This window comes from Manis pentadactyla, chromosome 13, assembly GCF_030020395.1.
Source record: "Manis pentadactyla isolate mManPen7 chromosome 13, mManPen7.hap1, whole genome shotgun sequence".
Lineage (NCBI taxonomy): Eukaryota > Metazoa > Chordata > Mammalia > Pholidota > Manidae > Manis > Manis pentadactyla.
In genome coordinates, this window is record NC_080031.1 from 34,464,697 (window position 1) to 34,586,195 (window position 121,499).

Below are 121,499 nucleotides of genomic sequence, written 5' to 3' on the forward strand. Positions count from 1 at the left end.
TGCTGCCTCGTCTCTTGTCAATGCTATTTCATTCTTCAATGAATCCTCAGCAGTTTTCAGCTCGCATTCTTGTACCACCATATCTTGTGTCTTTTTCAGGAGCATGTTCCTCTCATCTATAGACTTTTTTTAAACTGTGAGAAGCAGCCAACCCACAGTTCCCGCTGCCTCATGGGCACTCTGCTTCTCAAAGGATCTGCTTACTATACCAAGGGCCACCCCTACTGCCTCAGGTGTCACCTCCACTTGCCTCCAGTCCTGGGGTGGGGCCCAGCCCTCTAGGAGGCAAGCCATCTCAGACCACATACCTATTGGGGGATGATCCACTGTCTCCCCATTTATAGGGGTAGCCTGCTGAACAACCCCTTCCATAAGTGCAACGTGTCTTTTTCCTTGGTCAACAATGAATCCTGCCAACTATGCCAATTGTCTTGCCAATGGGTTTCATCCCTGGGCAAGTTCACTGTGGATTCAGTGTGACCAAAGAAATAACATTCTTGAAGCAAAAGAGTTTATTACCCAGTTTGTTCTCCCAGTGGTAAGGTCAAGCACTAGCATCTCTGTCTCTGCCCAGAGCACGGGGCCAAGCTCTCTATATAGTGCAATAATAGCTTATTGCCTACAGGTGTGGAAGCAGTAGCCTAGCAACAGGCCAGTTATATCAAGTGGTTTAAGTTCAGTGAAGATCCTGGCCATAGGAACCCCAACTTCCCCACAAGAGACAATAGCAGAACAGGGAACAGAAAAATTATATTGACTACTCTGTTTAAGAATGCTTCTTAGTTTCATAAAAGGATATTGTAAATAAGACATATTGGTTCACCTACCTGTGGCTCCTGAGCCTCAAAAGTTCTCCCTATTATCTTTGGCTGCTTCTTGGCCTTTAAAAATTGTTGATAACCCTGCCATTTGTAGCATCTCCTTTTATACTGGCTCTCAGGAAACACTGGCTGAAGAGATTTAGCAAATGGGGATTTTAAAAGAAAACTTTATTTCCTTGCACATGCAAATGCAATTTCTCATCTCCTTTATTCCCAAGTCCACAGAAATCAAGCCAGAAACATGAGAGGCCCCTGTCATTTTATTTGAGTTAACATGCAAAGTGCATACAATAATGCCTGGGACATAGAGCAAGGTAGAGGTGTTAGCTGTTTTCATCATTATAAAAAAAATTATCTTCAGCTGTTCTTATTATCCTTACACTTCAAAAAATTTTAGGCCCTAAATATGTAGAATCTCCCTTGAAATGTGTCTTATTTATAGTAGGTACTCATGAAATTATTGTTGAAGTGAAGAAAGTTAATGGATCATGAATTCACATATGTTTTTGAGTTTGGGAGATGCTGTCTTGCCAATGGGTTTCAGCCCCAGGCAAGTTCACTATTGATTCAATGTAACCAAAGAGATGACAGTAGAACTTTCTTGGGGTGAAAGAGTTATACCCAACTTTATTTCCACGGTGAGAGGTCAATCACTAAAATCCCGTTCACTCAGAGCAAGTCTGCATGCAGCAAGCTGGTCTCTGCCCCTGGGCCGCTCTGCCCACACAGCCATCCCAGTCTCTAGCCTCAGCACTGCCACCACTCCAGTCTTGTCTCTGCTCCCCTGCAGTAGCCATGCCACTGTGTCACCCAGAGCACTGGGCAGAGCTCTTTATAAAGAGTCAATAACAACGTATTGCCCACACAAGTGTAGTGAGCTAGCCAACCAGGGTCAGATGAGAATCCTGGTCAGAGGAACCTTCATTTTATCCACAGGTGCTTCATAGAAGAAGCCCTTTCTACAATAACAAAAGAAAGAACAGGTAAGCCTGGCTCTTATGAGGAATTTTAAGTGCTGAAAAGTCATTCAAAGGCACATCACTCCAGGCTGCTGTATATGTGACTAATACACTTAAATGTGTGATTCCATGAAATGTAAAGCTACAGATTTTTAGATGAGCTGCATGAATAAATGGGCACTCATGATATGCCACTGAGTTAAAAGGAAGCATGCTCTTCCCTGGAATATTGTGTGTACAAAATTCCTCAACATACTGAAGAAAGATATATCACAGACCTCTGTGGATAAAGAGGTAGGTCTTTCAAGACAACATCCTAAAATAGGCACTCCTTCCACATCCCCAGGAGAACAAGCCAGGTAATAAACCCTTTCACCCCAAGAATGTTCCATTGTCATTTTTCAGTCTCATTGAATCCATAGTGAACTTGCTTTGGGCTGAAACCCATCTGAAACCCAAGATAATTGGCGATGTCAGCAGAATTCATTGTTGACCAAGGAAAAGAACAGGCTGCCCTCATGGGAGGAGTGTTTCAGCGGTCTGCATATGGATGGGGAGACATCCGAGTGTCCTACACTGGACATGTGGTCTGACGTGGCTTGCCTCCTAGAGGACTGGGCCCCACCCCAACACTGGGAAGGGGTGGAGGTGACACCTGAGGCAGTAAAGTTGGCCCTCAGCAAAATAGGGAATTCCTAAGAGAAACAGAGTGCCCATGAGGCAGTGGGAATGGTGGGAAGTTTTTTCTCACAATATTGAGAAAGGCTGTAAGGGAGAAAGATGTCCTACTTCAGGAAGCACAAGAAGAGGCAGCACAAGAACGTGAGCGAGGCGCCATTGAGGAGGTAAAAATTTTTTTGGTGACTAAAATGGCATCACTATGAGGTGCTGTGGAAATGGTAAAGGATGTCATGGTAGTCTGGAAGGAGCATCAGTTTGAGAAGCAGCACTTCTGGGTGCAGGGTGCCAGGTGCCATGGGGCAGGTAAAGGGTGTAGTGGTGCCATCAGCCCCAGAAATGGAGGAGGAGTGGAGGTCCACTGAACAGGTTGGGGTAGAGGCATCAGCCCCTCCTCAGTTGAAACCCCACCTGGTTGAAAGCTGGTGAAAAGCCCAAAAGAAAATAAAGACTTGGCAACCGCGGGTTCCTCCACAAGAGGTGCAGCCCCCTCCCCAGGTCGTGGAGCGCTCTATGCTCTGCTTCTATCCTCAGGCTCAAACAATGAAAGTACAAAAGGAAATACGGTCTGCTACTCAAAGGAAGAATTTAAAGGAACCCATGAAGTTCACAAGGACCCAGATGTGGGTTGATTTGATAAAGGCAGGAGCAGACAGGAAGAAATTGGATGGAAAGTCAAGTAGAATCTTAACTGGAGCTGTGGCAACAACTGAAACCAGAGCAGCAGTTCTGGCCACTGAGGATGAAGCAGAAGCCAGAGACAAAGCAACAAGACTGGACTGTGTGTCTGCAAGACTTTCTGCTGGAGAGGCTGGAGAAGGTGGGCATTGTAAGGCTCACCATGGTCCTTTTGGTTAACTCATTTGAGTAGAACTTGTTTGAATACAGCCAGGATGACCACTTTGTGGCAATGGATCTCCTCAGGCTGGAGGGTTATTATAATTTGTTATAATTTTTGTTATTTGTATATTATATTATGTTATTATGGAATTTGGTTACAACGTTCCAGCTTCCTTGCAGAGGGACCATTGCAGAGATTGAGGGCACATAGATTGAGAGGTGAGAATCCTGGAGGAGTGGAATGTGGATAAAGTGAAGGTTCCTGTTGTCAGGATTCTCACCTGACCCTGGTTGGCTAGCTCACTACACATGTGTGGACAATACATTGCTATTGACTCTATATAAAGAGCTCTGCCCAGTGCTCTGGGTGACACGGTGGCATGGCTGCTGCAAAGCTGCAGGAGAGCAGAGACTGGAGTGGCGGCAGCACCAAGGACAGAGACTGAGATGGCTGTTGGGGTAGAGAGGCCCAGAGGCCCAGAGGCAGAGACCGGCTTGCGGCATGCAACTCACTCTGAGTGGACAGGATTCTAGTGATGGACCTGCCACCATGGAAGTAAAGTTGGGTATAAACCCTTTCACTCCAAGAACATTACATTGTTATTCCTTGGTCTCATTGAATCCATAGTGAACTTGCCCGGGGCTTAAACCCATTGGCAAGACAACATTCTAAAATATATCACAGGCACTCCTTCCAATGGGCTCCATCAGAAATATGTCCACATCCCTCAGAAATAGACCACCACTTACTCTTTTATAATAAATTTATGTCTCCATGCCTTTTCTGCTGTTAGACTGTGAGATTTTTTTAGGGCAGACTCCACATTATTCATCTTCACATCTCCATTGTCCACCAGAACCTAGCACATAGCACTCAGTAAATGTGGAATGAAGACAAGGTGTAATGGTGATCATCTCTTTCAGTTTGTATTTTAAAGTATTAGGAGAAACATCTCCATGTATATGGTAGCATACTTTCTGAACCAAAAATTGAGACTCATCATTTGAAATACAATCTGACAATGAAGAAAATATTTGAAATCTGTAGTCTCTCAAAATTCTGGATAAATGTCTTTTCCATGTTACTCCTTTATTCACCCTTCCTACCTTCTCTCCTCTCCATCTTTCTGCCCATCCATCCTTTTCTCTATCTACTTATCAAGTTCACCCATCTCTTATTTATTCAAAATACATTCCAAAATAAGAGGGAAATATGTTGTTTTTGACTTATTAAAATAAGTACATAATCACAAAGATTACTTTTTTTGCTTCACAATACAGAAATTTTGCTAGGTCACATAATAGAGAATTTTAATTTGTGAACAGATTTTAAAATCTTTATCAACATTTAAACAAAACCTTAAATTCTTCTCTACCACATAAATATCATAGAAAAAGCTATGCGTACTTTATTATATCTTCCCTCTTTCAACAACAAGCTGGTAGGCTGTGAAGAAAAAATAAATTTAAAGCACCAACATCTATAACAAACTTGATCTTCAGGTTCATCTCAACTGAAACTGAATTAATTATATAGATTTTCACAAGAATCGGAATTACTCAGTTTTGAAATAAAAATGAAAACTTCTGCTCCACGGACACAAATAATCCTTTAGGTTTTATGTGGGTTGTCAGGTAAATGGTATATTCAAGATTAAGGCAAATCGTACAATACATACATGAAATAAACACAGATCTTTCATTGGAAAATATTTTGAAATATAGCAACCCCATTAATACACAATGTGTTGGAATAAGAAACACAATAATGTTATATTATGTAATAGCTATTTGTTATGTTTCAGGTATATCCCTTCAAAGTTTAATATGAACAAGGCTGTTTTATATGTAATTTTGTCTGAGTTTTTTTATCTCTATTTTTATTATTGTGGACTACATTTCCAGCAGAATTCTTTTAATTAAACTAAGTCTTGATTCAAATTTTTCACTATATCCACATTGTCTGGCCACATTTATTGCTCCCAAAAGTCAGCAAAATGCTGTCCACTGAGAGGTTTACCATGATAAAGAACATAAGAAAATTATTTTAATGAAAACTATGTGCAAAATCAAAATTATTTAGGATACCTAGATATTTATATTGAAAAAGTATAGATTTAAAATTTTCCATATGACTCCTGACCCTCACACACCTTTTGTTTTTTTTCAAATGCCAAACTATTTTCTTCCAGGTATGATAAGAACTGTCCCTTTTTCTAGGAATGGAGACTTTTATCCCCAATGGATTAGGAAAAAGGAATCACTTCCTTGCCATATGGCCACAACCTTCTTGACTGCATCCTCCAAGTCAAAGCCAGAAGTGATGGGGAGTTGAATCCTGTTGAATATGTTCTGAGACTCCTGGACTTTGATTCCTTCGGGGCTAACCACCAGAACCATGAGTTGGAGTTCTCAGCAGTCTTTGACGATGCCATCAGCAGTGATAGCAAACTTTACTATTCCACCTAAAACAATGTTGAGGATGGTTTTAACCTTAGGATCAACAGTGAGCAATTTAAATATTTAATATACCTCAGCTTCCTTTATATACCACTACTGTGATCCATGAAGTTCACTGGGTTTTGACCATTCAGGGAAATGATGTCATATGGAGGCATGTGTAGTCCAACACCATTAACAAAGCAAATGATATTCCAGTTTAGTTTTATGTATTTTAGAACATACCATTTTCAGTATATGCATTTTTAATTTATTGTCCATGGCAAACACATCTTTTAGTAGGTATCTTGAATTATCCGCAAAGTTTATCTTGGCATCAAAACAGATAACTTGGCCTTTCAGAGTTTCACCAGAGGGTTTCACTTCCACCTAAGTAGCATGAATTTTCAGGAAGAAATTACATAGCTTCTCAATTTGATTCATAGCCTGATTTTCATAGACCCATCAAAGCCTAAATTGTCTCCTGTTCTGTCGTTAGATGCTGCCATCTATTAAATGTCAGTGCCCTGGTTCAAGGCTGCCCATCAGTAAGAACCACTGCAGGACGGGCCCATTAAAATGTCCAGGCAGAAGCATCATACATCACAAAACATTTCAATTTTTACCTTGTTTCTGACACCAGTTCTCTTGCTTACGGATTCCTGCAAAATCAGCCATCTTTCAGAGATCAATGAAACTCCCTTGAACTTGAGTAATAGGAGTGGGGGCTCGAGCACCAGGGCTCACATATGTTTTTGGCCTGCATTGTCATGGGAGAATGACATCTTAAAACCAAGCACAGAGGAGTCTGACTATGTGATTGAGATGGGAGAAGGAGGCTTAGCAGAGATTTAATGCTATATTGGAAGCAAACCTGGAGAAAAAGTCCACATTGTGTGTGTGTGTGTGTGTGTGTGTGTGTGTGTGTGTGTGTGTGTGTGCCTCTGGATATGGATAACAAGAATACGACAGTGTTTTATCCATCTTTGTATCCCTAATGTCTAGCATAGTACATTACATATACTTGGTGCTCAATAAATGATTATTAGATGAATTGCATTTTGGACCAGTTGTTAGGCCACTGGACCTTCTTCAGATCATGTTTTGAGAATTGTCATAGCACCATGTCTAAGAGTCCTAGTTTATTTGGTTAAAGCCTTCTCTAGCATTATGATTAACTCTCAGATATCGCAGTCACAATTTTATCTCTATAGGTAGTAATAGGCATTTTGGATTCAACTGCCACTCCAGTTTTATACCCAGAACTCCTTGGACCTATAAAATCAATTTTTTGGAAAACAAAGTGGCCTTATACTAATTTCTAAACTTTACACATCAATTAAGCAAAATGAGAACAAGGCCTAATACTTTTTAAACCCAGAAGTTTCCTTTCTAGTTTCATTTTGAAGCCAATATATAAACAATGCACACATCTCCTGCTAGCAATTCTTCAAGTTAACACAACACTTAAGACCAGAACTAGATTACAAATAAATGGGTCATGCCTACCACCCCACCCACAAAGTGATCAGGCAGGAAATTCCTACTTGCTCATTGCTCAATCTAACCTGACTAAAGGAAGAAACCTCTGGGTGGGGAAATTTTTATTCAAATAAATTCCTAAGGATGGTGTTCAACGAGAGATCTCCTGAGCAAGACAGTGTACCCACCTGCCTGGAAAAGTCCCAAGCTCTGTGTCACTCGTAATGAGCCAATGTGGAGCCCGTGACAGTACAGCCTCTCCTAGGTCTCGCCTTCCTCCTCAGCCCCACTGCTGTAACTGGAGCAGGCTTGAGAGGCACAGCTTCCTCCTCTGTGGATTCTCAGATCAGTACTTCTAAAGGCTGCTTCAGATGATCTCAGTTTCTTCAACTACTCCTTCTGTTGATCTCATGGTAATCTGTTAAAAAGGTTTTTTTTCATCCAAAAAGGATGCAGCTAGAGTCATGGATTACATTAATTGAGCACTATGGGCCAGTCACTATGTTAAACACTTTACAAATCATTAACTAATTTAATCCTGCCAACAACACTGTGAGGTAGATGTTCTTATTATCATCCTCCCTTCAGAGATAAAACTGAAAGTGGCGAATTAATTTCCAGGCTGGTACTTTAACATTATGTAACATTGCTATAGCAAACATCACTGCACAATTTACCTCCTTCATTCAAACAATAAATTGCTTCCAAACTACCTGGACATGGATCCCTGCCAGTCTGGAAGCCCATGAGGACTTCTTGGCTTATTAATCCAAATACATACTAGTCTCCAGCAAGTCTATTACCTGAACTGCTAAGCTGCATGTTAGAGCAGCTTTCCTTGAACAACAGCTAGTACTATACTAAAAGATAAAAGATGCCTGATGATGGGGATATTTAGGAAAGTTGCTTCAGTTATGCAGAGCATGAGGTCACACATCTTTGTGCACTTACAAGCTTGGCCATTGTAACTGTAGCCATGATGAAGCACAAAAGAAATGCCTGGAGAGAGGAAAGAGCCAAAGAGTTTTCTTTAAAGGACCCCTAAGAACTTTACATCAGATATTTTTTTTAGACATCTTGAAAGGGCATTAGGATCAACTTAGGTTTCCGAACAAACTCTGGGTAAGTTATTAAAAAATGCAGAAGATGGTTGAGAGAGTCAAGAAAGACAGAAGTTGGTGACAGCTGAAGAGAGGAAATAAAAATGGAAAAGAACAGTCTATTGGTATAGACTAGCACTCAAAATAAAGATAATATCCACTCCACTGAGACTGAAGAGGAAGAGGAAAGAGGGTGGAGCATGTATTTACATAATAAGCTCACTCCTAGAGTGATGATACTTGATTGGGCTCTTTTCTGATGCAGTGAGGAGAGCTGGATGTACATTGTTCAAAACATGGTGGATGGGGTAGGTAGAAAAGAGGAAAAAAATTTAAGAGAATTGCTGTGTGTTGGAGGAAGCAATAGTGATAGTGATTTATAGATATAGATAAGTTGTGGCTTTAGCTAAAACACAAATTTATTGAATTATGGCTAAGATTTTCTTCTACAATGCTCTATAGACCCTGAAGTGTAGCAATCTGTGTATTTGTAGGTGGAGGGAAATTAATGAACTAGGAAAGGGAGAGTTGAGCCTAATCCTAGGGCTAGTAGGAAGACCAGTTAGAAAGTAACTATTGTCCCAGGAATCAAGAAAGGTTGAGAACTTGTATATGTTCATTCATTCATTCATTTCAGAATCTCTTATTAAGGATCTATTGCATATTGGTTGTCTGCTAAGTTCCATAATACAAGGATGAATGAGATCCTGTGCTAGAGTTAAACATTTGGAAGAAAAAAGGCTGTCACTGATTGCTATGAAATACATGTGTACAAATATGCTATGGAAAAGTTGGCTCTAAGTGGTGCCATGTCTGTCTCACACTCAAACAATAAGAGAATCATATCATTCTCTTATTGTTGAATGAGAAAAGCATATCATTCAGATAGTAGACAGATGCAAACAGTCAAATGATGTACAGCAGAGAATATCTTTTGTTTTAAATAGAGGTCAAAGGTGGTGAGCAGGTGAGGTGTTGGGAGCAGTGCATAATCCTGGTGGAGATGTTGGGGTGCGTAGAGATCTGGGAATCCATGTTGAATCCAGCTATTGGAGAAACACTATTTCTTGAGGTTAGAGAAAGGAAATAATTTGGTGTGGGGATTAAATTTTCTGGCCTTCTGCCATCACCTTTCACTCTGCAGGTACCTACCTAGAAAGGATTGGGATTGAGACCATTTTAACTGAGGGGGTCCAATGAAAGGAATAAAAATTTTAAATCATTGGTTCAACAACAAACTGACAGGGGTCCATGTCCATGTAGTTTGGTCGGCCTAAGGCCAATGTTAATATTTTTATTGATGTTTCTGGAAAGATAAATCAAGATATTATAAATTAGTTTGATGAATAACACAGAGTCAAAAAATACTTAACCTGTATCCTTGGTGATTATTTATTGTTTAAATGTTTATTACTCTTCAGACTAGCTCTAAGTTCCATAGGAGCAGGGACCTTGTTTGTCTTGTTCACTGTTGTTTTCCCAGAACCTAGAACAACAGTGCCTGCACATACTAGATATTGCAAATTGTTTTACGTTGCTAAACAATAGCAACAGACTGTGATAAGTGCTGTGACAGCTGTATGTGCTGATGTCAGGCAGCAGAGCATTAGCTCTGCCTTGAGGTTTGTGAAAGCCTTCAGGAAGAAGGTGAGCTTGAAGAGTGAGAAGACTTCATAAAGTGGAATGTAAAGTGAAGAGAACACGATAAATAAAGGCAAAGTGTTATGAAGAACATGGTATGTTTGGGGGATAATGAAAAGTTTATTTCTTGAACACTCATACTTTAAAAAGTGGACATTATTTGTGAAAAGGCATACAGGCATGCCTCACTCTATGGACTAGCTGTGAAACAAGAACCACAGGGGAATACAAGTAAATTAAACTACTTTTAAAAGACTATGGAGTGAGATTCTTTTATCGTGTGGATACACTTGCCCCATAGTGAATCTCTCCTGAAAGTTTTTCCCTCCAAAGAGGAAGCATATATGGCCTTGGTCTAGCCTTCTCCGAGAGGTTTATCCAAGGTACCATGAAGAAACTAGAGTTGGGAAAAAGGTAACAGCAGCTAATGCTTTTAACAATGATAAAAACTGAGAAAGATCAAAGCTTAAGGTTCTTTGATGTGAAGAGGGAACACCATAAATGTTCACCATTTAAGGATTATCTCTAACCCAACCTTTTATAAAAACAGAGTAGTAGAAGTGGAACCTGCAGAGACTTGTTTAGTGAACACCTATTTGGTAGCAGGTGCTTTGCCCACAGAAGCCTCACTTAATCCTTACAACAGCCCAGAGAGGGGTCACCACCCTGCATTTTACAGAGAAGGAAACAGAAGCACAGAATGGTGAGGTAACCTACCTGGGGGGTAAATGAAATTTGAAATCAAGACTGACCTCAAAGCTCATACTCCTTCCCTAACCCTATGCTGCCTCTAACATAAGCTTTTTGATTAGAGAAAATATTCTTCATCAAACATGAAGTACAGTACCAAAAAAAGGCATAGATCTCCAAAACTATGTGCACCTGCAGTGAGTTCTAAGCCAGTCCTACTACACTGTTACCTAATAACCCCAGACCGCTCTGGGTTTGTGAGGGTGAGACACAACGAGAGGGTGTCTATTATTCATCCATTATAATTAACTCTAGGGTTAAGATACTGTTTCTGAAGCCCTGGTTGAAATGCAGATATGTGACCTGGGAGGACTGACACGATCTCTCAATTACACCTAATTAAAGAGATGGCTCTTTGAGAACTTGACCTGACTGGTCCCAGAGTCGGGAACTGCGGAGGCTGCCTGGGCATCCCTGGGGGGTGGGCAGGGGGAAGGTTCCCAGGCACAGAAAGAAAGTGAGGGGTGGATGCCTGAAATGGGGGCATCACTCAGTGAGGCCTCATAGGTTCGAGCTGAGCTGAAAAACTTCTGGGCAGTTCTCCAGGCAGGGGACGAGGAACACGCACCGTCTCATTCCAGGACTCTTGGGGAGCCCCACTGACCGGTCTCCCGAGGTTCCCCATCTTCCAGTCCCCGGCTCCTCCGGGAAGTCGACTCAGGCGTCATTAAACTGGGCCACTGCGGCCAACTCCTGACTCTGCCCACAACCAGGGCCGCAGATTTAACCCTTTACCCCCAGCCTCCGAGCCGGGGGCCGCGGTCCCGCCCCCGCCCCCGTCCCCGCGCGCGCGCCCGCGCCCAGGGCTCGGGACTGGGCATGCTCAGTCGCCACCCGCGTCGCGCTCGGAGGGAAACCTCTGCCCGCCTCCCCGCAGCCTGCCGCTCCGGTGCCTCCCGGCTTGCTCCGCTCCACGCGACCCAGATTCCTGCCCCGCCCCCCCCTGCACCGCAGCCTGTGCTGCAGCCGCGGCCACCCCTGTCCGGCCGTCGGTCGCCTCCGCCGCGCGCGCAGCTGAAGCGCCTGGGAAGGCGGAGAGGGGGACCCCGCTGTCGCGTGCCGGGACCTGCTGAGCTTTCGGTCGCCGCCGGAGTCCGGGTGGGTAGCGGAGCCGGGGGCCGCCCGGGAAGAGCAGAGGGTCACGGGGTGAATGCCCTTGGAGAGAAGTGGTGGCGAGGACGCAGGCACAGGGCTAGCTGCGCGGCGTCTGGGGCGCCGCAGAAATATCAGGGCTGTGAGCAGAGGGGATAGGAATGGAAGTGACAGTGCCCCGGTGCAGGGGCTTCGGGGTCACCCAGGACTGTAATTCTTTCTTCCAGCTCGCCTCCCGAAATTAACACCCACGGGGCTGCAAATTAGCGCAAGACGTTGTCTGCATCCCGGGCCGGGCGTGGGTCACCTAGCGACTGAATGAGGGGTCTGGAGATGTACCTGGCAAAAATAGGAGGCGGGGACGAAAGGCGGCCTGGCTAGGGCGAGAGGCCAGGCCGGTTCCGGGCCGGCCCCCCACCCCACCCCGTCCCGCGGGTTTCGGTCCCTGGGGCGTGTACGGCCGCGGGTTGAATGGCGGCCCCCCCCCCCCCCCGCACCGCCTCCCAGGGTATCTGTCTGAGGGGCCGGCGCCCGGTGCCTCCTCCAACTGCCGGGAAACTCCTCACTTACTAGAGCATCCCTCTTCTCGGGGCAGGTAGAATTGGACTGGCGGGTGGGGAGCGACGGCCGACAGAGCTGCTAAAAGCAGAACAGTGGAGTGGAGTGTGATGGGGGCAGGGGCTTGATGTTGTAAGTGCCTTTTTTCCAAGTGTTGGTGCGGGCTGCTCCTACTCTCCGTGTTTCTGCCCCCCGTCTAACTGGCGAGTCCGGTAACACACCTTATGAATATTTCAAGAATGACCTCTCAGGCTGTCTTGCTTCAGATCAAGTTTAAGGAATGTGCTTTGAACCTTGCTCCTCTGCACAGGCAGGTAAAAGCCCCGTGCCTTGAGCTTTCCAAATTGCATCCCTTTCCCTCACCAACCAGGAAATATACGCTGCTAACCCCTAGTGAGTTTTAGATCAGTACCATAAATTGAGTCTGTCATTTGGAGAGACCAGTTTCGGGCAGGCATCCAGGCATTGTTCTGCATCTCTGCAGTGTGTGCGTGTTGTGCCGGTAGCTTGACAACGTCCTTAACTGGAGCTGCCAATATGGTGGAAAGCAGGTTGTGTGCTTGTGTGGGATAAACGTCTTAACTCATTACCATCTTGAGACAGCGGGTAGTTACAGAGGACTTAGAAGTTGAATCCAAGATCAGTCAAGTTGAATTTTGAGGGAGGCACATTCTTGTACTGGGAAGTATTTCTCTCTCTTTAATGCTTTCATGGGAATAACAAATGAATGTCTTTTCTGTAATTACTGTCAAGAACACTGAAAGAAGAACATATTGATGTAGGGAACTTTCAGGACTGAAACCAGCTGTAGGGCATCTTTCCTTACACTTTGGGTTATAACTTCCATTGCACCATCACCATTAATCAGGTAACTGGCACACAAAGGCTACTCTAAAATGGTACTCTTTCCAGATGAAACCTGATGTTATCTCCGTTAGTGAGACAGGTATGTTTCTAAATGACCTATGAGGAATTCCTATGCCGAGCAAGATTCCAAGCCTCCAAGATTTACACGACTCTAAAAGAGACAACTCTTTGTCTGTTGCCAGCCCATACAGAGTGAAGCTGGAGCACTTGGGTGTACAGATGTTTCACATTTAGGGAAGGCTTTTCCAGCAAAGCCCCACTGCAGTTACATCACAGGCTCCACCTCCGCCTGGCAGGCTTCTTCTCCCAGCCTGTGAGTGAGAACAGCATGGCCCACTGTGCTAAATTAATGAAGAAATGAAATCCCACAATGAAAGACTTATTTATTTCCCATACTGTGTTTTGCTGGTTTAATTAAAGTAGGAAAAATTTCAAAAATTGTTAATTATTAATACATGCAGCCAGGAATTAAGCATAGTAATAATCCCATGAATATCAGCTTTTTAAGGGATTTTGAGCAACATTATCGTGTTCTTTGTGCTAAAAGTATTGCTCGATGTATTAGAAGGGAATTCTGTGAACTTAGCAAAATAAGTGAAAATTCTATGTAATAAACCGCATTTCCTACAGCATGTTACTGAGATCCTCAGAAAGAAATCCAGCTGTATTAACAGACATAAAATCTGCCAGTTGAGAAGTTTTCAGAGCTTGGATGAAAACCTCCAAGTGCTCTAAAGAATTATTCCTTGAGTCCTTTAAGAATTTCTAAAGAAGCACTGGTAGATTTTGCAAACAAATATACACATTACCCATTCAATTTATATTTCGGATAAACAATGAATAATTGTTTTTAGTATAAGCATGTCCTGTGCAGTATTTGGGATATACTTCCACTAAAAAAGATTTATTCATTGTTTATCTGAAATTCAGTTTTAACTTGGCAGCCCATATTTTATCTGATAACTCTAGTCACTGGAAATTTCTCATTCTTTTTTTGGGGGTCACTAAAAAATAAGAATGGAGCAGAAAAAATATGCTGTTCTGCAGACAATCTGGGATACGCTCAATTCTGGTACAAGCCATTGAAAATAACTCATGCTTAAAAGTAAGTTTTCAGTTCAGCACATAACATTTGAATACCTCTGCTTGCTAGGCTTAGTGAGAGGTGAGAGGTGCCAAAGATACAAAAATTAAGTGGGCAGGGCAAGTCTCAAAGTGTAAGATGTAAGACTGGCCATGCCACTGTAGAAGTCTGGGAAGGACACTGAATTCAGCCAGGCAGCTCCCAACAGAGACTGAGGTAGCCAGCAGTTTTGACGGGTCTGGCCTTGGATAAAGAGACAGCTCTTACACAGAGGGGAAGGAGGAAAGAAACCCATGGGTTATACCTAGTGGAGTGAAACTGAAAGTTGAAAGATTTTACCTGATGGCCTCAGAGGACAGAGTAGCCTGCTAAGAATGAGTAAAGTGATAAGGGGACTCTAAAAGAACAGACTTCAAATAGTTGCTGTTGGGAATGGAAAACGGAGCTGAAAATGTTCAGGTGCTGGCGTTGACAAATGGTACTTGGGTGAATGCATTTCATTCATTTAAAAAAAGCAGTTGGCCTGTCCTTTAATACCCAAAGTGCCCCTCTCTATTCCACTACCATCCTGGTTTCCTTAGATAAAAAGTAATCATCAAACAATATGGAGTACAGTATTTATGTGGTATCTTTAAATACCACATAATGCCTATAAAAGAAGGTATTTAATTATAATATTTGAGATGTTGATCAATATTCAGTTGCTTTTGGCACAAATTCCTGAAATAAGTAGACATTTTAGTGTTAGCAAATCTGTTGCTTCAAGTAGGGAAAGATATTAAATTTCAATCATTTTCTGATTTAGTCCAACTATCTATAAGGAAGCAGATTCTGATGATGGAAAGACTAGATTTTTACAGAAATAGCACAATGTGAAAATGGCCATATGCTTGTAGTACCAGAGAGTACCTACTCAGAATGATCCAAATGCAGTTAGTTCCAAAAAATAGCACACCACTTACATTTGTGTCTTTGAGAACCAGCAGATCCTTTCACTATTGATCAGTATAGCAAGTTTCCAGGGAAACTGAAGATGAAACTGGTACAGTCCATGTAGAGAACTATTAACTCATTTCCTGATCCCAGTTTGCCGATCTCAAGCAAATGATAGCAGAGTACCATTCCGGACTGTACTCCTGTCAGCAAACCTAGTTATCTTAGGGACAATTTTCAGAAAAAACACGTATGTCTGAGTATCCATATGTATGTTTAAATTTTCACTTCATATTTTACAATACATTCTTAAAACCTTAAAAATTACTGTATGTTAAAATGTATAATGAAGTAGAGTCTTTCTTATCAAAAGATTATCCTTTAAAGTAGAGCAGAAAACAGTTCTATTTTTGGTATGCATACTGTTTGTCTATGTAGTTTCTGCCACACGTCTTGCCTTATAATTCTGAGCGTATATAAGAAAGAAAGTGATCAGGGACATACTGAAGTTGTTAAAATTTCAAGGCAATTAGACCATAGGTTTTATTTTCAGCAAGACTCCACATGGATATGGCTTATTAAAGAAAGGCTTACTGCAGTGATCTCTAATAACAGCTTATGTAGACTATCACCCAGAGAGAGCTTTAACTGAAATTGCATGCTCAGTTCATACGCTAAAGTCCTCAGAAATTAGTCTGAATTTAAAGAATCTGAAGACAGTGTGTTCTTGCATCCCAGGAGCTTTTAACTCTCTGGCTGCTTATGCTGACCATGAGTAGGTTTTATTTTACATCAGTTTCTGTGCTGTAAAATGGAAGATATGCACATTTTAAAAAAGAATATTGTGGCAGCTCCAATCCTCTTTGTCTATAAAGTAAACCTTAACCTGTCTATAAAATAAAACAGTTACTACTATTTTAAGGGATAACTTCATTCTCAATGTAATTAGACAATTTGTATATTGTCTGTGTGTATTTCCATGCTATTTCAGATACCATCAAAATAATTCACAATTTGCTATTCTTGATTTTTTGCTTTTTTCGTACAAAGCAAGATGATTGTGGTAAGTGCTTAAAGAGAGCTCATTAAGCCCCTTTAAAAAATCAGCCTTCAAACAAGCTAATCACTGCATACTCAAAGGTTTTTACATAGCTTTTAAATGTAGTTTCCATTTTAATTATTGAGATTAGGGCTTGTTTAATTAGAATGCTTGGTTATAAGAGCTTATTCCTGCTGCTATAAGTCCTCTTCCTATTTCCCTTGTACAACTATATGGTGAAAAACTGCCATATGTTTTGAAGTTTTCATTCACAATGAAACTAATAATTTATTTACCCCACAATTGCTTTTTGGTTTAGCAAATATGAAGACATCATAAACTATGTTCCCTGCTTTTTTTCCTGCATAATCAGTTGGCATTATGAATGTTTTCAATGTGAATCAATCTCTGAAAAATATTCACTATACAAGTACATTTCTTCTTTTTTCCTTTTGAAGAAAGTTCTACCCTTCAGAATTTGGAAACCAGACTTTCTGGAGATTCTATGTTCCACAAGAACACTGATACTTTAAATTCAAATTCTCTTTGGTCTTATAATCCATGTGAATTAGCAAAAAACCTAGAGTTTTCAAAATAGAGCCAGCCTCATCAAATTTTTGTATCTACACAGTCCTTCTGGGACACATTTATGAACAAGGCTCTTGAGTAATATTTGTGGGTGAGATGCAAAAATGAGGTATGCAATGTGATCTAATCACTGGGTTGATCAGCTGTACCCGAAGACCGTTCCGAGGTGTGGAAGCCAACATAGAAGGTGGTTTCTGTTTGGCCTGCTTCAGAGTGCTTCCCTTGCCCCTGACATTTCTTCAGTTTTACCAACAACTCAGAGATGCTTTGACCATACATATCTCAGGTTTGTTGATAATGCAAAGCTCCAAGCACTGGTGAATTTGAATGACAATCAGATTGAACTTGCTATACCTTAGCCCAGATAGGGCTGAAACTAAGATTGTATTTTAAAAAGGCTACATGTTGGCTTCATGTAGGTTCTAAAACCAGTTACCCAAGGACAGGGAATGGAACCTAGTTTAACAACAACTTGGATTGTAAAAAATAGTTTTAGTTCACTTGAGTATTAACCAACAGTACAAAATAAATTAATGCTGTCTTTAGTTGAGTTTATGGGTGAATAGAGTGCATATCAAGGTCAGAAACAAACAATATAACACACTGTATTCAAAGTGATGCATTTTGGGCCACCTGTCAGGGATATAATAAAAAGGAATGCCTTTATTGGGTAGGAAGTTAGCTCACATGACCTTAAAAGCACTTCCTAAGTCTGATTTTGCAGTTTAAATTGAGTTCAAGGCAATATACATTAATCTGCCAATGTCTAATCAGCCTAGTAGCATTTATGTAACAAATAACTGTGGTACATCATTTCCTTGATTTATAATGAGTATCTATCCTTATACTTTTCTACTTAATAATTATTCCCTAGATAATTAATCATCACTTAAAATAAGTGGATCTACTCTGTGACCACTGCTGGGTTAAATAAAAGAGTCTATTTCCAGGTATTCTTTAATTATTTAAGATCGTACTTGAAATACTTAGTTCAAAATGATAGGTATTTTGAATGGTCACAAAATAAGCACATGTCCAGGTTCTAAAATAAAGTGGCACTATACACCTAGTCATACAGACGAGATGAACTATATACCTAATCATACAGACAAGATGAACTATACACCTAATCATACAGACAAGATGAAAGGCCAATGTGTTTGCTCAGTGTGTTCTTGCTCCAACTTGTTTTGGATTTCAAAGGCGTTTATTTATACGGTGGAGTGGGCACTTGCCATTCCTTGGGAACCCTACCATCTGAACCTCTTTCCTATGTTGGGGCTCTCCCACATTATGAGGCAATGCCCACCCCAACTATAGGATTAAAAGTGCCAAGTGTTTCCTTTGCCAGACATCCTTGCTGCACAAGCATGGGTCCATGACCCAGACTCTGCTCCAGTGGCAGACGTTCCAGTCAGCAACACCCCGTGACCGCTGCTGGGGTGTCAGGGGAGCCAGCTCCAGAATCTAGACCTGGTGACAGCAGTAGAGGTGTCTTTACTGGACTGGCTCTGTGCCATCATTTTAAGTGTTATTTTGGTCTACATAACCTCTAAACCCAGTTTTGTAGACCTCCTGGAGATTCTGTGGGTTACCTTCAGAACAAATTCTTTTTCTGCTTAAATAGGCAAGAGCTAGTTTCTGTTTCTTGTGATAATACACCCTGGCAGGTTACAGGGGGCAAGGCCATGCTTACACTGGCACATTATCAGGCACTAGCACCTGGTAAGCACAAAGCACTCTGAAAGGCCCAGAAGGAAATGTTCATTCATTTTCTGAGTATTTTTGGAGCAATGCACCTTGCTTGGCATTGGACAGAAGAGGCACACAGAGCTGGTATTTTCAAATTAGTGCCACAGGGACAAGTTGGAGGAGGTGGGGATACCACTGTCAAACTAAGAGGCAGAGATTCTGTGGATCTACTGGCTCTAAAGATTGATTTAGGTGAGGATGAAGTGTTGGAATATGAAAGGATGCTTTTTGGGAAAATGCTGTTGCATCAATTCTGAAGACAAGTTTTTTTCTTCTTCTTAACATTTATGAAATCAGGAAACATTGTTAGAGTGTGTCACATTTTAATTGCCACTTTTTCCTCCTCAACCCATGTATCATATTACGCCAAATCTAAGATGTCAATGATATTACACTATTACATTTTTATCACTAAGAAAAAAAAGACTCAGAAATTACTAAAAAATGATGATATCTAACACCATCCTGGGGACTCTAGAGGACTTAAAGAGACCCTAAAAGAGCTAAGTCAGTCTCGGAAATGGTGTGGGTTAAATACCAAACCCCCATCCATTGTTGCGGTAGTCTCCCAAAGCTATCAAAGGGCAATAGATGAACCTCTGACTCCTGTTATGAATAAATTCAGATGACAATTGCCATAGCCTTCCTTGGATGGCACTTTTTTCTGGAGGACTAACTTTTTTGCTTGGAAAATTTCAAATACATGCAAAAAAAAAAAGGTAGACAGAATAGCATAATGGATCCTAATATTCAATAATCATCAACTCATGAACAGTGCTGTTTGATTCTAACCCTACTGTCTACCCACCTCAGTTTATTTTGAAGCAAATCCTAGGCGCATATCATATACTTGTAAATATTTCAGTTATGTTCCTATAAAATACAATGACTTTTCAAAAATACGTAATCACCATGGACATACAATGGGGTAATGACAGCCTTTTCAACAGTTGGTGTTGGCAAAACTGGAGAGCTACATTTAAGGGAATGAAACTGAATCATTGTCTGACCCCATACACAAAAGTAAATTTGAAATGGACCAAAGACCTGAATGTAAGCCATGAAACCATAAAACTCTTAGAAAAAAACAGGCAAAACACGACTTCTTCATGAACATATCTTCCAGGGCAAGGGAAACAAAAGCAAAAATGAACAACTGGGACTACATCAAACTGAAAGTCTTCTGTACAGCAAAGGACACCACCAATAGAACAAAAAGGCATCCTACAGTATGGGAGAATATATTCATAAATGACAGATCCGATAAAGGGTTGACATTCAAAATATATAAAGAGCTCATGCATCTCAACAAACAAAAAACAAATAATCCAATCAAAAAATGGTCAGAGGAACTGAACAGACAGTACTCCAAGAAGAAATTCAGATGGCCAACAGACACATGAAAAGATGCTCCACATCACTAGTCATCAGAGAAATCCAAATTAAAACCACAATGAGATATCACCTCACACCAGTAAGGATTGCCACCATCCAAAAGACTAACAGCAACAAATGTTGGCAAGGATGTGGAGAAAGGGGAACCCTCCTACACTGCTGGTGGGAATGTAAATTAGTTCAACCACTGTGGAAAGCAATATGGATATTCCTCAAAAAACTCAAAATAGAAATACCATTTGACCCAGGAATTCCACTCCTAGGAATTTACCCTAAGAATGCAGCAGCCCAGTTTGAAAAAGGCATATGCACCTCTGTGTTTATCACAGCACAATTTACAATAGCCAAGAAATGGAAGCAACCTAAGTGCCCATCAATAGATGAATGGATATAGAAAATGTGGTACATATACACAATGGAATATTACTCAGCCATAAGAAGAAAACAAATCCTACCATTTCAACAACATGGTTGGAGCTAGAGGGTATTATGCTCACTGAAATAAGCCAGGTGGAGAAAGACAAGTATCAAATGATTTCACTCATCTGTGGAGCATAAGAACAAAGAAAAAACTGAAGGAGCAAAACAGCAGCATACTCACAGAACCCAAGAATGGACTAATAGTTACCAAAGGGAAAGGGACTGGGGAGGATGGGTGGGAAGGGAGGGATAAGGGGTGAGGGGAAAGAAAGGGAGCATTACAATTAGCATGCATAATGTGGGGGTGGGGGCTGGGGAAGGCTGTACAGCATGGTGAGGACAGGTAGTGATTCTACAGCATCTTACTACACTGATGGACAGTGACTGTAGTGGGGTATGTTGGGGGAACTTGGTGATGGGGGAAGTCTAGTAAACATAATGTTCCTCATGTAATTGTAGATTAGTGATACCAAAAAAGAAATGTAATCATATCATTATTATATTCCTGAAAAAATATCTATAATTTGTGGCACTTTTTAAAATAAATACATTTTGCATTCATTTTAAAAAAGTTTTAAGCTGCTTTTGATTTTGGAGTCTTTTAAAAAGAAAACCAAATTTGGTCCACTTTCATGTCAATTGATTTGTTTTTAAGAAATTTATATGACCCTGGTAGGTTCTATCACAGCTCTGTACTAATACCAATCTTGATCAATACCACTTGGTTTCTTTCTTTTGAATATATTCTCTAGTTAAGTATTTGTATAAAAAATATACCATTGTTCTTGCCATTTCCAAAGCAATCTTCAGGAAAGTCCTATCTATTCTGTTAATGTTTTTGTTGCCAAAGGGAGGATTAATAATTGCGTCAATGACTTGGATATTCTGCTAGATAATGAGCACCCATCACATTGAACAATTGTTAACTCACAGTCTTCCACTCTCCTATTAAATATTTGCGATGAATCTTCACCTATGTCAAGGTCAGCACACACCCTGCAATGTGTGGCCTGGTCAGATACTTTCTAAAAATAGCCTGGGCTTTTTGAATTCATCCCCTTGGTGCAGTCAAGTCTCTGGTTGGTTTCTCAAGGATCTTTCTCTCCTTTTTTTTTTTTGAAGTATGGGTTCAGAAGGTTTAAGAGCACTAGACCTCTGGAGGCTGGGAGTACCATCTTGTGTGTCATCTTTTTTAAATTTAAATGTTTGTTTTTATCAAAGTAATACTTACACATCGTTTAAAACATATAATTATAAAACATTATAATGAAAAATAGCAGTCTCTATTTCCTAATTCATCCTCATTCCACATTTGTTCCTCAGAGACTCCCATTTTAATTCTTTTAGCTGTTTCTTCTGGTGTGTTTCCTCTTACCTCTACATAATCTGTTTATGCTGCTATTTCTTAACATTTTTAAAGTATCAGACCCAGTAATTTCTACTATAGAAGTGAAGATTTAACTTTCATTCCTAACCCCTCTCCCTTATACACATGCCTCTTTCCTCAATTCTCCCATTATCATTATTTTTGATTAAATATTCAATGTTTATTATGCCAATGTAAATTTTATTTATAGTTGGTTATATTTTCTTTTGTACACTGTTTTCCCAAGAATTAGTAATTGATCTGTTTTTATTTGCTTATTTTTCTATTATGCATATCACAAATTTTTCCTCAAATCAATAGAACTGAAATATTTTCTCCCCAGATCTGTATGTGTCAAATAATCTGTTGATTCCAGTTTTTTTCATGGAGACATCCTTTTAAGACTTCATTCACCATCATTCCGAGAATGTCTTTCAGCTTTCTGGGATCTTTTTGCCAATCTTCTGATTCCTGGACCCAGTGTCTTTCTTATTCCCCATCTTTGTTTTGGTGACATGCTTCCTTCAGAAACTCCCAAAAAGGTGTTTGGGAGGAACATGGAAGGCATTGTGTGTCTGTCCATATTTAAGACTGAAGCACTAAAATACTAATTGGAAGTTTTCTATGCATGGGTGGGGGCTTGTAGACCATTCGGCTTCATAGCAGTTCAACTGGGGATTAGTGCTTCACTGGGGGAGATCCACACATGTGATGGGTAGTTTCCTGAGGGATAAATCTGCATTGACCCCAGCTTTCTGGCTGCCTCTGTTCTGAGAGTTGGGTGGGAGAAGAAGGCTGGATACAGCTCACATTGATCACATAGACTTTCACTTAACTTTCTTGTATTCAGTAAGACAGAGCAGTCTCATTTGCTGGGTCCAAAAGTTGAGAGCCTCTCCAGTTCAACCTTTTCAAGAGCCATTCTGATAGAATGGAAAGCAATTTACTTTCAAAGACCTGGGGTAGAGATCTAGGCCTGGTGAAAACTTTCAGCCAAGCTTCCTGTGTTGACTTCATTCTACACTACCACTTTTAAAGGAACTGGGCATCACTAACTCCTAAATAAGACTGAAATTCTGTATTTTGAATTGTATTGCTTTGGGTCACTTACCTCATGTATGCTTAGTCAATTAGGCTAAGTAAATTACCTCTTTTCAATCTCTTTTCAGCTTCCAGAAATCTACTGATACCTTATGTGTGCTCCTGTGGCCCTTAGCCTTATAGATTTATGCCTTTTGATTATCTTACTCTCATGTTGCTGGGACTTCATGTGTTTTATTTCTCATGTTTAATAAAAGTTTATGATACAAGTTCTAAGGAAACAAAGATGTAAAGTACTGTTAAGAAGATCAACAAAATTATAGTGAGGTAATTACAGCTTAGTGTCTCACATCACCTATGGAAACTTCCACAATTGCCGTACTTCTTTTGTATACTCTTGACTCTTAACCCCTAGTAAATTTTAATTATTTTAACCTACTCTTACCACCTTAGCAAAATATTCCACCTAACGTACACTACTATAAAAATATATATATATCCTCAGTTGCTAGAGAATTCCTTATAATCAGTGATCAGAATTTTATCACCCATCTGTGAAGAATGGAACTGTGACATGCCAGTTAGGAACCCTTGTCGTACAGTGCAGTCCAACTTAGTCTTCCATGGCTGAAAATTGTTTTCATTTGAGACAGCTCAGAGCTTCCATATTGACTTCAAAGAGACACTAGTTTCCATGTGTGAGATCTGCTAGATTTCCCACTCCTTGAAGGCAAACTCAATGCCTTATTTTATTTTGTGGCTCTAGAAATTACTTTGTGCCTAAAAATAACTGAACACAGGGATTAAACAAGATGGGGCATGAGAAGTGAGGCAGAAACCTCCTCCCCAAAACCATATAAAACATGAAAATACAGCAAATACAGCTAATCCTGAAAGAACAACCGGAAAAAAGACTGCAGCAGACGGCCTACATCTAGGGAAAAGAGAAGACCTCACAGAAAAAGGTAAAGTGTCAAAGCTGCTGTATAGCAGGACCCAAGCCTTCCCCCAACCGCAACTCACTGGACGAAGGAAAAGTAATGGAGCAGGGAGGGAGTAGAAGCCTCCCAACTGTGGGTATATGTATTTTTTATAGTAGTGTATGTTAGGTGGAATATTTTGCGAAGGTGGTAAAACTAGGTTAAGAGAATTAAAATTTACTATGGGTTAGGAGACAAGAGTCTACAAAAGAAGTATGGTAATTGTGGAAGTTTCCATAGGTGATCTGAGACACTAAGCAGCAATTAACTCACTGTAATTTTGTTGATCTTTTAACAGTACTTTGTGTCTCTATTTCCTTTTAACTGTGCCTTTAAATACCCAGCCCTGGAGATCTACTCCAAGAGCACAAACCTGCATTATGTGGTGCTCTGGGGATTAGTGGGGTTAGAAAGCAAAGACAGGGGGAATACTCAGAGAGACTGAGATTCCAGCTGCTTGTGGAGAACAGGTACCCACAAATGGCCACTGTGGGACAAAAGAAAGGTGGGTGCTTTGAAACTTTACAACAGTGGGTGGGCTGCTAAAGGAGCAAGGATTACACAGAGCTAGCTGCTCAGGAGAAAGGACTGCTGGAAAAAATCATCCTGGCCCACTCAGCCCAGCAGGTTGGGAACTTTCAGGAGTGACCTCTGTGCTCCATTCCCCTGGCTATCAGTGCAGTGCAGAACCCCCAGATGCGATATGCAGCTGCTGCCTCCTTCCTCCTGGACAGCACTTGTTCACAAACCTGCTGCCTCCACCATCGTGTCAGGCCAGCTGGAGGGTCGCCTCACCTACAGAAACTACAAGGGTGTAACATAGAGGCTCCTCCCTGGGTGCTCGGCCCTCTGGCCCTGGCAGTGGAGGCAGGCACTGCAGCTAGGAAGCAGGAAAGAGTTCTTTCTTTCTGGAAGGCACTGGCACCATGCACCTGCAAATCCTGACATCGCTCCAGGTGCTGGGCAGCTCGAGATAGTACAGCTTCTGGGAACTAGACGGTGAACACAAAGTTATTGTTCCACAGTAATCATTAAAAATATAAAATGGCAAAAGAACCTGGTACAAACCAAAATCCCTCAAACACCAGAAAGAGGGCTAAGTAAAACTGAAATCACAAATCTTCCTGATAAAGATTTCAAAATAAGAATCAACAGAAAATATTCAAGACCTCAGGGAGGACTTCAAGAAAGAGATAGAAGCTTTGAAAAATACAGTATCTGAAATGAAACATACAATGGAGGGATTTAAAAGCAGATTAGATGAGGAAGAGGAGACAGTAAATGAAATAGAAATTAGAGGACAGGAATACAAAGAATCTGGGGCACAGAGAGAAAAAAGGATCTCTAGGAATGAAAGGATATTAAGAGAAATGTGTGACAAATCCAAACAGAACAATATTCATATTATAGGGGTACCAGAAGAACAAGAGAGAGAAAAAGAGAAAGAACGTGTCTTTGAGGAGGTAATTGCTGAAAACTTCCCCAATCTGGGGAAGGAAATACTCTCAGGCCATGGAGGTACACAGATCTCCTAACACAAAGGACCCAAGAAAGACAACACCAAGACATATAAGAATTAATATGGCAAATATCAAGGATAAAGACAGAATACTAAAAGCAGCCAGAGAGAGAAAAAAGATCACATACAAAGGAGAACCCATCAGGCTATCATCAGACTTCTCAGCAGAAACCTTACAGGCCAGAAGGGACTGGCATGATATATTTAATGCAATGAAATAGAAGGGCCTCAAACCAAGAATATTCTACACAGCAAGATTATCATACAAATTTGACAGAGAGATTAAACAATTTTCAGATAAGCAAAAACTGAGAGAATTTACCTCCCACAAACTGTCTCTACAGTGTATTTTGGAGGGACTGCTGTAGAAGGAAGTGTTCCTAAGGCTAAACAGCTGGTACCAGGGCTAATAAAACCACAGTGAAAAAAAAAGAGAACAATTAATTACTAAGGAAATGCAAAATTAAATCAACTACCCCCAAAGTCAGCCAAGGGATAGACAAAGAGTACAGAATATGATACCTACTATATAAAGAATGGAGGAAGAAGAAAAAGGAGGAGAACAAAAAAAAAAGAACCTTTAGATTGTATTTGTAATAGCATGTTAAGTGAGTTAAATTAGACTCTTAGATAGTAATGAAGTTAACCTTAAACCTTTGGTAACAATGAATCTAAAGCCAGCAATGGCAACAAATACATACCTATCGATAATCACCCTAAATGTAAATGGTCTGAAAACACCAATCCAAAGACAGAATCACTGAATGGACAAAAAAACCAGATCCATCTATATGCTGCCTACAAAAGACTCATTTCAAACCCAAAGATATACACAGACTAAAAGTGAAGGGATGGAAAAAACATTTCATGCAACTAATTGGGAGAAAAAAGCAGGAGTTGGCAGTACTTGTATCAGACAAAATAGACTTCAAAATAAAGAAAGTTATAAGAGGCAAAGAAGGGCATTATAATGATAAAGGGGTCAATCCAACAAGAAGATATAACCATTATAAATATCTATGTATCCAACACAGGATCACCTACATATGTGAAAGAAATACTAACAGAATTAAAAGGGGAAAAAGAATGCAATACATTCATTCTAGGAGACTTCAGCACTGCACTCACTCCAAAGGACAGATCAACCAGACAGAAAATAAGTAAGGAGAGAGAGGAACTGAACAACACATAAGAATAGATGGACCTAACAGACATGTGCAGAACTCTACACCAAAAGCAACAGAATACACATTCTTTTCAAGTGCACATAGAACATTTTCAAGAATAGATCATATACTAGGCCACAAAAACAGCCTCAGTAAATTAAAAAAGATTGAAATTGTACCAATGTGCTTCTCAGATCACAAAGGTATGAAACTAGAAATAAATTACACAAAGAAAACAAAAATCCCACAAACACATGGAGGCTTAACAACATGCTCCTAAGTTACCAGTGGATCAATGACCAAATAAAAATAGATCAACCAATATATGGAGACAAATGACAACAATAATTCAACACCACAAAATCTGTGGGATGCAGTGAAGACCATGCTAAGAGGAAAGTATATTGCAGTACAGGCCTACCTCAGGAAAGAAGAACAATCCCATATGAGCAGTCTAAACTTACAATTAACTGAACTAGAAAAAGAAAAACAAATGAGGCCCAAAGTCAGTAGAAGGAGAGATTTAATAAAGATTAGAGCATAAATAAATAAAATTGAGAAGAATAAAACAATAGAATCAATGAAAGCAAGACCTGGTTCTTCAAGAAAATAGATAGATAAACACCTAGCTAGGCTTATCAAGAAAAATGAGAGTCTACACACATAAACAGAATCAAAATGAGAAAAGAAAAATCACTAAAGACACCACAGAAATACAAAGAATTATTAGAGAATACTATGAAAAATTATTTGCTAACAAACTGGATAACCTAGAAGAAATGGACAACTTTCTAGAAAAATACAATCTTCCAAGGCTGACCCAGAAAGAAACAGAAAATCTGAATAGACCAATTACCAGCAATGAAATTGAATTGGTAATCAAAAAACTACCTAAGAATAAAATGCCTGAACCAGATGGCTTCACTGCTGAATTTTATCAAACATTTAGGGAAGACCTAAAAGCCATTCTCCTTAAAGTTTTCCAAAAAGTAGAAGAAGAAGAAATACTTCCAAACTCATTCTATGAGGCCCACATCAGTCTAATACCAAAATCAGGCAAAGACACCACAAAAAAAGAAAATTACAGACCAATATCCCTGATGAACATAGATGCAAAAATACTCAACAAAATATTAGCAAACCGAATTCAAAAATATATCAAAAAGATCATCCACCATGACTCAGAAGGATTTATTCCAGGGATGCAAGGATGGTACAATATTCGAAAATCCATCTTCATCCACCAAATCAACAAAAAGAAGGACAAAAACCACATGATCATCTCCATAGATGCTGAAAAAGCATTCGACAAAATTCAACATCCATTCATGATAAAAACTCTCAACAAAATGGGTATATCAGGAAAGTACCTCAACATGATAAAGGCCATAAATGATAAACCCACAGCCAACATCATACTTAACAGCAAGAAGTTGTAAGCCTCTCCTTTAAGATCAGGAGCTAGACAAGGATGCCCACTCTCCACTTTTATTCAGCATTGTTCTGGAGGTCTTCGCCATGGCAATCAGACAACACAAAGAAACAAAAGGCATTCAGATTGGTAAAGAAGAAGTTAAACAGTCACTGTTTGCAGATGACATGATATTGTACATAAAAAAACCCTAAAGAATCCATTCCAAAACTATTAGATCTAATATCTGAATTCAGCAAAGTTGAGGGATACAAAATTAATGCACAGAAATCTGTTGCATTCCTATACACTATCGATGTATTAGCAGAAAGAGAAATCAGAAAAAAAATTCCACTCACAGTTGCATCAAAAAGAATAAAATACCTAAGAATAAACCTAACCAAGGAAGTGAAAGAGCTATATTCTGAAAACTATAAGAAACTCTTGAGAGAAATTAAAGAAGATACCAATAAATGTAAACAAATCCCATGCTCATGGATAGAAAGAGTTAATATTGTCAAAATGGCCATCCTGCCTAAAGCCATCTACAGATCCAGTGCAATCCCTATCAAAATACCAACAGCATTCATCAATGAAATAGAGCAAATAGTTCTAAAATTCATATGAAACTACAAAAGACCCCAAATAGCCAAAGTAATCCTGAGAAGGAAAAATAAAGCAGGGGGTATCTCACCTCCCAACTTCAAGCTCTACTACAAAGCCACAGTAATCAAGACAGTTTGGTACTGGCACAAGAACAGACCCATAGATCAATGGAACAGAATAGAGAGCCAAAAATATACCCAAGCACATATGGTCAATTAATACATGATAAAGGAGCCATGGAAATACAATGGGGAAATCACAGACTCTTCAACAACTGGTGTTGGCAAAACTGGACAGCTACATGGAAAAGAAGAGAATGAAACTGGATTATTGTCTAACCCCATATACAAAAGTAAACTCAAAATGTATCAAAGACATGAATGTAAGTCATGAAACCATAAAACTCTTAGAAGAAAACAGAAGCAAAAATCTCTTAAATATAAGTATGAGCAACTTTTTTCTGAACACATCTCCTCAGGCAAAGGAAACTAAAGCAGAAATGAACACATGGGACTAGATCAAGCTAAAAAGCTCTGTACAACAAAGGACACCATCAACCGAACAAAAAGGTGTCCTACAGTATGGCAGAATATATTCATAAACAACATATACAACAATGGGTTAACATCCTAAAATATATAAAGAACTCACATGCCTCAACACCCAAACCCAAAAAGCAAATAACCCAATTAAAAAAGGGTGGAGGATCTGAACAGACACTTCTCCAAAGAAAAAGTTCAGATGGCTAACAGGCATCTGAAAAGATGCTCCACATCGCTAATTATTAGGGAAATGCAAATTAAAACCACCGTGAGATATCAGCTCACACCAGTTAGGATGGCCAACATCCAAAAGACAAGGAACAACAAATGCTGGTGAGGATGTGGAGAAAGGGGAACCCTCCTACACTGTTGGTGGGAATGCAGATTAGTTCAACCATTGTGAAAAGCAATATGGAGGTTCCTCAAAAAACTAAAAAACCATTTGACCCAAGACTTTTACTCATAGAAATTTACCCCAAGGAAACAAGCTCCCAGATTCAAAAAGACATATGTACCCCTGTGTTTATTGCAGTACTGTTTACAATAGGCAAGACATGGAAGCAACCTATGTGTCCATCAGTAGATGAATGGATAAAGAAGTGGTACATATACACAATAGAATATTATGCAGCCATAGAAGAAAACAAATCCTACCATTTGTAACAACATGGATGAATCAAGAGGGTATTATGCTCAGTGAAATAAGCCAGGTGGAGAAAGAGAACTACCAAATAGTTTCCCTCATTAGTGGATTATAACATGGAAGTAAACCTGAAGGATCAAAACAGCAGTAGACTTAGGGCCTCCAAGAAGGGATGAGCGTTTACCAAAGGGAAGGGTATGGGGAAAGTGGGTGGGGAGGGAGACAGAAGGGGATTAAGAGGCATTATGATTAGCACACATAATGTAGAGGGGTCATGGGGAAGGCAGTATAGCACAGAGAAGACAAGTAGTGACTCTATAACATCTTAACTACATTGATGGACAGTGACTGCAATGAGGTGTGGATGGACTTTATAATATGGGTGAATATAATAACCACAATGTTGCCCATGTGAAATCTTTATAATTTTGTGTATCAATGATGCCTTAATAAAAAAATAACTGAACATAGATAGTGCATGATAAATGTTTATTGACTAGAATTGAAAGCTGAAGTCTTTTCCTATACCCCACTATCTGGCCTTGGACCAATCATTTATTGGATTTGATTGATGCCCTGAGGGGGAAGGTCACTTAGGACAGGGTCAAGGATGGAATATTGGGCAACACATACACTTAAAAGGCAGGCAAAGAAAAGTGATAGATGGATCGATAACCAGTAGGACATGGGATCATGGAAGCCAAAGACAGGCCTTTTAAGAAGTAGTGTCACATGAATTCATAGCAAGTAAGTTAAGGAGATGTAAGTGGAGCCTGGACTAGACAGTGCTCTGCCTTCAACCAATCATTTACGCACTCAGTCACTCTTTGTGTAGATAAGGAGTACTGATCACTCCTGAGATGTTTGCAGTCTTTGCAGTATCAGGAAGTTGCCTTGAATCCTGTGTATGTGAGAATGTGTGTGCGTGTGTATGCTGTGTGTATATTGAAGGGATTTTGATAAGGGAAGAGAACCAGAGCCCAGATACTGTGTAGTAAGGGGTTGGGAGGATCTCCATAGAGGCTAAGAGGGACATGGGTTTTTCATATGTAATCAACCTACAACACATCATGAAATGACTTGTTAACCTGGTTTAACCTGAATAAAAATGGTTGAGTCCAAGTGTATCACAGAGAAGACAAATAGTGACTCTGTGGCATCGTACTACACTGATGGACAGTAACTTCAGTGGGGTACAGGGGGAACTCGATAATATGTGTGAAAGTCATAACCTCATTGTTTTTCATGTGAAACCTTCATAAGAGTGTATATCAGTGATACCTTAATTTAAAAAAATGTTGGAGTCCAAGAATAAGAATCCTTTATTGTGATCTGCTGTAGGCCATTAACCAATGGATTCTTCTGCAGAAACATCATAGCCTGGAATTTGGAAATAAAAAAGCTTCAGTCTTACTATACTTCATTGATTCTAAGGTTTTTTTTTTTACACACCCCTGAAATTAGTATACATCATAGTTTAACTAGCAGCATTTTATTTTTCCTTAAGAGCATGGGAAATAAAGGTGCATTTTACAACTGATGGCACTGATAAAATGCCATTGAAAAGAATAAAATAATATTCATTCAGCAAATATATATTAAGTCATGCATATCCAGTCATAGCTCTAAAGTGAGTTTAAAACTATTTTGAAATTTGTTTTTCAGTAGGAGTTGTTGCAGAAGCTCAACCTAAACTGTCAACTTCTCAGTGAATTCTGTTGTCCCATCCATGTGGTCAAGGTCAGAGATTGCCTTAGTAGCAGAGTACCCTGTTTGACTCCAGGCCCCTGGAAATGCCCCAATTTGCTTAGACTTTCCTATCAAATGTTTCTAGTAGATAGACATATTCTCATTATGTGAACGTGAAGATTTTGCAGAAAACCATCAGTTTAGATTGGCAAAATCATATCCATTTGGTTTTTATGGAAACATAAGTTTACCATTCTTTTGGTGTGTTTTTATCTAGAAACTTAACTTTTTAAAGTAAAATATATAATAGAAAATGTACAAAATCTAGATTGAGTATTTTTGTGGAAAAATGGTTAGATTTTGAAATTTCCTTACTCTTTGTAGAATAAAGACAAATTTCATCAGTCCTGTTCTCCCTCACTGTGCCCCCTCCAATGAAAACAGTACATACAAATAGGCAACCACAGTGAAAGACAGAAAATCAGTGCATCTTTAAAGCAGATTGTACATATATTTGGAAGCAGCCCTGAATTCTGTGACAGGCATGGACCTCCATTGCTATAAATAACAAAAATGAACCCTGTAGAAGAGAAAAAATCTCAATTGTCATGTTAGTGAGTGTCAGCCAAACATTTTTCAAGCCAATCACCAAAGCAGAAGGAAAGGCAAATTCTGGAATGTGGCTTCAGGGAGATTGTTACAAGAGCATTATACCTCTCATATGACATGCTGGATAGAATGAGTGTAATATAAGTGCATAATCTGAAAGATCTTTCATTTCTCTGGGATGGTAAATTTTCATGTGGCTTGCTCTCTCTCCTCATGTGCATACTTGTATAAAGTAAAAAAAACTGCACTTTATACATGTTTCAAATGCTCATACATAGCCTTAGAAATTTTTCTTTCCCTTCTCTTCCCTCCCTTCAGATTTCCTCCACTTCCCTTCTTGTTCCACATGGTAAATATGATTGTATTATATCTTGTGAAGACCGAGTCCCTCATCTGTCTAAGTCTCCCTTGCATGGGCACAGTGCTTCTCGACAAAATATGAAGCATGATGCAAATGCAGCCATTATCTGAATTATCAGACCTGCTTATTCACCTATTTTGAATCTGACTTAGGAAGACTGATCTCCTTGTGCAGTTCTGCGGACTGGCTCATGAGCCCAGCCCCTCACATGGCAAGTGGCCTAACCGTTCTCTTATCCACAAGCCATCTGTGCCCATGCCTCATTTCCCAGAAGACACATGCTTCTGCTGAAAGGTCAGGCTTGTTTGGGAGAACTTTCTCTAATTTCTTGAAAATCATCCACAAGCACGCATACATGCAGAGCATAGTAGAGAACTGATGGGAGCTGTTAGCTGAGTTAATCACATCTTAAAACTACCTTGGCTTCAGTTATCTCCTCCATTTTACCTTCTCCACCTAGATATAGCCATCGCTGAAGAAAGGGTGGACAAAGAGAAGTGTAGATCTGTTTCTGCCGGAGTCCCAAATCTCTACTCGACTGACCAAGAGTCGTCATCATTATGACATCATTAGACATTAGCAGGATAAAAGCACGCAACTGAGAAACCATTCAGGAGGGAAACTGACCCTTCACACAGGTCAACATTACTTACTCGGAGTGTATTACTGCCATCAGGAAAGTTGCTCAATTACTTTTAGAAAATATTTAAATTGCATAGCATAATAAAGACACAGGATAAATGGAACTAAACCAAATGAGCCACAGACTTTCTTCTGATACCCAAAGCAGCTTTTGAAAAAAATCTATCTTAATTTTAGGGGAGAAAACTATAAAAATTATTATTTATGGATCTTATGGCTCAACATGTCATTGTTTTCTTCATCTTTCACCTGAAATGGAAAGCATTAGTTCAAACTAAGGAAATGAAATCAGTGACAAATAATTTCTATATTGCTGATCTTGAACTTATCTTATGCAGAGTGTCTGTACCCCAGTCCCTCAACTGCTGAATGGATTTTTTTTACTACTGCAGTTAATCCAAACTTTCTCTTTTTAATATAGATTCAGGGGAGGAGGAGTGGAAGATGTTATCATTTTCTGATTATCATTAATTACAGGAAGTTGTATTTTGAGGTTGGCCCATTTTCTTGGTTTTTCTCCTAGTGGTGGTGTAGCATGTAAAGAAAATGGCAGCAGGCAGTCAGGGAACTCTAAAGGACAAGATAACTTATTTTGCTTTTCAATGAATTCAAGAAATGCCACTCAAGGTAGTACATATCTCCTTCATAGATTTGGAATCTTTTACGAACCATTAGATCTATTGTTATGTGTAGTTTAAAATAAATAAATAAATTTTTTTGATTACAAAGGGAAATGTGTAATGCCATATGAAAATGAAAACATAAAGAGGAACTGAAAGAAAAAATAAGGGAAAATGCTGATTTGAAGACACTGTCACACTAACCAATAACTCAAAGAATAATTTGGGGAAAATGAAATCATCACACAAAAAAACAGTTGTGGACCAGGAGCTTGAATTTAATTGGATTTTCTAAACCGAAGGGAACACTAGATTTACATTAGGGGAATATTTTTATTATTAGTTATTTGAGAATTACAGTGCCAAGGATTCATATTGTATAACTTCCTCCCATAAAGTTTTTTTGTTTAGAAACTTTCAGATTTCTAGTACTTTAACTTAGGGAAGGAAAGTTAATTTTCAGTGGCCATAGAAAGCCTTATTATTCAAGAATCTCCAAGATGGCTCCCAGAGGAATTGTTTTGAGGTGCAGGTATACATCCAGACCATGTTTCTTCCCAGCTTTGCAGTTGAGTTTAAATTGAATACGCCTTTTCATTGCTTTCACTATTATGTCAGTCCTAAGTCTTTTCCAGAGGCAGCACAAAAGAGTGACTAAAAGCAGCACCTCAGGAGCTGAGTTCTGAGGGTTTGAATCCCAGCTTTGCCAGTACTAGCTCTGTGACCTTGGAAGGCTGATGAACAACCTCTCTGTGCCTGTTTTCTCAGCTAACTATTTCATAGGTAATGTACTTGTATCCTGCTAATATAATAGAGATAATAATTTTTATTCTCATCATCCTATAGTGAGTTAATATGAATAAAGCTCATAGAATACTGCCTGGCACATGGTAAGCACTTTTTAAATATTAGCTATTATTCATAAGACCTTAATCTTTTAAGTTAAATTTAATTTTTAAATATGCTCTATACATTTTTTAAAAACTGATATAATCCCAAATTAGGTAAATTATTAGAGTGAAATAGCAGTTACTTCATAGATTGTCTTTTATTTATGCATAAACCTCTTGAATCCACAAGTATTTTGACTGTTAAAGTGGAGGCAGTCAGTTAGAATTCAAAGGCGATGTAAAAAGTAGCTTTTTTCATTTCATGTAGGGGTTAAGAGTTTAAAGAAAGAAGTTCTGCTCCCTCTAGTCGACTCTCTAATTCATTCCCTGGGATGCACAATAGATAGACTGCCTTCTGAGAGGTAGGGTCACTCCCTGGTATTTTACAAAGAGCCTCAGGGGGCTTCTCGCTCAAAGGACGCAGGGCAGGTTCCTTGATGCCAGGTGAGAAGTGAGTGTTCAGAAACAGCAGACCCCTCCCTGCCGCCTCTTTTCTCCCAGCTGGGAAAAAACCGTCAAGGGCAGGTAACCTGACACACAGCAGTGAAGTGTCAATTGATCTCTGGAGGCATTTGATCCATAAAGCACAGTCATTTGATCTTTCCCTTTGGAATAGGTCAAGGCCCTGCCCTCGTACACATGCAGAGAAATTACTGCAGGAGGTGGAAAGGGTCAGGAATCCCAGGATTATGCTCATATTATATATTTTGGTTAAAAAAAATCCACAGGGTTTTCTTCCTTCCAGTAGGGAGACTTCTAGTTTATTTTATTAATGCTGTTACTGAATAGTGCTGTGAAAGAAGTGCATTTATTTAGAAGGGTGCAGAGTTCATCTCAACAAACCTGGACTCAATGTGCCGGACATTGTATCAGACTCGGCTTCCTTGATGCACTAGGGGAGCATGTAGTCTGAAGGGGAAAGAAAAAGGAAACAGGCCACTTCTAAACAATAGGGGAGATTTGAAATACAACATATAATGCACACCCGGGTTAAAAGCTCCCACTAGAGAGGAAGTTACAAGGAAAGGCCAATACATAAAACAGTTTCCACATGCTCCTTGCATGGTGCTAAACAGTTGGTGTTAGAGTTAATGTCTAGCCGAAAAAGGGTGAACTCTGTAAGTATTTCCTTAATAAATCTGAATTAAAAAGCTAATAGCAATATTTTTCTATTAGCAAGACAGACATAAACAAGGCACGTAACTTAGTGCCTTTATTTTTAAATAAATTTAAAATTTAGTGAGGATAAGTCAACAGTCTGGTATGGAAAATACTTGAGAAGTCTACCAAGGCTACCATTTCATTAAGAGTGCTGTGCAGATGAGAAACCAACTCAAACTCTCCCAGACCTTAGGCTATGCCCGGCTCCCTGAGAAATGCTGCTTTTACACAAAGGAGTAGATTAACTTAGCACCTTTGTGGGAAAACAACTCAAAGGACATTTCTTATCAGCTGTGGCTCAGAGTATCATACGTTGCATGCCAACTATGATTTGTTGCATGTTCCTGTCTTTTACACAGATTGCCTAGTCAGTGGTAAGTAGGACATTAACAACTGTGCCCCCTTTAAAACAAAGTAAGCAGTAATTCTTTTTGCTTTTATAGAAAACATTTAGGGATGTTACTGAATGAATGCCCAGTGAGCATTGACTCAAATAGCATTTGTACAGGTTTTCTGCTACCATCCAAAACTATTTTTGGTGTTTTCTCTTTGGGGGACACATCATTAGAACTAATTATTGTCTTTGTTTCCTGTTTGGAGGACAGATAATTAGAACTAATTGTTATTTTCCTTCCCTACCCTTTTCCCATCCAATCAGTAAGTCCAGTTGATTCTACCTTCCAAATCTTCATTTTTGTTTCCTTCTCTCCATTACCACTGTCACTGTCCTGATTCTAGTCACAACTTGGCCAGACAGCTGTCTTCTAATTCTGATTCTTCACAAAATGATCTTTTACTTTAGTGGATGATATAATAAGAATGAGAAAAACAATACTAAAATGAGGACCAACTCATTGAGTGCATATTACATACCTGCAACTATACTAAGCAACTCACATGCTTTGGTTCATGTAATTCTTAGAACAGCCCTAAAGGTAGTTAAACAGGGAGAAAACAGAACCCTGGAGGTTAAGCAACTTGTCTAAAGCCACTTGGCTAGTGGTAGATCCCATATATGAACTCTGTCTCCAAAACGTGTGCTACTAGCCAACATACATACTCCCTGCCATATTTGCCAAATTTTCCTTTATATAGTAAGGCTCCCTTGAAGTAGTTAACTACAATGCATGACCTAGGACAATGCTGGGAACATAATCATTCAAGAAGTTTTTTGAATGGATAAACTCAAGAACCCCTATGTAGAGGGCAGGAAATTGAGGTATTATAATTCTTCATTTTCTAATTCTTCATTTACCCCACAAGTATGAAATGAGATTTTTTTTTTAGTTAAGCCAGTTTTCCAACTAACTAAAATTAAGCCATTAAAGGATAAATTTTCTAAATTTCTATAAAATCTGGCTGAAATGTATTTCTTTATTGCCTTAGTAGCATGATGACTCTAATTTAATATTATCCTGATGACAAGGAACTATTATTATGGACAATAAATGTTGTCTATGTTGTTTCTTTAGTATTTCCTTCTGGGCTGTGGTTAATTATCATCTATATAATGAGGAAGCCCAAATCTCTTTCTCCAACCAGATTCTCTCCTGACCTTCAGACCCATATCATATCATATCATAGCATATCATATCATATCATATCATATCATATCATATCATTCCTATTATACCATTTGACCCCTGCAGGCTCAAAATTCCCCAAACACCCCCCAAACACCCCCAGGCTCCCAAATCGGCATCTCCAGGATTTCATATCTTAGTGAAATATGCTACTGTCTACCGAGCTGCCAGCCATAAACCTGGATATAATATTGGACTCCTCTTTTCCCTTCACTGACCCACCCCCAATCAATCAATAAACAAAAATCCTATTTATTTTAACTTCTAAATATCTCTCAAATCTATTATACTTCTGTGTCTGTCCATTACCTTATCCTGTGATTATTATCTTTGCCTGGATTCTTGTAACAACCTTCTAAATGATGCCCCTACATATAATTTCACCACATTCTATTTTATTCTCCTTACTACAGTCAGAGTGTATTTTTAAAACTAAATATCTGATCCTGTCACATCTCAGTTTGAAAACTTTCATTAGTTCCTCATTGCTCATGGGATAAGGTTCAAATGTCCTTAATATTGCTTACGAAGCCTTCATTGAATCGGACCCTTTCTTGCCATCCCTGTCTTGACCTGTCCCCTCTCACTGAGCACCCATTAGGTCGTATTGAAGATCTTCCCCTCTATACATTGTGTGTTCTTTTGTGTTTTAGGACTTTGCACTTGATATCTAGGGACCCCCTGATGCTACCCATAAGATAGGCATCTCTCATATTCACTGCAACAGCATCTATTCCCACTGCACTATTTTGGTCAACTACCTGTTTGTTTCTGTCTGTCCTCTTCTCTCTCCCTCAAGACTGTTGGGTCAGGAGGGCGGAACCCATGCCCAACTCATTCACCCTGTATCCCTAGTGCCCACCTTTGTGTCCAGAGCATAGTTAGCACAACAGTTTTAGATTTACAGAAAAGTTACAAAGATAGGACAGTTTCCCCTATTGTTAACATCTTACATTAATGTGATATACTTGTCTGGACTCACACTGAAGCTAATTATGAACTGAAATCCATGCTCAGATTTCCTGAGTTTTTAACGTGATGTCCTTTTTCTGTTTGAGGATACCACATTACATTTATTTGTCATGTCTCCTTAGGCACCTCTTGGCTGTAACAGTTTTCTCAGACTTTCCTTGTTTTTGATGATCTTGAGAGTTTTGAGGAGTAATGGTTAGGTATTTTGTAGAATACCCCTTTATATAAGTTTGTCTGATATTTTTATCATGATTAAGCTGGGATTATGAGTTTGCAAGAAGAAGACCACAGCAGTAAACTGCCAATTTTTTGTCATCACATCATACCAAGGGTGCATACCATCAACATGACTTATCACTGTGATGTTAATTTGATCGCCTAGCTGAGGCAGTATTTGTCAGATTTCTGTATCATAAACTTACTCATTTTCCCCTTTTCCATGTTGTACTCAAGAAGTCAGTATGTCCAGCCTACCTTTAAGGGGTTAAGAGTTATGATCCACCTACTTGAGGGAAGAATAAATTATTTGGAATTCTTTTTTATACAGGAGATTTATACATTCTCCCCCATTTATTTCTTTATTCAGTCATTTATTTACATGAGTATGAAATCATGGCTATTTATTTTGTTCTTTGGGTAATAATCCAATACTACTTTATTTGTTACTTAAATTGTTCTTTCAGTTGGTGCCTGTGTTTACTTGACATATCCCTAATTGTTTGTCTTTTGAGCATTTCCTTATGTTCTGACATGGCAATGTCATCTGGTAAATTCCCTGTCCCAGCACTAGAATCAGCGATTTCTCCATGGAGCCCTGGTTCCTTTCACTGGAAAATTTATTCAAAACCATGTTCTCGGCAGGAGGGTGAGGGACAGTAACACTTTTGAATTAAAATTTGGATTCAGTTTTAAAAGCCACAGAAGAACAAAGGCGAATGTATGTTCCCATCACTCAGAATGAGCAAACATTTTTTCCCTTTATTTTGCTTCACAGAGTTTTAAGAAATAAACACTTAAAAAGTGGCAGCGCCTGTGGCGGAGGGCCCCCGGCTCCTCCTGGAGCCTCTGCGCCAGGGCAGAGGCCGGGGCCCTCTGGCCGCTGTCCCCCCGTGCAGGCCGTGCACCCTCCACACCGCCCGCCTGGCTGGGGAGCCCAGGCAGTGTCTCAGGCGGTGCTGTGACTTAGGTGAAAAGAACAACCGAGACCGAGGCCAACAAACCAGGGTTCCGGTCCGTCCGGAAGGAGAGACAGCGAGGAGCCGAGAGCCAGTGATGAGTTCTCGCCCTTTTCCTTCTGTGGGATTCAGAGAGCAGGTGCTGATGGTCGGAACCGACGTGACCAAGGGCCTCTGAGGGTTCAGGGCACTGCAGTGTCTCGAGATGATCCTTGTCTTTGTACTAAGCATCGGGTCTTTTATAATCTAGTTCATCGACTCTACTGACCCTTTGACAAGCTGTTCTTCATACCAAGACAAAACCATCCCTATTGATTTGGCTTTCAATGCTTCTTTCAGTTTCTAGTTTGGGTTGAGATTTTTGGCAGCTGATGACAAGATCAAGTTCTGGTTGGAGGTGAACTCAACTGCAGACATCCTCACCATCCCACCAACCTTTATTTCTTATTATCTGAAGAGTAATTGGCTAGGTCTAAGGTTCCTAAGGGCTTTGCAGCTGCTAGAACTCCCTCAAATCTTGCAAATTCTACAAGCCATCAGGACCAGCAATTCTGTGAAGTTTTCCATAAAGAAACTGTTAACGTAAGAACTGTTAGCCATAATTCTTAGTACCTTGTTCACTGCTGCAGGATTCATTCACCTGGTGGAAAATTCTGGTGATCCCTGGCTCAAAGGTAGAAATTCACAGAATATAACATATTTTGAGTCCATTTACCTGGTCATGGCAACAGTGTCAACTATTGACTTTGAAGATGTGGTGGCCAAGACATGCCTAGGATGGACCTTCATCATTTTCTTCACTCTGGGGAGTTTGATACTGTTTGCAAACTATGTCCTTGAAATGGTGGAACTTTTTGCCAACAAGAGAAAATACACCAAGTGGTCAAAGGGAAGAAGTTCATCGTGGTGTGTGGGAACATCACTGTTGACAGTGTGACTGCCTTCCTGAGGAATTTTCTCCACCACAAGTCAGGGGAAATCAACACCGAGATTGTTTTCCTGGGAGAGGTTCCTCCTTCTTTGGAATTGGAAACCATATTTAAATGCTACATGGCCTATACAACTTTTATTTCTGGATCTGCACTGAAATGGGAGGATCTGAGGTGAGTTGCGGTGGACTCTGCAGAAGCATGCTTTATCATAGCCAACCCTTTGTGTAGTGATCCACATGCTGAAGATACTTCAAACATTGTGTGCTCTCTATCAAGAACTACCCTAAGACCAGAGTCATCATACAGATACTTCAGTCCCATAACAAGGTTTTCCTGCCAAAGATTCCCAGCTGGAACTGGAATGCTGGAGACAACATTATCTGCTTTGCTGAATTAAAGCTCGGATTTATCGCCCAAGACTGTTTGGTGCCAGGCTTGTGCACCTTTCTGACATCTCTATTTGTTGAACAAAACCAAAAGGTTTGTCCTAAAAAGCCCTGGCAAAAATATTTCTGTAACAGCCGGAAGAACAAAATCCTGACTCAGCGTCTCTCCGATGACTTTGCTGGAATGAGTTTTCCTGAAGTTTCCCTTGGTCTAATATTAAATCCACCTGCAGAAGTTAGGCTGCATAAGAATACATTAGGGTTCTTTATAGCCGAATCTACAAAGGATGTCAAAATAGCCGCCTTTTACTGTGCCACCTGTCACAATGATGTGTACACTCCTGAGCTCATTGGAAAATGTAGCTACAAAAGCAAGAATCATCAACATATCATAGATATAACGCCGATTAAAAAGAAGAGCAGCCGGAAAGTTGCAGGATACAAAATCAACACACAGAAATCTGTGGCTTTCCTATATACTAACAATGAACCAACAGAAAGAGAAATCAGGAAAACAACTCCATTCACAATTGCATCAAAAAAAATAAAATACCTAGGAATAAACCTAACCAAAGAAGTGAAAGACTTATACTCTGAAAACTACAAGTCACTCTTAAGAGAAATTAAAGGGGACACTAACAGATGGAAACTCATCCCATGCTCGTGGCTAGGAAGAATTAATATCGTTAAAATGGCCATCCTGCCCAAAGCAATATACAGATTTGATGCAATCCCTATGAAACTACCAGCAACATTCTTCAATGAACTGGAACAAATAATTCAAAAATTCATATGGAAACACCAAAGACCCCGAATAGCCAAAGCAATCCTGAGAAAGAAGAATAAAGTAGGGGGGATCTCACTCCCCAACTTCAAGCTCTACTATAAAGCCATAGTAATCAAGACAATTTGGTACTGGCACAAGAGCAGAGCCACAGACCAATGGAACAGACTAGAGAATCCAGACATTAACCCAGACATATATGGTCAATTAATATTTGATAAAGGAGCCATGGACATACAATGGCGAAATGACAGTCTCTTCAACAGGTGGTGCTGGCAAAACTGGACAGCTACATGTAGGAGAATGAAACTGGACCATTGTCTAACCCCATATACAAAAGTAAACTCAAAATGGATCAAAGACCTGAATGTAAGCCATGAAACCATTAAACTCTTGGAAGAAAACATAGGCGAAAACCTCTTAGACATAAACATGAGTGACCTCTTCTTGAACATATCTCCCCGGGCAAGGAAAACAACAGCAAAAATGAATAAGTGGGACTATATTAAGCTGAAAAGCTTCTGTACAGCAAAAGACACCATCAATAGAACAAGAAGGATCCCTACAGTATGGGAGAATATATTTGAAAATGACACATCCGATAAAGGCTTGACGTCCAGAATATATAAGGAGCTCTCACGCCTCAACAAACAAAAAACAAATAACCCAATTAAAAAATGGGCAGAGGAACTGAACAGACAGTTCTCCAAAAAAGAAATACAGATGGCCAACAGACACATGAAAAGATGCTCCACATCGCTAATTATCAGAGAAATGCAAATTAAAACTACAATGAGGTATCACCTCACACCAGTAAGGATGGCTGCCATCCAAAAGACAAACAACAACAAATGTTGGCGAGGCTGTGGAGAAAGGGGAACCCTCCTACACTGCTGGTGGGAATGTAAGTTAGTTCAACCATTGTGGAAAGCAGTATGGAGGTACATCAAAATGCTCAAAACAGACTTACCATTTGACCCAGGAATTGCACTCCTAGGAATTTACCCTAAGAATGCAGCAATCAAGTTTGAGAAAGACAGATGCACCCCTATGTTTATTGCAGCACTATTTACAATAGCCAAGAATTGGAAGCAACCTAAATGTCCATCAATAGATGAATGGATAAAGAAGATGTGGTACATATACACAATGGAATACTACTCAGTTATAAGAAAAGGGCAAATCCAATCATTTGCAGCAACATGGATGGAGCTGGAGGGTATTATGCTCAGTGAAACAAGCCAAGCGGAGAAAGAGAAATACCAAATGATTTCACTTATCTGTGGAATATAAGAACAAAGGAAAAACTGAAGGAACAAAACAGCAGCAGAATCACAGAACTCAAGAATGGACTAACAGGTACCAAAGGGAAAGGGACTGGGGAGGATGGGTGGGTAGGGAGGGATAAGGGGGGGAGAAGTAGGGGGGTATTAAGATTAACATGCATGGGGGGGTAGGAGAAAAGGGAGGGCTGTACAACACAGAGAAGGCAAGTAGTGATTCTACAACATTTTGCTATGCTGATGGACAGTGACTGTAAAGGGGTTTATAGGGGAGACCTGGTATAGGGGAGAGCCTAGTAAACATAATATTCGTCATGTAAGTGTAGATTAGTGATAGCAAAAAAAAAAAAAAGGGCAGTTCCTGTGCAGTAACCTCCAACGAGTTCTACACAAGGGTATAAAGGGCATATAAAAGTGTAGGCAAAGGGTCTGTTTGTGGTTATACAGAGGATCAAAGCCTAATTGGGCTACCCCGAAAATGAACTAAGATACGATATGAAAAAGAACTTCCAACATCTGCACCCTCTGGAAGACTCATGCCAGAAGATGATCATCAAAAAACCCCAACAAAGATCCACGCACTGCTACAGCTGTAGATGCACTCATCCCACCAGTTCCTGGACCTGCCATGGGAATGAGGAAGGAGATATCTAAGCTGGCCTGTGCATACAGTAAAACAACAAAATTGGACTGGATCTATACTGTTGGAACTCAACCAAGAATTTGGAGAAGTGCAAATTGTAGCGCTCCAAAGTGTTACAACTACAAACTATTTATTGTTAAAAGAACATATGGCATGTGAACAGTCCCCAGGAATGGGTTGTTTTAATTTGTCTGATTTCTCTCAGACTGTTCAAGTTCATTTGGACAATATCCACCATATCATAGATAAGTTTTCACAAATGCCTAAGGTGCCTAACTGGTTTTCTTGGTTTCACTGTAGATGGCTGGTAATTACAGATATGCTTTGGTTATGTAACTATACTCCTATTATGTTAATGTGTGTGTGCAATTTAAGTAGTAGCTTAAAACCTATACATGCTGAAGTTACTCTACAAGAAGATATATCAAAGAAATAATCAATCTTCCCATGTTTTCTTCCGCCTGCTACTTCTATAGCTTTTCTTCTTCCTTCCTAATTACAACCCTTAAATAGAATTCGTGCCTCATATCAAATTTACCGAGTATCATAATTCTTCCAAGTGGTAAAGATACCTCAAGACAAATGCTGGGCATAGAAGCCACAGGGCATAAATATGCAAAGAAGTAAAAAGCTAACTTTTTCAAACAATAAGGCTTCTCTCTCACTTACCAACTTCACATTTCCCTGTATGGCCCCGGAAGATGACTGGTTAGCCAGAGACGGGTAAGATTCCTCAAGGGAGGAACAACCTAAGACAGGCACAGTCGCAGGGGGGCCATCAGGTGAGAAATTGGGGATCAACAGAGGTGAGGCTTAGAACCTCACCCCCCCGTTCTGAGAGAAATCTTCTGCATACGTGGATGTTTTATTGCCCTGGTCTAGCTTGGATTAACACATAGTCTACAGGCACACACCTGATCATCTACATGTGCTCTCTTACAACACTAAACTATGTTTTCTACCTTTATCTTGTATCTACCTACCACTTCAGCATTTTATTAAAAATAATAATAATAAAGAGAGAAATGTGGTATCCACATATAAATCAAGTATAAAAACCAAATGAGTATTCATATTTGAACTGACTGTTTATAGTTCATAATGCATGAGCAAAACCGAAAGTTTCTGTGATGACTGCCCTTGTACTGTTCACTATGTAACTTATTCATTATGTAAGAATTTGTTCTACATGTAAAAACTTGTTTGTTATGCCTCAGAAGATTGGAGACTGACAAAAATTAGGCTTGGGGTGGAATAATGATTGTGCATTGAGCATTGACTCCCCTATACAGAATTTTATTGTCGTTAACAACCATTTGATCAATAAATATGAGAGATGCCCTCACAAAAAAAAAAAAAAAAAAAAAAAGGACAGACTTCCAATGGTAAAATAAATTAGTAACCGGGATGTAAGGTATAGCATAAGGAATATAGTCAAGATATTGTAACAGCCTGGTAGGGTGATAGCTGGAACCTAGAATTATGTATATAAATGTTCTACCACTGTGTTGTACACTTGAAACTCATGTAATGTAATACTGTGTGTCCACTACCCTTCAATAAAAAATAATTATTAAAAAAAAAAAAAAAAAAAAAAAAAAAAAAGAAGAGCAGCCGGAAGGAATTCTCCTCTGCCACACCAAGGGGTTCTTTCCCAAGGGAGCAGTAAAAAATGACGAGCAGCTTGAGCATTGCCACCAGGACTTTTCTGTATGAAACGGAAGACAATTCTGACCAGCTTGACAGCAGTGGCATGTTTCACTGGTGCAAAGCAACCCCTTTGGACAGGGTGATTCTGAAATGAACTGATGAGACAAAATACAGATTTTGAAACCACGTGGTAGCTTGTGTCTTCAGAGAGGCTCACTCAACGCTGATGGAGCTTCAGAATTTTGTAATGCCCTTGAGAACTAGCAACTATACCCGGCAGGAGCTGAAGGACATTGTGTTCATTGGCTCTCTAGATTACCTGCAGAGAGAATGGCTCTTTCTCCAGAATTTTCCCCAGATATACATTCTGCCTGGGCCTGCACTCTTTCTTGGGGACCTCTGTGCAGTCAGCCTAGAGGAGTGTTCCATGTGTGCTGTCATATCCTCGCCATCCATGTCATCGAGCAGCCAGACTTTGATGGACACAGAGGCCATCATGGCCACCCTCAACGTCGGATCACTGAAGATCAGCTGCTCTGCCCAGACAGAGCAAGAGGAGCTATCACAGCGCTCCAGTAAATGTCCTGGGAAATCAAAATACCAAAGAGTCCCCATCCTCACTGAACTGAAGAATCCTTACAGCATCCACTTCATTGAACAGCTTAGTGGAATGGAAGATCACCTCTCAGTAACAAGCCTGCACCTCAGCACTGCTTTTTCCACAAGGCGCTATCTTTTCTGGCAGCTTCTTTAACTCCCTCCTGGCCACAGCCTTCCACAATTATCACGTTCTGGAATTACTTCAGATGCTGGTAACAGGAGGGATAAGTTCTCAGCTGGAACAACATTTGGATAAGGATTTCTTCTGGCTGACCGAAAGCTGCGCTTCAGTTTTGTCTGGAAGAATGAGGTATAAGCTGGGGCTTCTGTCCTTAAACCAAACGGTTTTGTCAGATATTCAAGTGAGTCTCCTCTTATCATGATCAAGTTTCCCACTTCCTTAGCTCAGAGTGTCTGAAAATGACCCAGGCTGCTTTGGTTCCTAGATGGGCAATAGCACACACATAATGACAACCATAGTAATAACAGTTAACACAACCTTAGACTCATAGCGTGTTTCACAGTGTAAAAATTCAAGTCTGCAGGAAGCACCCAAGAGGTCTAATAACTTTGTACCTTAATATGAATGTTAATAATAACCGTAATAGCTAATATTTACTGAGCAAAAAAAAAAAAAGTGGCAGGTTGTTTTTCCCCTTCCCAATCCTAAATCCATCCTCCTCCTCCCAAAAACAACCACAATCTTAAATTGATGTGTAGATATTTTTTTCAAGCCTACATAGAATATTTACAGAAACATACGTCAAAGGAAAGGCTGGGTTTTATTGGGGCTGAGCTGCGGTGTGGCGGGGCTGTCCCGGCGGTAGCGGTCCCCGCCTGCTGCCGCGGGTCGCACCGTTGGTCCCTCCCGCGAGGCGGCGCCCCTGCGGCCGCTTCCAGCCCCACCCAGGTCTCTGCTGTTCCTTCCCGCCTCGTCCTGACCTGCTGCTTTGGAGGCAGCGTCTGGTGTCCTCCTGGCTGGGGGAAGAAGACCAGTAGCCTGATACTGTAGACTTGGTCAAAGCAAGTTGTAGACGGAAAAGAGCTAGACGACTGTAAAACTTCGCTGTTTTCTTCACAGTGGCAGCAAAGAAAAAAATGGGGCCGGGAACATATCATTTATTTGTTGGGAGTTCGTGGCTCTTCAACATCTATTTTTTTAGCTTAAAGTCATTACCAGTTGTGTCTAGTGCTTCGTGAGTTTTACTTCTGGAAGGTTATGGCTGCCACATTTAAGACCATCAGAGATCCGGACATCAGGATAGTTATTCTTAGGGTTCTTCATTTTCATTCTTCTGACAAATACTGTTCTTCAAAATATATGAACAATACCCAAAACAGAGAAAAGGGTGACTATTGAAGAAATTGCTCATGATACTAATAATTTCTCCAGCAAGGGACTTAAAATGAAAGTTAGTTGTGTAATTACTAAGTGAAAGGCTTTAGCCACACTCTCCGCTCACCCAGTTGCATCGCTGTGTGGGCGGTTTGGCTGATAATGTTCTGAGTCCAGAGCAGGTTGTCTGCGTAGTCTTGGGTTTGGGATTTCCAGCCTCATTAACAGTAAACATATCTAATTTCCTCCCACAGCCTACGCTGACTCTGACAAAGGTAAATTTGGAAGAATTACTAGAGGACAGCTTGGGTAATACCGGTATATTCAAACCGTCACAATGAAGCACTTTGTGAGGTGAGTATTTCCAGTTCCTGAAGGAGCTCTCTAAAATGGAGAAACTTCCTTGCCAGTTAGGACAATATTTCTGTCACCATTTGTGATCATGTAACCAGGTATTTCATGATTGCATAAAATGGCACTATATGTTGGCTAAGCATACTGTGGTCACAGGGCTCCTCTACTAACTCTGTATTCATAGTAACGCCAAGAGCCTTAGAAGTGGGAGGTTACAAGACATTATGACAGTGTGGGCACAAAAGCATGGGACAGGCATACTTTGAACAGCCATGATGCCATGTTTTTAAAACCATTAGGCTGAGGTTTGAGGCATTAATATTCAAGGAATAAATATAATTTGCTTAGAACCATTTTCCTGAAATAAGCAATTTTAAATATCTCTTAGTTTAGGTTTTAGTGGGCTGGCCAATCCATGCAGGCATTTTCAAATGTTCCTTTTCAGTTAAAAAAAAATACATGTATGTGTGTGTGTGTGTGTGTGTGTGTGTGTGTGTGTGTATGTATTATATTTATATATGTATCTCTGTTCTAAACTTTTGCCCCTCCTGCCTCAGTGATGCCTCTGCTTTAATTGTTGGTTGCCTGAAGTTTGTGCTTTATAGAGTACCATATATGTTGGTGTTTTGGGGTGATCTTGTTTTGTTTTGATAGCCATTTGGCAGGCCTGTAGTTGCAATTATTTTGAAGATAAAACTGCCGTTTAGAGTTCTAGTCATGAAATTCTTAGAGAAATTTTATATCATATTAAAATAGGCCAAAATAAAGTTAATTAGGTCCTGAAAGTTAGAAAATAACCCACTCTCCAGGAAACTTTCTTTCAAGATGGTGGCCTACCACTATTACACATTGTTGCCCCTTGCTCTGGCTGTTTTCTCTAAGCAAATAATTAGTGGACTTGCTCTCTTTTAAAGGAAACAATTGAATTCTTTCAGTGGCTGCAATTGAAGGTTTTCTTTTCCCCACTAGTTTTGGTTGCATGGTTGTTTCTAGAGCACCTAAATCAGTTTGTGTGGGATTCACTGTTTTGGTGTAGCTACGGGTATTCACTGGATCCTAAAATTGTGAAAACCTTTTAGTAGGTCACAATTAAACCATTTACAGGTATTAGCACTTGTTTTATTGTACAGAATACTCCTGAGCCTGTTTATCTCATATGTGTAAATGTACTAACCATGTGAAAAAATCACTAGGACATTTGCCAGTGAAATATTTGACCTGATATGATTTTGGTTGCCATAGTAGTGAACTCATATATTCACATATTCATGAAAAATTGGTATTTATGAATCCCTCCTGAATGTAAGCATAGTGTCTTTTAACTATAGAATTGTGTTAACAGAAAGCTTTAGCATGATATGAAGCTTAAAAGTCCCAAACTCTTTCTTTAAAAGGGGAGATAGTAATGGTTAAGGTTTGTGCCAAGACTTGTACTACTGGATTTCTTCTTCAATATCTTCCTTGTTTCTAAAAAACTTTAGTAGCCTCAAAGTCTGCCATTTTAGGAGAAATAGTAGTATTTGTTTCTGTTACTTTTCTGTTAAATGGGATAGGTGCAACACTGTGTTTAGGAGAGATTATAACATTTTAAAATTAATTTGTACTTAATTGCAACTGGTATGGTGAATATCTACATGTGATTTCACACAGCCTAGCACTAAGGATAATCTAACCAGCACATTTTGAATAGTGTGTGTTCTGATACAAATTCTTCCCTTTTAACTTGGCACATGTATTTTATAATATTACTTGACCTTGATTATTTGTGTGAAAATGAAGTAAGATAATAGATTACACATCAAGAAAGAAACCTGAGGATTTTCATTGACCATTGGTTTTGAAATAATAAAAGGAAACTCAGTCATTGCCCCTCCTTAGTTGATTATTGCTGTTGGCTTTAGTTTTTGTCTTTAATGCTTTTATTAAGTTATATGTGTGTGTGTGACCTATATGTTACTGTCTATAGAATTTGGAAGGATAAGAGGATAAGGAGTAATAATCATGCACTACAAACTCTATCAGATAATTTAGATTGCCTTTTATATCCTGTAGTCCACTCCCACTGATGTCAGACAGTTTTGGCTATGTTTTCATTTAAACCAAAGAGAAGGTTATGTAAATATAGCCTGAATAAATTAGGTGTTAATTCTTGAGCTCAGCAAATACATTATGCAGAATAAGGAGTTGACTTTCACTGAGAAGATTTCAGCATTATTTAAAAGCCCACAGAGTTATTAATCTGTCAACTTCTGAGATGCATTAGAATGAAATGCTCCATATACAGCCCCAGATGAAATGAAGTTAATCTTAAAGAAACCAGGTTGTGAGAAAGAATGGCTTTTAATCCACATTTAAAGTACATCATATCCACACTCTGCTCTGTCTAGCTCCCTGCTACCATCGGATATATGAGTGCCTGTAGTTACTTAGCAGATAAGGAGTGGAAAAAATATTTGATGTTTAAAAAACATTACATAAAATATTAGACAAATGCTACAGAATTAGTACACCCAGCTGAAGGGTGTATTTTAAATTGAGAGCGGATATGGGGTATTGGATAGGTACCCCACAGTCACCCAATATGACGTTAGCAGTGGTCTGCATTGAAAGAACACAAGGGATAAAATGGAGAAGAAGTGCATCTGTGTGTGATCAGAAAAAAAGGGAGCACTTTTTGAGCCCCAAGTCTTAGAGTTTAGTTTGTATAATATATTTTATTAATTTTAATTCAATTAAATCAGTGACATGCTACAGGCATTTTGTGACAAGAGTATTCAGGGAAGGCTTCACTGAAATGAAGTTGAGGGGAAGGGAAGACTAGGATGTTAATATTTTTAACTAAGAAGTGAGAGGGTGGGAGGTGGAGAAGATGTTGTGAACAAAGCCTGGGTAAGTATGCCTGGCTGCCACAGCAACAGACGGCCCAGGTTTGTTGACTGTAGACCCTGTTGAGGGTAAGAAAAGGATAAGTCACACAGATAAAGTTGGGGACATATCTTGGACACCTTCACAAACACAGCATAAAATAGCCCAAAAGCACGGCAACATTTTCACCCAGACCTGAAGTGGACCTTAAAGAGAAGTGACACCCAAACGAAAAATCTTTTTCTCTTGCAGCACATATCTACCCTTGTCTTAGCAGCAGAACTGTAATCCATTCCCGCCCCCTTACAAATGGTAAGAGAAGCAGAGTAGCTTGTCAAAGTCACACAGCTCATGGTAGCAAACTGAGCCTGGACTTGAGGTCAGACTTCCAGAGAAACTTCCCTATTTAATCAGCAAATATTTCCATTCAGCACCAACTAATTTCTACTGCTTTTGAAGGGCAGAAGGTGCAGGGTCCTATAAGTGCCCCAGAATTTGATTAGCATCGCTTGAGACATTGACTGAGCTTATGAGAATGGGAAGGTTTATGGCACATCCAAAAACCTCTTTCACTGCAGGTTGGTACTTTGAGCCACAGTTTTCTCTTTTTTAGGATACATGCACACTTATACCCATGTGTTTGTATACATACATAAATATACATATATACACATATATATCTATGTATATATACACATATGCACAAACACATCCACATCCACATATATCTACATATACATATATTTTAAATAATTTCATTCCCTGCATTAAAAGAAACAAAAACTGTTTCCACACCTTTGCTGAAACATGTTAACCTGAATAGTTTCTGGGCATTTTCCTGTAGGTGACCTCACCAGGGCTTGCCCGTTGCCACCTCACTGTTCACTAAGCCGTTTCTACTAGAACATGAGTGAGCAAGATAAATGAAAGCCATGGGTGCTCAATAATGTTGGTTTGAATTTCATTCATTTAACTATTTTATTTTCCTTTGTGTACTGAAGTTAGGCATCCTGATTGTTCACATTGTACCTGTCTCTTTGTTAGGATAACCAAGAATTGGCTTTATTATCTAATCACAGAGGAAGGTACTTTCTCTCTGCCTAAAACTGTGTGATTTCTTTTGTAGAATTATCACATTGGTTTTCTGTTTATTGTTTTTATTGTCATTTTCCTTACTAGACTAGGTTCCTTGTGGACAGGGATGGCATGTGGTTTGCAGAGCAGTTAAGTTCCTGAGTTGTATTCACTTCTTCCCTGTGCACTAATCTCTGCTCTTTTTGCCAGTCTTTTCATTTTGTATTTGTTCACTTCAGTGAAGGAATAAGTAAACTACCTTTCAATGATTATTTCTATTTTTCCCCAAATTCATTTCAAAACTGTTTCCTTCAGTTACTCTAGGTCTTTAACTCAACAGAAATTCATTTATTCATAATATTGCAAATATCTGCTAACCTGGGACTGGTGGTTTTCTTTTTTTTTTTTTTTTTAGATGTCATTGATATACACTCTTAAAAAGGTTTCACAAGAAAAGCAATGTGGTTACTACATACACCCATATTATTGAGTCCCACCCATACCCCACTGCAGTCACTGTACATCAGTGTAGTAAGATGCCACAGAGTCACTATTTGCCTTCTCTGTGCTACATTGTCTTCTCTATGATACCCCCCCAACACCATGTGTGCACTAACATAATACCCCTCAATCCCCTTCTCCTTACCTCCCCTCCATTCGTGGAGACTGTGAGTCCGCGGCTGTTTTGTCCCTTCAGTTTTTGCTTCGATGTTATACTCCACAAATGAGGGAAATCATTTGGTATTTGTCTTTCTCTGCCTGACGTATTTCACTGAACACAATACCCTCTAGCTCTATCCATGTTGTTGCAAGTGGTAGGATTTGTTTCTTTCTTATGGCTGAATAGTAGTCCATTGTGTATATGCACCACATTTCTTTATCCATTCATCTACTGATAGACACTTAGGTTGCTTCCATATCTTGGCTATTGTAAATAATGGTGCAACAAACATATGGGTGCATATGTCTTTTTGAATCTGAGAACTTGTTTTCTTTGGGTAAATTCCTAGGAGTAGAATTTCCAGGTCAAATATTTATATTTTTAGTTTTTTGAGGAACCTCTATATTGCTTTCCACAATGGTTGAATTCACTTACATTCCCACCAAAGTGTTGGAGGATTCCCCCTTCTCCACATCTTCACCAGCATTTGTTGCTCCTTGTCTTTTCGATGTTGGCCATCCTAGCTGGTGTGAGGTGATATCTCATGGTGGTTTTAATTTGCATTTTACAGATAATTAATGATATACAGCATCTTTTCATGTGCCTGTTAGCCATCTGAATTTCTTCTTTGGAGAATTGTCTCTTCATATCCTCCACCCATTTTTTAATTGGGTAATTTCCTTTTTGGTTGTTGAGACATGTGAGTTCTTTATATATTTTGGTTGTTAACCCCTTGTCAGATATGTCGTTTGCAAATATATTCTCCCATGCTGTAGGATACCTTTTTGTTCTGTTGATTGTGTCCTTTGCTGTACAGAAGCTTTTTAGCTCGATGTAGTCCCATTTGTTCATTTTTGCTTTTGTTTCCCTTGGCCAAGGAGATGCATTCAGGAAAAAGTTGCTCATGTTTATTCAAGAGATTTTTCCCTATGTTTTCTTCTAAGAGTTTTATGGTTTCATGACTTACATTCAGGTCTTTGATACATTTTGAGTTTACTTTTGTGTATGGAGTAAGACAATAATCCAGTTTCATTCTCTTCTCTTCCATGCAGCTGTCCACTTTTGCCAACACCAGTTGTTGAAGAGGCTGTCATTTCCCCCATTGTATATCCATGGCTCCTTTATCATATATTAATTGACCATATATGCTTGGATTTATATCAGGGCTCTCTATTCTCTTCCATTGGTCTATGAGTCTGTTCTTGTGCCAGTACCAAATTGTCTTGATTACTGTGGCTTTCATAGTAGATCTTGAAGTCAGGGAGTGTAATCCCCCCAGCTTTATTCTTTCTTCTCAGGATAGCTTTGGCTATTCGGGGTCTTTCATGGTTCCATATGAACTTTAGAACTATTTGCTCTAGTTCATTGAAGAATGCTCTTGGTATTTTGACAGGAATTGCATTGAATCTGTAGATTGCTTTAGGCAGGATGGCCATTTGGACACTATTAATTAATGCTATCCATGAGCACGAGATGTATTTCCATTTATTTGTGTTGTCTTTAATGTCTCTCAGGAGTGTCTTGGAGTTTTCAGAGTATAGGTCTTTAACTTCATTGGTTAGGTTTATTCCTAGGTATTTTATTATTTTGATGCAATTGTGAATGGATTGTTATCCTGATTTTTCTTTCTGCTAGTTCATTGTTAGTGTGTAGGAATGCCATAGATTTTTGTGTATTAATTTATATCCTGCAAAATTGCTGAATTCAGATATTAGATCTAGTAATTTTGGAGTGGATTCTTTAGAGTTTTTTATCTACAATATGTCATCTGCAAACAGTGGCAGTTTGACTTCTTCCTTACCAATCTGGATGCCTTTTATTCCTTTGTGTTGTCTGATTGCCATGGCTAGGACCTCCAGTACTATGTTGAATAAAAGTGAGGAAAGGGGTCATCCTTGTCTTGTTCCCAATCTTAAAGGGAAAGCTTTCAGCTTCTTGGTGTTAAGTATGATGTTGGCTGTGGGTTTGTCATATATGGCCTTTATTATTTTGAGGTCCTTGCCCACTATAGCCATTTTGTTGAGAGTTTTTATCATGAATGGATGTTGAATTTTGTCAAATATTTTTCAGCATCTATGGAAATGATCATATGGTTTTTTTCCTTCCTTTTGTTGATGTGGTGGATGATGTTGATGGATTTTCTAATATTGTATCATCCTTGCATCCCTGGAATATATTCTACTTGATCATGATGGATTATCTCTAATTTCTTATTGAATTCGGATTGCTGAATATTTTGTTGAGTGTTTGCATCTATGTTCAATGGGGATATTGGTCTGTAATTTTCTTTTTTTGTGGTGTCTTTGCCTGGTTTTGGTATTAGAGTGATGCTGGCCTCATAGTTTGGGAGTATTTCTTCCTCTTCTACTTTTTGAGAAACTTTAAAGAGGATGGGTATTGGGTCTTCACTAAATGGTTGATAAAATTTGGTGGCGAAGCCATCTAGTCTGGGAGTTTTGTTCTTTGGTAGTTTTTTTTATTACCGATTCAATTTCATTGCTGGTAATTGGTCTGTTTAGATTTTCTGTTTCTTCCTGGGTCAGCTGTGGAAAGTTGTATATTCTAGAAAGTTGTCCATTTCTTTTAGGTTATCCAGTCTGTTAGCATATAATTTTTCATAGTATTCTGTAATAATTCTTTGTATTTCTGTGGTGTCCATAGTGATTTTTCCTTTCTCATTTCTGATTCTGCTTTTGTGTGTAGACTCTTTTTTTCTTGATAAGTCTGGCTAGGGTTTATCTATTTTGTTTATTTTCTCAAAGAACCAGCTCCTGCTTTCATAGATTCTTTCTATTGTTTTATTCTTCTCAATTTTATTCCTTTCTGCTCTAATCTTTATTATGTCCCTCCTTCTCTTGACTTTGGATGCCATTTGTTCTTCTTTTTCTAGTTCAGTTAATTGTGAGTTTAGAGTGTTCATATGGGATTGTTCTTTCCTGAGGTAAGCCTGTCTTGCAGTATACTTCCCTCTTAGGAAAGCCTTCACTGCCTCCCATAGGTTTTATGGTGTTGAATTATTGTCATTTGTCTCCATATATTGCTTGATCTGTGTTTTTATTTGGTCATTGATCCATTGGTTATTTAGGAACATGTTGTTGAGCCTCCATGTGTTTGTGGGATTTTTCATTTTCTTTGCATAATATATGTCTAGTTTCATACCTTTGTGGTCTGAGAAGCTGGTTGGTACAATTTCAATCTTTTGAATTTACTGAGGCTCTTTTGTGGCCTAGTATATGATATATTCTTGAAAATGTTCCATGTGCACTTGAGAAGAATGTGTATCCTGCTGCTTTTGCGTGGAGTGTTCTTTCAATGTTTGTTAGGTCCATCTGTTCTAATGTATTGTTCAGTGCCTTTGTCTCCTAACTTATTTTCTATCTGGCATATCTGTCCTTTGGAGTGATTGGTGTGTTGAAATCTCCTAAAATGAATGCATTGCATTCTATTTCCACCTTTAATTCTGTTAGTATTTGTTTCACATATGTAGGTGATCCTGGGTTGGATGCATAGATATTTATAATGGTTATATCCTCTTGTTGCACTGACCCCTTTATCATTATGTAATGTCCTTCTTTGTCTCTAGTTACTTTCCTTGTTTTGAAGTCTTTTTTGTCTGATACAAGTACTGCAACTCCTGCTTTTTTCTCCCTATTGTTTGCATGAAATATCTTTTTCTATCTCTTCACTTTTAATCTGTATGTCTTTAGGTTTGAAGTGAGTCTCTTGTAGGCAGTATATAGGCAGGTCTTGTTTTTTATGCATTCAGCAACTCTGTGTCTTCTCATTGGTGCATTCAGACCATTTACATTTAGGGTGATTATCGATAGGTATGTACTTATTGCCATTGCAGGCTTTAGAATCGTGGTTACCAAAGGTTCAGGAGTAACTTCCTTACTATACTACACTCTAATTTAACTCACTTAGTATGCTCTTACAAGCACAATATAAAGGTCCTTTTTCCTCTTTTTTCTTCCTCCTCTATTCTTTATATATTAAGTATCATATTCTGTACTCTTTGTCTATCCCTTGACTGACTTCGGGGGTAGTTGATTTGATTTTGCATCTGCTTAGTAATTAACTGTTCTCCTTTCTTTACTGTGGGTTTATTTCCTCTGGTGACAGCTATTAAAGATTAGGAACACTTCCATCTATGGCAGTCCCTCCAAAATACACTATAAAGATGTTTTGTGGGAGGTAAAATCTCTCAGCTTTTGCTTATCTGGAAATTGTTTAATCCCTCCATCAAATTTAAATGATAATCTTGCCAGGTAGAGAATATTCATGGTTCGAGGCCCTTCTGCTTTATTGCATTAAATATGTCATCCCACTCCCTTCTGGCCTGTAAGGTTTCTCTTGAGGAGTCTGATGATAGCCTGATGGGCTTTCCTTTGTATGTAATATTTTTTCTCTCTCTGGCTGCTTTTAATATCCTGTCCTTATCCTCGATCTTTGCCATATTAATTATTATATGTCTTGGTGTTGTCCTCCTTTTGTTGTGATACCTGTGTACCTCCATGGCCTGAGAGACTATCTCCTTCCCCAGATTGGGGAAGTTTTCAGCAATTACCTCCTCAAAGACACTTCCTATCCCTTTATCTCTCTCTTCTTCATCTGGTACCCCTGTAATATGAATATTGTTCCATTTGAATTGGTCACACAGTTCTCTCAATATTCTTTCATTCCTAGAGATCCTTTTTTCTCTCTGTGCCTCAACTTCTTTGAGTTTCTGTTCTTTAATATCTATTCCATTTACCGTCTCCTCTACTACATCTAATCTGCTTTTAAAACCCTCCATTGTATGTTTCATTTCAGATACTGTATTCCTTAATGATTGAATTGAATTCTTCCCTGAGTTCTTGAATTTTTATGAGTTTTACTTGAAATCTCTTTCAGGACGATTGGTGAATTCAGTTTCAATTCCCTATTTTTCTGGTGTTTATGGGATTTGGGTTTGAACCAGGTTCCTTTAATGTTTCATTTTTGCAGGTGGCACCCTCTACTGCCCAGAATCTCTGCTCTCTGGAGCTGCTCAACCACTGTAGCGATGTTAGGGGTTGCAGGGGAGCAGCACTGGTGCCTGTGTGGAGGACAGAGCTGTTTCCTGCTTCCCAGCTGCTGTGCCTGTCTCCGCTGTTAGAACCCGTGGGCCAAGCATGCAGGTGTAAGCCTCTATGCTTTGTGTTTATGGCTGCCAAAGGCAGGGCCTCCCTCTTGCTGGCCTGATGCCAGTGCAGGGGCTTCAGTTTGCAAGCCAGTGCTGGCCAGGAGGAAGGTTCAGCTGCCTGAGTATCACAGTGGGGGGTCTCCGAGCTGCATAGCCATGTAGCAAGATGGAGCACCTGAAGCTTCTGAAAGTTCCCAATCTGCAGAGTGTGCCTGGACAATTTTGTCCACCAGTCCTTTCTCATGAACAGCAACCTCTGTGCAATCTTTTCCCCTTTAGCAGCCCTCTCCCTGTTAGGAAGCCTCTCAGACTGCCTGCCTTTCTTTTGTCCCAGAGCAGCCAGATGTGGATCCCTGTTTTCCACAAGCACCTGGAATCTCAGTCTCTCCAAGTATTCCACCTCTTTTAGCTTTCCAACCCCAGTAATCTCCAGAGCACCATGCAATGTATGTTCGTGCTCCCAGAACAGATATCCAGTGCTGGGTGTTCAGCAGTCCTAGGCCTCCACTCCCTCCCCACTCCATTTCTCTTCTTCCCACTGTTGAGTTGGGGTAGAGGAAGGGCTTGTGTCCCACCAGATCACAGCTTTGGTGTGTTACCCTGTTGCATGAGGTCTGTTCTTTACTCCAGGTGCATGGAGTCTGGTGCAGCCTTCTTTCCTGTTGCTCTTTCAGGATTAGTTGTTTTAACTGTATTTTTGTATTATATGTGGTGTTGGGAGGAGGCCTCTGTCTCACCTCTCATGCTACCATCTTTAATCCTCTTCTGGTCCTGGTGGTTTTTATATTTTATTAAATAATTGTGTTATGTAGTGAATCTATAATAACAGGCACACTCCTCATCCCCTATATAAGATTTTGAGGCATGTTCTGAATGATGGCTTTCTTTTACCTATAGAGTGACTGAATTTTGTTCTTTTAAAAATACTTTTATTCATAATAAAAGTTTATATTTGAGAATACATTTAAATACTTTTGCATTGTCAAAGTATGAGGTGTTTGCTGCTTCCCTTATTTTAAATCCATAAAAGTATTATCCAAATAGCCAAAAAATGGAATATGAATTTTAAAAATAAATTTTATAAAATGCATGTATTTAACATCAAATTTTTAATTATATAGTGGTATGTCATTAAAAATTAAACAAGTGTCTGTTTTTCTTTGAAAGGAAAATGATAAACCGTTAATAATTTTTTTTAGTTACCCGAGTCAGCTCTTACTCTCTAAGCCCATGTCTTGCCTCAGGGTTTCAATCAGTGAGGATTCTTGGGGAAATGACAGTGGAACATTCTTGGGGTAAAAGAGTTTATACCCAGTTTTGTTGTCCCTGCAGGTCCGTAATCCACCTTCATTTCTGCCTCCACCCAGAGCACTGAGCAGAGCTCTTTATCTAGTGACTCAGTCAATAATAGCTTATTGCCTATGGGTGTGGAAGCAGTAGCCTAGCCGTAGGCTAATTACATCATTAAGTAGTTTAGGTCAGGTGAGCAACCTGACCAAAGCAATTTCCCTTTCCCCACAGCTTGCAACTAAAATTTCCCATGAATATCAAAAACATGACTTTTGTTTATAGTAATAGAATTTTGGATAATATCAATTCATGATAGATTTATGGGAAGAGGCAGCAGGATCTCTTCCCATAAAGAACGATGGAAAGACCATGGGGTCCCCCGCTGCCTAGACATGAAGCGCTGCCTCCCCACTACTCAATGGAGGAAAATATTCTTGTTTTTCTAGAATCAAAGGTTTCTCTGTGTGAGTTCACATTTCCAGTTCATGAACAAGTCCTCGGCAGCCTCTTTTCCTTGTAGGAAGCTTATTAAAGAGAGGGTCCCATTTGCCAGGCCAAACACCTATTGACAAGTTAATTTCCAATTGCTTGCCATTGAGCACCCTAACTAGGAACTGCTATAGAACTACTGAAATTTCTTAAAATGTCATTTTAGCAAGAGCATGAAATGCTGGAATCATTGAGTGGTTTTCTCTTCTTTATGGCCATTTAGATGAAAAGTATTCCTTTAGGAAACTGTGGTTTGAATCAAGAACTGACCAGTTAAGAAAGGTACTGCTCAACTATTTTTTGTCTGGCATAACTGTAACTATCCAATAGTTACGCCAGAAAAAACTTGGGGAAAAAAATTTTCTCCAAGAGAGCAAGTTGAGGTTTTGTAAAATTTCTCACTCATTTATTTAAATATTCCACTAAGTTTATTTTTAGAGTTATGTTATTTCTTTTCGTTGGAAGCTAATAACCTACATCTTAAAAGATCTTTGAACATATTTGACTAAATCAGAACCCATTTTCTAGGAAGATTTAGTACCACAAGAACCTGATTATCATATTATAGTAGGAACATTTTGGATGTATCCTTCCTCACCAAGAATGTACTTCTTATTCATTATAGAATTTCTTCAAGCAAGAATTAACTTTCATTAGCAATTCAGTGAAACTGTTCAAAATAAGCCACTTTTTTCTTATTATTCCAAAAGAAGACGTTAGAGTCACAAATTTAAGATGATGGAGTAGTGTTGCCCTACAGGTATCCACCCCCCTCACCCCACAGGCAGGAGGCTACATGGTTCTAGGGGCATCTCCTGTTTCAGAGGCCCCATCCTTTTGAATGATTCCTCTAACAAAGCACCACAAGACAGGAGCTCGCTTTTATTTGGTAGTAGAGATATGATCCATTTTTAATAATTTACATTGGCTGGCTATTCTGGTTCAAGCTAAAGAATGAATGTTAAATAATAAAAGTCATTGTAATTATCTTATGGAAGAACACTGCTGTGAACTCAGCCACAAACTTCACTCTGCAGCATATTATTAAACTGCACTAACAGAAAATATTGGAAGTAGAACATGCATTTAAGTAGTTATTATTAAATCAGATTCTCCCAGTGCTTAAGCAAAGCACTAATCTTAGGAAAGTATAGTAACTCCTTTTGGGGTACTATCAAGAAGTGTGATTAAACAGACACAAAAACCTGTTGTCTATGCATATAGTTATTGAAAATAGATAAGATCCTTACTTTCTTCTCATAGTCTTCTGAGTTTGATTGTTGTTCCTATAAAATATAGCATATCTTTTCAGTAGTGAGTTGAGAATCTTCCATCAGAACTAAAAAAACCAAGTCTAATTTTATGAAGATAAAAAACAATATATTCCCCCACTTAAAACTAAGCTTATTGGTTTGATGACTCAGTCCAAGGAGACAAAACAAGCAGATCTATAAACCACCTGAACATAGGGTTCAGATGGTAGAGAGGGTGAAGCTGTAATTCTTACTCTAAAAGTAGGAACAGAAAAGTGGAATTAAAGAAAGAAAATGGGATCTGCCTCACAGGTACATCTGAGATGCCTCCATTCAAGGCATGCATTCAGAAACATAAGAAGATAAAGTAAATTACAAGGAGGAAAGGTACTGTGAATCCAGAAATCCTTAAACTCATCAATAACCAGTCACACCTTTGCTCCCCCCTTTGTCCTTTCTTTCTTCCCTTTCTCTCTCCCTCCTTCCCTCCTTTTTTCTCAAACTAAATAGTGATTAGCTTTAAGCTAATTTAAAGATTTAAGGCATTTAAAGATCCATTTCTTAATTTCTTCCTTTTCAGGGTAAACATGTCAAACCAATCTAACATTCTCCCAAAATATCTAACTATGTTTATTGTTTTCCTCTGACTTTCATCAGTTTTTCCATAAACTTTATAATTTAGGGACTTACATAGGTCCAAAACTTTGAGAGTTCTTGACGGCATTTGATGGTGAAGACCAGACACCCTGAGATGTTCATATAGAGGTTGCTGGCCTATCCTTCCATGAGGAAGCAAGTTGAGGATTGTTTCTGTTATAAAATAAGGCTTCCATAGTTAGAGGTAGCACTGGTGTTTGCATCTCTGACCTCACCTTAGGTTTATGACTAAATGCAAAATAAATTATATCTGCCAAAATATTCTTTGATCTGATGGTCTGGCTTTAAAAAATATAGTACCCAGCATAGCAAGAAAAGATAGTGCCTAGCATAACAACCTGGCCTTTTAATGTTATATTTTTTGGATATGTTAGCTCATTAGAAAAACAAGGAAAAAGTAAAAAATATATCCTTGATAATAAAAGCATTATCAGAACTCCTGGCCCAGAAATCATGAAAGGGTAAGGAAGCAATGTATTGATGTCAGCTCACAAGTGATGTCAGCTCTCTTTCGTGATTCATGACATTGTTTGTGTGACTGTATGAGAGGAATGTGATACGCCTCACAGAGTGGTGAGCCCTAAGAAATGACGCATCATCTCTGACCCCTCACTGTAGATTTCCACTGGGTTTCCCTGTCTCGGACAGCATGAATATCCTCAGGAGAATTGAAAAAAAGAAAATATAAAAGTACATAGACCTGAATGACCTGCCACCATGGAAATAAAGTTGGGTATAACCCTTTCACCCCCCCCAAAAAAAAAGTACATAGACCATGATGTCTTCCCTCTCCTTTTATGTAAGACTATCTCGATACAAAACAGTCCCCCAGCATTTTCTTCTCATAAGCAAGGAGGCCAGGGGGAGAAACTACAGATGGGCTGTAAGTCACTCTACAGCTGGACACTTCCTGCCACCTAGGATGTCACCTCTATGTTTCAGGCTACATCTTTATATAGGTCTGATGAAGAATTTGCTCTGGGGAAACTTTCAGTAGTTTAAGCTATGATATGGTTTTGTGGCTTATATTCTAAGCAGGCTGAATACAAAGATATTCCTTAAACAATAATCAGAACCCATTTTTCTAGGAAGATTTAGTACCACAAGAACCTGATTATCATGGAGTTCTGGCACATAGACTTCAACGAGGCTGCAGTGGAGAAGCTGGCCCACGTGCTAGGCAAACTTTACTGGAAATTGTACACGAATACCATAAGGACAGATATCATGGAAGGCTTTTATCCCTGACTTAGGAATAGGAATAATGCCAATCACTAATTAATATCATTACCATTTGGCTGGTGACCAGTTAAGAAAGGTACTGCTCAACTATTTTTTGTCTGGCATAACTGTAACTATCCAATAGTTACGCCAGAAAAAACTTGGGGAAAAAAACTTTCTCCAAGAGAGCAAGTTGAGGTTTTATAAAATTTCTCACTCATTTATTTAAATGTTCCACTAAGTTTATTTTTAGAGTTATGTTATTTCTTTTCGTTCGAAGCTAATAACCTACATCTTAAAAGATCTTTGAACATATTTGACTAAAACAGTTGAATTTCAGACCTGACAATAAAGCAAATTCATTTTTTGTCTTTAGGCAGAATCTGACTTCACATTGAAATTTTATTTGCACTTCTGTAATGGCTTTTGGTGATCATTTTATACATTTTAATTGCTACAGCTTTCTTAAGTAAAATAATATATACTTATTATAGAACAAATGAAAATATACTTAACCAAAAATGAAATTACAAATTACTCATAATTCTATTACCCAGAACGTTACTGTTAACAGTCTTATTGTGCATCTTGTCAGTCTTTTTCTTCTTGTTCACACATCACCTTAAAATTGCTTTATTTTTTTTAAAGAAAAAAGTAGATCATCCTATACATATTGCTTTCTATCTTTTTTCTATTTAATAAACATTAAGGCCATTTTCTCATATGTTATTAGATATTCTAGAACACAATTTTATTGCCTGCAAAGGATTCCATTGTGCTGTGTTCATGTAGCAGTTTGGTTACTTACACTGTTTCTTCTGTTCCCTTTGTCTCTGTATGATATAGACCCCCCAGGCCTTTGCACAAGTTAGGCTGTTGGAATTTTCATTTTTAACACAGGCTGTTCAAGATACTGGAGGCAGAACAATTTGAGGAGAGGAACACAGTTAGGAATTTGGGTCATATGTAGGAGTGGATCATGGCATTGAGGCTATTGGTTAGCTACCCTGATTCATCTGAATAACCCCCTATCCCCTTATGTTAGAACTAAAGAGAATTTGTGGACATTAGAGAAAAAATAACACCTTTTAGAAATGACACCAATAGGAAGTAATATAAATAATACTGCCTCCTAGGAAGGCATACTAGTAAGAGAAGATGGGTTGAATATAAATTCCTGGACGGTAAGTCCTCTTTACTTGAGTCATTTTGAGACTCTGAACAGTACTGTGAAGAGTAGACACTCACATACTAAAAACAGAAATCAACATAAAACACGAATTCACATGTGCCAGAGATGTTGTAAATAAGTGCATGATTGGTGACCATATGCTTCATAGTTTGTTAAGGTATTATTGGAGTGAGATAGGGTATGCAATAAAGAAAATTTGTTTAGCAGAAGCTAGAAACAAACTTGCCAGGAGGTGAGGTTTGGGGAAAGTATAAATGAAAGAATGTTGGGAGGCGGAGCCAATATGGTGGCATGAGTAGGACAGTGGGAATCTCCTCCCAAAAACATATATATTTTTGAAAATACAACAAATACAACTAATCCTAAAAGAGAGACCAGAAGACACAGGACAACAGCCAGACTACATCCACACGTGTGAGAGCCCAGCGACTGGTGAAAGGGGTAAGATACAAGCACCGGCCATGTGCGACCCGAGCGCCCCTCACCCCAGCTCCCGGCAGGAGGAGAGGAGTCGGAGCGGGGAGGGAGAGGGAGCCCAGGACTGCTAAACGCCCAGCCCTAGTCATCTGTACCAGAGCGCAGACACAGTGCATGCGTGGAGGGCTGGAAACTAGGGAAACAGGGCAGCAAGACCTCTGAGCGGGTCCCGAAGCTGATGCCCCTGTGACAAAGAAAAGCGAGTGCTTTTTGAAAGTCTTAAAGGGGCAGAGATGCAACAGCTGGACAGAAACAACCCAGGTCACAGTCCAGAAGCTGGAAATTCCAGGGAAACCCGGGAGCACTAACCCCCTGGGCAACAGCTCTGAGACCCCTCATGGAGGTAAACAGCCAAACAGCCCCCCGTCCATTACCCCTCCGGGGCACGGATATAGCAGAGAAGCAGCCAGTGGCTGGCCACGCCCTCAGCAAGGGAGCTTCCTCAATACCGGCCAGGCAAGACACAAAGACCCAGTCTACATGCAATTGCCAAACACAAGCCACTAGGGATCTCAGTTGTCCCAGTAAAGAAAGGCCAGTAGCAAGTGGAAGTTTGGCTCTCCCAGCTGACAGTCAATAGCACCTACCAACATGAAAAGGCAAAAAAGTTTGATCCAGACAAGACTAACCCAGACAGCTTTGGCATCTGCTACATCTTCCCCTGAGAAGGAAACTGGGGAGATAGATTTAACCAGTCTTCCTGAAAAAGATTTCAAAACAAAAGTCATAACCATACTGATGGACTTGCAGAGAAATATGCAAGAACTAAGGAAGGAGAATACAGAAATAAAACAAGCTCTGGAAGGACTTCAAAACAGAATGGACGAGATGTAAGAGACCATTAATGGGCTAGAAAACAGAGAACAGGAACGCAGAGAAGCTGATGCAGAGAGAGATAAAAGAATCTCCAGGAATGAAAGAATTCTAAGAGAGCTGAGTGACCAATCTAAAAGGAACAATATACGCATTATATGGGTACCAGAAGAAGAAGAGGGAGACAAGGGGGTAGAAAGTGTCTTTGAAGAAACAATTGCTGGAAACTTCCCCAAACTAGGGGAGGACATGGCCTCTCAGACCACAGAGGTACACAGAACTCCCATGACAAGGGATCCAAGAAGGGCAACATCAAGACACATAATAATTAAAATGGCAAAGATCAAAGACAAGGACAAAGTATTAAAGGCAGCCAGAGAGGAAAAAAAGGTCACCTACAAAGGAAAACCCATCAGGCTATCATCAGACTTCTCAACAGAAACCCTACAGGCCAAAAGAGAATGGCATGATATACTTAATGCAATGAAACAGAAGGGCCTTGAACCAAGACTACTGTATCCAGCACGACTATCATTTAAATATGAAGGAGGAATTAAACAATTCCCAGACAAACAGAAGTTGAGGGAATTTGCCTCCCACAAACCACCTCTACAGGGCATCTTACAGGGACTGCTCTAGATGGGAGCACTCCTAAAAAGAGCACAGAACAAAACACCTAACATATAAAGAAGGGAGGAGGAGGAATAAGAAGGGAGAGAAATAAAGAATCATCAGACCATGTTTACAATAGCTCAACAAGCGAGTTAAGTTAGACAGTAAGATAGTAAATAAGCTAACCCTGAACCTTTGGTAACCACAAACTTAAAGCCTGCAATGGCAATAAGTACATACCTTTCAATAATCACAATAAATGTAAATGGACTGAATGTACCAATCAAAAGACACAGAGTAATAGAATGGATAAAAAAGCAAGATCCATCCATATGCTGCTTACAAGACACTCACCTCAAACCCAAAGACATGCACAGACTTAAAGTCAAGGGATGGAAGAAGATATTTCATGCAAACAACAGAGAGAAAAAAAGCAGGTGTTGCAATACTAGTATCATACAAAACAGACTTCAAAATAAAGTAACAAAAGACAAAGAAGGACATTACATAATGATAAAGGGCTCAGTCCAACAAGAGGATATAACCATTATAAATATATATGCACCCAATACAAGAGCACCAACATATCTGAAACAAATACTAACAGAACTAAAGGAGGAAATAGACTGCAATGCATTCATTCTGGGAGACTTCAACGCACCACTCACTCCAAAGGACAGATCCACCAGACAGAAAACAAGTAAGGACACAGAGGCTCTGAACAACACACTAGAACAGATGGACCTAATAGACATCTACAGAACTCTACATCCAAAAGAAACAGGATGCACATTCTTCTCAAGTGCACATGGAACATTCTCCAGAATAGACCACATACTAGGCCACAAAAAGAGCCTCAGTAAATTCCAAAAGATTGAAATCCTACCAAACAACTTTTCAGACCACAAAGGCATAAAACTAGAAATAAACTGTACAAAGAAAGCAGAAAGGCTCACAAACACATGGAGGCTTAATAACACGCTCCGAAATAATCAATGGATCAATGACCAAATCAAAATGGAGATCCAGCAATATATGGAAACAAATGACAACAACAGCACTAAGACCCAACTTCTGTGGGACACAGCAAAAGCAGTCTTAAGAGGAAAGTATATAGCACTCCAGGTATACTTAAAGAAAGAAGAACAATCCTAAATGAATGGTCTAATGTCACAATTATCGAAATTGGAAAAAGAAGAACAAATGAGGCCTAAGGTCAGCAGAAGGAGGGACATAATAAAGATCAGAGAAGAAATAAATAAAATTGAGAAGAATAAAACAATAGCAAAAATCAATGAAACCAAGAGCTGGTTCTTCGAGAAAATAAACAAAATAGATAAGCCTCTAGCCAGACTTATTAAGAGGAAAAGAGAGTCAACACAAATCAACAGAATTAGAAAAGAGAAAGGAAAAATCACGACGGACCCCACAGAAATACAAAGAATTATTAGAGAATACTATGAAAACCTATATGCTAACAAGCTGGGAAACCTAGGAGAAATGGACAACTTCCTAGAAAAATACAACCTTCCAAGACTGACCCAGAAAGAAACAGAAAATCTAAACAGACCAATTGCCAGCAATGAAATTGAAGCGGTAATCAAAAAACTACCAAAGAACAAAACCCCCGGGCCAGATGGATTTACCTCGGAATTTTATCAGACATACAGGGAAGACATAATACCCATTCTCCTTAAAGGTTTCCAAAAAATAGAAGAGGAGGGGATACTCCCAAACTCATTCTATGAAGCTAACATCACCCTAATACCAAAACCAGGCAAAGTCCCCACCAAAAAAGAAAACTACAGACCAATATCCCTGATGAACGTAGATGCAAAAATACTCAACAAAATATTAGCAAACCGAATTCAAAAATACATCAAAAGGATCATACACCATGACCAAGTGGGATTCATCTCAGGGATGCAAGGATGGCACAATATTCAAAAGTCCATCAACATCATCCACCACATCAACAAAAAGAAAGACAAAAACCACATGATCATCTCCATAGATGCTGAAAAAGCATTTGACAAAGTTCAACATCCATTCATGATAAAAACTCTCAGCAAAATGGAAATAGAGGGCAAGTACCTCAACATAATAAAGGCCATCTATGAAAAACCCACAGCCAACATTATATTGAACAGCTAGAAGCTGAAAGCATTTCCTCTGAGATCGGGAACTAGACAGGGATGCCCACTCTCCCCACTGTTATTTAACATAGTACTGGAGGTCCTAGCCACGGCAATCAGACAAAACAAGGAAATACAAGGAATCCATATTGGTAAAGAAGAAGTTAAACTGTCACTATTTGCAGTTGACATGATATTGTACCTAAAAAACCCAAAAGACTCCACCCCAAAACTACTAGAACTGATATCGGAATACAGCAAAGTTGCAGGGTAGAAAATTAACACAGAGAAATCAGTAGCTTTCCTATACACCAACAATGAACCAATAGAAAGAGAAATCAGGAAAACAATTCCATTCACAACTGCATCAAAAAGAATAAAATACCTAGGAATAAACGTAACCAAAATAGTGAAAAACCTATACTCTGAAAACTACAAGTCACTCTTAAGAGAAACTAAAGGGGACACTAACAAATGGAAACTCATCCCATGCTCGTGACTAGGAAGAATTAATATCGTCAAAATGGCCATCCTGCCCAAAGTAATATACAGATTTGATGAAATCCCTATCAAATTACCAGCAACATTCTTCAATGAACTGGAACAAATAATTCAAAAATTCATATGGAAACACCAAAGACTCCGAATAGCCAAAGCAATCCTGAGAAAGAAGAATAAAGTAGGGGGGATCTCAGTCCCCAACTTCAAGCTCTATTATAAAGCCATAGTAATAAAGACAATTTGGTACTGGCACAAGAACAGAGCCACAGAATAGTGGAACAGACTAGAGACTCCAGACATTAACCCAAACATATATGGTCATTTAATATTTGATAAAGGAGCCATGGACATACAATGGCGAAATGACAGTCTCTTCAACAGATGGTGCTGGCAAAACTGCACAGCTACATGTAGGAGAATGAAACCGGACCATTGTCTAACCCCATATACAAAAGTAAATACAAAATGGATCAAAGACCTGAATGCAAGTCATGAAACCATTAAACTCTTGGAAGAAAACATAGGCAAAAACCTCTTAGACATAAACATGAGTGACCTCTTCTTGAACATCTCTCCGGGCTAGGAAAACAACAGCAAAAATGAACAAGTGGGACTATATTAAGCTGAAAAGCTTCTGTACAGCAAAGGACACCATCAATAGAACAAAAAGGAACCCTACAGTATGGGAGAATATATTTGTAAATGACAGATCTGATAAAGGCTTGACGTCCAAAATATATAAAGAGCTCACACGCCTCAACAAACAAAAAGCAAATAATCCAATTAAAAAATGGGCAGAGGAACTGAACAGACAGTTCTCCAAAAAAGAAATACAGATGGCCAACAGACAAATGAAAAGATGCTCCACGTCGGTAATTATCAGAGAAATGCAAATTAAAACTACAATGAGGTATCATCTCACACCAGTAAGGATGGCTACCATCCAAAAGACAAACAACAACAAATGTTGGCGAGGCTGTGGAGAAAGGGGAACCCTCCTACACTGCTGGTGGGAATGTAAATTAGTTCAACCATTGTGGAAAGCAGTATGGAGGTACATCAAAATGCTCAAAACAGACTTACCATTTGACCCAGGAATTGCACTCCTAGGAATTTTCCCTAAGAACGCAGCAATCAAGTTTGAAAAAGACTGATGCACCCCTATGTTTATCGCAGCACTATTTACAATAGCCAAGAATTGGAAGCAACCTAAATGTCCATCGGTAGATGAATGGATAAAGAAGAAGTGGTACATATACACAATGGAATATTACTCAGCCATAAGAAGAGAGCAAATCCTACCATTTGCAGCAACATGAATGGAGCTGAAGGATATTATGCTCAGTGAAATAAGCCAAGTGGGAAAGAGAAATACCAAATGATCTCACTCATCTGTGAAGTATAAGAACAAAGGAAAAACTGAAGGAACAAAACAGAAGCGGAATCACAGAACCCAAGAATGGACTAACAGGTACCAAAGGAAAGGGACTGGGGAGTATGGGTGGGTAGGGAGGGATAAGGGGGGTAAGAAGAAGGAGGGTATTAAGATTAGCATGCATAATGGGGGGGGTGGAAGATAGAGAAGGGCTGTACAACACAGAGAAGACAAGTAGTGATTCTACCACATTTTGCTATGCTGATGGACAGTGACTGTAAAGGGGCTTATAGGGGGGACCTGGTATAGGGGAGAGGGGAGAACCTAGTAAACATAATATTCTTCATGTAAGTGTAGATTAATGATAACAAAAAAAAAAAGCAGTTCCTGTGTGGTGACCTCCAATGAGTTCTACACAATGGTATAAAGGGCATATCAAAGTGTGGGCAAAGGGTCTGTTTGTGTTTATACAGAGGATTAAAGCCTAATTGGGCTACCCTGAAAATGAACTAAGATACGATATGAAAAAAACTTCCAACATCAGCACTCTCTGGAAGACTCATACCAGAAGATGATCATCAAAAAACCTCAACAAAGATCCAGGCGCTGCTACAGTTGTAGCTACATTCATCCCACTGGTTCCTGAACTTGCCATGGGAATGAAGAACGAGATATCTAAGTTGGCCTATGCATACAGTAAAACAACAAATTTGACTGGATCTACACTTACATGAAAAATATTATGTTTACTAGGTTCTCCCCTCTCCCCTATACCAGGTCCCCCCTATAAGCCCCTTTACAGTCACTGTCCATCAGCATAGCGAAATGTTGTAGAATCACTACTTGTTGGAACTCAACCAAGAATTAGGAGAAGTGCAAGTTGTAGCGCTCCAAAATCTCACAACTACCAACTATCTACTGTTAAAAGAACATATGGGATGTGAACAGTTCCCAGGAATGGGTTGTTTTAACTTGTCTGATTTCTCTCAGACTGTTGAAGTTCAGTTGGACAATATCCATCATATCATAGATAAATTTTCACAAACGCCTAGGATGCCTAACTGGTTTTCTTGGTTTCACTGGAGATGGCTGGTAATTATAGGTCTGCTTTGGTTATGTAACTGTATTCCTATTATGTTAATGTGTGTGCACAATTTAATTAGTAGTTTAAAACCTATACATGCTGAAGTTACTCTACAAGAAGATATGTCAAAGAAATAATCAATCTTCCCATGTTTTCTTCCATCTGCTACTTCTGTAGCTTTTCTTCTTCCTTCCTAATTACAACCCTTAAATAGAATTCGTGCCTCATATAGAATTTACCCAGTATCATAATTCCTCCAAGTGGAAAAGATACCTCAAGACAAATGCTGGGCATAGAAGCCACAGGGCATAAATATGCAAAGAAGTAAAAAGCTAACCTTTTCAAACAATATGGCTTCTCTCTCACTTACCAACTTTACATTTCCCTGTATGGCCCCGGAAGATGACTGGTTAGCCAGAGATGGGTAAGATTCCTTAAGGGAGGAACAACCTAAGACAGGCGCAGTCGCAAGGGGGCCATCAGGTGAGAAATTGGGGATCAACAGAGGTAAGGCTTAGAACCTCACCACCCCCTGTTCTGAGAGAAATCTTCTGCATACGTGGATGTTTTATTGCCCTGGTCTAGCTTGGATTAACACATAGTCTACAGGCACACACCTGATCATCTACATTTGCTCTCTTACAACACTAAACTATGTTTTCTACCTTTATCTTGCATCTACCTACCACTTCAGCATTTTATTAAATATAATAATAATAATAATAAGGGAGAAATGTGGGATTCACATATGTCAAGTACAAAAATCAAATGAATATTCGTATTTGACCTGATTGTTTATAGTTCTAATGCGTGATCAAAACCGAAAGTTTCTGTGATGACTGCCCTTGTACTGTTCACCATGTAAGAACTTATTCACTATGTAAGAATTTGTTCACCATGTAAGAACTTGTTCGTTATGCTTCAGAAGATTGGAGACTGACGAGAATTAGGCTTTGGGTGGATTAATGATTGTGCATTGAGCATTGAGTCCCCTATACAGAATTTTATTGTTGTTAACCATTTGATCAATAAATATGAGAGATGCCCTCTCAAAAAAAAAAGAAAATGTTGGGGGACCAAAGGGCAGCACGCTTGTTCAGTGAATTGGTGAGGAGGCTTCTGGCAAGTCCAAGAAGTGTCGGGATTGGTTAGTAGAGAAGACAGGTGGCCATACAACCACGTCCTCAAGGACAACAGCGCCCAAAGGAGAGAAAGGGAAGGAGGGAAGAACGGGATCAGGGGAAGAAATAAATAGTGTCCTCCCACCCCCACAAAAAAGAAGCCACTAGAAAGGGGTTGGGAATGAACCTGGGCAAGCTGGGAGGCTGTCTGCAGAGGCTGGAGAGGAGCGTGGCCATAGCATGTTCTTGCCCCATATCTAAGGGAGAGACCACTTCTAAACCCCAAGGATACTGTTATCGAGGTTCTGATTTATTTTTCAAAATGTTTGTAGGAAAAGAAAGGATTCCCATGCCTCACCCTCAGTTTGTTGGATTATTAAATTGACTAGGAAATTAAATTGCAGTCATATAGGAAGTTTGTCCACACAGACCTTGGGCTTCCCTCCCAATGATGGATTTTCGTAGCTACCTTAGAAAAAATAACTTGGGATTAGAAAAATGAAATATGCTTGTAAACTTAGAAGTCTAACGGTTGGTTTTCTTCTGGGCTCCTTTTCTTGCTGGTGGTGGGTGCTTTCTAGTCTCTTCTAGAATTCTGTTGGAAGGGTGCTGTCTTTTGTTTTTGACAGAATGTTGATCCATGTGTGCCTGTATTTTTACTGTAAATTTCTGTGGCGCTGCCTGAAATTTGTAATGAGGAAGCTGACAGGAAGATGTGAACTACAACGGATCTGTTACAACACCAAGCCTGGTGCTTCTAGAACCATGAAAATCGGTAAGCTTGAAACAAAGAAATTAGCAAAATGTAAGCTTGGTGGGGTTGAGGATACAATGTTACATTTCAGTACATTATTTTAAGCTACTTGTGAAGGATAACTTTTGAATGACCTTTTTTATTATCTCTTACAGAAACATCACTGAGGGATTCAAAAAGTAAAGTAAGTAAAATTTTTCCTATATTTTTCAGTAAAAATTTTAAGAAACAAAAATATACCATTGGTTATTAAAACAAATGCAAACTGAGAAGGAAGAATTGTTTGCATCACAAACCACTGTACTTTTGACTCAAGAGCAGCCACTGTATGTGAATTTCTAGAGATTTATGATGCACTTATTACTTCATTGTTGAATTAATCTTTTTTACCCCTGTTTTAAATCATAAAATAAGTATTCCTTGAAGATAAGAGAAGTGTTAACTCTCTGGTATTTCCTCAATATCCTAATCATTAATTTTTATACTCAAGATTTTCCAAGAAAATCAAAGGAGCCACTTTTACAGCACAGAGTGAAACATCTAGATAAAAGAGAAAATCTGGGTTTCTTATGTCTTGGCATCGTTAAGACTATGTCCCCCCATATGCTTTACTCAGTCATAGACATAATGCACATTAACAATGGGAACCATGTATGTTGGATGAGAAAAAAAGATATATATATATAATATTTCAATGTAAGTAGCTTAAAACAGATGACAATGACTTAAAAATTTTATGTATTTCTTATTTAAGGAAAATTATACTACCCCCATTATGAAAACATCAAATTTACTAGAATTCAAATGCTAAATAAAGTTTTGCTTATAGTTTAGATTCTTTATATAGAAACTTTAAGCAAATACTTGAAGCCCCTATCTCAATAGACCCCACTGAAGCCACTGGTGTTCATGACAAGGGAACTGACTGAAACATGTTTTCCAGCTGTTGCAGACTTCAGTGAGTGTTCACCCTGATGGTATTGAAAAAACTGTGGAAGACATCATTGAATTGAAAAAAATTAACCCCGACATAAATCCACAGTAAGAACGTTTCTTATGTTGTAAATGTAGAACACAGGTCCAATGGCTATTTCTACAGCATTCGAGTGAGCTCATTCTCTCTCTCTTCCCTCCCCTCAAATAATCATCTGCAGTGTTTTGACTTTCAGATCAAGAATAAAGAAAAAAAGGTGCCTTGTAAATAGCAGCAACTTTGTACTTCTGTTGTGATTTATGCTTATGCTTCTGAGATGCAATGAATGTAAGAAATTTGATGGATGTCCCTGCTATCAGAAGATGAAATGAAGGGATAATCACTTCATCAATAATCACTCCACACAGTGCCTGTTTTACACTAACAATAGATGTTCAAATTATAAATGTGCCTAAGCTGAGCATGCTCTATCAAGAATATTCCTTCAGTCCATGACAGGCTGATAGTCTTGGAAACAGTTCCTACATGCTTGTCAAGAAGACAGGCATGTGTGGGAGGGAGAGATGGTTTTTATATGAAGACTTTAGAACTTTGTAATTTAATCATCTCATCTTGGAAGTATTAAAATGCATTTGGCAATGTACGTGACATTTAAAATTAGGTTTTTATTTTCCACTGGGTGCAGAAATTTTTCAGTAAGATTTTGGGATAAGGATATTGGGTAGAATAAATTCCACATACAGATATATTTAGAGACGGTTTAGGTAGGTAACAATCAAACTGTCTTTCAGATGTGTATACATGAGAACTTCAGATGTTACAGTTGAGAAAGGCTTTTAATTGCCAAAGTCAGGAGCTCTAGTTGAAAGGAATGTCAGAGTGCACTTTGCACAGCTCTGCTCTTGGAGGGATTCTAGGTACCGGCTGACTGGGCCTCATCATGAAACTGTTTGTGGTCTCCATGGCATTCTCCTGCAGACACTTCAGTTGACTAGCTTCCTTTTCCTTATTCAGCCATTAAAGGTGATTTAATTATTCAGTAATTGTCTTTTGAAACCTTCTGACATAATTTTATTTCTCTGGGAAGGTGATAAGAAAGCAATTAATTTCAAATTTAAATTGAGCCACAAATTTAAGACTACAATTGGGCATGAGGGATATATTAGACTTACAGTCGTATTTAGAGAGTGGATTCGATTTAACGGCAAATCTTTTCTGTCTCTCCTACGAAAGTTTTATGTTTCACTCACCAGCATTTCCTTGTCATATATTCCTTTGATTTCCTTTAGGAAAGAAAAAGTTAACAGGTTTTTACATTGTGTTTTTATCTCTCTATATGGAGTTTAGTGCTTTTTTTCTAGAGTGACACTGACAAAATGATTTTTTAAATTAATTTTGTGGAAAAAAATCAAGAAATAGAGTGGGTTGGGAGAACTATTTTATAATTTATCAAACCATTGTTACTGTCAGCCTTTCTTTGTTTTAATTACATTTTTTTCAAGTGCTGTTTATGCTCGTGGTAAGAATTACTACAGTAAAAGTTGAACTGGATCCCCTTGTTCCCTTCTGTTTTATTCCTCCCACTCTCTTCTTTCCTTCAAAATCAAATCCCTTGTCAGTCCTGCACTGGTTTTTCTGGATGACCAATGCCACTGTGCCCCTCCTAAATTTAAATATCTGACTTAGCTTTTTTGTGCTATAGTAACAAGCAATTATAAGGGCCATTTGAATGAATGTTCAGTTTTATTTCAGTTTAGTGTTCTAGGTTATCTGACACTGCCCCTTGTGTTTGAAGTATACAGTCCTAAAACTTACAGTTCTCTAGAACCCCCAACTTTAGACTTAACCTCTATACATCTCATTCCCCCTCAAAAAAGATGATGATGACACTGTCATTGTGATGCTAGTGACCTCAACCGCAGCAAAAACGTTCAAATTTAGTGAGTGAATTAGGAATAGGAGTAACTCTTGGGCCAAATCTTATGAAATTGCCAATGTTCAACAATTTTGAACCATAAAAGTGAATGACTATAAAGAACTTAGCAGGAATAAATAAATAAATGTGAAATACTACCTTTAGATTTAAAAATGTACATCAAAGAAGTACAACAAAATTTTGTATGAAATTTATATGTACAAAAAAAGTTTATATGAAAAAAGGATCTTGGTGGTTATTTAGCCACCAGTTTAATAAACTTGTAATGTTCCATGACCCTCTTTTACGTTCTGCATTATAGGAGGAAAACAGCATTCAGATCACAGGAAGTAATGACCCCCTTTGTGTGTCACACTTACCACATGGTTTCCTGTTCTGGTGATGTTTTAAGGGGACCATTAATTACACAATGTACATTCAGAGAAGACTGAGCAAGATGGTAAAACATCTGAAATCTTGTTCCATTGAAGGGAACTGAAGGAATAGGGTCTGGGTTTTTTTTTTAACCTGGGAGATCAGACTGGAAGATACAAAAATCACTATCTTAAAATAAGTCAGCATGGCAGGGGAAAGATGGAAACTTGTGCAGAGAGCAGAATTTGAACCACTTGGTAAAAAGGAAAGCAGATATTGAAACAGCATTAAAAAACTGTTCAGACAACTAGAGTGTTGGAATGGAATGGGAAATTTTATAAAATAGTGAGTTCTGTCTCTTGGCATTGCCTCATATATCAGAGATGTGCTCAAGCAGTTAAGCCCCTGAGAGCTATTCCTCTCTCTCTCTATGTCTCACAGACACACACGCACACATACACTCTCACTCTATCCCTCTCACTCTCTCCACCACACACACACACACACACACACACACACACACCCTACCAAAGTGTTTCTGACATACCCACTTAGGGGGGCTGAGTGATCCCTCAGAACCCATTATCATCTATATTTTCTACATCTTACCTTCAAGTCACCTGCGTAAAGAACTCCTTTGTTTTGTAAGCCACGTTGTTGCAGCTTGGTTTAAGAAAAGGCCAGAATGAAGGTAAATTGTAGCCAAGTTCCACAACTGTCCATGTGGAGCGTCAGTAAGAAATTGAGCTTCTATTAAATACATTCTGTTTCCTAAATATTGTATAATATGAAAATTCCTGCTGTGCATACATCAAGTGAACGAATGCCAAAGTTTGTCTCATTTTTCCTCATGTGTGTTTCTTCTATTTTTAAATATTTTAGGTTGGGAATCTCTCTTCAGGCTTGCCTTCTGCAAATTGTTGGGTACAGAAACCTGATTGCAGATGTGGAAAAACTGCGCAGGGAGCCCTATGATTCTGATAATCCCCAACATGAAGAAATGCTTTTGCAGGTCAGTCCTTGAACCCATTTCAGCCCTTCACTTAGGTCAGCTGATGTTTGCCAGACACCCCGTAGGAGCTGACACTACTGGGAAAGCAGGGGTGGGGGTAGGGGGGCAGGGGGCTATGTGCAGGTACAAAGATGAATGACATATGAGCACTGCAACTGGTTGCTAGAGCTGACTTTTCTTGCTGGTTCAAACATCAGAGGTAAGTTTTGCATTAGAAAATTCATGCAAGAAGTTAAATGTAAAGCCAGTTTTCTGTTGTGACCCGAGAAAGCAGCAGAAGAGATTTCTGTGGGCTGTCTCATTTGGCTCAAGGTTAGATTGTTTAACTGTGTTGGAAGCCAATAGGAGAAATAGCATTTATCAAAGAGTGACCTGGGATTTTCATTTGTGACTTTTAATAGACATGAAAGAAGATGAAGTTGGTCTCTGTTTCAGCAATAGCCCTCTTGGGAAATTACCCAAGATTTTAATGCTTATTATTTATTCATGTAACTTGGAGAGTATTAGAAGAGGAGGTAAAGGTTTATATCTGGTGTATCAAATCTGTTAGAAGAATAATATGCAGTTATAAATACTTCTGGATGTCAAAGCAAAACCTTAAAAATTTAATACGATCTGATGGTATATTAGAAAACATCAATAAGACTTAACCTCAAAACACTAAATTTTGAATTAAAAAATTAAGAACAATCTTTACAACTATTCATTTGAAGGGTTTTCTACATTCATTTCTAAAACTGGATGCTTTTTTATGTTGGAGTGCTTCCTTTTCCTTTCCTAGAATTCAAAAAGGCAGCAACAAAATTGGAAGAAAACAATTCGCTTAGCTGCCTTATCTTTATCTTAATTGAAAAATGTCAATAGGAGCTATAATTTTTTTAATGTGTCTTTTATGATTTTGTGTGAAGGAGTGTAGGTTTTTGTGTATGTAAGTACTTATGCAAATGACTCATTTGTCTCTACTAATTTGTGCTGTATCTGTTGCAGATCATTAAAACTTAAAGAAGCCTCATTCTTAGCAATAAGTTTTCTTCTTCTCTTTCTCCTATGCTTAATTTTAGTTAGCCTACAGGCTGAGCTTCATCTCCTTTTATTGCTTTTTTCCCCCCTATTTTCTGATGGAGGTAGTCAAGTTCAATAAAATGATGTCAAGGTGGGAACTAAGACATGAATGAAAGAGAAAAGAGGTGGTATAAATAACACCGGCCACCAGCAGCTGAACAATTCATTAGAATGACTGAGATGCCTTCAGAATCAGTGACATTTGGGTGCCGCCATATCTTAGCTGATCTTTTGTATGTATACTGGCACATAGTAGGTTTTCAACAAATATGGGTGAATGCATGAAAAATTGTGGTTCACTAGGCTAAAAGCCAAGAACTTTTATGAAAAAACATTTATGTGGTCATGATTTGAGTATGTATGTGTTATCATTTTTTATTGTCACAGCTGTATGAGGATGGCAAGGTGATGGGCATTATCTTTACTCTAGAGATGAGCAAACTACAAATATTTTAGTCCAGACTCTGATTCAGACAGCTAGTAAATTATAAAGCCAGGCACTTTGAGGAAAGTGCCTGGCTTTCTTTCTACACTCAAGTGGTTTGCAGTCTAAACAGGGAGATAGCTTGCATCTACAGAAATCACTAAATCTAGTCTGTAGAGCTCCCACAAATACTGACTGTTTTTCATGCCCACTGCCTTACTCTAGCCATCATCTCCATCTTGGGCTGTTAACAATAGTCTTAAATTCTGCCACTAACCATTAGCTTTTCCCTTCCATCTTTTAAAATTCTACTGGAGGTATTATTTAGTCATGTTATCCTGTAGGTTAAAACTTCAAGTTCTTTATGACTGACAGTAGAAAGCCCATGCCTCTTAGAATGACATTTTGGATGCTTTCCATTTTATTTCTTTAAGCTCTATTTCCTGTACCCCCATTATGTACAGCACGTCTCTGCCATGCTCTGTCACTCACCCTGACCCAGAACAGTCCCTGCCATCCTGTATGCCTAAGTATTTGCTCATGCTATTCACCCTATTACCCATTATTCTCACAGCAGAAACTCTCACATTTTAAAATCCTTATTCATTGAATTTTGAAATCTTGTCTTGCCTTCCTAAGAACTCAGGAGGGGAATCTTTATTCTCTTCTTTATTTTATTTACAGTTCCAATTATCTTAATAATAAATCAGTAATAGTGAAACATACACTAAGTGTTTAATATATGCCAATCACTACAGTAAGTGTTTTATAGCGTTATGTTCATTTAATCATCCAAATAACCTTGTGGTGAGATACTGGGATTATGTGAGGCAGGCCACTTAAATGACTGCCAAGCTCACACAGTTAGAGAGGGCTCTGCACCACCATTCAAGGGACAAACAATGTCTTGTTCACATGTGTATCTACAGGTTTGCTTTAACTACCTGAGATTAGGTATCTTCACCCTTAAGATGGGTAATAATATCCTTGTTAACTACTTTACAAAATTGTATAGAGCACGGGTCAGCAAACTGAAGCCTGTGAGTCAAATCTGGTTTGCCCATTTTGGTAAGTGAAGTTGTGTTGGAACACACCCATTCATTCATTTGTGTATTGTCTGTGGCTGCTCTTTTACTACAATGGCAAAATTAAAAGGTTGTAGCAGTGACTGTATGGCTCCAAAGCCTAAAATTTCTACTTTTGGGACCTTTACAAACAAGTTTTGCAAAGTTTGTTTATAAACATAGGATACCATTATCAGTGTTTCTACTTAGAGTCTTAAAGTATAACAAAAAAATCTGCATTTTATGATCATTTAAACATAAGCTGGGATGAAACTGAGTAACATCACTCTATAGCATGTAGCACTGTCCATATGAGTTACTATTTGAAATTAACATTTCTATTAAACATTTGCTAACTTAATTAATAGTAAAGGCAAAATTTTAGGGGGATTAATGTACTTAATAGAAAAAATAGGACCCAGAATTTAAAAATCCTTTCCTCATAGAAAAAGACAGCCCCATGGTGGCCTTGGTGAGAAGCTGCTTCTCCATGAATGAATGGATGGGATGAATGGCCTTGCCCTTCTGTTCTGCCACAGACCTGAGGCAAGTGGAAGTATTCGAATAAGCCTTCTCTAAAGGCTCAGTGCATGGGCCGTGATGGATGACGGTCTGACTCAGAGTGCCCCTTCCCCATCTGTAGCTTGTCATCTGCCATAGGAATCACCCTTTCCAGCTCTGGTCTCCTGCACCTGGCATGTAGCTTTGTAATAGTTCTACTCCCAGTAGCCCAGTCTTAGGTGGCTGAACCCCTCCGAGCTCCTGATCAGACCCACCACCTTAGTTCAGATTTCCACGCAGCTTCCTACTTACCAGAAATGACCTCATCCTTCAGGGGCACCCTGCCACCTACCCTTGCTTTTTCAGGGAAGAGCCTGTGTATCAGAAGAGAATCCTGTAACTCAAGCATTCTTACAGGAAATATTCACACTGTAGCACTTCATATAAGTATTTTAGCATAATCGACTTTCATTTTCCAAGAAAGTGACCTTTATTAAAGCAGATAGGATTAAGAACTTAATTAAGAACACCTTTAGCCATCAGTCTAGTTTGTCATAATGCATGAGATTGTCCAAATGGAACTTCTTAAAGCATTTTATTTTTCATACTTTTTACTCCCCCAAACTGAGTATCCCTTAATGAATGAGGTTTACAATCTACTAGTAGAAAGTAAGTGCCTTTTCCATTTTACTCCACTCAGTTGAGGAAACTAGATATTTTTTAACTGTGTAGAGCCCTGAGATTACTTCAAATTATTATTCAAACGAATCTGATGAGCTTTATAATCTGTTTCCTTTTGTTTTTATTTATTTTTCATTGTGGCAGTAACCAAACCAGTTCCTAAAGAGCCCTTTTGTCTTTTTTTTTTAGTACTCTTCTGTTGAACTCTTGTGTCTTGATGAATGCAGAGTGTAAGAGATTTCTTATACATGTTTGATATTTTACTTTCAAACATGATAAATTTACTTTCTTCCCTCTGAAAGTTTTCTCTCACCCTTTAGATTGAATTTACCTGTTGTGCCACTAAAATAAAATATTGTATTATTTTAATAATTGTGTACTAGTGCCTGAATTAACTGTGATGAATTACAGCTTATTTTTTGTTAGTATTTTCTGTCATTGAATTTATGTTTTATGTCAGCTATGTGACAATTCACTGTAAAAAAAGGTGTTTGTATATTACTATTCTGATCAAACTTTAAAATCCATATAACATAGAATAAGCAATTTAGAAGTTGAATTATGCTTGAAATAAGTAATAATAGTAATAATAAAAAAGTAGTAAGTAAATAGTAATTAGGAAATTTCACATTTGTATTTGTCCCTGTCTATAATGAAGATATAAAATATTGTTAAAAGTCTAAAAAATAATTTGCTTATACGCCCATCTTTATTTATAAGAACCAATAATTCAAGCATTATATATTTATACAACTGTGGCTCTCAATCTCTTGCAAGTGTAACATACACTGAATCTATCTTTCTACAGAGATCTTAGAAAAATAGAACCAGTTTCTCAAGCAGTGAAAAGCATAGTGTTCAGAATTTATATTTATCAATTAATACATAATTGACTGTAATTGAAATTGTTTTTGGTAACTCTTAAAGATGATAATATATTTTAAGGTTTATTCTTGAATATTACTAATCTTTATCCAGCTATATGATATCTCTTTACTTTCAACTCTATTGTAGATGAGAAATGAAACTTGTCAGTCCATTTTTCTTTTTGTTAACAATGTTGTTAAAAGTTTTTCTATAAAGTTAGATAAGCATTTTCTGAGAATTTGAATAATACATGACCTCAAAATGTTCCCTGTTCTCCCTTTCCCTTTATTCTCTTAAACATTTTCAGAGCTTTTGTAGAAGATTACATGTATTTCTGATTAGAAATAAAAACAAAGATACAAAACACTAAAACATACAAGTTCACATTCCATTGCCTTCAGAGTGATGACATCATCACATGTCATGGAGCCTCTGGAAAATCCCATCATATTCTCATGAGAAGATAAAAATAAAAAGGCAAATAACCTCTTAGTTTTTTTTTGTTTTTTTTTTTTTGTAGATAATTATTTTTTATTGAAGGGTAGTTGACACACAGTATTACATTACATTAGTTTCAGGTGTACAACACAGTGATTCAACATTTATATACATGATAATTCTAGGTACCAGCTATCACCATACCAAGTTGTTACAATATTTTGACTATATTCCTTATGCTATACATTACATCCCGGTTACTTATTTATTTTACAATTGGAAGTGTGTACTTTCTTTTTTTTTTGTGAGGGCATCTCTCATATTTATTGATCAAATGGTTGTTAACAACAATAAAATTCTGTATAGGGGAGTCAATGCTCAATGCCCAATCATTAATCCACCCCAAGCCTAATTTTCATTAGTCTCCAGTCTTCTGAGGCATAACAAACAAGTTCTTACATGGAGAACAAATTCTTACTTAGTGAATAAGTTCTTACATGGTGAACAGTACAAGGACAGTCATCACAGAAACCTTCGGTTTTGCTCATGCGTTATGAACTATAAACATTCAGTTCAAATATGAATACTCATTTGATTTTTATACTTGATTTATATGTGAATACCACATTTCTCTCTTTATTATTATTATTTTTAATAAAATGCTGAAGTGGTAGGTAGATACAAGATAAAGGTAGAAAACAGTTTAGTGTTGTAAGAGAGGAAATGTAGATGATCAGGTGTGTGCCTGTAGACTATATGTTAATCCAAGCTAGACAAGGGCAATACAACATCCACGTATGCAGTAGACTTCTCTCAGAAAGGGGGGGTGAGCTTCTAAGCCTCACCTCTGTTGATCCCCAATTTCTCACCTGATGGCCCCCTTGCGACTGCGCCTGTCTTAGGTTGTTCCTCCCTTGAGGAATCTTACCCGTCTCTGGCTAACCAGTCATCTTCTGGGGCCATACAGGGAAATGAAAAGTTGGTAAGTGAGAGAGAAGCCTTATTGTTTGAAAAGGTTAGCTTTTTACTTCTTTGCATATTTATGCCCTGTGGCTTCTATGCCCAGCATTTGTCTTGAGGTATCTTTACCACTTGGAAGAATTATGATACTCGGTAAATTTGATATGAGGCACGAATTCTATTTAAGAGTTGTAATTAGGAAGGAAGAAGAAAAGCTATAGAAGTAGCAGGCGGAAGGAAACATGGGAAGATTGATTATTTATTTGACATATCTTCTTGTAGAGTAAGTTCAGCATGTATAGGTTTTAAACTACTAATTGCGCACACACATTAACATAATAGGAGTATAGTTACATAATCAAAGCATACCTGTAACTACCAGTCATCTCCAGTGAAACCAACAAAACCAGTTAGGCACCTTAGGCATTTGTGAAAACTTAGCTATGATATGGTGGATATTGTCCAAATGAACTTGAACGGTCTGAGAGAAATCAGACAAATTAAAACAACCCATTCCTGGGGACTGTTCACATCCCATACGTTCTTTTAACAGTAAATAGTCTGTAGTTGTAAGATTTTGGAGCGCTACAATTTGCACTTCTCCTAATTCTTGGTTGAGTTCCAACAGTATAGATCCAGTCAAATTTGTTGTTTTACTGTATGCACAGGCCAGCTTAGATATCTCCTTCTTCATTCCCATGGCAAGTCCAGGAACTGGTGGGATGAGTGCATCTCCACTGTAGCAGTGCGTGGATCTTTGTTGGGGTTTTTTGATGATCATCTTCTGGTATGAGTCTTCCAGAGAGTGCTGATGTTGGAAGTTTTTTTCATATCGTATCTTAGTTCATTTTCAGGGTAGCCAAATTAGGCTTTGATCCTGTGTATAAACACAAACAGACCCTTTGCCTACACTTTTATATGCCCTTTATACCATTGTGTAGAACACATTGGAGGTCACCGCACAGGAACTGCCTTCTTCTTTTTTGTATCATTAATCTACACTTACATGACAAATATTATGTTTACTAGGCTCTCCCCTATACCAGGTCCCCCCTATAAACCCCTTTACAGTCACTGTCCATCAGCATAGCAAAATGTTGTAGAATCACTACTTGCCTTCTCTGTGTTGTACAGCCCTCCCTTTTCTCCTACCCCCCCATGCATGCTAATCTTAATACCCCCCTACTTCTCCCCCCCCTTATCCTTCCCTACCCACCTATCCTCCCCAGTCCCTTTCCCTTTGGTACCTGTTAGTCCATTCTTGAGTTCTGTGATTCTGCTGCTGTTTTGTTCCTTCAGTTTTTCCTTTGTTCTTATATTCCACAGATAAGTGAAATCATTTGGTATTTCTCTTTCTCCGCTTGGCTTGTTTCACTGAGCATAATACCCTCCAGCTCCATCCATGTCGCTGCAAATGGTTGGATTTGCCCTTTTCTTATGGTTGAGTAGTATTCCATTGTGTATATGTACCACATCTTCTTTATCCATTCATCTATCGATGGACATTTAGGTTGCTTCCAATTCTTGGCTATTGTAAATAGTGCTGCAATAAACATAGGGGTGCACTGATCTTTCTCATACTTGATTGCTGCATTCTTAGGGTAAATTCCTAGGAGTGCAATTCCTGTGTCAAATGGTAGGTCTGTTTTGAGCATTTTGATGTACCTCCATACTGCTTTCCACAACGGTTGAACTAACTTACATTCCCACCAGCAGTGTAGGAGGGTTCCCCTTTCTCCACAGCCTCACCAGCATTTGTTGTTCTCTGTCTTTTGGATGGCAGCCATCCTTACTGGTGTGAGGTGATACCTCATTGTAGTTTTAATTTGCATTTCTCTGATAATTAGCGATGTGGAGCATCTTTTCATGTGTCTATTGGCCATCTGTATTTCTGTTTTGGAGAACTGTCTGTTCAGTTCCTCTGCCCATTTTTTAATTGGGTTATTTGTTTTTTGTTTGTTGAGACGTGTGAGCTCATTATATATTCTGGACGTCAAGCCTTTATTGGATGTGTCATTTTCAAATATATTCTCCCATACTGTAGGGTTCCTTTTTGTTCTATTGATGGTGTCTTTTGCTGTACAGAAGCTTTTCAGCTTAATATAGTCCCACTTACTCATTTTTGCTGTTGTTTTCCTTGCCTGGGGAGATATGTTCAAGAAGAGGTCACTCATTTTTATGTATAAGAGGTTTTTGCCTATGTTTTCTTCCAAGAGTTTAATGGTTTCATGGCTTACATTCAGGTCTTTGATCCATTTTGAGTTTACTTTTGTATATGGGGTTGACAATGGTCCAGTTTCATTCTCCTACATGTAGCTGTCCAGTTTTCCCAGCACCATCTGTTGAAGAGGCTGTCATTTCTCCATTGTATGTCCATGGCTCCTTTATCAAATATTAATTGACCATATCTGTCTGGGTTAATGTCTGGAGTCTCTAGTCTGTTCCACTGGTCTGTGGCTCTGTTCTTGTGCCAGTACCAAATTGTCTTAATTACTATGGCTTTATAGTAGAGCTTGAAGTTGGGGAGTGAGATTCCCCCCTACTTTATTCTTCTTTCTCAGGATTGCTTTGGCTATTCGGGGTCTTTGGTGTTTCCATATGAATTTTTGAATTATTTGTTCCAGTTCATTGAAGAATGTTGCTGGTAGATTCATAGGGACTGCATCAAATCTGTATATTGCTTTGGGCAGGATGGCCATTTTGACGATATTAATTCTTCCTAGCCATGAGCATGGGATGAGTTTCCATCTGTTAGTGTCCCCTTTAATTTCTCTTAAGAGTGACTTGTAGTTTTCAGAGTATAGGTCTTTCACTTCCTTGGTTAGGTTTATTCCTAGGTATTTTATTTTTTTTTGATGCAATTGTGAATGGAGTTGTTTTCCTGATTTCTCTTTCTGTTGGTTCATTGTTAGTGTATAGGAAAGCCACAGATTTCTGTGTGTTGATTTTGTATCCTGCAACTTTGCTGTATTTCGGTGTCAGTTCTAGTAGTTTTGGGATGGATTCTTGAGGGTTTTTTATGTACAGTATCATGTCATCTGCAAATAGTGACAGTTTAACTTCTTCTTTACCAATCTGGATTCCTTGTATTTTTTTGTTTTGTCTGATTGCCGTGGCTAGGACCTCCAGTACTATGTTAAATAACAGTGGGGAGAGTGGGCATCCCTGTCTAGTTCCCGATCTCAGAGGAAAAGCTTTCAGCTTCTCACTGTTCAATATAATGTTGGCTGTGGGTTTATCATATATGGCCTTCATTATGTTGAGGTACTTGCCCTCTATTTCCATTTTGCTGAGAGTTTTTGTCATGAATGGATGTTGAACTTTGTCAAATGCTTTTTCAACATCTATGGAGATGATCATGTGGTTTTTGTCTTTCTTTTAGTTGATGTGGTGGATGAAGTTGATGGACTTTTGAATGTTGTACCATCCTTGCATCCCTGGGATGAATCCCACTTGGTCATGGTGTATGATCTTTTTGATGTATTTTTGAATTCGGTTTGCTAATATTTTGTTGAGTATTTTTGCATCTACGTTCATCAGGGATATTGGTCTGTAGTTTTCTTTTTTGGTGGGGTCTTTGCCTGGTTTTGGTATTAGGGTGATGTTAGCTTCATAGAATGAGTTTGGGAGTATCCCCTCCTCCTCTATTTTTCGGAAAACTTCAAGGAGAATGGATATTATGTCTTCCCTGTATGTCTCATAAAATTCCGAGGTAAATCCATCTGGCCTGGGGCTTTTGTTCTTTAGTAGTTTTTTGATTACTGCTTCAATTTCGTTGCTGGTAATTGGTCTGTTTAGATTTTCTGTTTCTTTCTGGGTCAGTCTTGGAAGGTTGTATTTTTCTAGGAAGTTGTCCATTTCTCCTAGGTTTCCCAGCTTGTTCGCATATAGGTTTTCATAGTATTCTCTAATAATTCTTTGTATTTCTGTGGGGTCCGTCGTGATTTTTCCTTTCTCGTTTCTGATACTGTTGATTTGTGTTGACTCTCTTTTCTTCTTAATAAGTCTGGCTAGAGGCTTATCTATTTTGTTTATTTTCTCAAAGAACCAGCTCTTGGTTTCATTGATTTTTGCTATTGTTTTATTCTTCTCAATTTTATTTATTTCTTCTCTGATCTTTATTATGTCCCTCCTTCTGCTGACCTTAGGCCTCATTTGTTCTTGTTTTTCCAATTTCGATAATTGTGACATTAGACCATTCATTTGGGATTGTTCTTCCTTTTTTAAATATGCGTGGATTGCTATATACTTTCCTCTTAAGACTGCTTTTTCTGTGTCCCACAGAAGTTGGGGCTTAGTGTTGTTGTTGTCATTTGTTTCCATATATTGCTGGATCTCCATTTTGATTTGGTCATTGATCCACTGATTATTTAGGAGCATGTTGTTAAGCCTCCATATGTTTGTGAGCCTTTTTGCTTTCTTTGTACAGTTTATTTCTAGTTTTATGCCTTTGTGGTCTGAAAAGTTGTTTGGTAGGATTTCAATCTTTTGGAATTTACTGAGGCTCTTTTTGTGGCCTAGTATGTGGTCTATTCTGGAGAATGTTCCATGTGCACTTGAGAAGAATGTGTATCCTGTTTCTTTTGGATGTAGAGTTCTGTAGATGTCTATTAGGTCCATCTGCTCTACTGTGTTGTTCAGTGCTTCTGTGTCCTTACTTATTTTCTGCCCGGTGGATCTATCCTTTGGGGTGAGTGGTGTGTTGAAGTCTTCTAGAATGAATGCATTGCAGTCTATTTCCTTCTTTAGTTCTGTTAGTATTTGTTTCACATATGCTGGGGCTCCTGTATTGGGTGCATATATATTTATAATGGTTATATCCTCTTGTTGGACTGCGCCCTTTATCATTATGTAGTGTCCTTCTTTATCTCTTGATACTTTCTTTGTTTTGAAGTCTATTTTGTCTGATATTAGTACTGCAACCCCTGCTTTCTTCTCGCTGTTGTTTGCCTGAAATATGTTTTTTCATCCCTTGACTTTTAGTCTGTACATGTCTTTGGGTTTGAGGTGAGTTTCTTGTAAGCAGCATATAGATGGGTCTTGCTTTTTTATCCATTCTATTACTCTATGTCTTTTGATTGGTGCATTCAGTCCATTAATATTTAGGGTGACTATTGAAAGATATGTACTTATTGCAATTGCAGGCTTTAAATTCGTGGTTACCAAAGGTTCAAGGTTAGCCTCTTTAGTATCTTACTGCCTACCTTAGCTCGCTAATTGAGCTGTTATATACACTATCTGGAGATTATTTTCTTCTCTCCCTTCTTACTCCTCCTCCTCCATTCTTCATATGTTGGGTGTTTCATTCTGTACTCTTTCTAGGAGTGCTCCCATCTAGAGCAGTCCCTGTAAGATGTCCTGTAGAGGTGGTTTGTCGGAAGCAAATTCCTTCAGCTTTTGTTTGTCTGGGAATTGTTTAATCCCAGCATCATATTTGAATGATAGTCGTGCTGGATACAGTATCCTTGGTTCAAGGCCCTTCTGTTTCATTGCATTAAATATATCATGCCATTCTCTTGTTGCCTGTAGGGTTTCTGTTGAGAAGTCTGATGTTAGCCTGATGGGTTTTCCTTTATAGGTGACCTTTTTCTCTCTAGCTGCCTTTAAAACTCTGTCCTTGTCCTTGATCTTTGCCATTTTAATTATTATGTGTCTTGGTGTTGTCCTCCTTGGATCCTTTCTGTTGGGGGTTCTGTGTATTTCCGTGGTCTGTTCGATTATTTCCTCCCCCAGTTTGGGCAAGTTTTCAGCAATTATTTCTTCCAAGATACTTTCCATCCCTTTTCTTCTCTCTTCTTCTTCTGGTACCCCTATTATATGGATATTGTTCCTTTTGGATTGGTCACACAGTTCTCTTAATATTGTTTCATTCCTGTAGATCCTTTTATCTCTCTTTATGTCAGCTTCTATGCATTCCTGTTCTCTGGTTTCAATTCCATCAATGGCCTCTTGCATCCTATCCATTCTGCTTATAAACCCTTCCAGAGTTTGTTTCATTTCTGTAATCTCCTTCCTGGCATCTGTGATCTCCCTCTGGACTTCATCCCATTTCTCTTGCATATTTCTCTGCATCTCTGTCAGCATGTTTATGATTTTTATTTTGAATTCTTTGTCAGGAAGACTGGTTAGGTCTGTCTCCTTCTCTGGTGTTTCCTCTGTGATCTTTGTCTGCCTGTAATTTTGCCTTTTCATGGTGATAGGAATAGTTTGCAGAGCTGGGACGAGTGACGGCTGGAAGAACTTCCCTTCTTGTTGGTTTGTGGCCCTCCTCTCCTGGGAGAACAGCGACCTCTAGTGGCTTGTGCTGCGCAGCTGCGCGCAGACAGGGCTTCTGCTTCCTGCCCGGCTGCTATGGAGTTAATCTCCACTGTTGCTGTTGGTGTGGCCTGGCTCGGGCAGCTACTCCAAAATGGTGGAGTCGCGTTGGAGCAGGAGCTGCTGGGAGGCTATTTATCTCCGTAAGGGGCCTCTCTGCTCCCTGCAGCCCAGGGGATTAGGGTGTCCAGAGATCCCCAGATTCCCTACCTCTGGATTAAGTGTCCCGCCCTGCCCCTTTAAGACTTCCAAAAAGCACCCGCCAAAACAAAACAACCCCCCCCCAAAAAAAATTTTTTTTTAATTTAAATAAATAAATAAATAATAAATGGCCGCTCATTTTTCTTTATTCTCCGGTGCCATCCTCAGGCATCTGCTCACCAGTCTTGCTGCCCTGTTTCCCTAGTATTGGGGTCCCTATCCCTTTAAGACTTCCAAAAAGCGCTCGCCAAAACAAAAGAGCAAAAAAAAAAAAATTGGCCGCTCACTTTTCTTATTTCCTCTGGTGCCAGACCGCCGGTACCCACTCACTCTTCTTGCTGCCCTGTTTCCCTAGTATCCAGGGCTCTGCGCACGCACTGTGTCTGCGCTCTGGCCCGGAGTGCTGGGGCTGGGTGTTCAGGAGTCCTGGGCTCTGTCTCCCTCGCTCTGCCTACTGTTCTCCTGCTGGGATCTGGGGGGAGGGGTGCTTGGGTCCTGCTGGGCTGGGGCTTGTATCTTACCCCCTTCATGAGGCGCTGGGTTCTCGCAGGTGTGGATGTGGTCTGGATATTGTCCTGTGTCCTCTGGTCTTTATTCTAGGAGGAGTTGTCTTTGTTATATTTTCATAGATATATGTGGTTTTGGGAGGAGATTTCCGCTGCTCTGCTCATGCCGCCATCTTGGCTCTCCTTTCCTCTTAGTTTTATTATAAAATAGTTTTACTTCCCAGATCCTCTGCAAAGGTCTGGGAGTCCCTCCAAAGAGTGTTCAGACCCTACTTGGAAAACTGCTGACATAGATAATTGAAAGATAATCAAATTTATAATTGTAATATATCTGCCTATATTCATCTTTGCAAAGCTTCTCCTAATAATATAGTTTACAGAATCTGAGCCAATAGGAAGAATAGTTCTGTGTTTATATCAATAGGCTAATTTTCTTTCTTGTCTCCAGTTATGGAAATTATTGAAGCCCAATACTCCTTTGGAATCTCGGATTTCTAAACAATGGTGTGAAATTGGTTTCCAAGGTGATGATCCTAAAACAGATTTTCGAGGAATGGGACTTCTGGGACTGTACAATTTGCAGTAAGTAAAATGAAAAACTGTTGAGTATTAAGGTGATGTCCTGGTCTCCTCATATGGAAATGGCACAGTTGAGTTATTAATTACAAAAGCCACTTCCCAGAAGACTCCAAGGAAACCTTCAAATCCTCTGAGAGACAACTCAGGTTCATAAAATTAAAAAGCTACTACCATCTTCCTTTTCTTTGGCTAACCTCAGGGAGTTTTTTTAAAAGCAAATCTCAAGTGTTTTTATTTTTAATTTTCTATTATGAAAAATTTCAACTATGTACAAAAGCAGAGGGAAGATTGTAAAGAACCTCTCATACTGATCACCCAGATGCATGAGTTATTGGGGTTTTGAAATATCTGCAACACTTACTTTTTGGCAGAAATGTGTTAATGAAAATCCTATGCTGTTTGCCATTTTACTTTCATATTTCAACAAATAGCTCTAAAAATAAATCAATATTACATTACATAAACCACAATGCCATTATCACACCTAACAAAATTAACAATGATTCCTTGGTGTCACTGATCTCCAGTCTGTATTAAAATTTCCCAGTTCTCTCAAAAATGTCTTTTTATAGCTGGTTTGTTGTAATCAAGCTCCGTACAAGACCTACACGTTGCGCTTAGTTATGATGATTCTACCCTCCAGCCTCTCCTTTCCCCCAACCAATGTCATCAACTTGTGCAACATTCCAGGCCAGCTGTCCTCTAAAATGTCCCATGATCTGGATCTTCTGTTTGCATGTGTACCCATCCACCATACATCCTGAAAATTGGAGGTATTGGGAAAGGCTTTAATAGATTCAGGTCTCGGTCCTATGCTGCAATGGATCAGAGGAGTCACAGTCTGGTGGCAGCATTGTAAAGTCCCCATCAGCCCTTCACCTGATCATTTCATCCTTTAATGATCTTCACTGACCCAATTAATTAGTGTGCAAAAAGTGCTTTTCTGCTTCTGTTATTCTTCCCACAGTTGTTGGCTGGAATTTTGTAAGGACTCATTTTGATTCATCAACTATGGTTATTTAAATTCTCTAAAACATAGGTAGGACAGATGCTCAACTTTTCTATTTAGTTGCCTCTTTTCAGAGTGAGGAGTTCTCTTGTTAATGATCAAAAAACTTTTTGGGGGCTTTGTCTCTATTTTTTAAATGCCATTTGAACTCCTGGGTTTTGTATATTTACTGTGATTCAACTAATTGTGCTCATTATTTTCTTCATGCTTAAATAGAGCCATATGTAGTCATTATTTTTCAAGCCAAAGGGAGTCCTTTTAAGTTGGTTCTTATGTCCTCCAACACCATCCTGTTAGTGAGGATAGTGGTGTATTTTTTTTAAAGAAATTAAGCCTTATTCAGTCATTTCTGATGGCACCCCAATTCCCCCTAGAACTTTGCCTTTATTTTAAATTCAGGAAGTTTAATAATCACCCATTCTTTATGAAATGTTTTAAATGCTGCATTATTACATAATGTGAATGAATACAAAGTAAATTTTGATAAAGCTGGTGTGACAAATAAGTGGGTAAAGGGTGTGCTTTTGAACAAGTAGAGCTGGGACAACTGACCTTCTATTTAGAAAAAAAATAAAATTATATCTCTACCTCACTTCAATAACAAATTGATGGTCAGAACAAGCCTTTACATCTTTCTGGAGGAACCCTTTCAGATATGTGAATAAAGAAGGTTCTCTTATAGACACAAACAAAAAAGCATAAACTGTAAAAGAAAAATCAATAAATTTCACACATTAAAATTGAAGACTTTGGTAGGAGCCTCCATAAACAAGTGAAAAGACAAATCAAGACTGACTCTTATATAAATGGTAAATGATCCATATCGAGTATATTACTCTCTGTAGGGTTATTTGTCTTATGTATTTGAGGATATTTTTAGATATACTGGACCAAAATTAAGAAAAGACAAGACATAAGGGAGGATATCTAGACAACAAGAAAGTAAGGAAAGAGGTTCAATTTCATTAAAAATCATAGATGTGTGTATTAAAATTGCTGTTTGAAATTTTGATTTGGTTTGAAACTTTGAAGTTTTCTGAGAGACTACAAGAACCTTCATGCTTTAGATTTATGCAGGAAATATGTACACATCAAGTTAAATAATATATGCTATAGTTTAATTTTGTAATTATCTTTATGAAGTGCTTTTTATGATGTTTTTTTGAGGGTATGTAAGCTTTTTGTATTTTTAAGAAACATCATTGCCCCTTTCCCCCTAGAGAGAATTTTACTTTTTCTAGTGTTTCTAAGCTTCATAAGATATTTTCCATTCATCCAGAGTTCAAATACCCCATGAATATTCTCCAAGAAAAATGCATTTATAATGCACCCTCTCACCTCCTCTCATCTCTTCCTCTCTGCCCTTGAGCTGTCACAGTTCCTCACCATGTGCCTTCATCCAGGCTGCTTCTGCCTTCTGAGGGGCCCCATCCTGCCCTTTCACCTATAACTCTCCTTAACAAAAGTATCCTTAACTCTCTGGGGAATGGCAAAGGTCATAATTAAAATTCCACTCCTGCTGGATACATTCCTAAATCTCTGTGGATTTTACGACTACCCTGTCATTATATTTGGAAAATTCTGTTATGAAAAGCTGTTCTTTCTCTGGAGGAGCTAAAACAAGTGATAATCTTATGCTGGTGTCCATCTCTGGAGGCACAATGGCCTCATGTTGGATTAAAATGAATGTATCCCACAGGTCTGCAGTTATGGCTTTCTTTTCCTCCAACGGCAGGTATTTTGCAGAAAGGGATGCTATAGCAGCTCAGCAGGTCCTTTCGGATTCTCTTCATCCAAAATGCAGGTAATTGTTGAAGATAAAAGATGCATTACTTTATGGGTTAGGCTAACAGCATCTCCTACGTGACCAACGTGGGGCTTAGAATTCCTTGAGACAAGACTGGACCAAGGCTGAATAGGAAGGTCCAAAGTTCAGGTGCTTATAATGGGATTTAGGTTGTTAAAGGGCACCATTCAAGAGATGAGTATGTGAAGAGACTGATGACATCACTAGTGTCCAGCAAGATTGAGTAGATGGACCCCGAAGGAGAAAGCAGAATCTGGAAGAAAGAGTTTAAAGACCAGGGAGCATGAAGGGGGAGCAGAGAGGGAATGGAAGTCACAACTTGAGGAGCCAACTTTGAAACTCTGGACTTGCTGAGGCTTTTTTTTTTTTTTTGGTAAAAGATCTACATTCTAAATATTTTGTACTTTCATTTACCTTTCTTTTTTTTTTTTTTCTTGAACTGATTACATGAAGAGATATCACTAAGGAAGAAATAAGGTATTTTTTTCTTTGCTTTTGTGTTTTGTTGCCTTTATTTTATTTTAGAATAAGTATGGGTAAGAATTTTCAACAAAATACAAGTTCATGAAAAACTTTCAAAAAGCAAACATTTCCCAACTTTTTATCTAATATAGTGCATTATATTTGGACTGTGTTTTAGTAAAGTTCTACTTCCATGGCTCTACCTGGTTGGGGAAGCATTTTAAACTCTTCACCTAAAGGCTGACCATGCCACCACACGTGCTGGGACCCATCTTCTCCCCAGTGAGGGACATTTAAGAGACATTTTATTTGCGAATTTTCTCACACAGAGCAAATTTGCTCTTCTATTAAAAGATTTCTAATTTCATTATTATAAATAGTAGTTATTACATATATACTTTACACTCTCTTATTATAAGGAGTTCTAACCATTCTCAAAATTCAGAAACAGGTCGACTTTGGGACTCTCCTCCCACCTTACTATTATATTTATTCTAGCTTCATTTGGCTAAGGTTCGTTAAATTACACTGTACTTCCCAAACTTATATTAATAATCTTTTATAAGATTAAATTTGCATTTTCTTTATCTTTTTCTTACTTTGAGAAAAACACTAAAATCACTCTTGGTATATTACCTGGTTCAAACCAGACTTTTAATTTTTTAACTGCATTTTCTCAATTGCATATTTCTGTAGTGGAGAGACTCTGAACTCCTTCTAGTTAAAATTGGGTGGGGAGTCTGTGTGCGCTGCCAGGCAGCATTTCCCAGGAGGTCATCAGCAAGAAGACATGGAGCCTCCATGGTCCCTGGGAAGTGACAATAGCTTAAATATTTTTCGATTAACCATTGGAGGCAGATTAATTTTGTCTATGAGTCATTCTCAAAGAAAGGCTTTATAGTTTTATCTCCTGTGTCAGCCATCGGAGAGGTGGTATTTGAGGGTTTGTGTGACCTCTTGCTTAAGAAGAGACCAGCATTTGTGTGTGTGCAGGGCATGTGTATAAAACTACTGTGCTTTGTCCCTCAAGCTACCATAAAATTGACAAGGTGAAGTTCAAGTATTAATCACTTCAAATTAATGGTAAATTAGAATGTTTTGAAAATGCAACTGTCCTTCACCAATGTCTGGAAAGAAGTATATATTGACCAGTTGTGGTACCAGCATAGGTTGTCAGGCCCTGAATACCTCAGGGGTTCAGCAGGGAGAAGCCAATATATACTGAGGCAAGCTCTTTCCTGCCTGTCTCTCAGCAAGCATTACACATTATTGCTCTTGTGCATACTCACCTATTGAGTCCTGAAGTAGCTTAAGGGATATAAGTAGAGTCAAGTTTAAGAGAAGAATTTTGTGTGCCTGTGTGTCTGTGCGTCTATGTGTGCTTCTTAGAGCAAGGGATTCCTTCTGTTTGGGCCAGGAGATCCTTTAAGTAATCAAATGAGTGGAGATCATTTGGCCTTTTATCATATTTCCAATGCAGTAGAGATTTAATTTAACAAAAAGAGATGCTATGTATTTACAAAGCTTTGTGGAAGAGAGAATGGGTGTTTCTAGATTCATTTATATAAAGCTTCTTAAATTCCATCCCTAACTCATTTCAGGATATGAGTCTTTTAAGGTAAAAATCTCCTGATGCCTCTTGCTGGCTGGTTGGTTTGTTAGTAGCAGCTACACTTTAAAAAGAGGCGACATATTTTAATTAAGTGCAGTTACTTTAAATTATAACCAATCATTGATAGCACATATCATTAAATATCAGTTTTGCATCATGTGTTTGTGGTCTTGTGCTGTGTATTACATGTGTGTCTTTTACTGTAGCGTCTATAGTGTATTATAAAGAACTCTCCTTTCTCCTACTTAGATGGAAACTAAATGTTCATAATAACTCTAGTTTTAAGTGTTTATTCAGCTCAAAAGATAACCATATTTTTCGGTGTAAAACACTGAATGTAAGTTACATTAGCCACAAAGAATGGCACATGACTCCTGCCTACAAGACACTGGAGTATGAATGGGGTGAGATGGGGCACACAAGGTAATAGAATGCAAGGCAATATTTTCATAATGCTTCTGTGATAGGACCCTTTCTTCAAACATTCTCGTTCAGAAGTTCAAATTAGGAAATGGATTGAAGTGGAACTGCTGTGGTTTAGCTGTCTCAGCTTAGCCAGAGGATGTGTCTTAGCTCAGCCATGGCACTTGTCGGAACAGAATTTTTAAAACCTATGCACCGTCCTCCCTCCCTCTGTCTCTCTCTGCCTTCCTTCCTTTCTACTTTCTTTCACTAGCTCAATCATTTATCAATCAGTAAATGTCTATTTGGCATCTACTGTGTGCCAGACACCACAAATAAAGCTGAGTAGGATAAATCCCATGAGATAAAACCAAACGAAATGCGGTGGAGACTCGTGAGAGAGTGAGGGGGCATCTGGTCAGAGGAGAGGGATCCCAGGCAAGGTGTCATGGATGAAGTGCTGTCTAATGATAGTGACAGTGTAAAGGAGTATCTTTTTTTGATTTGTGAATAATGGAGGTTTTTTATCTTTTTTATTGAAGCATCATTGATAAAACCATCTTATGTTGGTTTCAGATGTACAACACAGTGGTTCAACAGTTTTAAATCCTCACCCCCTCTAGTGTGGTTACTGTCTGTCAGCGTAGAAAGGTATTACAGAATCACTGACTATATTCAAGGAGTATCTTAATGTTTGGCCTTCAAGGATGTCTCTCACTGCTGTACTAAAAAAAAATAGGGGATAAGTAGCATGGATTTAAATAATTCCATTTCTGAGCTCCATATAAATTGTGCTGTGGCTTTTTAGTTAATAACACTTAAATTGGCTAGTGTTTGAGTTACAGACGTCTCTGCATCTAGTCAACAGTTTTTAACATTATCATTAAAAGAGACAAGTACCAATTAGAAACTAAATCTTATTTATTTATTCCTTTGTTCAGCAAGTTCAGCAAAGCAGAATGGGAGAAGAGAAGGATGGATAAAGCAATTGGGTGAGTGTGGGATTTCACATATAACTGTTGTCAGTCTAAACTAGAACCAGAGCAAAATGCCATAAGTGCACTGTAAAAGATGACAAGGCTGGAAATCCACTTGCACTGGTGGAAATATATAATGCAGTTGAATTTTTTATATGTTTGCAGATTTATTTGTATGATGATAAGATACTATTTTGCCTTCAACCAACTGACAACATTTAGAGAGTTTAACTAAATGGAAATGATTTTCAGAAGTCATCATTTAGAATTGTATTTGGTAGTTTTAAAGACCAATCAAGTATCAGGCTATTAGATTAAAAATATAGTTTTTTTTTTTATAATACCTCATTGTATCCATAATACCTCATTTTTTAAATAATACCTCATTTTTTTTTATAATACCTCATGTTTGAACAGAGACGTCCTTTTTTTCTTTTAATGTGCTGGATTTATATTACCAGAGAGAACTTAATAACTCAGTTTGAATTAGTTTTTGATGAACATGTAGAAATTTATAGTTTTCCTCATATTCAAAGTAACATATGATTTATTATAGAAAATTTAGCAAATATAGGAAAGTAAAATAATCACCCCAATCTTATCACTCCAACATACCCATATTAATATTTTGTGTCATTTCATTCTAGACTGTTTTCTGTGCACACAAACACAAAATGTGGGTATACAAAAATTTGTCTTGTTCTATACATAATCTTTTATATCCTGCTTAGTCTTTAGGAATGTAGTTTTTATTGGCTATAATATATAAGATTATCATGATTTGTTTCCCCAGTCATCTTTCTTAGAATATTTAAATAGTTTCTACATCTTTTCCCTTATAAATAATGCTATAATGAATATCCTTGAATATAAAACTTTGTTCAATTTCTGTTTTTTTCTCCTGTATATTTGGAAATTGAATTACTTAATCAAAACATTTGAACTCTTAATTCAGTAATTACATTACTGAAATTTTCTGGTAAATTATATAATTCAGGTAGAGAGGGAAGGACAACCTGCCACTCTGATTATTCAACAGTAATTTAAAAATCAGATTATCATTTTTTTAATGCTTGTTTCCCATATGGGACACACAGTTGTTTTTATGCTTTGCACTTTACAGGTACTCATTTGCAATTGTGGGCATCAATATAACTGATCTGGCATACAATCTGCTTGTGAGCGGAGCTTTAAAAACTCATTTCTACAACATAGCCCCAGAGGCTCCAATGCTGTCTCACTTCCAACAGACATTCTGTAAGTATCCTGTTGCTTAACTCTCAACATAGGTTTCTATAGAACCTGGAGGGCTCCAGACAGTGTCAAAGCTGAGAAATCTTTGCAATGTAGCTGCTTTGGGGCCTTTGAACAGCCTCCTTTCATTTGATTTTTTGTTATTGTTGTTTTCTCATTCAAAAACCTACACTAATAATTTTAGACATCAAATTAGACATCATGGATTTTCTTCTTTGCCAGCATTGACATAATATCCAAAGTATCAAATTCTGGTCTGCCTTAAAGATGTCCTGCGTGTCTCCCTCCCTCTGATCCAACGTGGCATAGCACTGACAGAGTGCAGGCTCTGCAGATAGCCTGAACTGACTCCCTGATGCATGTTTACTAACTTCTCTAAGCCTCAGTTATGTCATCAGTAAAATAAGAGTCCTCTCCTCATAGAGTTGCTACAAAGATGAAATGAGATAACGGATAAAAAGCTGTGTTAGCTAGCCACATAGTTTGTGCTCAGTGGACATCAGAAAGAGGAGGTGTGGTTTAGTAATACCGACACGGGGGGGGGCTGTCGCCGGTATTACCTCTGCTGTTATCACTAGTACTGTTACAGAGGGTAGCATTTGCAGTCCCCTAAGAGTAGATGCTAGTAGACAGAAGTATTGGTGACCCTGAGCCACAGCCTTATGTTTTCTTTGCCTGAGGGGTTTCCTTTGGTGTTGCAGCTGTGTTGTTTCAGAAGAGAAAGACCAAGGCTGCGTAGCAGAGCCCCTGGGATGCTCTTCTCCGTTCCTAAAGGCAAAATTCTAAATCTAGCTGCATGTCATGATCCTTGTGGGCCAGACACAAACCAGTTTGGAGGAGCATGGCTACAAAATCATCAAGTAGCCTAAGTCATTTAAAGGAGAAATGTCAGTTAAACCATGCTTGCTGAGGGCCTTGTACCTAGGCTTTCTTAGCAAGAAAATTAAAAAGCTTCTCTCCTTCATGTTCCTTACAGCTTTTTCCTTGTGTTAATTTCCTAAACAGGTCTGCCACTCTTTCTAAATGTGGTTAAGACACAGTTGTTCCACCCCAAATCCACTACAAGGGAGTATTGGTCCCTAGTTCATTTTTGGAATGTGATAAAGTCACAAGTTAACTGCAGTTTATTTCATCTAAACTCCTAAAATAATAATGATTCTTTTACCTGGGATTTTGTCTTCTTTTATATCTGTTCTTTCAAGACTTCTGGTTAAAGATGACATTTTTCTGGAACGTCACTAAAGTCCATGTAAAAGGCTTTTTCTCAGGAAGCATAAACCCACAAGGACAGGAAAAATCAGAAATGAGGCAAGAAAAACTTACTTTGGAAGCTGAAAAATAGATTTAGTGATAACTGACCTAGTAGTCCTGAGAAAGCAAATCCCAAACAAGCAATATGGAAAGGTAAGAAACAACCTGACAGTCCACAGGGCCCCCAGAAGGTTCAGGAATTGACAGCACTAATTGTCTCTGACATAGGGTGAAGGTGGGACCATAAACAGCAAGATTTCTTACAAGCATGTTAAGAAGTTCTTAGAGGCCCAGATCCCCTTCCCCAGGACACAGCTTTTGTCCTTCCCTCTCCCCAGCAGAGGCCGTGTGGATTATTCTCCAGAGAAGGAAAAATAAAATATCTCTATTGAAAATGGTGAGTAAGACCAAGATGCCCAGGCTCCTTCTCCTACCAAGTCCCTGTGACTTTGGCAGCCCACCAGGACCTTCTCTGGGGAATCTGAGCAGCCCGAGAGAGAACAGGTGGTGATGCTGACCCTCAGTGAAGCAGCGCAGCCACATCACGCCTCCACAGCTACGCTCACACCCTACAGCCCTACTTGCATGCTCAGAGATTCTAGTCAGCTTTTAGTCCAGATGCTTGGAAGTACGGGACATACGGAGTGGTCATATGTGGGTGACCTGACTGGCAGCTTCAGATGAGGTCCTAACTGATAGCCAGGATCCCCATGAAACGTGGAGATGCTGCCAGATGATTCCTGCCCCCCAGCTCTCAGGTGACCCCCAACCTTCAAATCTCCCCAGTTAGGACCCCAAACATTGTGGGTTTGTTCCTCCTGTGCCCTTTCTGAATTCCTAGCCCGCTGAATTCAGAGTAAATTAAAATGGTTATTTTTTATCCACTGGATTTTGGAATGATTTCCTAAGCAGAAATAGATAACAAGAAGAATAAGGTAAGCCTCAAGCATGAGCAAGAACCTAAAACAAGCAGAAATGAGGCCCCTAGAAGGAAACAGAAACTATGCAGGGAAAAGCTTCAAAAATACATATCATTAATATCCCCAAAAAGAAAGAGAAGAAATTGCAACTATGAAACAAGAACAAGGTGCTGTAGAAAGAGCCTTCAAAGAACAGAAGAGTGCTCTTAGAAATTAAGAATCAAATAGCAGAAATGAAATCTCCAAAAAGGTTTAGAAAATAAAGCTGAAAACTCTCCCAGAAAGTATAGATGAAAAATGGAAAACAAAGGTTAAGAAATTAAAGGAAGTTTAATTTCTAGGAAGCCTTATATCTGAATAATAGTACCAGAAAAACAACAGTGAATGTAAGAGGAGGGAATCAAAGAAATAAATTTTTCAGAGTAAAGGATGAGGTTTCATATTAAACTATAAGCACCAGCATAACCATGGTCCACACCACTGTGAAATTTTGTGATACCAGCAAGAGATTATTCTAAAAATTACGGAAGGTGTTCCACAAAGAACTGGGAATCAAGATGACATTGGATTTCTCAACAGCAACATTGTATTCTAGGAGACAGTGGAATAATGTCTTCAAAAATTTAAGAGAATTTTTTTACTCTAAGGGAATATGATTCCAAATACAGAATTCTATGCCTAGTCTAACTTACCAATTAAGTGTGGGAGTAAAAGACATTTTTTAAATGCAAGGTCTTAAACATTTTACTTCCTTATATCTTTATCAGGAAGCTTCTGAAGGACATATTTCCACAAAATAAGAGGAAAATCCTAAAAGGACCAAAAGAGGTCCAGAAAGCAGGAAATCTATCACAGGACAGAAGTGAAGAGAATCTTAAGGATGAATGTGAAGGGAAAGCCCAGGATGATATCTGTGCAATAGGCTGAGAATAATAAATCCACATTTTAGCAGGTCAGAAGGCTCTGGGAGACACTCTTGAAAGAATATGAAGTTGATCGACTATCTACTGTATTTGAACACACTGAGAGAGCCCTGGGTACTTTGGGAGGAGTTTAGGGTTAAACTAAGTAAGCAAACTAAGCAAATAAACAGGGCAGTTAGCAACACTAGGTAGAGAAAACTGTTAGAAAGTATGTGATAATGCGGTTGAAATAGGTTCAAGGGAGCTAAGTCATCTTCTATAAAGGGAAATTAAAAAAACCAAACAGTAGAAATCATGTGATTTAGAGCTATGGAGGTCAATAATCAGAAAAATCAGTGAGCGTTGAAATGCTGCTTTAAGGAAGAGTGGTCGGGGCAGGGGTAGCTGTTGGTTTGTTGTTTTGTGTAACAAGACAAATGATCTGGCTCTAAACCATGTGCATGTATAACTTAGACAAAAAGCAAATTTGAAAATATATATGCTTTGTGACTTGTTAATGGGAAATGGAAACCCCTTACATATGTGACTGTCCTACATAGTTGTCCTACTCTGACAACTGGATGATTATATTCACTGCTGCAATAAGTCTGACCATTTCCAACAAATATTACTCAAGTTTTACTACAGCTCAAGTTCTGTGCTGAGGAAGACAGGCATCTAAACAAATAATTAAACCATAGTGGGAAGAATTTTGTGATTAAGGAAGTAAGATATTGTTTTTCAAATTTGAAAAGACCTATGGCTAGCATAGCTCACTCACTCTGGGAGTCAGGGAACCTTTCCCAGAGCAGATGCCACTCTCCATGGGACCTGAAGGATGAGTGACAGTAAATAAATGAGTGGTGGCCGAGGGTCCAGCCAGGGGAGTGGCACCGGCAAAGGCCACAAGACAAAGAACGTGGGGGATTCAAGGACAGAGCACAGGGTGTGGGGGAGGGCAGAGGGGACTGGAGGCAACAGTGGTAAGGGGAGGCCGTTTTTGAAGAGCTTTGAAAACCGTTTGAAAGAGCATGAACATGTAGGTGAGCAAGGCCCCTCGCCTGTCTCCGCTCCCCTTGTACGCACTCCGTGCTGTATCTACCACGTGGAGCCGGGGAAGCAGTTTGAGGGAAAATAGAATGAGGTTAGTTCTAGGCATACCAGGGGTATGTTCCCTTTGGGAAATCCCCCTGGAGCCGCACAGCGGGCATTCTGATGCCAGGCTGTGGGACTCTGAGGAATTTCGAGGACAGATTAGGAATTTATCAGCCACGAGGAGAAAACCAGAGCCACACAGTGAGGGAGCGCCTGTGGGAAGGAATCAGAATCACAGGGATTGACGATTAAAGACGGGAATATGTGGTTGTTCGCTACTGTATCCTCAGCACAGAGCCTGACACAGAGTGGGTGCTCAGTGAATACTTGTTGAATGGATGGATGGGTGGACAGACAGGAAGCTAAAATATTGGATAATGACCTTTGCAGGAGAAGGAAGTCTAGGATCCCTGTAAAACTGTAGTCTTGACCTGAACTGATGTGCTTCCAAGAGAACTCCCCCAGGTGAGTAAGCATGCAATAGGCTTACTCATTTCCCGAGGCCTCCCCGGGGTTAGAAACAGCAGCAGCCCCCCTATGGGTTGAGGAAGAGGCAGAGGGACTCAGGCCTCCCTGGGAGAAGCAGACTGCGCCCTGAGCGCGTTGTTCCTCCATCGGACAGATCTGCCCTGTGCATCTCTTCTGTGACGTTCTTACCTTTCCTGTACCCTTCCGGTGTGCCTGCTGTCCGCTACCTGCGGGCAGCGAAGCGAGACCAAAATGCACTCGAGCAACAACAAATAGGCTGCAGGCTTGGGCTGGAAAAGCAAAGTACTGTTCGAAGCAGGCATTCATCTAGGTGAGCACACCATAGCTCTGTCATTCGGACGTAGCTGTGGGAGTCAGTGAGCTCCGCGCCGCATCCAGCCTGAAGGCCCGCTGGACATACAGCCCCGCCCAGTGACGTAAGATAAGGTAAAGTGGGCGCAAGGAAAGCACGATGGCCAGAAGAGGAAAAAGCGTTTTCTTTGACCATCAAAAGAAGAAATAATTCAGTAGAAATACAAACCAAAAGAAGAGGCTGGAAGCAGCCGCTGGTACAGGGTAGAAGGGCGGCTGTGTCAGGTCCTGGCTTCCAGCCTCCAGCTGTGATCATGTAGTCGTACACCGTTCTTATACCCCAAGTATCTTCTCTAAGGCCTCTGTCTCATCTGTAAAATGAAGATTTATCAGCATTACTACTCCACAAAGCTATTATAAGAATTAAATAAGAGGGCCTGGTCTCTTGTTTCCTTCCTCGACCTTCTACACCACTTTGTTAGCTTCCTTAGCTTATCAGCTGAAACTCTCTACCTGGGTCTCTCTCTCCAAGAGGCGGAGTATTGGGTTGCACAGGAACTCTGCATTGTTCTTGCAGCTGTTACATATATGTTAGTTGGCACATGGGCCAACTAACTGATGACCAAACGGATTTATGAACACTCTTTAAGGTCATTTAAATGAGTAGAGTTTTATTATTATAATCTGTACCCTGGAAGCCAAGCCACCATTTCTGCACTACAATTAAAATCTTGTTAGTGTCTAATTATCTTCCTGATGGGATAGAGAAAGTCTCAGGGAATCAGTCTGCAAGCTTTATAGCTTGACTTCTGCAGCCTTAAGAGGAAGAATCCTGAGAATGGTGTCAGATTATTAGCCACTCCCACCTCTACTCTTAATCCTAGCATGTCTCTTAAACCTTTCAAAATGATTTTCTGTAATTGCACGTAAGGAGGAAAACCGGGAAACCCAAATGGATCTGCATTCTTCTAAAAAACCGTAGTGCACCAGACACACCAGATCCCCTTTTGGAGTGAGCTACTGGTGTGCCTGCACACTGGACAGGAGTGAATATTTTTATGTACCTTGTGGAAAAATGAATTCTTCATTAAAAGATGACTGTTCACAGTGCCTCTTCATTACTGTCAGTACGAGTAAAGACCTTATCACTCATGTGATACTAATGAGATGCCTTTAATTCATCATGGATGATTTTAATTCACAGTATTGAAAACTGTATACAAAATAGCTCAGGTGTGTTTATTTTAGCCCAGAGGCCAAGTCAGCAAAATTATATGTGTATTTTATACAGCAAAGAAGAAATTTTAAATGATCACAGATTTGATTTACAACCACAAAAATTATATTTTGAAAGAAGCCAAGGGAACTTAAAAAGAGGGTATCTTCTCGATCGGTGGATCTCAAACTTTAATGACAGGAGATTCATCTTACTGAGCAGTGATGTCTGGTCTTCATTTTTAACAAATACCTATACCATTCTTGGGATCACTGAGCATTTTGTCCAGTCACTGAGATGGACAGGCAATTGAATTCTGTTGGTTGGTTAAGATACTGAGATTGGGGAAACAAGGGCCTCTTGGTGGCACTACAGCAACCAGGATGATTAACAGACTCCCCATCATGGCATGTGAGAAATGCTAAGGAGAAGAAGGGGTGCCTAACCTGGAAAAGAGAGAAGCTCAGGACATTAAAAGGCATTTCAAATACTTGAGTTGGAGAAGGATTGAATTTATTCCAAGAAATACAGGGCAACAGATTTTGGCCCAGTGTAAGAAAGGGCCTTTTGAGAATCAAGTTCTTCATCCCTGGAACAAGCTGATGTCAATGCTGTTACCAGAAAACTTTAAGGCTGGATGCCACCTTGGGGAATTCAAGCACTGGACGGAGCAGAGACAGAAAGGATGGCTCCTGGGATCGCTGGTACCTCTGGGACTTCTCCCATGTGAGCAGGCTCCTGTCACAGTGGCAGTGGACCCTGGCTTCTATAGCCCAGAGGCATTTGGGAGAAGATTGGCATCTGTCTCCATCTAGAGATGTTAAAGCCATCATATCAGTCGATATGTGTGGAGGGCTCAAAGACAGTACAATCCTAAAAGAAATGGCACAGTTAACCCCCCAAAAAAGGTGAAATAAATTCTCTCTACTACCCTTCCTCCTGTAGTTGTAGAGAGACCACATCCTTAAAGAGGTACAAGCATGTTTAACAAGGTAATGAGAAGTTGGGTGAGTGTGGAAGTGGACCAACATCTGGCAGTGTGTGCTGGGAAGGGGGAGGGAAGGTCGCTTCTAATTTTGTATTACAGTAAGATATGAATAAATACTTTTAAAAATCTGCTTATGGAACTGTATTAAAGGTTTTCCCATGAGTAGCTAGTTACCAGAAAAACAAAAACCACTGATTTTTTTTTTACTATTAGAATTGAGTATGTTTGTTCCAAAACTCTCTTCCCCTTGGTGCTCACTCCTCTCCCGCGGATGTGAAGAGCTAGTACAAGAACCCGGTTTCTGGCTCCGGAATGCTTGCTCCTATTTTCTACTACCTTCTAACATCAAGACAAAGAAAAACTTGTAGAATGTTTGGCTTTTTTTTTTTTAACTAGGTTTTATTTCCTTAACTACTTTTTCCACTACAAATAGAAGTGCATGACCTTGCAATAGGTTGACTACATAAAAATCTATTGGTGTCTTTTTAAAAAGCAATTTGTAGTTCAGTCATAAACGTGGTGGAGAGAAGGGGCACAGTGGGGATGGGGCAGGGATGGATTCTCCTGTCAGGTACTTAACAAGCACCCCAACATTTTTCCAAATCCAGATCATTCATAGATAACATCTTTGAGACACTGAAGTATTTGAATATGAAATTATGCTTCAGAGCAGGGAAGTCTTATTAACAAAATTACATGTAGTTTAAGGACCAGTCTTGTGTTGTTCAGAGTTGATTTACAATTTTTATTGTCTCATCTAATTGTCAGAATGCATTTGTTTGATTTAGGATAATTTAAAACTTTACTCAAATCAAATGTCAGAAGAAAAATGGCTGAGTGAATATATTTTCAGAAATCAGGCCGTTATGTTAATTTAATCAAGAGGGGAGGGAAGAAATAGTCACTGGTGGCCTTTCAGAATATGTTCCAGTTATGATTCATGTTCAAGAGATGGCAGATTGATTTGTCTTCCTGCTTAAGAAAGGTTAGAATAATTCCAGGACCAATTGCAAAAATCTTGCTTCCACTGCACTGCTTTTAAAGAATAATTTTTAACAGTAGTATTTTGATCTCTTCTTTGAGCCCCCAGGTTGTTATTATTTGGCCTGACATTCTCTTTCAGCATTCAGGGTGATTTTGAGTGTGATTAAGGACTTTTTTCTCCTGCATTTTTATCACTGTCTTATCTCTAACAGGCTATTTGATGCACGAGTTTCATAAGTTTTGGATTGAAGAGGACCCCATGGACATAATGGAATTTAATCGTGTGCGTGAGAAATTCCGCAAGAGGATCATAAAACAGCTTCAGAACCCAGACATGGCCTTGTGCCCGCACTTTGCTGCCTCAGAAGGGCTCATCAACATGTAGTCACCCACGTGGTTTACATGGGTATTCCGGACACTGCCTCATTGTCATAGTAGATCTCTGCTTAGGCCTCGGCTCATGCACTGAATGCACACAGTGATTGTATGCATGCCTTTTGGTACAGTATTTTCATCTCTTGGTCATAATTACCAGAACCCCAGATACTCCTATTTCTGGAGTATCTGTCATCCAGTGACTGTTCATATCGTGGAATTATGCAGTGTTACATCTTGCCTTGACACCCAGGGATGGAGAGAGTTTTCTATTTTTTTAGATTATTTTCCTCCCCCTCATAATTCAACATCGAAGAATTGTATTTCTCTAGCTGTATTTTGTATGTAAGAGAATTAGCTGAATCTTGTCCTGTGAAAGCCTTTTAATTTATTGCTATTTCATGACTACTGCTGCTATCTCTTCAAGCCAGGTTCATGCTTGGACCTAATTCCAATAAAGTATAAGACTTTAAAATAATACAAACAGACAGACACATGATAAGCCAAACCATTCCTGTAAACACAGCTGGCTTCATGAAAATGTAACATGTAACAAGGCTTACAAGAAGCAAATTTAGGTAGGTGCTGTTTTGTTGGGAGGACAGCAGGATCATACTGCAGCTTACCCCAGTACGACTGTTTTATAGCCACTCACCTGGATATCAAATTATTTTATTCCCATAATTTTACTACCTTGGATGCCTAAATATGTGTATGATGCTTGGAGCCTCAGAAAGGAAGTATGCAAAATATTTTTCACTGCCTGCCTCTTGCCAAACTCAAGAGTTACACCCTGGCACTATTCTGATCCAAGCATCTGTGCTTGGGGAACTGAGTACTGACTGATTCGTTTTATATGTCAAGATGTCATATTAAAAACAATTTTCAAGAAAATGTGTTGCAAGAGAGGAACCTAAGCTATGCTATTCTGTAACACTTCTTGAAAATAACGACCTTGTCTTGTATCAGTGGAAGAAGAAAATTGCTTGAGGGAGAGAAACATCAAATCATTCCAAAAACTGCTAAAAATTATTTTTAAAACCATGACTTAGTTTGGAACTATGATTGTAGTCTGTTGAATAGTATTTACCATGGCATTTCATACCCATGGTATTTTATACCTTCTATCAATTTTAGTATTATTAGATGTTTGTGTAATCACTAGCTTATTTAAATGAATTTTGAGTACTGCCTAACTGTCAGTTATACGAATAAACTACATGTCATTCTACTGTAACATACAGTGGATGTCTTTTAATACAGCTTCTGAATATGCAAATATGTGAGTGGGTACAATGTCAAAGACAGACAGCCTAGAGCTGAATATAAATCATGCCCTCACCGAGGGTAACCAGGTGTAAATTAGAATGTGTCATGTCTGAGAGACTTTAGTGACTCGACGCCTAGTAGTGTTCTCATGAAAGAGTAAAATCCAGCTTTTTCTTTGTCATTTCCCACACAGCCTGTTTGTCTACTGTTAGATGGCTGACAAAGGAAACTCTTGAGTTTGGAAAGAGGCAGGCAGTGAAAAAACTTGTGCAGCTTTTGAAGTATGCATACTTCTTTTCTGAGGCTCCAAGCATCATGAAGCTGCCTGTTTCTTGGCCTTGCGGGCCCCTCTGGGATGTTGCCATCCTGCCCCTTTCGGCTGTGTGCCAGGTGACCTTATTGTGCATTGCATCTGTGCCCTTTCCTAGAAAGGGGGCGGGAAGGGGCTGCTGAATGCATGGTGTGTACCCTGAGTAACGAGAAAAACCCATATTCCTCTCCAGAGGAAGGGAGAATTTGTGTATCTGGTCAGTAGCAGGTCTTGGGGGCTCTGACTTCTCACTGCAGCTGGACCTGCCATACGTGAAGGCATCATTCCATGCCCAGTACAAACTTCATCAGCCACATGTGTGCATTGTCTCTTTCTGTGCACTGTGGTCCTGTGTCACCGACCTGGCTTGATAGTATGTGACACTGACACCAGCTCATGCCTCTTCCATTGAGGTAGAGGTGGTTGATGGAAACAGAGCTGGGAGTTTTCCCTCCCAGCTCCATGAATGATTTCTCTGTTGTATCTCAACATGGCTGCACAATTTTAGGATGAACAAACTCTGCCAGCAACTTAGAATTCTGAGTATTATTAGATTTTTCCTTCACACCTCTTTATGGAAGATGCATTCTACCCAGTAACATGAAGTGAGGTGAGAAAAAAAAAGATAAGGTTTAAGAAGCATAAAAAAAATGTGTGATGTGTGTGTGTGTGTTTCACTTGAGCATTCTTAGCTTACTTAGACTTATTCCACTGAAAGAGGGTTGACCACTTAAAATGTAAATTAATGTAGCAAACCTCTTCCAAGTTTTCCAAAACACTATTTGCTCTGATAAAAACACTTTCCAGTTCACACTATAGAAAGAAAATTCTTTGAGGCACCATTTCTGAAAATTATGACTTCAATCTGACTTTCCTTCTCACAATTCCTGTTTATTGTATTTAAAAACTTATATATTTTTTTGCTTGGTAATCCACCATCTTTTCTATATGAAAAGAAGCTTAGGTATATACCAATACCAAAAGATAGGATGACCTTACAGTATGTCTTCCAAACCAGAACACTTTTGAGAGATAAAGAGGATGTAATAATTCCTTAAGGACAGTAGGGCAAACTGGGACAGTCTGATGAAACTAAAATGTTTGGAGACCAAGGGAGACCAAAAAGCCATAAGGACAGATTGTCTGCTCACAGCTCAATTAGACAAATTACAACCAGTTTCTTCACTTTCTAACATCCAGCAGGAGAGACACACCACAAGGACATAGGCGTCCTGATATCCACGCTACTACCCAAAACACTGGCAGTCCATCAGGTGTCTGGGCATGGGCTGAGCTGGAAGGGCAGCTGAGCAGGCTGCGCTTGCAGGAAACCGGCACTGGGAAATAAAACCTGGCGATCAAACTCCGTTGGCCGCTGATTATCTTGATCCATAAATATATGGGGTCAGATCCAAACTGAATTGGAATGAGGAGATGACCAGTTTGGGGGGGAGTGTGGGGAAATGGAGAGGATAAAAAAGGGACAGAAAAAAAGGAAAGGGCCTAGGCCCATGGTCACATCTAGGAAACTGAGCCGTGGTGACACGTGTGCTATCAAACCAAACTGATAGCCTAACACGCCATGGAGCTTGACAGAAGTAACTGCCCTAACCTAGAAACAAAACGGCAGAAAAGCAGAGCTGGGCGTCACATCAGGCACTCAGATATGAAGGAGACTCTGGTATGGGTTCCGTCGCAAGAACTGACATTCAGAGTTCTGGTGCCGTGAGCCAGGATGCAGTGGCCTTTTGCTTGCATTACTTCATCTCCTCAACAACATCCAAAGTTAAGTTGTGTGCTTGCTTGTTTTTCTAGACAAGCAGGCTTAGAAAATTGAAATACATTGCCAAAATTCACAAGAAAAAGAAAACCACAATGAGATATCACCTCACACCTGTTAGAATGGTTATCATCAAAAAGACAAGAAATAACAAGTGTTAGAATGTAGGGAAAAGGAGCCCTCCTACACTGTTGGTGGGAGTGTCAATTGGTGCAGCCACTGTGGAAAGCAGAAAGGAGTTTCCACAAAAAATTTAAAATAAAACTACCATAGGATCCAGCAGTTCCACTTCTGGGTATTTATCCAAAGGAGATGAAAGCACTAACCAAAAAAGATAAATGTATCCCCATGTTCACTGCAGCATTACTCATACAATAGCCGAGATGTGGAAAGCAACCTAAGTGTCCATCAATAGATAAGTGGATAAAGATACATGCATATGTTTTGCATGTGTGTGTGTATATATGTGTGTGTGTGCATTTATATTTATAAAAGGAAATTAAAAAGCCATATAAAAGAAAATTATGCAATTTGTGACAACATGGGTGGACCTTGAGGACACTATGCTAAGTGAAATAAGTCAGAGAAAAATAAGTACACAATCTCACATGTGGGATCTTTTTAAAAAAATGAACTCATTGATACAGAGAACAGATTGGTAGTTGCTAGAAGCAGAGGAGTGGGAGAGGGGGAAAGGTACCAAAAAAAACCCAAAACAAGTAAATGTCACAGCAAGATGGTGAGTCCAGGGCCTTGAGCCCTGACTTTTGATCATCATGCTGTCTACCTGACTGGAATTGCTCCTCACTGTCCCCGGGGTTATAGACACACGCACATACCCACCCCCCAAGAGGTACTGTCTGTGAAAATGACGTTTCTTGCTCGGATATCCTCAGGATGAATTCCTGCCTGCAGATCACAAATGCTGCCATACTGTCTCTCAGGACTCCCCACATTTTGGGTCAGAATTTCTTCCTTGATACATGAAGAATTCTGACATGACTGTGAGCTCTGTCTCCTGACCCCTTTCTCTCTGAAGAGCCCCGGAAACCTCCCTCCAGCTCCTCTGTGGGAAACCTCAGTGAGACGGGCCTGGAGACCGTGGGTGTGACGTGCTCAGACTGGGAGCTGTAGAGCACTTCTTTTCTTTTTCTTCTTTTTTTTTGTTGAAGTATAGTTGATACACAATATTATATTAGTTTCAAGTATACAACATAGTGCTTCAACATTACCTACATTATTACATGCTCACCAACTACTGTAGTTACTATCTGTCAACCAGAAAGACGTTACAGAACTATTGACTATATTCTCTGTGCTATACTTTCATCCCCATGACTAATTTATATTATGATTTTATGCCTCTTTATCCCGAAGGGCATTTCTATGAAAAGAGAAACATATAAAATCTCAGACATACAGACTCCTTGTAAATAAAACATTTCTTTCACTGCTGAAATTCTTGTGCCCCATTTACCTGATTTAGCTTCCAGAACGCTATCACTCATAGGCACACTAGCAGGTGTGTGTCCTCTGCTAACATCCTTGGTGCTTCCCAGAAACTTCGCATGGATGGCTAGGAGAGGGGCCAGGGAAGGGTTATAAACAATGAAACGCTTTCTGTGGTACCTTTCCATTATTTTTTCTATTACATACCTAGCACTATGGTCTGCCGTTCAAAAGAGATCATAGAAAAAGTTTATGGCAACTAGGAAAGTGAGGTACAGAGAAGAAAAAGCTGAATGAAATTTGTAAGACAACAGTTAAACCCCCTCTGTCACACAGGGTGAGTTCAGATGGGCTCCTTCATGACTGCCACCCACCACACAGGGGGTCAGATGAATTCCACAGCAACTTAAGGCATGGCTTTGGGAATATACTTTAGCAGGGAAATTCCTAAGGCAAGCATCAGCAAGATAGAAGAAGGTGTGAATGCTGTAGGCCTGAGTTCAGGTGGATGGCCACCAGCCTGCTGTTGTCCTCCCTGAAGGCAGCCTTGGCAGAGGAGATCTGACCCAATCACTTTGTAGCTAGGCAGTCTGAATCTGGCTGCCAGCTGCGCAGTCCCTGCAGACCGTAGAGTCTCTGAGATGTCGCCCTGGGGGAGGAAATCTTTGGTCTTCAAGGAAGCTGAGCTTGGCTTCTGAGGAGAGAGGAAAGAGCCTTCAGGTGCAGCTTGTTTGTCCAAGCGGCCCTGAGAAAGCTCATGAGTTATTTTGTGACAAATCTCCTCATATCACTCCCATACACTGACATTTTAGATATATTAGCTCTTTTGTGCCAACTGTATAGCAATTACCAAGGAATAGGGACATCAACAGCCTCCAGCTGTATTATATTAAGAGTTACATAAATCCACTTTTGGTCAAGTTTTTAGGATTTCTGCAAAGAACAGCAGGAAGATACTAGCAGTCAGAAAATCTATGTTGCAGTGTGCATGCTGCTAAATTTACATAAGCCAGTGAATTACCCTCTGTGACTTTGCTGTTACCATCTGTAACAGGAAAATAATAATGACAGCTCTGCTTCAAAGGATTATTGTAAGGGTTGAAATCAGATAAGCTATCATTAGTTCAAGTGCTTGGGAAACTCCAAAGTACTAGTTAAACACATGTTTAGTTATAGTTCATTTTTATCCATTTAGTTTTTGGTTATGAACTTATTCTAACAGGATATAAGCTATAAAATTTGTTCTTGTAGCCAGTGACCCCCATTAATTCAATTCAGCAAATATTTATTGAGAACTTTTCTTTGTGCCAGGCACCATGCCAAATCTGGTGATAAAATGAGAAACAAGACAGTGTCCTGCATCTCATGGACCTCATACTCCAGATCTAGTGCTTTGCTTCTCAAAATCTGGTCTTTGGACCATTGACGTGGGCATTGTTAAAAACGAATCATTGCATTCTATAGCATCTTACTACACTGATGGACAGGGACTGTAATGGGGTATGTGGGGGGACTTGATAATAGGGGGAGTCTAGTAACCATAATGTTCAAGTAATTGAACATTAATATCAAAATTAAAAAATTAAAAAATGAATCATTGCAGCCTCCTCTCTAGACCTACCAACCAAGAATCTTCATCGTAGCACTGTCCCCAGGTGATTCATTGTGCACTTTGAAGTTTGAGAAGTGCTGCTCTAGAAAACACTGGTCTGAAACCTGACAAGATTTAGTGTCAGCTGTTAATGGCTTAGAAATAAATCAAACATTCCCTTTGTTTTCCCTCAGCTTATTCTGTCCATATAATTTCGCCCATGCCCAACTCTAACAAGGGGCTGCATGTTCTGTTTTGTCATTGCCCAGAGGTGCCAACAACAGTTAGTGTGGAGAAGGAGGAGGGCTGCTGTGAACTCAGTGTTTATGTCCCCTGCAAAAGTCAGCTGTTGAAATCCTAACCCCCAAAAGTGATGATATTAGAGGGTGGGGCCTTTGGGAGGCGATGAGGTCCTGAGGGCGGAGCCCTCATGAACAGGACTGTGTTATGCTAAGACACACAAGAGAGCATTCTCTCTCTTTCTCTACCTGTGAGGACACCGTGAGCAGAGGGCCAGTCTCCAAGCCTATAGACGGGTGCCCTCACCAGACGGCGGAGCTGCTGGGACCTTGATCTGGGACTTCGCAGCCTCCAGAACAGCAAGAGACAAATGTTTATTGTTTAAGACATTCTGCCTATGGTTCTTGAGGATGGCCTGCCCTCCTACCCCAAGTGCTTCTTGAGAAGCTTCCTACAATAGCCAAAGCTGATGCTGCCCCAGATGTACATTCCCACGGATGGCCATTTTCAAAGAGTTTCCAATTCTCTCAAGATGTGTGCAGGGTGGCCAGCTGCCTACATGCTGGAGAAAGCAAGTAGAGTCTTCTCATATTAACTAAACTTTTTCCCTCACGGAATGGAAACCACTGGGTGCAGCTTGGCAACTATTCAAAGAAGGTATTTGAAGTGTGAACCTTGTGCTTCTTAGAGCGAGCCCAGGAGCCTGAAAGTGGAGATCACAGTGACGGGACTCGGCTGCCCGAGGGTTCTGGTCCTATTTTAAGAGAGTACCAAAATATTTTCAGAACAAGGTAGAGCCACTCTTAAATAAACCAAAAAATCTCAGACTAACAACAATCAACCTTTTTTCATAATCTAAGAACATTTCAATCTATTTTTTCATAATAAGATAGAAAATTTAAATCAACTTAAAATGCTAGCCAATTATAAGAAAGCTATTAAAATGTCATTACGAAACTGCTGGGCTTGAGGTTACATTTATCCTTACCAGAGCCACATAGTTAATCTCCTGGCTTTAGGTCTTTTCCTTGCTTACACTCGTGTTCCTGACTCTTATTTAAATATGAAATGAATTAACGTGCGAATGTGCTACACCAATGTGAGGGTTTCTCTTGTTTTTTTAATTATTACTATTTACAGGCAGATGCATGGATCTATACAGGATCCATCCAAAATGCCATAACTTGCTGTGGGTTTTTTTTTTAATGGATTAATATGTTTTAACCACCTAAGTTTCCCAGTTTCTGAAAGCATTTTTTATTAAACTTCCTAAGACAATTGTATTTCTCATCACATGCAGCTGTAAGGAATGATGTGGAGAGAGCCCATATACTCTTCCTCTATTTCCCCCAATGGTAACATCTTGTGTAACTATAGTACAATATAACAACCAGGAAATTGACATTGATACAACCCACCTATCTTATTCAAATTTCACCCAGTGTTACATACACCAATTGTATGCATGTGAGTGTGTGCCTTCAGTTCTTTGCAGTTTTATCCTTTGTGTACACTTGTGTAATCACTACCACACCAATGTTTAGAACATTTCAAGCACCATAAGGATGACTTGTGCAGTGCTTTTATAAGCATACCCACCTTCCTTCCCCCATGCCCAACCCTGTCCCTAAGCCCTGGCAACCCCTAATGTGTTCTCTATCTCTATCATCTGGTCATTTCAAGAATGTTTTATAAGTGGAATCATACAGTATACACCTTTTTAGATTAGCTTTTTCACTCAACATAATTCCCATGCTATCTATCCACATTTTTCCATGTATCAATAGCACACTCCTTTTTTTGCCAAGTAATGTTCCATAGAATAAACATATCACAGTTTGTTTAACCATTCATCTGTTGAAGGATTTCTAGTTTTTGGCTAAGAACGTTAGTATACATCTTTCATGTGAAACTAACTTTTCATATCTCTGGGATAAATGCCTACAATCGTTAAGTCATATGGTAATATATGTTTAGTTTTATAAGAAACAGCCAAATTGTTTCCCAGAGGGGCTGTACCATTTTACATACAAGATAAGTGGGAATTTCTAGGTATAGAAATTCTCCTAGTCATCTGCCAATATCTGACCAACCCATCGCTATGGTAATTGAAATTCCTAATTTTGGGCTGGAGCATGTGGCTACCCAGAGTAAAGACACATTTTTCTGTCTTCCTTTGCAGCTAGGTATGATCATTTGACTAATTCTGGCTACTAGCATGTAAGTGGGGAGTTATGGGAAGGTTCTAAGAATGTTACATTAAAGAAACACAGAATATACCCTCTTTTACTTGTTTCTCAGTTCCTCCTGCTGCTATAAACCAGATGTGATATTTGCCATCCTGGACCATAAATACAAGAGCTGCATCCTAGCGATGTCATCGTGGTGAGCTAGAAGCACCTAATTCCCTGAGGACCTCCTCAAACCTACCAGCCCTAGGCTGTCTTTTTCAGACTTTTATGTGAAAGTAAAATGAACTGTCTGGTTTAAGTTGTTCTTTATATAGTCTCTGTTACTGACAGATGGAGTGAATCCTAATATACCAGGTGCCCAAACATGCAGATAGTCACCCACGCAGGGCACACCATTACCTCAGAATAGCTCGAGCGCACAGTGCTCATTGGCACGGAACTAGAAGAGAGGCAGGAACCAAAGACAGAGCAGGGACCAGTCGCGAAGAGTGTGGTGGACTAGGGCTGCTCGGAGACAGGAACACAGGGGCCCCAGCCAGCCCGGAGATACTCACACGTCCAGGTGTGGCTGCCCCTAACCACCGGGAGGCGGCCTCGCTGTTGGCGCGCTGCTGCCTCCCGTGCCCCGCTGCGCGGTCAGCCCTCCTGGCCTCACTGCTGCTGGGGCCGCTGACGCTGCGGCTCTGGGTCTCGAGGACGTTATGACGGATAATTCAGAGCCGCCCGCCCTGCCGCCTTACCAGGTTCCTCCCACAGCACTGCTTGCAGCCACAGTCTCATCACAGGGGTTGGAGAACTCGGTGTCTTCAGACTCGGACCAAACTCCCCTCCTGCATCAGGGAGGTCTCAAGACCAGACGGGATTTCAGACACCATTCCTCCCTCTCCAAATTTCCACAAAGCTCTTTCCCTCACCCTGAGAATCCCCAAAACACACACACACACACACACACACACACACACACACCACCCTCCCCACACGCCCCTGCATGAACCACACACCTGCACACGGTACACTTGGTGGCCCTGTGACAGCCGCAGGGGGTGGGATACGGTCAGATTCACACTGAAGAAATTCTTCCTGCTTGCTGCCGAGGAAATGGGTTGGAAGGCAGCAGGAAAGGAAGCAAATAAAATTGTGACACAGAAGCAAGAAATTCTGAGGGCCTGAACCCAAGCAGAGACTGAGGGGATAGATTTGAATATCTCCTCCCCCAAAGAGGAAGGGATACATTTGCATAACACAAAAAAGTAAAATCAACAGTATTTGGTGACTCGTTGGCTGAAGAGATGAAGTACAGGGAAGAGTATAGGATGACCACTGGGATGAGATGACTTAAGTTATTAATAAAAATGCTACTAGAAAGAGCTTCCAGTTACTGACCACCTACTCCATGCTACTCCTAAATCAAGGGCTTTACATTCGTTGTTTCTTCTAATCCTCAGACTACACAGAGCGGGGCATTGTTTTAATCCACACTTTCCAAAGGAGGAAACTGAGGCCGAGAAAAGCTGAGTGCTTTGCTCAGAGCTTCCCACCTAGAAACTGGCAAGAGTTTGCAGCAAGCCCAGTGTTTCTGGCTCAGTCCAGATCTCTGATGAACAGCCCCAGGCTCCATCCCATCAGTTCAGCACTCAAACTGTATATTTTTTGGAAAAGGGACTGAAAGAAAATATACCAAAATGGTTACTTTTGAGTGGCAGAAGGATGCTTTATACACATCTATGTTTTCCTAGATTTTGTCCCTTGAGTGTGTATGATATCTATAACCTGAAGAAAGTAATAAATATTTCTATTTGAGTAATAAAATAATACTCTATGAGAAAGAAAGAATAGCCTGGGGAATGTAAATGTATGCATACTCTTTGTCAGTAAAGAGGAGACCGTCTTCAGTAATCAGGCCCAATTGCCACTAAAGTGAGAGTAGCCCTCACAATATTGCCCGAAGGCTTGTCAGATAGCATGCCCCGGGGCTGGGGTGGGCCAGACCCTCCTTTCACCCAGCCATTTACCTTGAGAGTTTCTCATCCTCTCGCTGGTTCTGAGACCACTAGTTCACTGGTTTTCTTCCTTTTTTAAAAAATTTTATCAGTAATAATTTCAGGCACTGAAGCAAAAATCCCAGAATGCTCATCTTCTGCCAATACTTCATAACAGTCTGAATAAACAGCACTATGAATATTTATGTCTTGTTATCTTCGCTGCTGCAAGGAATGACAGTTTCAGCACAAGTGACGGTATTCGTTTCCACCACTCAATCCTGATTATTTTGTCTTTGTTTCCTCCCACTCAGCAGCTCCACATACCCTGCCACAGACTTGCTTATGGTCCTGTTGCATAGGTGGAAAGCGCCTCAAAGAAACGCTCAGTTTTCCTTTCCTATACAACCAGAGGACTAGGGAACTGTGCATCCATTCATTCGTCCATCAGCAGATATTCATTAAGGGCCTGCTGTACACCAGGCATTGTGTTAGGCACCAGGGTACAGAGATGAATAAGACATGCTGCTTGCCTGGAAGTCTAGGCCGAAGGTAGACCATAAACAGTCCGTTACACTACAGTGAGGTGGGTGCGGTGGCTGGCGTTAAGTCTTAGGTACCGTGGGAGATGCCATTCGCAGGGACAACATGAGCGAAGGCACCCCAGTGAAAGGCGTGCAGTCTGAGCAGAGCATGATGAGCAGTTCAGTGTTGGCAGAGGGCGGGGAACATGGGACAAGAAAAGCCTTGAAGTTGTCACTGAAGAGCTGGACTTGAGGGCGAACCTGAGGGGTCAGAAATGAGGAAGAATCTCCGGAAGATGACTGGTTAGCCAGAGACGGGTAAGATTCCTCAAGGGAGGAACAACCTAAGACAGGCACAGTCGCAGGGGGGCCATCAGGTGAGAAACTGGGGATCAACAGAGGTGAGGCTTAGAACCTCACCCCCCCTGTTTTGAGAGAAATCTGCATCCGTGGGTGTTTTGTTGCCCTTGTCTAGCTTGGATTAATACTCAGTCTATAGGCACACACCTGATCATCTACATTTGCCCTCTTACAGCACTAAATTATGTTTTCTACCTTTATCTTGCATCTACCTACCACTTCAGCATTTTATTAAAAATAATAATAATAATAACAATAATAAGGGAGAAATGTGGGATTCACATATAAATCAAGTATAAAAATCAAACGAATATTCATATTTGACCTGATTGTTTATAGTTCATATGCGTGATCAAAACCAAAAGTTTCTGTGATGACTGCCCTTACACTGTTCACCATGTAAGAACTTACTCACTACATAAGAACTTGTTCACCATGTAAGAACTTGTTCGTTATGCTTCAGAAGATTGGAGACTGTTGAGAACTAGGCTTGGGGTTGATTAATGATTGTGCATTGAGTCCTCTATACAGAATTTTATTGTTGTTAACAACCATTTGATCAATAAATATGAGAGATGCCCTCTCAAAAAAAAAAAAGAGAAATGAGGAAGATTGTTGGAAGACTGGTAGTGCACCCCATGAAACAAATCACAGGGGCCCGAAGGGGAATCACAGGGGTGGGTATGTAGACGAGGAAATAGATTCAGATACTATTTGAAGGATTAAATCAGAAGGATTTATTATCTGATTACAGGAAAACAGTTTGCATTTGGAGATTGGGATAGGAGTAACAGGGTATGGAGAGGGGGAAGAAGGAACAGAAAGATTTGTAGGTTATTTTACTGAAATTTCATCTCTTTAAAATATGGAATCTTCCAGTCCAGGTTCCTACTGTCTCTTTTCAAATACTCAAGTCTTCTTCTCATCCCTCAATAACGTTTTGTCATTTTCTTCATATGGAGCTATTTCTTTCTAGGTTATTTTTTGTTTTTTATTTAACCTGCTGCTGTCATAAATGTACTCTTTTTAACATCATATTTTCTCATTTGTTGCATTAGTTAAGATTCATTTGGTTGCAAATGACAGAAGAATCCAACCCAAGCTGGTATAAACAAATTAACAGTAGCATATATTGAATGCTTACTATTGCTAGATATTGATCTAAGCACTTTATATGTATTAATCTTTTAACTCATTTAAATAAAAAGAGAAGATTTATTGGCTCACAGAAACAAAGAAAAAAATTAGTCATCTACTGTCTTCAGATACAGATGGATCCAGCAACTCAATAAATACCACTGGGAGTGAGTTCATCTCCATCTCTTGGTCCACAGTGTCAGTGACTGAGGCAGCTCCCTTGCCAGCAAGGAGTGGGTGGGGGAGCCTGCTCACATTAACACCTGATAGTCAAGTCTGTTATTACCCCAGACTGTAGGTGCCCATTACAGTTACTGGAGGGAAGTGGCTCTTTGGTTGACTAAATGTGGGCATATGCCCTTCTTTCAAAACTGCATACATAGGAGGAGAGGAATCATTTACCCCTAAAGAATCAGGGATCTTTGCAAGAACTAGAGGAAATGGACATGAGGGGAGGGTGGCAAAGAAACAACCAGTGTCCACTCCGTTAGTTATCACTCATTTGATTACTGTTATTCCTTTGGGTTAAAACTACACACACACACACACACACACACACACACACCTATTTTGTATACACATATATCTGCAACAACCAATCAGCTTGTATAGTTTCAAACGTTCCTTTAATTGAATGTTGTAGTAGACTGATTGTACCAGTAGCCCCAGTTTTTACACTTCCCTGAATCTGATCTCTCCACACTCCCCACTGACTTTGGACTCAGACTTGTGCCCTGTTTTTGCCAATGGGACAATGTCAAACTTGACACAAGCAGAGGCTTGACAAACTTGGAGTTTCCTCCTCCTCTCTTTGAACTTGGCTACTGCAGAAGAACAAGCTTGGGCTAGCCTGCTGAAGGACCAAAACCCATGTGGAGGAAAGTCAAGACATCCTAGCTAACGCCATCCTAGACCCAACCAGCCCCAGCCAACCAGGCAGCTGACAGCAGATGCATGAGCAAACGCAGCCCAGATCAGCAAAACCATCCAGCCATGGACTCAAAAGAAATAAACAATGATTGTTATTTTAAGCTTAGTAGCTGTGTGGTGTTTTATGTGAAGCAATATCTGAAATAGACATTCTCCATTTGTGCCTCAAAATATGACACCAAAGTAAACAAAGCCCAAGATACTCACTGGCGGGCTGCTATTGGTAGTTGGGAAGACAGTGAGAAAGTGATGGACAAGTGACTGCAGCCTGAGCAGGCTGCGACGGTGGGCACACTGGCAGCCTGAGGTCTTGGAGAGAAGGGCCAAGAAGTGGTACAAGGCAGAAGTAAGTTGCAAAAAAAGATGGTTGGCAAGTCAAACCAATGTACCTACAAGTTTCCATTCATGCACTTATTAAAATGCTGTTATGTGGTTACAATAGTCTAGGTCTCGAAGCAAAGATAAAGGAGATGAGCAGAGGAAATATACTCATTGACTGAGTAGGGCATAAGGACCCCCACGATAGGATGAAGTGTACACTGGTGAGGTGCAGGAGCTGAGTGAGGTAGAAACTGGAGAAAGGAGCCAGTGCTGGACTGTGGGAAAATTGAAGGAGAGAAACTGAACCAGTCTTTCCCATGAAATAGGAAGAACATAATCCCTGGAAATTTGGAAGTTCATGCAATTTACTGAAAGATCTGAGTTATGTTGCAAACCATTAAAAAAATCTGGAAAGTACTATTTCATTGTCTATGTGCTAGAGTGAAGAAAGCAGAGAGTCAGATCAGGAGGCATGAATTTTGTTTCTGCTTGACATTGGACAGACCGCAGAATGCCCCAGATCTCAATGTCTTTATCTATATGAAGAAATTAGGTAATCTCCAACATTTCCCCCACTTCTAAAATTCCCCAACACTCTGTATGAAAGAAGTACCCAAGTATAAAACAGGAAATATAATTGCTGGAATATTTCACCTACCATACAAGAATCAGCTCTTCACCAGGAAGCTGGAATAGGAGAAAAAAACCAACAAATTATCATTTCAAAGCTTTGGTTGGGGAAATATATGCAAAAGCCTTCAAACATATGATGAAAAAGAAGAAAGTTTTGGCTGTTATCATTTTCCAGAGTGCTAATGAGGACTCTGTCTACTTTTTTGACAGTGTGAAATGATCAATGTCTTTCCTTGGAACACGAAGCCTCTGTGTTCCAATGAATTTCCATTTGATGATGTCTGGAAAGGTACCTCAATATCAACTGTTGTTGCTATTAATAACATGGAGTGGACTAGGCTGTTATTTAGCTTCCAAAATCCACCCCATCCTAAGAGCACCCCAGTTTTCTCATGGGGAAATAATTCTCCTCCACTGTGAAATCTTGGAGAGAGGAAAACCCTCACTACCTATTTCCTGGAACAGAAGATAAAGTGCTCAGATCTTCCTTCCCTGGCCCTGGTGGTGGGGACAGGGGTGATGCATTGGCCAATAAGACACTTTCTGAGGGCTTTGAACTTGAGCCAGCTGGGTTAGGGTTGGGTATTACTCTTTCCAGGTGTTGCTTACCAACTGTTCCTTCCCCACAATGCCTAGTGAGGTTCCCTGGGTTTTCAGGGATTCCAGTTTCTGAGCCTGGTCCTTCAGCCTTCCATCTATTGTGGGAGTCCGCTGACATCCTGCCAACCAATTCCCTTTAGTTTTAGCTATTTTGAGTCAGTTTCTAGTGTAGGTGACTGAGAATTCTGATATAATA

General features: G+C 39.5%; 2 protein-coding genes, 1 long non-coding RNA gene and 1 pseudogene across 9 annotated transcripts; 2 read left to right on the top strand and 2 right to left on the bottom strand.

Annotated features, from left to right (window-relative positions):
* Window positions 1–1,681: 1,681 nt before the first annotated feature.
* Window positions 1,682–6,246, bottom strand: LOC130680175 (succinate--CoA ligase [GDP-forming] subunit beta, mitochondrial-like; annotated as a pseudogene).
* A 5,270-nt stretch (window positions 6,247–11,516) lies between these two features.
* On the top strand, window positions 11,517–108,934 carry ELMOD1 (ELMO domain containing 1). 7 transcript variants are annotated; one of them, XM_057491046.1, is made up of 13 exons: window positions 11,528–11,808; window positions 47,283–47,382; window positions 50,707–50,825; window positions 71,948–72,141; window positions 72,276–72,304; window positions 73,064–73,161; window positions 76,227–76,356; window positions 89,824–89,957; window positions 92,699–92,767; window positions 93,224–93,247; window positions 96,188–96,238; window positions 97,347–97,480; window positions 105,826–108,934. In XM_057491046.1, exons 4-13 carry the CDS (start codon window positions 71,997–71,999, stop codon window positions 105,996–105,998), a joined length of 987 nt encoding a protein of 328 aa, XP_057347029.1. In that variant the 5' UTR covers window positions 11,528–11,808; window positions 47,283–47,382; window positions 50,707–50,825; window positions 71,948–71,996; the 3' UTR covers window positions 105,999–108,934. The 7 variants fall into 7 exon arrangements, with proteins under 7 accessions (XP_057347031.1, XP_057347029.1, XP_057347030.1 ...); XM_057491047.1 differs by having other exon boundaries at window positions 71,996–72,141; XM_057491048.1 differs by lacking the exons at window positions 50,707–50,825; window positions 105,826–108,934 and adding an exon at window positions 98,179–98,666 and having other exon boundaries at window positions 11,517–11,808; window positions 71,996–72,141.
* LOC130680442 (potassium channel subfamily U member 1-like) lies at window positions 40,032–46,120 on the top strand. Its single transcript, XM_057491049.1, has 2 exons — window positions 40,032–41,162; window positions 45,064–46,120. Exon 2 carries the CDS (start codon window positions 45,319–45,321, stop codon window positions 45,844–45,846), a length of 528 nt encoding a protein of 175 aa, XP_057347032.1. The 5' UTR covers window positions 40,032–41,162; window positions 45,064–45,318; the 3' UTR covers window positions 45,847–46,120.
* LOC118921075 (uncharacterized) lies at window positions 104,442–115,444 on the bottom strand. Its single transcript, XR_005028186.2, has 4 exons — window positions 115,374–115,444; window positions 111,363–111,490; window positions 110,825–110,923; window positions 104,442–104,514 (listed from the first exon to the last, which is right to left on the bottom strand). It is a non-coding gene; the product is annotated as an uncharacterized LOC118921075 (long non-coding RNA).
* Between the last annotated feature and the right edge of the window lie 6,055 nt (window positions 115,445–121,499).

Coding starts and splice junctions, on each gene's coding strand:
- LOC130680442 (XM_057491049.1), top strand. CDS start 45,319: ATGGAGCTTCAGAATTTTGTAATGCCCTTGAGAACTAGCAACTATACC.
- ELMOD1 (XM_036902674.2), top strand. Junction 76,357..89,823: donor ATGAAGAAATGCTTTTGCAG/GTCAGTCCTTGA, acceptor TCTTGTCTCCAG/TTATGGAAATTATTGAAGCC. Junction 96,239..97,346: donor AGGATGGATAAAGCAATTGG/GTGAGTGTGGGA, acceptor TGCACTTTACAG/GTACTCATTTGCAATTGTGG.